General features: G+C 44.5%; 1 protein-coding gene across 4 annotated transcripts; it reads left to right on the top strand.

Annotated features, from left to right (window-relative positions):
• Positions 1-32,311: 32,311 nt before the first annotated feature.
• Positions 32,312-100,953, top strand: JCAD (junctional cadherin 5 associated). Of its 4 annotated transcripts, XM_053359105.1 has the most exons (6): positions 32,312-32,410; positions 32,519-32,656; positions 41,021-41,175; positions 87,225-87,582; positions 91,388-95,085; positions 98,823-100,953. In XM_053359105.1, exons 4-6 carry the CDS (start codon positions 87,284-87,286, stop codon positions 98,855-98,857), a joined length of 4,032 nt encoding a protein of 1,343 aa, XP_053215080.1. In that variant the 5' UTR covers positions 32,312-32,410; positions 32,519-32,656; positions 41,021-41,175; positions 87,225-87,283; the 3' UTR covers positions 98,858-100,953. The 4 variants fall into 4 exon arrangements, with proteins under 4 accessions (XP_053215080.1, XP_053215082.1, XP_053215079.1 ...); XM_053359107.1 differs by lacking the exons at positions 32,312-32,410; positions 32,519-32,656; positions 41,021-41,175 and adding an exon at positions 44,743-44,849; XM_053359104.1 differs by lacking the exons at positions 32,312-32,410; positions 32,519-32,656; positions 41,021-41,175 and adding an exon at positions 66,493-66,678.
• The last annotated feature ends 218 nt before the right edge of the window (positions 100,954-101,171 follow it).

Here is a 101,171-nt window from a genome sequence, read left to right as displayed (position 1 = left end):
ATTTGTGCTGTGCCTTTTGCATACATGTGTGATTACGCGCACAAACCTCTTCCTTTTTTTTTGCTGGGGGGGTGTTGCTTAATATTTTTGTAGGTGGCTGCTGTGCTTAACAACTCACTCCATCTCCCCTCTGTTTCAGCGTTGTCCTTATTTCTGACTTTCTCCCTCTCAAAATCACTCCTTTCACTTTGGAGACCTGTCACTTTGACTGCTCTTCTTCCTGCTGGAATGGCATTCTTGTCAGCCTGAAATAAATGGATGGTGACTGGCCTTCCAGACTCTGGTAGGCAGCTCCTCTAATGAATAATGGGGAACCATTCATATGAAATAATATTACCCCTTTTTTCTATTTTAAAAAAGGCCAATTTTTCCTTTGACGATTTAACAGGCTTCTAAGGCTGCAGTGTGAAACTAAAAGGCACATGATAAAAATGAATCAAGAGTGAAATGTTTAGCCTACTGCCTCCATCCTCTTAGTTTGTGTTAGTTATCCTGCTTGCTTTCCAAATCTTTGCATTGCTATCAAAGTGCCATATGGTGGTCTCCCCCCCCCCCATGCATGTGGATGGCTTCTGAAGCGCCTGAAATCAAGGGGGAGGAATGAGGTTGTCACTGAGTAGGAGAGGAGCCTGGCTGGCTGGAGACCAGCATCCTGTTTCTGACAGTGGACAGCCAAATTCTTCTGGGTATCTCACAGGAGGGCACAAAGGCTGCAGTCTCCCCCTGCTTCCAAGCAGCAGCAGCGCAAATTTATGGAGTATGGGGTCCAATTCCATTTTAAAGCCATCTACAAGCCTGTGGGCAAGTAACCTTCCATTCTGGGTGGAGCTGTGATTTCTTTGGCGTCCCCTGAATCTAGGAGCATAGAGACCTACCTGCCTTACATTGAGCCAGACCATGGTTCCAGCCAGCTCAGGATTGTCTACACTGACTGGCAGCAGTTTCAGGTAGGTTTCTCTCCCAGCCCTACCTGGAGATACCTGGGGGTTAAACCTGGGACCTTCAGCAGGCAAAGCAGACGCTCTGTCACCTGAGCTGCAGCCTTTCCCGCTGCCAGTCTGTTTCATTGGACAACCTTGAGTTCGGGAGAAAAATAATACACTCGCACCAGGTATAATTGTATAATCCTTTATTGTGTGATCCCTGCATTGCAGCGGGTTAGGCTAGGTGGGCCCTAAGGGTCCTTTCCAACTCTGCAATTCTGTGGTCATGTACTCTGTCCATTTTTAGAAAATAATGATAATAAATTAAAACTGAGTGGCCTTTCTCCGTAGGAAAGGTGCTCCAATCTCTTGATTAATTTAGTTGTCCTTTTCTGTACTTCCGTCATCCTTACAATGTCCTCATTGGGATGGGGGCAATCTGAACTGTGCACAGTATTCCAAACGCAACTGGCAACCTGGTTTTTATATACGCGCATAATTGTATTGTGGTGTTTCAATCCTTTTCCTGAAAAATATCCAACCTGGCATTTGCGCCGAGTTGATCTTTTCCTAGGGCCACCTATGATGACTCCGAGTTCACTTTCCCTACCCCTTCAGACATCACTCTGTATGTGAAGTCAGCTGACTAATCAAGATGCATCATATCACTATTTACATTGGATCTCATTTGGCATTATGCTCCTCATTCACCCCCAGAGGCATACTCCATTGTCTCTCAAGACAGGCAGATGCCAACAACATCTGGGTTGCTATGCACCAAGCACAGTGGCAGCCTCCACAGCAGGGGTCAGCCTCCAGCCTTCAGGTCCAGCTTGGTCCCCCAGGCCTGCCTATTTGGCCTGCTATAGGGAAGCTATGCCCATCAGCCTTAGACCTAAAGTCACTTATGATGTTAGTTGTGGGGTGGAAGTGGTTTGCGCCGCTCCTTTAAACCTCCAAAATTAGAAATTTAAGGAGCAGTGCAGGAAAGGGAGAAGCAGTTCCCACTGAACAGAAATCTTTCCTCTTCTTAAGCAAGGCACGAAGCTACTTCCGAGGGCTTTCAGTGCACTTTGAATTCCCGAAAACTGGGATGTCAAAGCACAACATCGCTTGGTCCAGAGGGCGGCAACACGAGAGCAGGTGTTGCCTTTTCTTCAGTGGCTCCCTGTTTGTGGAAAGCTCTCTCGAGGGAGGTTCATCTGGCACCTTCATTATATATCTTAGATGCCAGGCAAAAGTGTTCCTTTTGAACCAGGCCTTTGGCTGATTACAGCCTTTTAAAGGTGTTTGTGGGAGAGGAGGCTATTGTTTTGTTTTTGTTTTAACTACTTATCTGTGGTTTTATCTTGTATTTTTATCTTGTGAACCACCCTGAAATCTTTTGATGACGGGCTGTATAGAAAAGCAACAACAACAACAACAGGGTTGGAGCCCGCACTTAAAACTTTAAAGGCTCATATTATGTGGGTTTGACCCTGTAGAGTTTGAAGGGGGTAGGAGGAGGCACAAAAATCTCTTCTAAAGATTTACAGTGGGGGGGAATCACCTCCTGACTTGCAAAAAGGGGCTGCCACATCTTGTTTTGAAAACTTCAGGGAATGTAACCCTCCCAATTCACAAGGCAGGAAGCAGATCTAAAAGCACTTTGGGACGCCCAGCTTGACGGGTCACTTACAGTGCTAAGTATTTCTCCAGCTTTTAAGCACTTGCCGATGACACATTCAGCACACTTCCGTAAGAGTAAAGTGGGATGTGGATGACAGCTGCTGGCTTCCAGGTTTCGTGAGCTTCCCTCCAGCTCTTGTGCACCTGAGCATTTTCTGCACAATGTGGTATCAAATGGTGTTCATTGCTATTTTTATTAGCTGTCACTACTTTGAAGGCCACAATTGGTTTAAACATGGCATACTCAATGAACATTTGTGCAACTTACATTAATGAAACCCTAAGAAATTCAAAATGTCACAAAAGAGTGAGCAAGTTGTCATGTCCTCCAAGTTCATAACAATGGATAATGAAGCCTTAAGATAGAGGCCTCAATCCTATACACATGCTTACCTGGGTGAAAGCCCCATTGAATTAGGTAGTGCATGCTTCTGGCATGTCAGTGACATAATTTGGCTTTGCTGTGCAGGTTTCTGAAACAAGCCTCATGCCGCATCCCTCATCCCTTGCTTGTTCCGCCCCCCCCCCCCCCAATAAAAACATCCAGCAGTTACCCAAATTTATCTCTAACATTAGCCAGAACATAAAGGTTCCTTGTTAGGCAGAGAGTAAAGAGAAACAAGGCAATTTTTATCTAAGCAAATCTAGATTACACTCTGCCCTTCTAACAAATCAGGGTCTTTAGGCTTGAAAGTTTGAGGTAAGTATTTGGAACAAGGCAAGTCAAAATGTGTGAAATAAAGCATTAATCAGAGCAAGGGTTAGGTGAAAGTGAAAGCTTTCAGTGAAAGCGATCTGGGTTGTCCTGTGGACAGCGTTGGCTGGTGCCTATTAGGATTGACACAGCAGAAGACAGGGAGCCCAAACAGGAGGTGGAGCCAAATAATACTGGCTTTCTCACCATATTCCTTCCTGCTGAGTTACACAAGGGCATCACAATGGAGGAGGAGGAAGCTGAAAGCCAGGACCATCCTTTGGGCTGGTTGTAAGAAGACAGACAGTTGGGGCCTGGTTGAGGACAGGCTTAGGTTGTTGGGGCAATGTCCTGTTCACTATAACAGGCCAGCCTGTACGGGTCATAAGGAACAATTGTGAGTAGATTTAATTTGTTCTTTCTGGAATGCATTTCTTCTACGAAATAGTAATGGCAGCATTGTCTGTTTCTGGTTCCCTGCCTCTTATCATCCCATCAACCCATCCTCCTTTGCCAGAATCGAATGAGCAATAGGCATTGCATTGTCGTGCTGACTTGTAGGGGGAAGGAAGCCAAGTGCCGGTTGCTTCTTGCTCCCAAGCTGTCTTGAGCAGGGTTACTTGGACATGACAGTTGGGCAGAAGTGATAGGATTTTATGCTCCAAATACCGGTAAGAGAAATACTTCAGATCACATAGACCAAAGCTGACTTGATTCAGAGACACCTCATCACTCCGAATCTCCTGGATTATTATTATTTTTTAAAGGCTCTTCCGCTTATCACAGAAAAAGTCCATAAATATTAACCAGTGCCAGCTGTCAAAGTGTCCAGGTTTTCTCTCTCTGGTTTCATACCCACCATTAAAATTGGTACGACTCTTTTTGGTGGAAAGGCGAAGGCTTTGTTTTTGTTTGCTTTTAATGCCAGAAAGGTTTTGGGTTGCTCTAGTGAGCTGTCTGGATTAGCAGTTGCTAACTCCCAGGGGAATAAAATGTGCTTTCTCTGCTTTTGTTGTTGTTGCGTGTGTGGAGTTTTGTGGCTAAGGAGTCAAGGGCACCTGCTCAAACTTCACATCTTGGAAGGCCTCTAAATGTGCAGATCAGGGTGTGTTGCAATGAGAGAAAACCTCCAGCCAGCACTATGTTCTCTGTCAAGACCCAAACCAAACCCAGTTTATTGCTCTAAAGGCCTGGAGGCACAGAAGACCAGGAAGGTAGTCTGGTCATGGGAGGAAGAAAGAGACAGGCACCCATAAAGGGAAATAAGCAGGCCCCTAGTTTATTGAAGGAGCTTGGCACAAGCAAAGCCAGCATGAAAGGCAGAGATCTATGCCCTCTGTATGAGATGGTCATAGAAAGTAGCATGGATGGCTCTAGCTGTGAGGACCCCTTGGCACCACTAAGGACCAGGCCTAACGTTAGGTAGAATGGGGTGGCATTTTTGTCAGGATCACAGCTAGGGAGTGAAGTGTTAAATCCATCTGCATGTGCTGCATCCCTGATTAAAATTGGCCCTACACTTTGTTTTTGTTTTAACCGTTGATACACTTGCAAGCTACACAAGTACATTGGTACCTCTACTTAGGAACACAATCCGTTCGTAAGTAGAGTGCCGCAACTGCGTGTGCATGAAGCATGATAGAGCGCTTCTGTGCATGCACGAAGCGCGCAGATCACTTTTGCGCGTGTGCACACGATGAACCCGGAGGTAAACACTTCCAGGTTTACTGCATTCGTAACCTGAAAAGCCACAACGTGAAGCAAACGTAACAAAGGTATGACTGTATTGTGTTCTTTTTGACCCTCAGTTTCCCTGGGTGACCTCAGGGATAAATTTGGGAGGCAAAAGAGATGTCACCCTCTTTTGCATATCTCTTTTTTCTTCTTCTCACAAGCTCTTGATTTAAGACATGAAAACGAGCAGGCAAGTCTTCAAGTTACAGGCGTGTTTTTCTCTTGGGTGGAGTAAATAGAAATCCTTGCGGTTGGGCTATGCAGTTGTGTAGCCAGCCTGCTTTTCATGGCACTTTTAATTAAACATTATATGATGAGAGAGACTTTGCTCTGAGGCACGCTTGTGCTACAAGATACAGCTTAAGGAACTGAAGGGGGTGGGTGACTAGAAAAGCACCAAGAGCTTGGGAGTACAAATAATAAACAGATCTTAATTCACCTGCTTCCTGAATTGGAATTCTTCCGTTATCAGTAAAGACATCAGCCTGGGCAACGCCTGGGAACAGGTTGTCTTTTTGGGTTGATTTTATGCTAGCCAAAGAGTTTGTGGAAAGCAACCTCTTGGACTCCTTTGAACAATATTTTGGTTTATAGATTCCTCTCTGTGAGCGACTTCATTTCACTTTTTATAAGAGACACAATGGCCAATTCAAATCACGCTGAAAAATAGGTGTGGGCGGGGTACAGGGTTGACTAGAAACATCTGACAAATATTAATCACAAAACAATAAAAGGTATATTATCCCAAAACCTTCAAATTCAGGAGGTGGCACATGGTTGCAAAATATATATTTTGAGTAACCTGACAAATTCATTTTGACTATGGGGCTCAGGAGCCCAGTTATGTCACCCCTTGCCTGCAGAGCTGGCAGCCTCTAATACTTTTTCAAACTCCCTCCCTTGCGGAGTGTTCCCTTAGTCTCCTCTCCCCTCTCCTTGGGAGTCCTCTGGGCAGCCACTGCTGCCACCCCTGGTCTCTGAACTGCCGCCCCCCTGCCCCAAAGAGAGGTGCCTCTTCACACTGCCCAACAGGGACCTGGGACTGGTCTGTCCATTCCCAACAGCAAGGGCTGGTGGACTAGCTGGCTAGGCTCCCTCACCTGCTTGCTTGCTTACTCCAAGGCTGCCTCAGCTCCTGGCAACCAGCACATCCCTGGCCAGCCCCAAAGGCACCATTTGCCTGCTGAGCCTGTATCTGGGGCTGCTGCAACAAACAGCTGCAAAAGCCTTTGGGAGGCAGAGACAAGAGGAGGCATCAGAAGAGGGAGGGGAGGAAAGAGGGACCGAGGCCAGTGTTGCCTGTGGCACCCCTGACCATCATTCAAGGCACACACTGGTTGAAAACCACTGTCCTGACTATCACATGCTTAGGAGAGAGAACCTTCATGCCTGGAGGTGGGGATTTTGCTGTCTGTTTGCCACATGCAGCCCTACATTGGCTCCCAGTACGTTTCCGAGCACAATTCAAAGTGTTGGTGTTGACCTTAAACAGCCTCGGCCCAGTATACCTGAAAGAGGGTCTCCACCCCATCATTCTGCCCAGACGCTGAGGTCCAGCGCCAAGGGCCTTCTGGCGGTTCCCTCATTGCGAGAAGCAAAGCTACAGGGAACCAGACAGAGGGCCTTCTCGGTAGTGGCACCCGCCCTGTGGATTCCCCTGCCATCAGATGTCAAAGAGATAAACAACTACCTGACATTTAGAAGACATCTGAAGGCAGCCCTGTTTAGGGAAGTCTTTAATGTGTGACATTTTAATGTATTTTTCATCTTGGTTGGAAGTCGCCCAGAGTGGCTGGGGAAACCCAGCCAGATGGGCGGGGTACAAATAATAAATTATTATTATTATTATTATTATTATTATTATTAGTCTAGCCTTCCCTGCCTGGCTCCTGGGATTCTCCCCAGGCCACACCTCTTACCCTTCTGGATCCATGTCCTCCTCTGGCGCTTTTGCCTGACTGGCATGCATCTTTGAATAGTGATAGTGCCTCTTGCTTGCTTACATAGAGATGGATGTAGTCCGGAACGGCAGACTTGGCAAAAGGCTTTAACATGTGAATGAGGGAGACCCGTAGCTCAGTGGTACAGCATCTGCCTTGCACCCAGAAGGTCTCAAGTTCCATCCCTGGTAGCATCTCTAGGAAGGACTAGGAGAGACTTTTGCCCAAAACCCTGGAAAGCCGCTGGCAGTCAGTGTAGACAAGACTAAGCAAGATATACCAACGGTCTGACTCAGTATCAGGCAGCTTCCTATGTTTCTATGCATAGGCAAAGTTTGGATTACACAGAGCAATGGGCACAAAGAAGATGTAGATGGAGGCAACAGACCCCCTGCACCTTCTTTTTGAAGGATGGGGTGTGCACAGCACAGCAAGCAGGTGGAGTCCAGCCACTGGGCAAGCAAGCAGGGCACTCCTTTGAGTGGGCTGGGCTTGTGAGGTTGACCACCTCTCCTGGTATGCCCCACGGAGGACCTTACAGTCTTCAAACAAAAACATCTTGGAGGTCCCGGGCCACAGGGAGGTTAGGCTGGCCTCAACTAGAGCCAGGGCTTTTTCGGCTGTGGCCCCGATCTGATGGGACGCTCTGTCACAAGAGACTAGGGCCCTGTGGCACTTGACATCTTTCCGCAGGACCTGCAAGACAGAGCTGTTCCACCAGGCCTTTGGCCAAGGCACAGTCTGACCCCCTCCTTTGGCAATCCTCATAGAACTCAAGCCCAATGGTTGCCATTAATTTGATTCTGAATTGATTTTAGAATGTATTTCAATTAATTGATTGTGATTTTATGTAAACCGTGTTAATTTTACTGTTGTTGGCCACTCTGAGCCCGGCTTCGGCTGGGGAGGGCGGGATATAAATAAAAATTATTATTATTACTATTATTAATGCTGGCATGGCCTTGACCTTGGAGATAGAGGTGGTGTCAGCTCCAATTCAGCATCTGATTTACTCTCAGTCGCCTTCCCCAAAGAAGGAGGCTCCACGTTGACAGGAGGAGGCACCTGAGGCAGTTTCGCAGCAGGAGGTTTCTGACTAGGAGTGGTCCGATGTCCCAGGGCAGAACACTCCTCTGTCAATGGTCTCTCCCCTGGATCCATCTCTCCATTCACCAAATGGCTGGACTGCCCCCCAGCCTCAGATACCTCTTCAAGCAATTCCCTCCATCTAGCTCTCTCTGCTCTCCTCCCATTCCTCCTCTGAGTCTGACCACACGCCCCATGACATCTCCATGGGGCTCATGACAGATGGCACACCACAAAGAGAAGCAGAATGGTGGACTAGCCCAGTGGTCTTCAAGTGGGGAGATAGGGACCCACTACCAGGTGATTGACACCTCATCCAAGGTGGGCTGCTAGAGCACTACTACCACCCTACCAAGATATGAAAGCAATGGGTGCCCAAATGCATGTTTTGGTTAAAGGTGGTGGGTCCAGGTGTGGGAAGGATGAAGACTGCTGGACTGGACAGACCTTGACCCGGCTACCCAGCAAGGTAATGATGAGCTTTCTACTAAGTCACACGGACTCCATTTCAGAACGTCCCACAGTGTGCTGCAGAGAGCCTCGCCTCCCGAAATAATAAAAAAACCCCTCTTGAAAGAGAGAGTAAAAAACCAACAAGGAGAATCTGAAAGTTCAGAAGCATTAATGGGAAAGGGATCTCCCTGGAGTCCCTATGCCAACAGAGGCTGGAGAACTGGGTTTTATTTATTTATGTGCAGCCGCTGGCATGTTTGTCCTCCCTAGGCCCCTACCCTTTTGGACATGTTTATGAGCAGGCAGGGTTGCACTTGGCACGGATCCTGCTGCTCTCTGAGGCAAAACAGAGCCGGGGCCAACAGAACAGCCTCCTGCACACCCACAAACCCAAACAAATGGAGCAGTATCTCATCTGAAGCCAAAGAGCCCCAGGGATTCGAAAAATCTATTTCATTGCACGCTCTTCATTGGGGCATGCATTTGTTTTCATTGGGAGATGAACCCTTTCCGCAGCTTCACGTGGAATCTCCTTTCTCAACCATCTTTTTGAATGTTACAAAGAAGTTAAGGAGTTCATATTCACCGTAGGGGAGCAGTTAATATACTGAGGTATGAAACTGGAAGTTCAAACCTTGTCTTATCAGCTAGGACTTACCTTGCTGATGCCCCTCCAGCAAGTCTATGGCAAATATCATTGTTACTCAGAGATTTTTTCCCTTCAGATGCATCTTACAATTTATAGCCAGTCCTTACCTGTTAACCCGGATCCCCGGAGTGAAGGCCATATAGAGAAAGGGGGTTCTATTCCTGAGAACCAGGACACAAATTATCTTAGCAGGAATTAAATCTCTGAGACCAAGCTTTGGGTGGGTGGGGGGTCACCTTGTTAGAAGCAAGAATTGGTTGTGTTCATGTTACCATTTACTGTGACTCCAGCATGCTCCCACCCTCGATATTTTTAAGCCGGGTTCACATGACAATCCATCTGTGTCCCATAGCCGTAAGGGAAATACTCCTCCTCAATGTGTTTTTCTTGAAACAAGCTCCCATCTGATTTGAAAGCAGAAACCACAGAATTACATTTGAAAGCTGCATCAGAAAATACTAAGAAGGACATTTTAATGCTAGAATCACAGAATCATAGCGTTGGAAGGGATGACAAGGGTCATTTAGCCCAAGCCCCAGCAATGCAGGATTCTCAGTTAAAGCATCCATGACATAAGGCCATCTAACCTCTGCTTAAAAACCTCCAAGGAAGGAGAGTCCACAGCCTCCCGAAGGAGAGCGTTCCACTGTTGAACAGCTCTTACCGTCAGAAAGTTCTTCCAGATGTTTAGTTGGAAAATCCTCTATTGTAACTTGAAGCCATTGGTTCGAGTCCTACCCTCCAGAATTCCGCTGTGCAATGGACACTTCAGTCTGCTCTTACACATGCACGCAGGTGAGCAGATCAAAGCTTCACTCAGTGCAGGGAAAGAAACCATCTGGTGAAGGTATCCCTACCCCTGCCTTGGGGGACTCCCAATAATCTTTCTAAGTCTCTCCATAGGGAAAACTGTCTATTATTCCTACTCTCTGCTTCCTGTTTCTAAACCAGTTATTGATCTATAATAAGACCTCTCCTCTTTTTCCATCACTGCTTAGTGATCCAAGGAGTCTTTGCATACTTTTGACAAATTCCCTCAGCAATGTCAAGTGGATAACCTCTATCTAGATCATGGGTAGGCAAACTAAGGCCCGGGGGCCGGATCTGGCCGAATCACCTTCTAAATCTGGCTTGTGAACAGTGTGTTTTTACAAGAGTAGAATGTGTCCTTTTATTTAAAATGCATCTCTGGGTTATTTGTGGGGCATAGGAATTCGTTCATTCCCCCCCAAAAAATATATATAGTCCGGCCCCCCACAAGGTCTGAGGGACAGTGGACTGGCCCCCTGCTGAAAAAATTTGCTGACCCCTGCTGTAGATGCTCGTAGACCCTCTCAAAGAACTTTAACAGGTTGGTGAGACGAGGCTTACCCTTACATGCTGGTTCTGCTTCGGCAAGACTTGTTCTTCTACATGCGTGGTGGTTTTTTCTTTGACAATGTTTTATACCAGTTTCCTGGAACAGATGTTAAGCTCACTTCCTGGTAAGGGGCAGCGAGGGAGTGGCTGGGAGGCTGTTGCTGCATCTCTGCCCCATGACATGAGCTGCTCTTGAGCTCCTCTACTCATTTGGACAAAAAACTAGTTGACTTGCCTTCTGTAACCTTCAAATTCACACATATAACTTTATGCCAATGTATGTCTACAGACTCACACCCTGAATCTTTTAAGGACCTGGCCACAGGTTCATAGGTCCCCCATGCCTCCTAAAATGAATACTGTGACAATATGTATAAAGCAAACAATAACTGGAGCTCTTACGAGAACTTCTAGTATGAACTACATAGGAACTCCTAGTTTGCCGATCTGAGTGTTTTGCTATTGGATTGACCCTCCTTAAATTTCCTCGCAGGTTCATTAACACAGGAGAATTTAAAGAGCTGCTAACTCAGAGCAGATATTTTGACCATGTTAGGCCTCTCCTTTCACAAGCATCTAAGCCCTGTGAAACCAAAGTACAAAGCACAAAAGATCAAAGTCCTGACCTGCTTAATGATGTAGCCAGGCGAAATCAAGGCAGACCCAAGAGGGATATTAGTAACCCTCTCAGCAAACGGTCTTAACACAGAAAAGATCGATTTCCAGCTGTTGGGAGAGGAAGGTTTGCTGAATACGAAGAATGACTGCTGGAAACAGCTGTTGCATACTACTGGGTGATGGGGGGGCGGGGAAGAGAGTAGGAAATGGTGCACGATTAATTGGACCAACTTTTAGTAAAATCAGGCACAAGCTTATGAATGCCATCAGTGTGGACTTGAGACCAGTGTGGGGCTGTGGAGCATTAATGCGTGGGAGTGCAGCTCTGGTACTTTTTTCATAGCAGGAGGGCTGGCATCACTTGTTGAAGTATTTGCCAGTGTTGTATGTTTGGGAATGGCCTACATTTTGGGGACCCTGAAGCTCAAACTGTTATGGTGGCCCCTTCACAACCTGCAATGAGGTTTGCGTCACCCCTGTTACTTTCTTCAATGGAGTTGTTCCATGACATTTCACCACATTTAATTAACTACTACATCCCAGATTTTGATTAAAATGGCAGTCCTGGATTATCTCACCTGTCAAAGTCACTGGGGTGATTAAGAATGCCCTATGCCTATTAGTTTTCGAGCCCCATGTTGAGCAAAAGATCCCTGCGTTGCAGGGGGCTGGACGAGATGATGCTCAGTGTATTCCACCTCTATCATTTCTGGTTCTTCTAGCAACTTACACCCAGTTTCATCAGCGGAGAGCCTTCTTGCAATGTCATTTTCTGGAGACAAAGCGCAAAAAGAATCCAAGCACTGTTCAGCAGAACAGGCAACTTACCAACTTACCTTTGCAGCACCTGCACTACTGACTCTCAAACTTTGGGATTGTCAAGATAGGTACCACCAAAAATTAACCTATTTGAGCTGTGTGACTCAAATTGGATTTTCTGGACCCTCTCTTTTCTTTAAGCAATGTAGACTAAAGTCGCTTCAGGGGTCACTCCAGGGTTCAGGGCCCTGAATCTTAAGCTTCATTAGTTTCATAATAGATCTGCCCATGGGGTGGCCTGGCACATGGGCCCTTTTTTAGGCAGGCTCAGCCCAGACCCAGGAATACCCAGTGAACTTCATGACTGATGAAGCATGAAAACCCAGGTGTGCCCAGTCAAAGTTTCACAGGTGAACTCCTGTACCACCTTTTATGTACTGAAGTTCTCATCCTGGGCCAGCAGGGGGATACTGTAGTTATGCAAATAAGGGATTGAAAGTGACGTTCAGTGATTGGATAGTTTTAGAAAATTGTTACAGTTACGTTGTACTGGAGCTCTATATAAGCAGGCTGACTGAACCCTTCAGTTCAGTTCTGTTCTGGCCTGTGAATAAACAAGAGCTGTTTGAAGAATTGCTGTGTTGTCTGGTATGTTCACCCACAACTTAATACCACCCTTTGCCCCAATCATGCATTTCTTGATTTTCCTTGGGGTTTAGGGTTAGGTCTGGGGATGATGAGCTCCTGCACTGCACCGCTGTTTGAGACTCCCAAATCCCTGTGCTTGGGAACACCCCACAGGAAGGAGTTAATGGGGAATCATAGGTAGCTAAAGCAGAGGAAGGAGACACACCGTGGTTTTGCCTTGGGATCAGTCTATTTTCTGCAGTCTGAACTGGGGACTGGTGCCAACCAGCAGATCAGCAGAATAGCCAGCCCTTCGCCGGACAGAAAGAAGCTCCTCATTGCCAGTGCAAAGGCACAACGTAAGAACCCTTTCATTCAACGGAAACCTTAAGGCTAACTCTAGAGAACAAAGCCTCGCTTACGGTTACATCCTGAACTTAGGTCACAACATTGAATTCAGTGGAACTTAAGTGTGATTTTTTTTCTAGTCTGGTGCAGTTAATAACCCGTTTGGCTTTAGAATCATAGAATTGTGGAGTTGGAAGGGACTCGGGGGGTCATCTAGTCCAACCCCCTGCAATGCAGGAATCACGGTTAAAGAATCCTTGACAGTTGGCCATCCAACCTCTGTGAAGAGTCCACCGCATTCAAGGTAGTCTGTTCCACTCTCAAACAGATCTCACCATCAGAAAGTTCTTCCTAATATTTAGTCCCAACTTAGCACAGGCTGTGTGTGTATTTTTTATTGTGAATAGTTAAGTAAATGTTGGAGATCTTTATAATTTCCCTCCAACTTTTTCTACCTTTAAAAAGGACACAAAAATACCCACCCATTAGGGGAAAACCCCTATTCCACCCCCACTTCCAGAATTTCTAGAATTTGTACATGTTTAAAACACAGTCACCCAAAGCAGAAGAACGGCCCTGCTAACATGTCACAGCCGACAGCTTTTGCTGCAGTTGTGCTGCAGTTTATACGGAATATGCCTCCCTTTGATTTCTGTTGCTATTTTCGCATACACATTTCCTCCTCTTTCGGCAGTGTTTCCCATAATGATGACACCCTGGGGGAATAAAGTGCAGGAAACTGTGAACTGTTTCTTTGCATTCCCAGCAGAAAAGAAATGGAACCAGCAAGCAGTTTTGCAGTGTGTTAAAATCAAGGGCCACCAGGAAGGCCACATCTTGGCACATCAAGTTGCTGGATGACAAAGCACACACACACACACACACACACACACACACACCCGTGTGTGCAAAGAAAAGGGACACTTGCCCCCCAGCACCTCCCCCCCCTTTCTAACAGGAAGTTGATCGCAGCAACTCAGTTGTGTTTCTGAGCGGGACTGAGATGACTGCTGTTATGTACTGAGTTGAATAGGATCCAAACTGCTGCATTCTGAATCCTATTGTTCTAGGACCAATCAGACTGCTGCCTTTTGGATCCTATTGTTCTAGGACCAATCAGACTGCTGCAGTTTGGATCCTATTCAACTCAGTACATAACACCCCTCCCCTCTAAGTTCCAGTCCTGCCCGGGAGGTCGCATTCATAGTCCTCGAGGTACGCTGGCGGCCTACGTGTGCGTTGCGGCCTGGGGTGTTCCCTGGTCCGGGGTTCAGGTTCTGGCTCGTGTTCCAAGGATGCTGGCTGTGATGGGGCTATTTGGTCTGGCGCAACCGGCTCGCTCAGTCGTGGTTCTGGTTCCGGTGTCCTTTCGGCCTCGCAGGTCCTCTCTGTATTTACTGATTCTGCCTCTCCTGCTGGCCCCTCCTGCTCTATGGGCCTCACTGCCCCTCTGTTCCCTTGGGACTCCTCTGACCTTTCCTCCTCCTGGTTTTCTCCCGGGAATCGTCGCCGTATCTGGTCGCAGTGGCGGCGCCAGCATTGCCCCCCATCTGTTAGCACCTCGTACGACACGGGGCCAGTGACCCTGGTGACTGTGGCGGGTACCCATGCTGGGCCTGCCCCAAAATTCTTTGCGTACACTGGGTCCTGGGCCTCGAAGGTCCGGGGGTTCCTGCCTTCCCCCACCACTACCTCATCCTGAGCTCTATCGGGGTGAATGCGGTCCAATCTGATTGCAAGGCGCCGACCCATTAGTAGTTCTGCGGGGCTCCGGCCAGTTGTTGAGCTGGGGGTGCTGTGCTGTGCTAGAAGGAATGTGGCAAGGCGGTACTCCCAATCCCCTTGCGTCATGCGGCGAAGGGTGTCCTTGGTGGTCCGCACCATGTGTTCTGCTTGGCCATTGGTGGCAGGATGGAATGGCGCCGAACGGATGTGGCGGATGGCGTTCTGCGCTGTGAAGGTTTGGAATTCTCCTGACGTAAATGCAGTCCCGTTGTCTGAGACGAGAGTGTCAGGGAGCCCGTGGGTTGCAAACAGCCTGCGTAGTACCCGGATGGCTGCAGACGTAGAAGTGGACGGTACCAGTGCGACTTCCAGCCATTTGGTGTAGGAGTCCACCACTATGAAGAATGTTTTCCCCTGAAAGGGGCCAGCGAAGTCCACATGCAGGCGTGACCATGGTGCTCGGGCGGACTCCCAGGACTGGACTGGGGCCCTTGGGGGATCTGGGCGGGATTCTTGGCAGGCCTGGCAGTGTTTGACCCAGGCCTCTATCTCTCCGTCGATCCCCGGCCACCACACATAACTCCTGGCAAGGGCCTTCATTCTTACTACCCCTGGGTGTGTCTCGTGTAGGGCTGTGAGGACCCTTTTGCGGAGGGGCTGGGGAACAACGACCCTGCTTCCCCATAACAGGCACCCCTTGTGGGCCGACAGTTCATGTTTGCGGGTTGTGTAGCCGGCAAATTCTGGCCCGGGGCTGCTGCTGGGCCATCCCCTCCACACCCAGTCCAGGACCCGGGAGATGACCCTATCTTTCTTGGAATGGTGTGCAACTTCTTGTGCCTGAATGGGGCGGTCGGGAAGCAGCTCCAGGCTCATAACCTCTTGTGCAGGTGCTGGGTCGGGGCCTGTTTCCGGTAGTGGTAGCCTGCTGAGGGCATCCGCATGGCCCATCGCCTTCCCCGGACGGTGAATCAGTGCATACTGGTAGCTGGCAAGGAAAATTGACCACCTGAGGACGCGAGGAGACAGCACTTGGGGGGTCTGCTTTTCAGGGGCAAATAAGCCAAGCAACGGCTTGTGGTCAGTCACCACGGTGAAGGGCCGCCCGTACAAGAAATCATGGAATTTTTTTACTCCCTTCACGATTGCCAGACCCTCCTTGTCGATTTGCGAGTAGTTCCGCTCGGTTGCGTTGAGTGTCTGGGAAAAGTATGCCACCGGTACCTCTCTTCCATCCGGGAGTTGGTGTCCCAGGACAGCGCCAATTCCATAGGGCGAGGCATCGCATGCTAGCACCACCGGCAGCCTCTCGTCGAAGTGTGCCAAGACCGAGTTTGAGACAAGCAAGTCCTTGACTGCCTGGAATGCGGCCTCCTGGCGCTGGCCCCACACCCAAGGGGCCCGCTTGTCCAGGAGTCTGTGTAGGGGCTCTGCTACCGCCGCCTTGTGGGGAAGGAAGGAATGGTAAAAGTTCAATAGTCCCAAGAAGGCCTGAAGTTCAGTCTTGTTCTTGGGCGCTGGGGCATCACAAATGGCCCGTACCTTGTCCCCAGTCGGGTGGACTCCTTCTGCGTCCACCATAAATCCCAGAAAGTCCACCTGAGGCACTCCTAGTAGACATTTTTCCCGCTTCACCTTGAGACCCGCCGTCTGGAAACGGTGCAGAACGGTGCGGAGGCGGTCCTCAAACTCCTCTGGTGTGGGCCCGGCAATCAACACATCATCGAAGAAGGGGGTGACGCCAGGAATCCCTTTAAGTAGAGAGTCCATTAGATTCTGGAATATGCCTGGTGCCACGCTGACACCGAATTGCAGCCGCTTTACCCTGAATGCTCCTCTGTGCGTCACAATCGTCTGTGCCTCTGCTGTGGCCTCATCTACTGGCAGCTGTTGATATGCTTGGGCCAAGTCCAGCTTGCCAAAAATTTTCGACCCAGCCAGGGTGGCAAGAACATGGCTGACCACTGGCACTGGGTATGCATGGGCCGTGAGGGCCTTGTTTATGGTACATTTGTAGTCTGCGCAGATGCGGACTGAACCATTAGGCTTGACGGGCGTGACGATTGGGGTTTCCCAGGGGGCATTAGGCACCGGCTCCAGCACTCCTTGCTCCACGAGCCGGTCCAATTCCTCGTCTATACGGGGTTTCAGGGCGAACGGGACCCGGCGGGCCTTGAGCCTGACCGGTCGTACTGCGGGGTCAAGCTGTAGAGCAATGGGGGGGCCCGTATACTGTCCCAATTTCCCATCGAAAACCCCCGGAAATTCCTTGCATATGGCGTCCACGTCCACTTGTAAGCTAGTGTGGTTCACCCCGGTGACGGCTAGCCCCAGTGGTCCAAACCATGCCAATCCCAGTAAGCTAATGTAGGGGCCCTTGACCACAAGCAAGTCCAGTTGCTGCGTCCGCCCTCGGTATTGCACCCTGAAGGTCCCCACCCCCATTGTGGGGACCTTACGTTTTTGGAAGTCCCGGAGGGTGAATGGGGCCGGCCTGAGTTTGGGACCCCCAGTAGGACACAGTTTCCTTAAGGTCCTTGCCGAGATTATGGATAGAGTTGAACCCGTGTCAAGCTCCATGCGGCATGGGGCCCCCTCTATCTGTACGTCAACATAAATTTTCTCTACGTTGGGGTGGGGCAACTGGTATACCTTGAAGTCCGTGAGCTCTGTCGAGTTGCCTTGGTGCGTTGGGCCCCGGGACCTGGGGCTCTTGGATTGGTCATCTGGTGCCTGGCGTCGGGTGGGCCGAGCCCGACACACCCGGACGATGTGTCCCAATTTTCTGCACTGCCTGCACTCTGCGTTGCGGAAACGGCAGGTCCTCCTCTCGTGACTTTCTCCACAGCTTGCGCAGTTCCCTCCTTCTCGTCGAGGCAGCTGTGGTATGTGGGCTGCTTGAGTGCGCTGCTGTACTCGGTGCACCTCCTCCCTGTCGGATCCTGAGTCGTCGGTGAGGTCTTCGTGGTGGACCCTCGGTTGGGACAGCTGGCTCGGCCGTGCCTCTTGTGTCGACCTCTCGGCAGCTTCCGTTGCCAGGGCCTCCTCCAGAGCGACCTGGAACGTTAGGTCCTTCTTAGCGTAGAGGCGTCGTTGCAGCTTCTCATCCTTCAGGCCACCGACGAGGCGGTCACGAAGCATGTTCTCCAGCTCTGAGAAGTTGCAGAACCGGGCGGCTTGGCGGAGAGAGGTCACAAACCCAGTTATGGTTTCCCCAGGGGCTTGCCGCTTTGCGTAGAAGGCATTTCGACGAGCCACCACTGAGGGCTGCGGCGAAAAGTGCCCCTTCAGCTGTTCCATTATTGTTTTGTATGGAACAGTAGCGACGTCTTCAGGCGCAAGGAGAGCCCGGGCGATTTCAAACGTCTCCTCTCCGCAGACGCTGAAGAATATCGCCCTCTTCTTGGCGTCTTCTTCGTCGGTGACCCCTTTGGCTTCTAGGAGGAAGGTGAAACGGGAGGCGTACGCTTCCCAGTCTCCAGATGCTGGGTTGAATGGCGAGAAGCTGTTGTCGGTTGCCATTCTGAGTTCCTTGTGTCCCGGAGCTGAAGCCTGGATACACGGTGCGAGGCAGCGGTGCGGCAGGTGGCGGTGCTGCGGTGCTGTGTGTGGCAGTCAGCTCAGCGGGATCCCATCCTCGTCGCCAGTGAAATATACTCAGAGTCGCGAAGTGATTTCATGCTCTTTATTCAGCTCATAATGGTGAGGAGGAATGAATGAAAGTCCCCTCAAAGTATCTGCTTTATATACATTATTTACACAATGGGCTGCACATGATTGGCTAATTCCGGAATTCTACTGTAAGCCAATCAGGTTGTGGATTCACTTCTATCTGGAGCATGATTGGGTAGTTCCTGCCAACCAATCATACTGCTGCATTGTTCTAGGACCAATCAGACTGCTGCATTCTGAATCCTATTGTTCTAGGACCAATCAGACTGCTGCCTTTTGGATCCTAGAATCCAAATTGGTCCTAGAACAATAGGATTCAGAATGCAGCAGTCTGATTGGTCCTAGAACAATGCAGCAGTATGATTGGTTGGCAGGAACTACCCAATCATGCTCCAGATAGAAGTGAATCCACAACCTGATTGGCTTACAGTAGAATTCCGGAATTAGCCAATCATGTGCAGCCCATTGTGTAAATAATGTATATAAAGCAGATACTTTGAGGGGACTTTCATTCATTCCTCCTCACCATTATGAGCTGAATAAAGAGCATGAAATCACTTCGCGACTCTGAGTATATTTCAACTGCAATGATGGAGGAAGATGCTAGATGAAAAAACAAAAGCACGAGTGGTCTCCTGGCGCACTGCTGTGATGGATGCTGATACACAATGACAGCCACACGATAGCAGTGGTGACTGAAGACAAGAGCTGTGCAATCAGCATCTTTTTAATATAATCCTGGTGTAAAGAAAAGGCTCATACAGAATTTTTTTCAATAAGGAAAGTGAGAGAGAAAGTCAGATACCACTTGCTTTGACACGATGTCATATAACCTCTCCTCAAACAAATCAGAGTGAATGCTTATTAAGCAGCCAATGTCTAGTCTTCCTGCAAACGAAACAGGATAAATGCTCGATAAACAGGTAGTCCGGTACCCCTATGACATCTTTCCTACACAGCATATATATCCCTAAACTGTGTCTGTACATTCAATCTGAGGCACTGTGTTTTCTAACCACTGTCTTTGCTCTGCTTTACTGAAGATCACCGAGTCTCGTAACAAGTGAATCATAATACAATAATCTTAAAGTTATATGGAGGGTATTAAAAACAAATCTGCCTTTATTTTGTGACATCTGAGCTTCCTCCTTTAATAAACTGCTCTTCAAATGTTGCCTCTTGCATGTCTCCAGCACAGTTAGGTGGCTTGAATTTCAGCTTTTGACAGCAGGAAAAGCAATACATTTGTAGTAATAACCACAAATTGACCGTCCTTATTGAAAATGTCAACTTTCTCTAATGAGAGCAGAGAGTCTTGGGCACTTCAAAGCTGATTTAGATTTCAAACACCAATTCCAGAATCTTTAACTTCTCTCCCACAACGTCACTCCCTTCTGAGCCATTAGTGTGTGCATTCAAAACACACTGGAAATTCAAAGTCAGAGCAAGGCAACAAAAGACAAGGATGGTTCCTAGTGAGCGGCAAGGAGAAGCCACTTTGGATGACTACTGTGCCTTTTAAGTGGAACCATTTAAACTTAGAGCCAGTACAGCTGCTGAACACATGAATGCCACAAGGGAAGGCTTCCTGAAAGCAGGGGGTTGGAGACCCCTTGGGAGTCCAACTCTACAGTTCTATGATTCTTGGGAGAGATGTGTAAAAGATTGCACTGTAAGCTTGCTTATCTTGGGAATAGTGCAACCCTATACTGTATATGTCTACTTAGAACTAAAGTCCCATTGAATTTGATGGGCTTCTAGGTAAGCCGGTATTACGACTGCAGCCTTCATTATTCCTGCTTAAAAGAAATATTGAGATATTGAGGGACACTCTTTCTCAACGAGAGCCAGAATGTGGAGCTAGAGATTGTCTGTATTTCTGAGATGGAAAGGAAACATCTCTCTCTCTCTCTCTCTCTCTCTCTCTCTCTCTCTCTCTCTCTCTCCATTCTGCTCACTACAGACTTTCCCTAATCAAAGGGAGTTTGCAAACTATGATTAAGGTGTCTTGTTGGTTTATTTGCTGAAGTTAGACTAAATACACAACCCAATAATACTGATGATTTTCATCTGATATGTTACGGTTATATGACGCTTTGGGTTATTCTTTTTTCTTCTTCTTGCATTGTCTTTGAATTAAAACTTTATCTACCTGGAGATGCCAAGGATTCTGCATGTGCTCTGAACCACAGCCCTTCCTCAAAGACAGGGGTCGGCAAGGTTTACCTCGCCTGGGCCGGTTCACTCCAGCGGAGATCCCTCCACGGGCCGAATCGCGCGCTCATGAGCACGTGCGCAGACGCAATTTCCAGCTCCACGAAAGCAAGTCCCCGTCCCGCACTGCAGCAGTTTAGCACAGCGCACAGGGACTCGCCAAGTGGACGGCTTGGTTTGGGGGCGCCTTATGGGCTGGTTAAACGACTTGTGGCCCATGGGCCTTAGGTTGCAGACCCCTGCTCAAAGAGAACTACTTGTTGCCCATGACTAGGATCAGATTCTGAATGTGATTTGGGTATTGTGACAGAACTAGGAGGGAGGGAAGAAGCTTTTTTCTTTTTCACACAATGCAGTCCTTTTTCAATACCCCCCTCCACAAAGTCTCCCTAGTTTATACAGGCTAAACATAACCAAACTGTGGAGGGATTACAAAGGATCAGAAAGACTTTAATAGTGCTGCTGATTGGAGTTGATGTATTTATTCAGCTTTTCCCCTTTGCTGCTGAAAGGCTACAGAGTTACTTTAGGTAACAATAATGGGAATCGGTGGAGCCCCATTCACATCCTATTTAAACTTGAAGGACTTAGACTTAAACAGATTTGCTCCTGTTGAAATCAGGAGGAATACATCACGTTAAAATGAAGTACCGTGGCTTAACTAGGCTATGGATTCGAGCCAGCCAACTTGTAGCCTAAGCATGAGCAAGGCAGAGCTGAATCAAGGTTTTCGAAAAACAGAACACAGGTCATGCCCCATCCTTTACAGCAAGACATGCATAGATTTCACATTCTTTTTAAATACAGTCCGCAGGAAATGCTGTATGGCATATGATAACGTTTAACTACACAGAGGTCTGGACCAAATTCAAGTGCTGCCAGTGAGCAGATCAAAGCAAGCAACATATATTTATGCTTTATATAGAGGAAACCTTGCAAAAGAAAAAAGAAAAAGGAAAGGAAAAGGGCAATGAATATGTTTAAAGCCTAGCTGGAGGGAAGAACTATATTATGAACCCCTTGTAAAACAAAGGATGAAGTAGAGCTATGATTCTGTTTTTACTGGAAGTCCTGTTTATTATGGCACATACGTTAAGATAAACTCCACAAAGTCTTGTGCTCTTTGTGTAAATATATTTGGCTTCTTTGAAGCAAAGGATAAAAAGGATATGATAAGAGACATTATGCTACGCAAATTTATTGCTTTCTTAACCAAATGCAGAAGCCTCAAAAGCTACAGGGAGTGGTCTGTGCTTTCCACCTTGACAAGGACACCCTGATTGCTGTGGGGTTATGCCACAAATGACTTTGGTCACATCACTCAGAATGGGAAAGGAGAGCTGGCAGGACTTAGTTCCGTTCTCTGTCCTGTTTAAACCCTGGCCAACTGCTTGCACAAATATTATTAATAAATGTTGAGTGAAGCCTTTTATGGAAGTTCATAGCAGCCTTTGAGGCTTCCATGCTGCCAAATGACTGAGGAAGTAAAATAAAATAAAGATTTTAAAGTATGCACTTGTCAAAAAGCTTTGGGTTGTTGCAGGCTAAACAGCACCCACATTAATTGATTATATTTGCATCCTAATTCTCTTCCAAAGGAACCCAGGTTCAATTTATCAAAAAACTAAAATACTGGTCTTGTCCATGAGGAATTGAGTTTCTAAATGACTTTTGGACAAGCAAGATAAAACCTTCAAGTATGAGAGGCTTTGTTTTTCAGGATCCTGGATGGCTTATGATAAAAGCATTTAGGCCCAGAGCTAATAACAGCGCAGCTGGGGTTGCTCGTTTTTATTGGACAAAAGGAAGTTGTTCAATTCTTCCAGCAGGTAAATTTTGTAGAGCACAGTCTGTGTCTCAGTTATTGTTTGGGATTCCAGTTTGGCTCAACAATAAAACTACTATTTAAAGAGAATCCAGAATAGATATTTGAGAAGCCAAAGTGCTAGCCAATACAGTATGTGGAAGTTGGCTTATCATCTGCTAAGACTTCAGCATGGATAACCACTCTAAACATTTATTTGCCTGCAACCACTGGGATTATTACCATTGCTGACTCATATGTGTGTTGTCTCTTGAAGAACCAGCAACTTGAGTTGGTTACCATTGTCCTTTCCAAGGAATTAATGGCTACTTTAGCAGAGGGGTGAGGAACCTGTGGCCTTGCAGATGTTGCAGCCCACAGCTCCCATCATCTCCAGCTACCGAACATGCTCACTGGGGCTTATGGGAGTTGGAGTCCTGCAACATCTAGAGGGCCACAGGTCCCCCAGCCCTTCTTTAGAGTACTGTGTTGTAAATCCAAAATGTGGGGCAAAGACATTTCTCTATAAATAATCACTGACATACTGGGGCCTCTGCCAGGAAGTGTGGCTCTCCTGTCTTTACCTGCCCTGTTCTTTTACCTTCATCATTCCCAGCACCCCGTTTACTGAAGATGGTGCGAGGTTTAGGTGAGCTCTTGCAGTTTCTAGGTTTAATGCCTGATGGTTTGCTCTATGGACAGGTCATATGACAGGAATTCCTTCTGCAGATTGCCTGAGGAAGTGGAAACTCTGATTTGTGTTTTCTTCCAATGCACTTCCCATCCCAATGGCAGATGTGAAGTGCTTATCTCTCAGTTTGAATCTTACCACCAAGGTTGTTTTTTTGTTAGCAGACACCAGGCTTAATGTTACCGGGGTTGGGGGGGGGCTGCTGCTACGTTTTGTTGTTGCTATTAACACCTAGCAAACTGACTGAGTTAATAACAAATTACCTGAAGCATGTGGGCTATCCTGGTAACCTGTATTATTTATTTATTATTGAATTTCCCTTTGCGTACATGCGGGAACATTGCAGTCTGGACACTCTGATACTGATATTGTTGTAGCCACAATTTCAGAGGAAGACTCCCAAGAAAGGAAAATGCTGCATTATAATTCATCAAGAAGCCCAACTCTATTCATCCGTGTCTGAATGAAAAAAATGGTTTCCTGTCCTATTACGCATTATTTAATTCAGTGTTGCTATGTTGATTGCTTTATTACAAGTCACTGCTGTTGTAAAGGGTAACTGCTTATTTCCACTGTAATTGAATCGCCACTGCTTGTACTTTTTGCATTTCCTTTTTCTCTGATCTAATTGCTTACTTTTGATGAAGTGGACTCTTGCCTGTGGAAGCTTTTGCCATTCTAAATGTGTTAGTCTTTAAGCTTCCACAAGAGTTACCGGTAGGTCTCTAGTGAACTCAGTAGACTATGCAGTGGTTCAAAGGGTGTGGTCCGCAGGCCACCAGTGGTCCACGAGCTTCATTCAGGTGGTCTATGGTGGAGTGGCTTAGTATGTATGAAGAACAGTGTGTGTGTGTGTGTGTGTGTGAGAGAGAGAGAGAGAGAGAGAGAGAGAGAGAGAAGAAGAGGAGGAGGGGGGGGAGTTTGGATTTGATATCCCGCTTTATCACTACCTGAAGGAGTCTCAAAGCGGCTAACATTCTCCTTTCCCTTCCTCCCCCACAACAAACACTCTGTGAGGTGAGTGGGGCTGAGAGACTTCAGAGAAGTGTGACTAGCCCAAGGTCACCCAGCAGCTGTATGTGGAGGAGTGGGGGCGCAAACCCGGTTCACCAGATTACGAGTCTATCGCTCTTAATCACTACACCACACTGGCTTATATACTTGTTGAGTTGGAAGAGTTCCACCACCTCCAATGCAAGAATATGCAGCTGTCCTGTATGGGGATCAAACCTGCAACCTTTGCATCATCAACACCATACTCTAACCAACTGAGTTATTCAGTGCATCCACTGGAGACACATACACACATACACACACACACACAGAGAGAGAGAGAGAGAGAGAGAGAGAGAGAGAGAGAGGGAGGGAGCAAGCACCTGTTCTGTCATTCTTAGAACTTGGCAGTCCTCCTGGAAGGTGAGTGGGATGGGCCAGAAATAATGGGGTGGGGCAGGGGCAGGTTTGCAAGACATAGAAAGGAGTGGAAACTCACTACAGCGGAATGAAGGAAGAAGCTAAGAGAGAGAGAGAGTAACTTCGAGTGTCAATTTAGAATGAAAGTAGTCAAGGTTTCAAGCTGAGTTATATCCCACCAAACACTGAAGAACTTTAACACAACATGCACACCCATTGCATTATCCATCCATCCATCCATCCATCCATCCATCCATCCATCCATCCATCCATCTATTACATTTATATCTCACCTTTCCTCCAAGGAGATCCAAAGTTGTGTACATTCTTTTCTATCCCCTCCCCCCAATTATATCCATACAAGGACCCTGTGAGGTAGCTTATACTGAAAGATAGTGACTGGCCCTAGGTCAACCAGTGGGCTTCAAGGCCAAGTAGGAATTTGAACCCTGGTCTCCCAGGTCCTAGTCCAGCACTTGCATTTTTATTGCTTCTTTTATTTCTTACTGTACTGCATGAAAATTTGAATTCCATATTGTTTTAGTATAATACTTAATACATAGAATAATTAATATGCATGTCTGAAGAGCAACATATAAGCAAATACTGAGCCTGAATCATGTACTCCATTCTGAAACACATAATATGGTCCATAAGCACAATGCATTGTGAGGATGTCAAGGCCATACCAGGGGTTAGCAGACTGAGGTGAGCCAGGAACCCTGAACTGTGGTGGAAAAGCGGGATCAGAGAGTAAATCAGAAGTGAGGACAAACCAGGAGACAAGATCAATGAGCAATCCAGAACTAAGGAAAAATCAATAAGGACTATGTCAGAGCTCAGGAAGTCATTGCAGCTCAAGCAATGCTAAGCTAGGAAGCCATATTGTACTCTTTCCTGCCTATGGGGAACCAATGACTGACCTGAGTGGATGGAGTCAGTCAGGGTACTGCACCACTACCTGCAGTCTCAGGGATCACCACATGGGGCAGCTGTCTGTGGATCTTGGCAGCTCCTAAAGTAAGCTTAGCTGGGGGAGAAATTTATGAGGTGAGAATGAACCAGACCCTCTGCATGCCTGCTATCCCATGCTATCTTCTGTCAGTGAGAAACTGATGATGAAGCTATTGCCTTGTTTCTCAGACATCCCTGGCAGCTTCCACAGATGTTTACATCAACGCCGACAAGCCTTCCTCCAGCCACAGCTTCCAAACAAATGTCCTAGGTAGTTCCTGGGCGTGGGGCCCTACCAGTCACACCCATCTGGTCCCAAACATTTGGCCTGCTGCACAGTCCTCTGTGCCTCCCATCCTCCATCCATTTCCTATGGAACTGGAGGCAGCACCACCTGTTTCTTCTTTTCCCCTGCAGCTGTCGAAGCATCTGCGCAGCTTAAGAAGCCGCAACAGAAGCTTCCATCTATTCTCCTGGCACAGGGGATGAAATATCCTAAGGACACACACCTTAAGACGTAGGTGTTTCCTGAGGGAAGCGCACATGTTGTGTTTGGGGGGGGGGTGTGCCTGACATGGAACTGGCATTAAATAATTCTCAAACCTGGCATCCATACTTTGTGCCTTACAGCCTGGCCTTTTATTTATCCCGTATTTATTTAAACAGCCACAAGCAGGATCCTGCACAGCTATTTTGGTCACTTCCTCTAGAGAGTTCCTCCAATTGTTGGCTAGCACTGTGTGAGTCACCAAGTCACTGAGCCACACTTCCTGTAGTGCTTGCTCGCAGCTGGGAAAATGGCCTTCTGCTTTCTCTTTGTTTGCCAAAGCATCCTGAAGCAGCTCAGACTATGCTCACTGTTATACGAATTCTAAGGTCATAGATGATAGATAGAAAGATAGATAGATAGATGATAGATAGATAGATAGATAGATAGATAGATAGATAGATGATAGATAGATAGATAGATGATAGATAGATAGATAGATAGATAGATAGATAGATGATAGATAGATAGATATAGATAGATAAATAGATAGATATATTATACACACACTATGAAAAATGACCATGCAGAAATCTTTCCTGGTCACCAAGACCTTTGCAAAAGTTTGTACAGTGGTACCTCAGGTTACATACGCTTCAGGTTACATACGCTTCAGGTTACAGACTCTGCTAACCCAGAAATAGTGCTTCAGGTTAAGAACTGTTGTAAATAAAAATATGCCCTTTTCCCTTATGGGGTATCCAAGAGCCCATATAGAGTCCTTACATAGGTTCCCTATTGGTAGGAGAAAATAACAGAGGCCAACCAGAGAATATTGAGAAGCAAAGCAGCTAGTAAGCTTGATCTTTATTGATCTGTTGCAACATGGTGCTCCCCTCACTCGCAGGAAAGGAGGAGGACCCCAAAAAATGCTGTGCAAGGGCTTATAAAGACTTTTGAAATTCCCATCCTCTAGATCAAGACCACCCCCAGAAACATTATGCATTCATCACAGAAGGGGTGTAACATAAGACCACCCCTCAGATAAGGCGGTCTAAAACAGAACATTTGCATGTTGTTTTCTCCTGTCGCTTTGTTTATTTCCTGTCTGGCAGGTTACTTGATTGGATTTCTTGGGGAGCCTGGGCAGTCTTTTGTAATGATAAGGCTCACACCCTTATTCAAACACAGATCAAGACAGGATTTGTGAAGGAAGAGACAATGGGGAGGCTTTTCCATTTTGACCATGCAGAGAAACATTTGCTCAGTTTAGGAATCAAAATGGTTCCAGGTTGGCTTTCCTGTGCTGATCTATGTACGTGTGGTTATGAACGTTGCCATATATCTAAGACCATAAAATTCCTATCACAGAACTTTGCTTCAGGATGAGAACAGAAATCGGGCTCCGGCAGCACGGCAGCAGCAGGAGACCCCATTAGCTAAAGTGGTGCTTCAGGTTAAGAACAGTTTCAGGTTAAGTATGGACCTCCGGAACGAATTAAGTACTTAACCTGAGGTACCACTGTAATGCAAGGAGGTCAGACATCCCCACAACTGAGACTACCATTTCAAAGAGGCCAAGTAGTCATTGAGCTTACGGACTGATTTCTTTCTGGAAATCTGATCAGGGCTGATAAGGATTGTCATGCTGACCCAGACCAATGACCTGCTCATTGCAATGTGTGCAGAGTGCAGGAGCAAGGAACCCCAGGGGACTCCTCTAGGCCTCTCTATCCAGCTCTCAAGATTCCCCCTAGACTACTCTTCCCTCAGTGGCCCTGCCTTGCCAATGAACTGTATTAATGCCTCTTGCTTGCTTGGGCAGACAGAGAGAGAGAGAGAGAGAGAGAGATCAGACTTTTGAATGGCTGGAATGTAGCCAACTACACAAAGGTAAAAGGCACACCAGTTGTTCTGCCCCCTCTGGCCATGTCCATTGCAGCCGGTGCATGCGTGTAACCCCAGAATGCTGCCCATGAGGTGATGCAGCCCTCAGACTAAAAGAAAAACACACACACCCAAAGAAACCCTGGTATAGTGAATTATCCCAACCCTGGTTGGCTAGATGTCCCAGGGGAATTTGCAATCTTTGCCATATTCATCTTCTACATTGATTACACGTATATAGTATTTCAGCATGAATAATGCTGATAAGCTGACCCTCTGTATAGTTAATCCTTTTTGAAAGCTAGATATACAATGGACCTCAGAACATTCTGTGGGAATGACTTAAGAGAGCAGCCATTGTTTGCTGCCCATTGCACTCAGTCTCTGCCTTGCTCCCCTTTTAGCCTTCCCAACCTGGATTGCTGCATATGAGCTCGCTTGCCACTTGATGAAGCTTGTGATCCTCACCTGCCCTGATCTTAATCCACCTGAGTGACCACCAAGCTCCTCCCCGACCTAAGAAGCCCCATGATCTCCACCTAGTCCACTAGTGGCCTGGGCTGTGTTCACTTGCCTGCCTCAGTCTCTTGGAGTGCACTTCTCATTCTTCCTGATGCCTCAGAGCCCACCGTTTCCCTAACGATAGGTCCCCCTCCCCTGAACTGTCAGCTGGCCCTGCGATGTCCTCCAGTGTCCTGTGAGCAGGGCCAGATTTAGGTTTGATGAGGCCCTAAGCTACTGGAGATAATGGGGCCCTTTATATGTCCAGCTGTCCTTTGTCAACAACAAAGTGTCGCTGTTTTTTGTGTTGAATATATGCTATATGGCAATTTATGAACCTAATAGGCACCCTATATATGGAAATGAGCAAACCAGTGATATTTTAGGGAGCAGGCTAGCAGGCGGAGCCTATTACTTACATCATAGGAGCCTACACAACACAAACGCTGTTGCTGTATGTAGGTTTTATTTTATTTGTTTTTTATCTTATATTTTGGAAATGTACATCCAGGTTTTTTCCCTTTAAATTTTTTTGGGGGCCCCAAGAGAGTGGGGCCCTAAGCTATAGCTTGTTTAGTTTATACATAAATTAGGCATTGCCTGTGAGTACCTCCTAAGTCCCCAACCTCCCCTTCCCAATGTTCAGTTTGTCCCGGTGGTGTCCTGCCAGTTCATAACACTGGGGTGTTCTGCCGGCGTATCTGTCCCAGAGGCAGTGTATCTGGCATTCTTCCAATGTTGCAGGGCTTCTATTTTATTCCATTTTATTAATGCATTCATATCCTGCCCTTCTAGTGTAAAAACACTTCTCAGGCCAGCTTGCAACATAAAGCATTAACAATTTCATAAAACAATTACAAAAAAATAGGAAGGGGTCAGGCAGGCAGGAAGAGAAGCTGGTGAGAAAAGTGGTGATTTTTTTTGCAGGGGGGGTGCTATGGAAGGTGCCTCACTCTGTTACCTGGAGCCAGGTGTAGCATTAGCTTTACATTACTGTTTTGGGAATAACCAGGGATATCCAGGGATATTTTGTCCATGACCATCAGAGCCCTTTAGAGCCACGATGAGCAGAATTGCATATATACTTTAGCTGTTTGTTGTCATGGATTGCAGATGGCTGAAAGAAATGCAAACCAATTATGTGTACTTCATGTGGAGAAACCTCAGCTGAAGCATCACACTAAATTGCCAGATTGTTAGATGGTTGACCCATATGACAACGAAAGCTTGTGTTTGAAATCACACCTCATCTCTCCTAAGAGCTTGCATGTGCTGAAAATTAGAAACATCAATGCTCAGATTCATAGGAAACGACTCATGGGGGGGGGGTTGGGAGAAGTTTAACCGCCTGGGTCCCCCCCCCTTCCATCTTGGGGAAAGAAGAATAAAGAAAGTGGATACTAAGAGCAAATCAATGGATCACCTGCAGCTGAGATGAGTTGCCTTCTTTCCTTTGTAGTTCATGCACTGAATGCTAAAGTGCATCTGTGTGGCATATGTCACCTGGCCCATATGTTTCGAACATGTTAGGAAGCTGTAGTTCTGATGAGCTGCTATGCAATGGATGAGCAATAAGTGTACCTAAAAATACACCTAGCAGTTCTATTTCATATACATGGAATGCATTTTTTGAACCTGATACAAGGAAGAAATATGATCATGGAGTGAAGTGTGCATTTTGTATTTCTTTTCAAACCAAACCAAACACCTGTTTCTTATTGTTGAGACCAGGTAGACCTAAACTCTGTTCAGACACTCAAAAGTGCAAGCAGTGAATACTGGGAGGAGGAGACTCTGGCCCTCAACCTGTGCCTTAACAGAGCATCTGCAGGGTGCCTCCACATGTATAACTTGTCACACACATCCATGCGCTCATTGTACACATTTTGAACTCTTGACTAGGGCCTAGGTCATGGGTAGGCAAACTAAGGCCCGGGGGCCAGATCTGGCCCAATTGCCTTCTAAATCCGCCTTGCGGACGGTCCGGGAACCAGCGTGTTTTTACATGAGTAGAATGTATCCTTTTATTTAAAATGCATCTCTGGGTTATTTGTGGGGCATAGGAATTCATCCCCCCCCCTCAAAATATAGTCACGTCCCTCCAAGGTCTGAGGGACAGTGGACCAGCCCCCTGCTGAAAAAGTTTGCTGACCCCTGGCTTAGGTTTTATCTCATACGTATATCCCACTGTTCCTCTGAGAAGCTGAGGCTGACATTCATACATGAGCTCATCCTGTATTTTGGTGTCACATTTACTGGCCCCAAAATGGTGACCCTTTTTTGGGAGGAGAGGCTGGGGTGAAAAGTCAGCAAATGCTGTTTTCCCCCAGGACTTCACCAGAACTCTGTACTGGCTCCTTTTTTTACCCACCAGATTTTTCCTGGTTTTGGAGACACCATAGCTCAATGGTAAAAAGGTAAAGGACCCCTGACAGTTAAGTCCAGTTGCAGACGACTCTGGGGTTGCGGCACTCATCTCACTTTACTGGCTGAGGGAGCTGACATTTGTCCGCAGACAGTTTTTCCGGGTCATGTGGCCAGCATGACTAAGCCGTCTCTGGTGAAACCAGAGCAGCACATGGAAACGCCATTTACCTTCCTGCTGGAGCGGTACCTATTTATCTACTTGCACTTTGACATGCTTTTGAACTGCTAGGTTGGCAGGAGCTGGGACCGAGCAACGGGAGCTCACCCCGTCGCAGGGATCTGAACCTCCGACCTTCCAATCGGCAAGCCCTAGGATCAGTGGTTTAGACCACAGTGCCACCCGCGTCCCCTAGCTCAATGGTAGACTAACAATATAACTAAACCTTGCAATAAGTCTATTTGCATACGAAATGCCTTTAAATGAAAATACCTTATGACTTCCTACTTTCCATGTATAAAAACTTGTAATGTCTTAGAGTGTTTTCTACTTCCTTTGTTATTTAACCAGTTATGTAATGTTTTAGTAATTTAAATTTAGCCTGTTTATTTATTTTAATATAGTGGTCCCACATATTCTGAGGTCCTATGCTGTTGCTTACAGTCTTGTGTGTAAATCCAGCACTGATTTGGTCCTTGGATTAAGGTATATGTTTATTAATCACAGAGCATCCTCTCTCACTAAATTAGGTCCAGCTATTTGCCTGGGATGATTTACACAGAGAAAATGCATTCACATTATCTTCTGTTTCTACTGGAGGAGCTAGTTCGGAGTCTGCTGCTGCCTAGAATTTATCTTCAATAAACAATGAATTCTCCGTCTGGGAAGAAGAAACTAAAATCATCACCTATTTGTAAAGGGTAATTACCATTTCTTCTAAGCAGACACTAATGTTTATTGTTAGTATCAACAATTTACATGCAAGAGTCTAGATTTCAAAGAAAGCAGATGGTAAAAGGGACTCTTCAGAAAACTAGAGTGAAATAGAGTTCATATGTGTTTGCAAGACTTATCTGTTGCCTTTCTGAAGACAGCATGATTGTATAAAGCTTGGCTACACAGAAAAGGAGAAGCCAGTCAGAGGAAAATAAAAGCAGAGAAAGGGATCTTGTCTGGTTTAATCATGTTGTAAAGAGACCCACCCACTGTAGTGTTTGCAAGTTTATAAATCATCCACAGACTGGATTAGAAGGAACAAACTTTACAGAGTAGTGCACTGCTACCAAAAGTACATACTAACCCATATAATATTGGACTACAGCTCCCATCATCCCTAGCTGGCATGGTCATTAACCAGAGATGATGAGAGCTGTAATCCAACAACATCTGGAGGGCACCAAGTTGATTATCCCTGGCCCAGCCCTTGTGAAAAGGAAGAGAGCAGGAATCTGTAGGCTGAGCTGTATTTAAAGGGACATCCTGTTTTCCATCATGAGAGAATGGTGGCCATTTTGGTTGCCGTGATCCCAAGCAAATTCACCAAGCAACCCCCGAAAAAGCACTTTTGGGGGCCGCAATCTCAGGGCTTTTTTGGGTGGGGGAAACGTGATACAAAATTGCGCAAGATCACAGCAAACAAAATGGCCGCTGTGCTTTTGCAATAAAAAAATGAGAAGGCTACATTTGGGAAGACGGCGCCCCAGATTTTGGCTTCAAAGTGCTGGAAAGTACACAGTGGGCAGGGGAAGAATGTCTGCCTCAAGAAATGTCTGTTTTAGAGATCTAGATGGGGACTTAACAAAAGCACTGGCTCATGTTCTTCAAGATCTTTGTTCTGAGGTAAGGGGTGCTCAATTTGTATTTGTAAACACACCCACACAGACTCCTTTTTAGAAAGACGCTTTTGTGGCACAGTTTGACCAAATGCTGCTTAACTTTCCTCCTCAGTTTGCTGAGCTGTCGAGGCACAAAAGGGAAAGATGGTCACTGAAATATTACTGTCATGCTGCACAAGAAAACAGGAAGATAAATCACCTTCTGTGTCCTGGTTGCCCAGGGCAACTCCTAATGGATGGGCCTACTCAGGTAAAATCTTACTGCCTTGTCTTTTTAAAAAAAATATCCAAACAAACTTAAGATGTACTGCCAGATGAAGGGGCTAAACACATGTAGCGCTTCACTCAAAAATGTGTACGTCCCGCTCTCTTGCATTTTCATCATTCAGAAATGCAAAAAGGCCCCAGGAAGGCCACCAGAATCCCTTCTGTCTCTCACTCCCTCAAGCCGAGAACAGGGCGAGGGCTCATTAAATGCTGCTGCCAGTAGGCCTGGATCCCGTCCCCACACAGCGCCAAGTGATTTTAACCAGGTACACAGAATTAAGAAGAGTTCAGAAGTTCAGGGAGTTGGGACCTGGCAAGTCACTGCCAGGTACAGAGCAAATCGGCATCCATTTTGGGGATGTTGTTTGTTTGAGGTTATTGGAGGGAGCAATTTGTGGGGATTCATCAAGAGAAGAACTGATTTGCATGACCCGTTTTTGAGTTTTGACCCTCTCAAGTTTTTTGTGAAGAAGTTGGGATTGGAAAGCTCTGTATGGTGGCATCACAAGCTACCACATCCTAGAAAGCAAAACACTGTGTGAAAATGGTAGGGTGAATCACATCCCGTGGCCTTCAGGCACGTTGGTGACACCCACACACCATGGCTTCCCTGAAATAATCCTGGGAACTGTAGTTTACACCCCACAGAGCTACAATTCCCAGAACCCTTAACACATACAGTTTCCAGGCTTCTTTGGGGGGAAGCCATAGGCAGGGGGCTGATGTGATCTAGGAATTGTTGACTGTGCTTGTTCGGCGCTGCAAGGAAGACACAGTCTGCACATCCTCAAATCACTTCACTCTTTATCACCTCTGAGGCCTAATACCGAAAACATTTTCTAGTACTAAGCACTGATGATTCCTTACTCAAACGCATCTCCAATAACAAATGGAGAGTAAAATTCCTTTCAAAACAAAAGTAAGCATTTTGCTATTGCCCTACCTCACAAAATATAGAGAACCTTGTAAACAAAACAGAGGGGACAATCAAGCAAGTTTAAACATTATTTATTGCATTTTTATACCACCTTCCAATAATCTCAGTGACATATCCCTCCTATTATCCTCACATCACTCCTGCCACTAGACTGAGGTCACCTGTGAGTTTGTGACTGCCGTCCTCCCCTCACTGCAGCCACTGTAACACACCACCATGAAAACATTGGTACTTATATGCTTCACAAGTTTCTTCAACCTCTAGAAGACTGTACTTTCAAGAATCTTTTCTGCTTGGTACCCTATGCTCTCAAACGGCAACATCATAATGAGGCACCATTTCATATACAACGAACATACCTTTCCCTTATAAAATCATGCATGCATCAGTGATGTTATATATTACTCCCTCACAAAAACAAACCTGAGCATCTGGCTTAAGCTTGCAAACCCAGGAAATTTGATGGCTGAAATTACAGCTGTGGGCCTTCTCTTGGTGCAGTTAAATAGACCACTGTATCATAATGTTGAGGATATTAGAGATGTATATTATTTCTTCTAACATTCCACAAGATTTTTGGAGGCTGGAAACAGGGCAGTGTTGTTTTATAGTACCACAACTATATTTCTTTGGGGCCTGTGGTAACTTTGATGGACTCAAACATGTTCTGCATTTCTTTGTAGTTACCATTCTTGCCAACTATGCAGCATTTTACAGAGTTCTCCTTGAAATTCAGCATGTTCCCCACTTAGGTTGAAATGCCATGCAAAAACATAGGCTGCAATCCTAACTCCACTTGCTTGGGGGTAAGTCCCACTGAATTCAGTAGGGTTTACTTCCCAGTATAGGATTGTTAGGATTGCTGTTAGTCAATCGGTGCAAGTCAAGTTATGCTTCATGCAGTTTAGTCTCTTTCTCTTGTTATGAATTCACCCAGAGCTTTTAATGCTGAACTGACATTGAGGTCTATGTGACTTTTGTGCTATTTAATTATTTGCTGTTAAATAGCTATAGCTCATTTTACCCTTGATGAGAAGAGTCCTGGTTTCACTCTGCTTTGCTTCTTTACTGTTCTGAATTGTGTGCTATACTGTACAACCTGTGTGTACTCATTGCGATTTGTTTCCTTATCTGTAACCTGGCAATGTGAAAATACATAGTGGGCAGTTATCATAGTGGGCAAAATGAAGGCTTGTGCTTTCTGAGAGAAGGATAATATCTATTTCCATTTGGCTTTTTAACAGTGAGGTCTCGTGCAAGGGTGATAAAGAAATCTTGAACAAGACCCCTGTATTATTATTTTTATCAGTCCAATGTATGTCTGCTGCAGTTAATGCATTCCAGGTAATCCCCACGTTTTTCATATGGACAATATCTCCTGTGTTCTGGGTATTACTTTGGCATACAACGACTGGCATTATGTTTGGTATTGGGGGCTGCTGGAAACAAAATGGGTAAGTTGTGTTTCGGTGATAATCAAAGGAAACGGAAGTAGGGAAGTGTTGAAAGAGACCACCTACGAAATGCACATGACAAAATGCCCACTTACAAATGTGCTAATGAACTTCCAAACCAACAATGACTGTGGATGTTTAATAGCTTATCTTTACTTACTGGATTTTCCATGGTAAGTAATTACAGTCAAACCTCGGTTTTCGAACGCCTTGGCTGCTGAACGTTTCTGAACGCCGAAAACCTGGAAGTGAATGCTTCCATTTTCAAATACGCCTTGGAAGTCGAACGTCTTCTGAGGTGTGTTTCTCAAATTTCCTTATTGAACTTGCTGGCAGCCCTTTGATCCTCGCTTTTCAAACGTTTTGGGATTCAAACAGACTTCCAGAACGGATTACGTTCGAAAACTGAGGTTCCACTGTATCTAAATTAAATACATATAAAAAAGTAAAATCTGGTGTTTTGATGACAATGGCATCACATGGATGCTACAAAAGAAAGTTGTGGACCTGAGCAACATCAATTCCAAAATACACGCATGTTTGGAAGCTCCTTTATCAGTGGCAGGTATAAATATTCTGAGCAAAGAAATAGTCTTTTCCTGAATTAATCCTGGGATGGACAAGGCATGAACTCTAGCAAGCTCTTCTATACTAATAAACATGTTAGTTCTGCAGTGACTAAAAATGTGGCGGCTTTCCCATGGAGAATAACAAAGCACGCTGGCTTGCAAAATACGGTATGTTTTCACTTTGCGTCTTTGGTGGAATTAGGTTATGGTTCACAGAGTTCCATAAATATTCTCATTTAGTTATGCATGGAATAATTTATATATTTCATGTAGTTCCATTTCTAGCCTGCCCCATCCCTAGGACTTCGAGTGGGTCATAGTTTTAAAATAACAGCACCAGATAAAAATCAGACCCCCTTCCGAAACACCAAACAGAATTTTTGCTAACAACTTAATCCTGCTCACCAAAAGCGAAATGAAAAGGTTTACGTTGCTTCTGAAAAAAGGTTGAGGTTTACCTTTGGCTGGGTACTCCTCCAAATGTTATGCATTTCCTACAAAGCAGCTTTTATATGAAGTAAAGTAGATGAAATATATGTGAATGGTGACCTTTCCTATATGGTTTCTCCCATTTCATACGGGGAAGTGCTTTCAGGTCTGGAAATGCAGAGCATTTGAAACAGCCCAGAGTCTTCTAAGGAAGAGAGTTCTCCTGGGGCAGTGTTTGAAGTGTTTCCCTACAACTGTATGAAAATGGCAAGTTGTCACTAGTCTCTGGCTAACAGAAATGAAACAGAGGTCTCTTCCACATATTGAGGGAAGTGCCCGCCCCCTCAATGGAAGCACAATTGACTTTTGTGCTTTTGTTGCTATGTGTGAAGTGGAAACTTGTGCATCTCCCACACAGGAAGCACACAAAAAAGAAGCATGGCACTTCGAGATAACCTGTTTATTGAGAATTCATCCTGATTTGTTTGCAGGGAGACCAGATGACACTGGCTTTTCGATGAACATTTATTCTGACGATGATACATCCCACACTTTCCTGTCACATTTCTCATTGCAAACAGTTCTATTTTGGAGTAAGTGGGTTTGTTGTGCAAGAGGACAAAATTGCGCAACCTAAATTTGCCAGTATGTGATTGAATCAAACCCCCCCCCAAATAGTGACAGTTTGGAAGCACTGCAAGAGTGAGTCTTATGATCTGTTTTGTTGCATGTAGTACAAAAGAGTCCCCAGAAATAAGCCTAGCTAGTATCACCTGGTGAAATGAGACCTCCCAAAAAGAAACAAATCCCACTGTCTTTCTCCTTTAGAGAGAATATTCATTTATTTCATTTCTTAATGTATATTTTTGTATAGGTACATAGGTAAAGGTAAAGGTACCCCTGACTATTAGGTCCAGTTGCAGACGACTCTGGGGTGCGGCGCTCATATCACTCTATAGGCCGAGGGAGCCGTTGTTTGTCCGCAGACAGTTTCCAGGTCATGTGGCCAGCATGACTCAGCCGCTTCTGGCAAACCAGAGCAGCACACGGAAATCCGTTTACCTTCCCACCAGAGCGGTACCTATTTATCTACTTGCACTTTGACGTGCTTTTGAACTGCTAGGTAGGCAGGAGCTGGGACCGAACAACGGGAGTTCACCCCATTGTGGGATTTGAACCGCCGGCCTTCTGATCAGCAAGCCCTAGGCTCTGTGGTTTAGACCACAGCGCCACCTGCGTCCCTTATAGGAGCATAGCAGAAGTCAATTAAGTCAATAATTTCTTGCCATATTTCTAAATGTGGAAATATTTTGTGCTGATGGGATGATTTTGCTCTCCTCTTTTTTATATTGCTAAATAAACAATCCCTTTTGATGCTCATTTCTCTGTGAAGATGTTTGATCCTTATCACTCCACTCCCTTATCACTCCGCTTTCACTACATAATTCCAGTGTTCATTCCTGACAGATAGTCTGCATAGGTATCCCAGAATCAAGAATTCTAGAGCGCGCGAAAACACAAACCATTTCTACAGTACATCAAAATAAAAGCAGTTTATTTACTGATTTCATTTATTAAAAAGTGTCTGTATTTTTTAATGAGCAAAACATCAGCTTTGAAACATCAGCTTTGAAAGGAGTGTTTTGGTTTGTTGGTTGGTTGGTTGGTTTTGTATTTCTGAATCAAATACATATTTAAAGCAAATTCGCCTGCTTACACAGAAAACTGCAACCTACTTCAGAGCAGTTTTGTGATATCCCCCACAATTTCCTTGTGATGAATTTGAAACACCATATGGTTAGGACCAACATTCTTTTCTAAAAATCTCACTTAAAACAAAAATATTTTCCTTCTGCAGAAAGTAGATACTTAATAGTGTACTTATCAAAATAGATTGATACCTGAGCCTTCAGCTCTTAATTAAGCAAAACACACGGGGTGGTTTCTTTTTCTGAAATTCTGAGTTGGGAAGAACAGAAGGCAGACTGTTTTTGTTTGGTATTCATTTCTCATCATGCTTTTTCCAGTTCCTAGTTATATTGGAAGCTATATTATATCTCATGGGAAGCGACTATTGCAGTGCCAGCATTTTGCATTAGAGAAGCAGGATGAATCAATTTCTGAAAAGGGGGAGAAGCTTACATTAGAAGTTTAGAAGAGTGGGCCACGATCCACAGATACCATTCTGCTCATGCAACTTCCCCAGTGCCCTGGCACCAGAACCCCCAGGGACGTACCACAGCCACACAGTACTAACATTCAGGCAGCTTCATCCTGTCAGATCCCAAACACACAGAGACCCACAATGTCACCCGTAAGGCTGCCTAACTGGTCAGGGGAGTTACAAGACCACAAACCAATGACTTTCCGTTCCTCTAATAAATCCACATGCACCAACTGCAACCACTGCCGAGACATAAATGGGAAGCCATTGTCCAGGGGCTGTGTGCATGTGTGAAAGGAGGAGGCATAATAGATTTATTTGTTTGTTTCTTATGTTTTAAACTTGTTTTTAACTTTTTGTGGTTTTACTGTCTGGTTTTATGTTTTCCTATTGTTGTAAACTGCTGTGAAACATGTTTATGATACAGCGGTGTATATTTTTTTTATAAATAAATGAATATAAATAATTTGAGGAACCTTACCTTTTATGCTGAACCAGGTAACAAATCAGCATGGGGATTGTGGAAAGCACCAGTGGTGAACTTCAGGTGCAGGGTCAAATGCAGCCCTCCAGGCCTCTCTATTTGGCCTGTAGGAGCCAGCAACACACACACACACGCACACACACACACACACAGGCTTTCAGGGCCTCATTTGGTAATTTGGGATATGTGTGGCTGACATTGACTTGCATCCCTTCCCATATCTGTTTCCACTAAGGTCAATGAAACAGACACATGCCATGACATCTCCAATCCAATTTGTTGGTGGCCAGGAAATTCTTAATATAAGGCAACACAACATCAAATATTTTACACGGCATGCTGGGGAGATAACATGGAGGTGCAGGCTGGTCACCTCCTCATGTGCCCCTTTTCTATTTCACCAGGCCTATGCAGGGATTAAGAATTCACCCTCTTAATTTTATTGATGCACATTTTAAACCTTTTTGCATTAAAATTGTTTTAGCCTTTTATGCTTTTATTGCATGGTTTTTGTTTTTGAAAAAGAATCATTTAATGTTGTAAACCACTTTGATTATTTTTATCATTTAGTGGTATAGAAATATTTTTATAAATAAATAATGATAAATAACTTCTACGTAGGTCCTAAGTCTTCAAGAGTTATAGCAACCGGCCAGGTTGTATCTAACCTCCAGTTCATTATCCATGAAGGCAGTGTCTGCTAGTTCAGCAAAGAAAGAACTTTATTTTGGAAAGTTCTGATGTCATTAGTGCTATTTAAAGAGGCAAATGGTGGCTAGATGATAGTGTCTGGGTTAGCCCAGTTTCTTGGCTTATTTAAAATGTCGATGTATCAAATAATCTACTGGGACAAAAGCAGGAAGGAAGGAAGCAAGCAAGCATAAAATAAGCTGCCACTAATGGAGGAGAATGAAACTCTTTGAGATAATGACTACCCCTAAGCAAATTATTCAGCGGCTTAATACATTATCTACAAAACTGAGATATTGACATGGATATGATGTTGACAAATTCGGTGCCCGTGAAACTTCAAACCATTTGAGCAGAGGGCTCTGGAAAATAACATGGCTGGAATTGTGCTAATGAACACATAACTCTGGTGCCGAATGATATCTGCTGTGGAATTTGAAGAGTCAGAACTTCCAGCTTAACATGACTTTGGAGAAAAATGTAAAAAGTGTGGGTGGTTTTCCCGTTAAATATTTGGAAGCAGGGCTTTCTGTGACAAGGAAATGCTCCCCACCCAGTGTGACTTTTCTCCCATTCTCTTCATCCTTCGATCTGTTTAACTGCCTCCCCTGCTCCTGGTCAGCCTCCTCCTTTGAAGAGTGCTAGATAATGCTTTCAATATGCCATGATCTGTAGCCAAGGTTTGCTGATCAGGGTTTGTTATAGCGAAAGGAAACAGGATCCCGGGTTCAGATGTAACACTCAGCCTGATATCATTGTTTGTTTCCTCCCAGTGCAAATATGATAGTGGTAGAATGTTATCTCTCCTTTATCACAGGGATGGGGTATCTCAGGCCCAGGAACCCACTGTGGCCCTCCAGGTCTCCATCTGATCCTTGGAGCTCTCCAAAGGCCACACCCCCTATTCTCAGGCCACACCCCTCACTGGCCCTGCTTTACATCCTGCCTGGCTGGAATTCATCCTAGAACTCTGATAATGCCTCTCGCTTGCCTAGGTGGAGGTTAGAGAGATGCTTGTGTGTAGAAAATAGCCTATAGCGCAAGGGTAAAATTTACATTAGTTGCTCTGCTTACTTTTGTCCCCAACTCCACCCTACTGTTCTGTGGTCTCTGGAAGGTTCCTCACCTCTGGTTTACCATGGTGTCCAATTGAGGCCTTTATCTATCTATGCCTGCCAAATATAATATTCTTATTCTTAATTAAAACTGACGTTGTGCTGCAAATCAGTGGGTGTGCCTGGTCTTTGATTGCTTGGAAAACAAGACTTATCCCATCTCTGCTAGCATCCCACATAGCTGTGAAAAAATATGTCAGAATGTGGGTGTGAGGCACCTATCATCTTGCTAGCCCATAAACTAGAGAAATTCTATATTTGGTTTCAAGTTCCATTCTGTTCCTCATTCCAGGCGAGGGAACTAAAGTCAATGGAAGGCATGTCTAGAAAAACTCTATGCCACTTTCTCTCCACCTTAGCTGGTATTTCCTACCTGACACCTGAGTTTTCACCTACCCATTTTGAAAGCATGTCTAATAATTCCACGCTGTAAAGAAATCATTGTGAAAAGCTGAAACACAAATATATATGAAAGATTAATATGTCCAAGCTTCTTTTTGCGCAGATGACTCTATGGGTCTACTCTGGTTGGAAAAGCGTTCAAATTTATCTGAGTGAGGGCCAAGCCAGAAGAGGCACTAGAGATCCACGATTGGACCTTCTGACCTTTTATTTAAGAACATTAGAAGAGCCTGCTAGATCCATCCAAAAGCCCATCTGGTGAGAAAGCATTTTGTTATAGTCCGATGTTCAGTACAGTTTTTATACGTTCCATATGTTGGGTTTATTTTATCAAGTTTACTAATCACATTCTTATTATTTATGACTACCTAATTTGTTATACTAAATTCTTCTTAGCAGATACTTGTTAACATGCATAGGATTTCAGGTTTTATCCCAACTTGTTTCATAATTACCTTGCGTTTTGGGGTAGAATTTCTGTTTGCTCAAGTAAGTCCCAAAACAGGATAGGAGCACAATAGCACTATGCCTTCCTGGGATTCCCAGCAAATAATAATAATAATAATAATAATAATAATAATAATAATAATTACAGTGGTACCTCGGGTTAAGAACTTAATTCATTCTGGAGGTCCGTTCCTAACCTGAAACTGTTCTTAACCTGAGGTACCACTTTAGCTAATGGGGCCTCCCGCTGCCGCCGCACGATTTCTGTTCTCATCCTGAAGCAAAGTTCTAAACCTGAGGTACTATTTCTGGGTTAGCATAGTCTGTAACCTGAAGCATCTGTAACCTGAGGTACCACTGTAATGGCATTCAGGAGCATACAGCCTCCAATGGTGAAGGTAGATCATAGCCATCCTGGCTAGTATTCATAGATAGCCTAATCCTGCAGGAGCCAGGGACGTGTGTCTGTTTCTGTAATGCTTTCCTCTTTTAGCCATTTCCTCAATCTACACACCTTGCTCCCCGCTGCTACTTGCCTTGACTTGGACAACAGACAAGTATCATTATACCTAATGGAATAAAGCAGCTTCAGAGGGCTGTTTAGTATTGGAAAGCAATATAGGGGTTAAGGGCTAACTCCCTGTTCCCTTGCACTGTGACCTTGATCCAACTAAGATGCTGCTTTCAAATGAGAAAGGGAAAGGCAGGGGACCCCGTTAAACATCTCCCTGCTGGAGTTTCCCCTTTGCCCTCTAAGAAACTGAGCACCAAATTCCTCTGACCACTAGGTGGAGTAAAAGGGCAGCTGAGGCTTTGCGCTGAAATTTCTTTAACAGTTTTGCGATGATAATTAAATAGATTTGAGCCCTTCACTTAATTGGAGCATGCTCTTTGGAATCTCAAAGGAGCTCTGTGTGTGTTAGGCTTAAATACTAGCAAAGGACTGGCTCTTCTCCACCATGTCGTTTTCACAAGAGTAAAGGGTATTAGTCTTGACATGCTGGCCTGATTCCAGGGTAGGTAATTGCAGCCTATTCAGCCTTTTTAAATCCCCCTTGTGGTTTCAATGGGATTTGCTGTCCTTTCCTTCTTACACTGGTAGCAGAGCATTCTGGCATCTGTGCTCTGCCTGTGACTAAAGAGATGCTTGCATTTTAGGGGCGGGCAAAACAATGCCCCACTATGAACGGTTTTTCATAGGACTTGCTTATTTATTTATAGATCTGGATTTTGCTCTCAATGGAACTAAGCCCAAGTGTTTTTGTTTCAAAGGACGGATTAAAGTTGATCCTCGCTTTCGTTGTGTGTGTTCCCCACACTGCTCCCTCAAATTCATGTATGTGTGTGTGTGTTTTTTTATTTGTTTATTTTTTTAAGCATTCATCTTAGGAAGACAGGGTGCTATTAATGGCTATGGTTTTTAACAATTGTTTCTGAGGTGTGTACAGAAGCCCAAAGCTGTATTGCCATGAAATAGCGTGACATCAGGCATGTATTATCTTAAGCCTGGGATCTAATCCAGATGTTCCAAACTAGTTTTGCAGGAACAATTTCATCCTTGCATTTAATTAGGTCTGTAATTATTTCTGGTACACATGTCTGTGTTAAGACATGTTAGCTGCTTCCTTCCACTTGCAAGTCAGAAATCTTGCCTACATTCTAGCATCCAAATGCAGAAGCCTAATAGGTGCATTTGTAGCAATGTGGCCTTTTAGGGCCTGTCCACACAAGCGCTTGGCCCAAAGTGTTGAGATCAAGCCCTTTGCCCTACTCACATTGTGCCTATGGGAGCAATGACACTCTTGAGTTTTCCCCCCATCACCCACCTGCCTGCAACTCAGCCTTGACAATTATGGACAAATCTCCCAAAATATGAGCAAGCCACGAAGGAAAGATTCAATTGGTGACACACGAAGCATGCTGTTGTGCATTTCTGCCCTGTCAAGGGATCTTCCCAGCTAAAGGAATGCACATGGCACATCAAAGAAAACACTTGCAGCCATTTCTGCAGCTCTGGGTTCCTATGCACATCAATCTAGCATCTAATCAGCTATTCCCAGGTATTGTGCTCTATGGAGCAGTTGCAGCAACAGAGGACCATCCCCCCTCCACCCGTTTATGTATTTTCCCCTGGCAGGTTGTACGTACGCAGCCAGAGGCTGTGCCTGCATGGAAGCTTCCTCTGCTCATCCCCTTTCAGTCCTTTCCTGGTTCAGGGAGACAGCGGTGCAGGAGAGGGTGGGGAAGCACCAGCCGCTTCACTTGCCTGACCTGCCTTTTTCACCTCTTCTTCTGACCCACCCTGTGCTCCAGCCTCTAGCTCTGAAGCTTCCCAGCCTCCAACTCTTCTCTTCTGGCTGTCCCCCCCATCACTGCCCCCCTCTCCCAAGTCAGACTCCTGCCCCTCTTTCCCTCTTTCCCCAGTGCACACTCATCAGCATCCTGCCAGTCCCTGACATGCACTGAGTTGAGAGGGCAAGAACACGTGGACATGCCCCAAGTGTAAGGATAGGTGAATCTATCCATTTTAGTTTCCTTCTGTTTCTCATTTTCTCAGTTTTCAGCTTAGTTCTCCATATTTCTGTATCCATTCATAAATATATATATTTTAGTCATTAAGAAACTTCACCAACATTTTAGCGCAGATTTCTCCTAATATGTGTGGAATTTTGCTTAATGTGCATATTTTGCAAAGTATTTCTCCAATATAATGCATTTCTGTTTGTTCTTTTTCACTAACATGTACATTTTTATACACACTTAACGGTAGCATATGCACCTTTATAAGCATTATTTATCTAGAGAACTGCATTGCAAACTTCGGAGATGCGTGAATTTCACAAGGTGGCTGCATTTCTGTCAGTACATTGTTTCAGGAAGTGTGAATTTAAGTGTGGACTGAATCAAATTTCTCCCCTAGTCCCACACAAATGGATGATATGGCTGCTGAAACCCACTTTAGCAGGTGTTGGGCGTGCTTCTTGGTCAGGTATGCTCAGGTACCGAGACAGAGGTTGACCCGCACTGAGCACATCTGCTCAGCCTCCCTCATGTCAGTCTCTGGCATGAAATTCCACACATGCCTTTTTAGGAAAGAACACAAGCGTATGTTATCTTACTCCTCTGGAATTTTACAGTTCCTTAGCATGTTAGTTTAGCCATAATTGGCTTGCAGGGTCTCTTGAAATGTATCTCTTGACACAAAGTTCTCCTTTCCGTCAAGCTTTAGGGCTGGTTCATTTCTCCAGCATTGAATGCTGAGCATTAGATTGCAAACGTACCTAATCCATCTCTCCTCCCCCATGACTAGAAATCCTGTGGTTAAAATAACACAGCCTCTATTCAGAGCACAAACTTACAGTCGCTAGCCAAAGTGGGATTGAAAGAACTCTCAGCAGGCGGGTCTGTGTTAGGGTGGCTTTTTAAAAATCCTGCTTCTTCCGATCCATGAGAGGAAAGCAAGGTGTCTCCTCTTTGCATTCAAGGTAATGATTTTCTGGGCTGTGTGTGTGAGAGAGAGTGTTGCCGTCTACGTATGTGTGAATGTGGCCACAAAACTGCTGTTGCTATTATGAGAAGCATTTAGTGGCAAAGGCTTTGAACTGTTCACAGCTGGTCTTGTGGCTATTTCTGTACATGCAACCTGAGTGAAATTATCCCAGTGCCCTGAGCAGATAGGAGCAAACCAGCACTCCTGTGTCACATGGAGAAGAGGGCAATGTGTTTAGAAAACTGTTTGTGGGGTCTTGGGACATCGATGGCACAACTGGATGTTGCTGCTGTGGAGCTGATCTGATGTAGTAACGCTCCACTCCTGGCTGGTTTTGTTTGGTTGAATATTCAGCACAGTCTCTCTCCAGGTCTCTCAGTGTAATCCCTATGCCAAAGGCTAAAGCTGTGCCTGACTTGGATCGCACTAGCTGTGTTTACAGTGTATGTCTTAATGCTGTTATAGTAACCACAAGACTGCCCTGTGTTCCAGAGTATTTCTTTAATGCAGCCTTGCCAGATAATTAAGCACCTCTCTGTCTGCTGGGTTCCTTTCAAAGGCACAGTGAGGGTTTGCTTCTGGTGAAAACCTCTTTTATGCCGAAATGCAAATAACAAAGCAGCTCTGCAAAATGCTGGATTAAGAGAACTCTCCACATAGTACTCTGTTATGCAAACAGTACCTGCTCCTTCCTCCTCTCCGTGCTGTGAAGATAATCAGAGGGGAATCTCAAACCACATTCTGGTTCAGGATTGGCAATCAGTGATCACCATTAAAAAAACTAACAACCAAAACTGGAAGAAAGGGAATTGCTTTGTGGGCTCCCTCATAGGTGCCATATGCTTAGACACCTGCATGTAGGCTAATAATAATAATAATAATAATAATAATAATAATTTATTTATGCCCCACCCAATAGTCTCATTTATACAAATGAGACTGGCCCAAGGCCATGACTGTTTGGAGATTTAAACCCTAGTCTCCCAGGTTCTGGTTCAGTACTCTAACCACTACACCACATTGAGTCTTTCTTAGTAGGTGTGGAGATGCAATGCAGGCAATGCACATATGTGATGCACATCATTTTCCTTCATGCTGGAAAAGATCATGTGTTTGCACTTGTTGGCCCTTGGGATTATAGCCAGGCCCTTCCTTTCCCCCCCCCCCCCAATACATTTTTATTCAAATTTTTGTAAATTATTTACAAAAATATAGCCAGGCCCTTCCTGGGCCAAACTCCTCCATGGCTTGCTGCAGACACTCAGTGAGTGCTTCTGCCTGGCTGGAATGTGTCCTTTAACTGTGATGCCTCTGGCTTGGAGATACATGTATGTATATATGTGTGTAAACCTCTAAAGCTTGCACTGCTAGAATATAGCCTACTGTACAATGCACATTCATTGCTCCGCCCACTTTTGCCTCTTGCCCTCCCCACCATTGGCATGTTGCTCCTAGCTGCTTGGCCACCAGGGAATGTGGCCCATTAGATTGAAAAAGGTTCCCTACCTCTGTGGTACAAACATGTATCTCCCTCCCTTTAAAATACACACTTGTATGTATTTAGAAATGTTAGGTGCCTGTCTTCAATGTCACTGTTTTTATGAGACTTGTGGTTGATGAAGGATGCAAGGCTCCTGTTTGCCTGAGAATGGGTAGCATGGCTGTGAAGCAAGCCAGTAGTTCTGGGAGAGGTGTGCACATCCTCAGTGGTGGCTGGTGCTCATTGAGGCTAGTGGGGCAGAAGGCAGAGAGCCAACAGCAATAGTTGGAGCCAGAGCCAGAGGCAGAGGCAACTAATTCTAGTTTGGTCCCCACGTAAAGAGTCTAAAAAGGAGGAAGAAGCTGACCCCCTGGACTAGATTTAAGTAAGACAGCAGGCAGGTGTGGGCTGGCTGACAGTCAGAGGTGGATTTAGGGGAGTGCAACTGGTTCAATCACACTCAGTGAAGAGCATTATAGTGGGCTAGGAGAGCTGAAAATAATGCCAATATATTTAACATCTGGCAACCAATGCACCCCTTTGGCTTCAGATAGTATATGGGTAGGCGTGTCTAAAAAGCCCAGGACACAAAATTGGCTATGTTGGCTCTGTAGCAGAAGTAATGTATTTAGCATTAACTCTGGAAAATGTATACTTGATTCTGACCAATCGTAGAGCATAGGAGGCTTAGTTTGGTCAGAATTGAGCACACACTTCCATCAATGAGTATACCCTTCCTTACAATGATGGAAGCCACCATCATTGCAGTGCTTCACAGGTGCCGCCACACTACCCATATAAAGGAGGCTGCGGTGGCCGGGTGGCAGGGCAGCACCTTCCGTTTTGCCCCAAGTGGCAAAATGGAACACACCACCCCTGCTTCATGATGATGGTACTTCTTTTTGTTGCATTGAGAGAGATGCTGCCCTAGGGTTTCCCACTTTCGTGGCGTGTAATCAGGGTTGCTCTAAATACAGACGGCCACTTTGTAATCACACTCTATTTTTGGTAAGAGCTGCATGAAAGATGCAAAGCTGCTGTGTTCAGAACAAAGAAATGTGGTTGCGTTTCAATATAGAAAGTCCAGCTGATGTCATTTTAACTCCACACAATAGTGCCAAGAATTTTCTAAGTTCCATATCAAGACTTAGTTTAAAACACACACACACTGAAAGCGTTTGCTCATGTGGAAAAATGAACTTTTGTGGAAAATATTTATGGGAACCTGCCAGAGAAGTATGTTAGCCCTTTTAAAATGGACTTGAATTACATATATAGAAAAACAAGGCACTTATGTGATCTTGCTTTCCAGATTGTTTGCAAAACCTTGGTTTTTCAAGTATCTTACAGCCTTAATTAGCATTTCTTTTTTTTAAAAAAAATGAAAATGGCACATCTTGTGTGCATTTGTTCTCCTGGAACTGTGCAGTCATTCTTCATAACTGGGTCCTCCTTTAGAAAACGGAGCTTCCTGGGTTTAGACCAGGGGAAGGAGAGTGCCACCACTGGAATAGGATGGGGATGGGCTTGGGTGAGCTCAAAGTGTTAGCTGAGAGTATCAGGGAATGGGAGCACTCCAGTCACAGAGCCACAGCTCTTTTTTAAAAAACCACCACCACCAAGAAGCAGCTTATCATGGTCACTGTGGAAAAGCAAATGGCAGATTTGTTAGCCCTTGCAAATTTTATTTCTGTAACGTAACAGCCTGCTGGATCAGGCCAATGGCCCATCTAGTCCAGCATCCTGTTCTCACAGAGGCAAACCAGATACCTGTGTGTAACCTGCAAGCAGAATTTGAGCACAAGAGCACTCTTCCTTCCTGTGGCTTCCAGCAACTGGTATGTAGAAGCATTTCTGCCTCCCGTGGTGGATTAAAATGTTTTCTGCTCTGCAGGGCTGATGTCTGCTGCAAACAAACTGAAAGAACTCTCTCAGGTCCTCTGAGATGATGATGATGAAAGGGCTAGAAGTGCCTACGTCAGGTCTCTTGCCCAGAATACACGCAGATAACCAGAGTGAGTCCTGCCAGGCAGCCACTGACATGAATCTCCTGCACCTGCTCTTTCCCATCACCACTGCAACCTCCTTGTTCACGCATCTCTTGCTCTGCCCCAAACTATGGAGTATTAGCCAAAAAAGGACCAGGAGATGCCACTGACAGCTCCTTCGTTGGCTCCCTATGTAGCAGGCAAATGGGTGCTACAAGGATGCGGAAAAGGAGCAGGACAGCAGCTAGTGGTGGTGGTGAAGAGAAAGGCTTCTGGTGGGAGGGGGAACCTTGGGGTCTATGATTCCATGGTTCTATGATTCTAGTATTAAAATGCCATTTTCTGATGCAGCTTTTTAATGTATTTTCCTCTAAAGGCTTTCCTCCATCGAGGAAAGAGTTAATTGAAATTGGCAGTTAGATCCAAGCCAACTGGAATCAGTGGGACACCCATCAGGTTCAATATAAATACCTTGACAGTCAGGGAGTTACAGGCTGGGCAGTTAGACACATTTTCCCTCCGTTTAATTTCTGATGGAGAAAGGGTTCTTCACTGGAATCGACAATACAGGCACATTAGCCTCATAGGGATGCTTACAGCCACTGGCCCAGTCATCCCTCATGTTCAGCCAAGCATCTTGTGATTATGTCAGTGCCGATTATTCCAGCTTTTCGTCTCTGCACTTGCAGCGTCTACTGGAAGATCTGTGAGCTCAGAATAATCTAGCTAAACAAAGGGGATGTCCTGCGCAAAGAGCTTCAGGCTTTATACAGCTGTGGCTGTGCATTCTCCACTGGACATGTGCAAAAGAAGCTGGTGAGAATACTCAGGATTCATTTGCACTTGTGATTCACTTATACTCAGGATTCATTCAATACTAGGGTGTGACGAGGCACCAAAAGTCTTAAACTGGGACCCAGTATGCCCGGCACTGGTTTTCTACTCTCTATACTGCCAGGCTGCTGGCTGGGAAAGGAAATTGCAGCTGGTTAGAGATAGAACAACTGTTGAGATGTTTGCATCGAAAGCAATATCTTCATAATCACCATCAACAGTAATAATAATAATAATACGGATCAGAATCCTCCTGGCTATCAAGTGGTGCTTGAGAGGGACTCTCCCAGGACCAGAGGTTCCCCACCCTTGCACCCTTGTTTCCACATTACCTGCCTGCTTCCTCACCTGCTCTAGGTTTTTTTTATCAGCACTCGGAGTTCAGTTCCTGACAGAGAATGTTTTGTCAGAGATTTGAGATGCCTAATTCTTAATGACTTTCACCAGGCCAAAGCTTCTAGATTATGATGCCGAGCAAGTCCCACCAAAATGAGATTCTGTGCTTTGGCTTTGGTGGCTTGTTTTTCATTTCATTTCATTTTTTTAAAAAAGGTGTTGAAATCGTCAAGCTGTATATTCTCGAATCCTTTGAAATTTACGTTTGTAATAATGAATTACTCACTAAAAGAGTGATTGCATCCTGCAAAAATGAAAACTTGGTTAATAAGTGTGTGTGTGTGTGTGTGTGTGTGTGTGTGTGTGAGTGAGTGAGAGAGAGAGAGAGATGGATGCAGGATTCACCTCCCCCACACGGAGCAAAGAATTAGTCAGGATAACATCTACCCACAAAACTGCTGTTACTTTAGCTGCATAACTTAACACAGAACTAACTTTGGAAAGTTACTTAAATGAATATTTGGAACCCATGAAAATAAAGCATGTTGCTATGCAGAGTGATAACAAGTTGAAGAGGATTGTGGGGTTTTTTTTAATGGTTTTTGAAAGTGCACCAGTTATTTGGTCAGATGCCAAAGACACAATTTGTTAAAAGTTCCTTAGAGGGACAAAGCTTTTTTCATAGTTAAAAATGCTTTCAAAACAAGGGCTAATCTGTGTGTGTGTGTGTGTGTGTGTGTGTGTGTGTGTGTGTGTGTGTGTGTTACCAAAACGGCACCCACAGATGCAAATACACCTGCATACGACCTCCATAGTGCCCAAAGGGCCCTCCCGCTGTTGATAATAAGCTCTAGAGAAGCACTCTGTTGCAGCCAACAGAAGATGTTGAGGAAGTATTTCTCCAGTTTGCAAAAGTGCTCAGCAGCCCAGAAAGGTTGACGACCCCTGGGCTAACAGGCATTACTTTTACTGAGATTAAATAAAACTTACTCCCATATCTGTATAGCTGGACAATGGACTGTACTGATAACTAGTAACAAGATTGTTTGCTCCCGAGCCAACAGAGATGTGTGATTATTCTGCGTCGCTTTCTGAGTTCACTATTTCAATAGTTGCCTAGTGGGTCAACGTGGCATTGCCAATTCACATATATACCCACCTATACAAAGACGGAAACACCTGTATTTGCATATGCCTTTGAATCTACCTACTGTCTAGTAGCTTGAACCCTGCAATTTCTCTTCTCACCTCCACTCTACTTCGCAACTGAGCCACCTCACCAGAACTTATTTTCCAAGGAGCAGTCTGTCATGTGCTCTGCTTACATTTATCAGTTTGGGCTTTAAATAATCTGGGGTCAACTGACCTTTCTCAGACCCAAATGACCCCAATCAGTTAACCAGCACCAAAGCAAAAAAAACCCCCACAAAACCCTGAGGTTAATTTCCACCATATGAAAGTTGGCTGGAGAGGGGTGTAGCAGATGGACTTATTGACCCTTCGCAGATTAATTTACCTGCTGCTGCAGGATCACCCACACATTATGAATATTTATATTTCCCCCTCACCCATTTGTTACCCTACCTTCCCAAAAAAAGCTCCGTTCAGCTCACCATAACTGACATCCTAAAAGCATGCATACTAAGCTGTCAAAAACTCATAAGAGCAACAAGCAGTCAAAACAGAAACAGATTGCGAAGAAAGAATTAGTCATATGTGAGAATCATATTTAACCTACAGCCTTCAGCAGACTGTGGCATTAAAAATGAAGAAAATTTAAAATGAGCACAATTGAAACTACATTCCATCCATCTCAATCCAGTATTTTTGCTTGGAATCAAATCTTCTTTCTAGTTGCAGACAATGATTCTCGTTCCCACTACCCTTTCTTAGGAAATGGGCCCCCTGTGCTCATTTAGAAGTGCAGTTAAGAGAGTGATAAAACAAGGAGGTCTGGACTGTGGATGAACTGTTGATTGGCCTGCACAGCAGGACCTTAGTTCTGTCACTGCTTGGCATCACTTGTCCATGGAAGAAGATTAGTCAAAGGTTGCAAAGAGCAAAAGGAATCCTACACGGAGCTTCCTTATCCTTCTTGCTTTGATAGGCCTGTGTTCTTTGTGCAAGGACTCCCGGGGGAAGAATTCCCGCCTTAGCTGGCTTCTTATATCAGCACATTTTAGTCCGTAGTATCACTTTCTGTGTTATTTCTGTTGAACAATCTTTGATACCTCCAACAATTATTTTGTTTTGTTCACCTTCAAAGTTCACTTCCCTGGAAAGAAGGGAATCACATTGCAGCAAGGAAAGCTAAAGTAAACTTAACTGAGCTTTTCCAACTGCTGCTCATTTTAAAACTGAATTGGAGGTGGCGAAATAAATGGAAGACCACCAAGACTCTTGTATTCTGTATAGATTTCTTCACTGTATTTTGATAATCCAAAGCAGTGAATAGGAAACAAAAAACAAATCAATGTTTGTAACAATGCAAAACAAATGTACAAAAAATTATGTGGCCAATGAAACAGAGGCTATGGTCTTCACGCCATGCACTCCCATGCTTGCTTGTTCACACTTAGCCATGGTTTGGCTTAGCATTGTGTGCAAATTGGGCCAATGACTCTCTGATGTCGGGTGCATAATTGTCCATGAGTCCCAAGTTTCCAACACATGATGGATTGGATGTTACTTTGCTCATGCACTGGCAACTCCTATGGATGAAAAAATGCACTTGAGATAATGTGTGATCCAAATTTGAAGCTTAAGCAAGCAGGTCAGACCAAAGACAATGACGACCCTTTGGACTGAGGGCCAAAGTAAATGGTTGGAGATTCATGGTCAGTTCTCCAACCTCTCTCTTTTTTTTAAAGGAAATTTCCTAAAGAGGCAAATAGCAGGTGAAGGTTAGGACTTAGGGGGAAAGACTGTTCATAGTTTTTGAACATCTTGTCTAATGTGACTGACAGGTATGAACTGAATGGGTCAAGGGGACACATTTGTAAAGCCTTTGAAGGCATTGGGCATATTCTGCAGAGCAAACCTGGCATTGCCATTGAGTGTACACTTAACAAGGAGCTGCAGCCAACTGGAGATCCCCAATATATTTTTGTCATACTAGGTGTGTACATCTATACATACAATGTACACACATTGTGTGTGTACTCAATACATCTTATGCATATACTTTACATTTAAAGTGTGAAGTGGTCCTTATCAATAGGTTTCAAATGCCTTAAGCATTTTCTTCAAAGTCTAGAATAATTTAGGATTATCTCACTTGTATAGGTGGTATTGGCTGTGTGCACACTGGGCATTTACTGTGAAATTGGTATGCTTTATTCATCCATTTTTATGGGGCATCTGCACAATATCCTGAACAAAACATTACCCTTTCATGTTTTCTCTGTTCAGTTTCATTCTGTTTCATTCTAGAGCTAAGAAAAGCTTACTTTTTCCTTTTTTAACGATATGGAATAGTAGTGCAATTTCCCCAGGCCTATTGCCCTGCTTTTCTACCCAGGATAGATTGCTCTTGCCATTTGCTTCTCTGTGGTCTGCCTCTTCTCTCTAGGAAACTTCCTTTTCCACATGCATTGCCATTATACCTTTTCTCTCTTCCCCACTCCCAAAGTTCAGCTGTGGTGGAGGGCAGGGGGAATCATGACTGGAAGTGCATGAAAGGAAGTTCACCCACACTTAATGGCCACAATGCAAATTGTCCCCTTCCAATAGTTAAGGCTTGGGGAAACGGGACTGCTCATTTGTCTACAGAGTGCTAGAAGGCTGCTATTCTACTTCCAGCTTAAAGCAGAACATCAATGATTGGGTGCTGCTAAATCTCCCATATACAGTTGCTCTGCCCACACACTATGTAAGGAAGATTTGCAGAGTTCAGTGACTGTTCAGCACCAGATGTGTATTATCTCATCACATACATATGCTGTAAAGGGGGGAAAATGTTTGAGCCAGAATATTCCTTCTCAACTGAAGAGGCATGACTGGTACCACCAGTTTGTGCTGACATGAGTAATAACCTACCCAACCATCTCCCATATCAAGCTGTGGGAGGGAATGAGAAGAACAAACGCTCCAGGTAGAAACCTAGCTAGAGCCCACTCATCTGGCATGCCACTTATGTAATGGATCCCCATGCAGATGTACCAGCTCCTCTGAGTGTGCTTAAATTCCTACTGATATGTGGATCGTATGCTTTATGGTTGCAAAGGGGTGTAACTGTGTGTTCCTCCCTTTGTCAGCTGCCGGCCCACCCTGGTCAGGGATATGGCAGGAGGGACTGGTGAATCTTCCATTCCACCTGCACGGGGGCCATGCTGACATAAAGTGGGGAAGTCCTGCCTCTTCCATGTTGGCATAATCTGAAAAGGTCAGCTGGAGGTGGAAGGAAGTGAGCAACATTAAAGCAAACCCTCTAGCCAGTGCATAACCACGGAGAAGGCTTACTAGAAGGAGACAAGAGAAGGGATTGCAACTTAGTGCCATGTTAACTCCTTGCCCTTTCTCCCATCAGTTCCTTGGACCTCCAGAAGTCTTTTCTAGAGGCTTTTGCTAGCCGGCTGCTGTCATTACATAGGACTTGGGCTCTCCTGGAGCAGATGGATATCTTTGAAATGCAACTCTAATTTATCTGTGTCTAAGTCAGGGAAGGGAGGATGATTTAAAGGCCAAAGAAGTGCACTGGTGTGGGGTGCTTGGGGAAGCACTGTGACTCTGTGGTAGAGCCCATGCTCTACATGCAAAGGAGCCCAGGTTAAATCCTCAACATCTCTAAGTAGGGCTGGGAACAACCCCTGCCTGAATCTCTGGAGGGCCACTGCAAAGGCTTTGCAATTAGAAAAAATAAAAGTAGGCGGGGGGGGGGATCAAATATAAATAGTGGAAGTATACAAAAAAGAACAACATTATTTTCCATCTTCTTGTAGGTTTCATTTCATTTCGAAAAACACAATTTTATTTGATGGTTTGTTATTGTTTATATTTTGAATTAGATCTATATATGGGGGCACCAAAATCTTTTGAATGCATAGGGCTCTAAAGGTCTTAATCCGACCCTGCCTATGTGATCTAACTTACTAAACCCTAATGCTTCAAAAGGTTGCTCGTTATATTTTTGTCATATTTTTGTTGTTCCATTTTGGAACGTTTGCAAACTAAAAGTGGCAGTTTAACCCTCATCATGCATGTTAACCTACCTCTTCCTCTGGTTAGCTTATTTGAGTGAGTTTGTATCTGATAACAGTTTCTTTATTTGGCATACAGGGGTCTGGCAAATAGCACCTCAGGAGGTGACATTATCATCCCAGCTGTGAAATAACAGGCAGCACCCTTCCTTATCCCTGTTTTACTACACCACTGGTCCACAAGCACTTATTCCACAATAAATATATTCTTATTCATTCATGCAGAGTTTCACAGATGTCCTTTATCCTCAAGATATGCCTTCATTTGGGCTGTTCTAGCCTCTCATTATGCAACAGTCCATTTTCAAGAGAAGGTTAATTGCTACGTTTTTCTTATTTTATTTTTATTTTGCCAGCAGCACATTCCTTAGTGCCTTTCCTTATTAACCTTCAAGATTAAGCTGTAGGTGATTATGTGCTTTCCATGTGGAAATGCTGTTCTCTTTTGGCTAAAAGACTGGGAGCTGGTTCAAATGGCTTGTAAATGCCACCTCAGTGTGAGCTTGGCTAATAAACAGTTGCAACTGTATAAAGGATGAATAGGGTTTTACAAAATGCAGACCTAGCTGAGTGTCTGGAGATCATTACTGAACAAGAAGAGGCCCATTGGCCCTTCTTTCTTAGAAAGTGTGACATGTAAGCCTTCCTGAGCCGCTTGGAGAAAGAGTGGGATATAATGAAAAAAATAAAATAAACCTAATTGTTTGGGTAGAATTTTCCAAGCTTACCACTCACTCAGCAGAATCCCATTGTGTCCTAAACTAGATACTGTATGGTGTTCTGTAGATGCAGTTAATATGCAGTTTGTTTTAGAAAACATGAATAGCAGTTGTGGGGCCACAGGGGGCTGATAGGGAAAGTTTACCCCTCTTTCCCCCTCTGCCTTGGTCATGATGTAAACCAGGGGTCAGCAAGGTTTACCTTGCCTGGGCCAGTTCACTCCAGTGGAGATCCCTCTGTGGGCCGGATTGCGTGTGTGTGTGAGTGCACACGCGATTTCCGGTGCCACGGAAGCGAGTTGCCGTGCTGTGCTGGTTTAGCGCAGCGCGCGGGGACTTGCTGAGCAGGTGGCTCGGTTTGGGGGCGGCTCATGGGCTGGTTAAACGATCCCCATGGGCCGCTTGTGGCCCATGGGCCGTAGGTTGCTGACCCCTGATGTAAACTGCAGTAAAAAGAGTTCTATCCAGCTAGATGATGTCATCAGAAAGGGGAGGCTTTGTTTTGGAGTTACATTAGTTGGAATACAGATCTTGAACAAGTCAGACCTGTAACAGGTCTCTTAATACTGGGCTGGGGTGGAGTGGAGTCTCCCTGAAGCTGCTCTTTCCGTTGGCAGGGAAGCCTGCAGTTTGGTTCCAGTCATGGAGTTGGATGAAACAAATGCATTTCAAAGGAAACAAATGCATTTTAATTTCACATATTCAGATGCAAGTCATTAAGTGATGCGCAGGCTTGTGTGAACCAACCGTTGGAGGCAGTAAGTCCTATTCTGTGTCCAAATTCTCTATCTGTGTAGCACAGCATCATATTCATCCTTTTCACCAGGCTGTAGTAAACCTTCCATCATAAGCTGCATTGATTTACAGAGATGATCTTGAAAAAGATGAGCCTATTGGAAAAGTTGAGATAATCTGAAAGTATCCAGCCTTCAGGGAACAGAGTAATAGTAATAACAAAGGGGGGGAAAACTCCTCTTACCTAGCAGCTCTGACTTAGTACTATTCCAATTAGATGCTGTGTAGTGCGGGTTCTAGAGACCACTGGAAGGTGAAATCCCTGCAGGGAAGGATTTGTGAGATTCTGCAGGAAATTGGTATTACATGTAATTGTTTCCTGCTGAGAAAGATCTAAGAGAAAGTTGAAGAAAAGCTGCTAGGCTTTTCAGCAATCACCTCTTGAATATAGATTGAAAATGAGTTTCACTCCCTGCGTACCTACCATAGGGGCCCCAAAGTATATTTTGCTAGAATAATGCCTCATTATGTAATACTGGTGAACTGCAAAATAGTTTACCCTGTAAGTCAGAAGTCTACTGCATCTCCAATAAGCAAGGTGTTGGATAACATTAGCTAGGATGACCTGCTGCTTGGAGTATATGCCTGGAAATAAAGGGACAAAATTGAACTTGAAAAACAAGCCCTGGTTACAACTTTCAGAGGGGTAGCCCTGTGGCTCAAAGCTGTAAAAAAACGACAAACCGTTGTTAGAGCTGGCCCCAAAATGTTTTGATTCCTGAAATGAAGGGTGAGCTCACTATTCCTACATAAGCTGGATGGACAGGTACCATCAGAGCACTGCAAATGGCTGAGGGGTTCAGCAGGGGACAAAAAATAGTGTGTGTGTGTGTGTGTGTGTGTGTGTGTGTGTGTGTGAATGTTGCCACCACTGTCCAGCATCATCTACGTAAGGTAGCCGCCTGCCTCTGCCTAATGGTAGGGACAGCCCTGTATTAAGTTTTGGTGGGTTAGTCCCCACTTCAACAGATGCACAGTGTTATCCTCGTTTGACATATACACATGCCTAAATCCTAGGGGTATGCAGCAGCTTTGGAAGTGTCCCAAATGCCAAGTTGAAGTAGGGAGCCTCAGAAGGAATATTGGGCTTGTCCAAGGTGAAGCAGGATCTGTACAAGGTGCCCCAAGTCAAAGTGGGGACTCCACTCCCAGTGGCCTTGTTGACAACTCAGGTGCCAAAGAAGTCAGCACTATTCTCCCCATAGGCAACTGAGGCTTGCCAAATCCTTCTAATGAGCATGGAAAATAAGTCATAGGTGAGATTTTTAACTGGGCACTTTCTTGCTCTGCCTCTCAACCAGTGTGCTGCAATGAACATTTGACCTGCAGAACAAATAATAATCCTTTGCAATATAGTCTTTGAAATGAGAAGACATGGACATTGCCTTGAGTTTCATGGTGACGGACAAAAGGCAGGATATACTGTATAATAAAAACAAAAACAATGGTGCCTAGTTGTAGATACACTGCAAAAAGATGCTGCTTGCAATCAACTTAAATTCCCAGCTAAAAACTTTCAGTTTAGCCTAAATGCACAACTGTCTTCTCCCCATTGAGGGAAATATTTTCAGTGCTGCTGGCTTACAGTGCAATCCTATCCATGTCTACTCAGAAGTAAGTCCTATTGAATTCAACGTGTCTTACTCCCAGGCAAGCAGAGTTAGGACTGCAGCCTTATTACTCAGTTGCTTCTTTCATCTGTTTGGCTGCTCATGGGTTGCTGCAGAGCCATTTTAACCAGACATATCCTGGGGTGCACTGTTCCCACATCTCCCTCTAGATTTGCAAAAGTAGGCCATTGCCAGCCAGCTGCTGGTTAGGGTGCCCCTCCTTGTTGAACGCAGGCTCTGTATTATTTATCTACCCAGGCAACTGTTCCAAACTCAATGGCTTTGAACTCAACAAAACAGGGGAAAGTAGCAGATCACTCCTGTAATTATTGCAAACAAAAAACAGAATTTTAAAAATGTACCGTAATTATTATTCTTTTTACAATGTGCCTCACTTTCTTGCTTCCAACTGGTGCCAGATTTATGTCCTTAGATCTCTAAGAAAATTGCTACTTGGACTTTGTTCACTTGGACACTAAGATGCATTTGCTCTCCAGAGCGAGTTTGCTGGCTCCACAGCTCCTGGTAATTTTAGGAGGAATGATGGTCCCTTAGAAACAGGGACGGTAATACCACAGTAGTACAGCAGCCGGCTGCAGGAAATAAACTGTATAACAAGTACAGAGGACCACAAGGCTCTTTAATCTTCAACACTGTTCTTTGTCATGCTACTCATTATTCCGTTTCCCTGTTTGCATGCATGTGCATATTTTAAAGCAAGGACACACATTTATATGCTGGCTGCAAAAGAAGGCAATGGGCCTGAGCATGACTACACAAGATAGGGGAGAATTTCCTTCCCTCCCAAGCTCATGCTCACATTGTTCATTAAGTTGCAACTGCACTGTCCTAAGGACAGATTGATTCTAAATGGAAATGATGCTGTTTCTGAAATGTGCCCACCCACCATTTCATAGAATCATACCATTGAAGGGACCCCAAGGGGCATCTAATCCAACCCCCCTGCAGTGCAGGAATCACAACTAAAGAATGCCTGTCCAATGGCCATCCAGTCTCTCCAATGAAGGAGAGTCCACCACCTTCTGAGGTAGACTGTTCCACTGCCAAACTGCTCTTATTCCTGATGTTTAGTCAGAGTCTACTTGCTTGCAGTTTGAATCCATCACTTTGGGTCCTCTGGAGTAGCAGAAAACAATCTTGCTCCTCCTTCCATGTGACAGCCCTTCATATATTTGAAGATGACTATCATTAATCTCTTTGAGGGGGGGCTTTCCTTTTTGAAATAAGTTTATTTATTTGTTTTCCAGATTACAGTTTTATAATCACATATCCAACATACAACATAAAGAGAAGATTCCATAGAATCTCCTGGACTTCGCTCCTCCCCTTTGTGGGTCCTATTATTAATCATTTCCTCCTGCATCTTTTATAATAATCCAAATCTTTTACATCTTCATTATATCCAAAATTCACCACTAAACTACAAGTGTTATTCCATTCCTACTAACAATTTTAACTGTTTACAATGGTTTTTAAGATAAATTATAAATTTTCCCCAATCTTTGTTAAAATTTTGTTCTTCCTGATTTCTGAGTCTTCTGGTCATTTTTGCCATTTCAGCATAATCCATCAACTTAATCTACCATTCTTCTCTGGTCTGGACTTTATCTTCTTTCCATATCATATAATTTCTTTGTCTTCTCTTCTCCAGGCTAAACATACCCAACTCCCTCAACCATTCCTCATAAGGTTTGGTTTCCAGACCCTTTATGATCTTGGCCACCTCCTCTATATGAATTGGTATTGAGGTGCTAACAAAGGTTCTAACTAACAAAGGTTCTGTTAGTTGCTTTTTAATCTCCTCACATCTTCTCACAATCAGCTCACACATTCGCCACAAATGTAGAGAATTCACTTGTGCTATCTGCACGTATGACCCAGGCTTGAGTGTTGAGTAATCTAGTGATGGCAGATCTAATGAAAGAACTGCATGTGCGAATGAGCCCTGAGCTGCTTAATGACCCAGGCTTTTTCTCAAGTCTGGAGTGCATTTATGGAGGCTGCACTGAAAGATCCCCAGACTGCATGACTTAATGAATAAAGCACATTGTTCACAGAGGGTCTCACCAGAGGCAAAACTTTGAAAAGTGCAAGAGTCACTGTTTTGTGGACCTCTAACTGCTTTATCATATGGTCGGAGAAACCTGGCAGTTCTCATATGGCAGCATATGAACTCATTTGAAAGATTTCTGTCAGATCACCCAAACAGATAGTCAAGTTCTAGCTGAGAGGCATGGCCAGTAGAACAAACGAATTCCCTGCATGAATTTCTCAACCATTCATTCCTTTGTGAGGCTCACATAAAGGGAAATTATTTGTTTCTCCCCTATTCAATGTACTGAGAAAGTCTCTGACTTAGGCAGAGTTCAGTAAAACTGGCAGCCCTCTTGAATGCCACATAACATTATCCAAGCTCAAACTACTAACTGAGCATCAAGCGCAAAAGCAGTTGAGTTGTCTATAGTAATCACACAGTCCTTTGCCTGTACTTCAACCATACTAGAATTTATTGATCTAGGGCAGGGTGGGGGAACCTGTGGTCTTGCAGCTGGTGGAACTTACCCTAGCGTAAGCCTGGAAAATGGGTGGTTGAAGGGGGAACAGGTGGGGATGGGCATATGCTGGATCTTAACTTTCTTCAGCTTACTCATGTGACCTGGCAACCTGGCAGAACTTGTGCCCGTGAAAAGGTAAACGTAAAGGGACCCCTGACTGTTAGGTCCAATCACGGACGACTCTGGGGTTGCGGCGCTCATCTCACTTTACTGGCTGAGGGAGCCAGCGTACAGCTTCCAGGTCATGTGGCCAGCATGACTAAGCTGCTTCTGGCGAACTAGAGCAGCGCGTGGAAATCCGTTTACCTTCCCGCTGGAGCAGTACCTATTTATCTACTTGCACTTTGACGTGCTTTCGAACTGCTAGGTTGGCAGGTGGTGTAATTCAACTCTATTTCAAAGGATTATGTACATACAAGACATGGGCGACAGCGCATCACCACAGACAAAAAGGGGTTAAAATGCCTGTAAAAGAGTGTGAAAATTGGAAAAATTGCACACAAACAGAATCTAGCAATCCCATGGGCCTTTGCAAGTGAAATCCCAGGAGCCCTTGCACTGACCTTTGAGGCCTGTGGAGAGTTTGAGTTTGAGCAACAAGGTTTGGAGGGAGCGATTGTGTGCTTGCAGGCTTTTTCAATGGTGCTCCCAATACACATGACTTCACTTGAATGTGTGATACCTCAGAATGTAACCCCCGTGTAAATGGGGAGTTGCCTGTATTTAGGATTGCTCCCTAATATAGGTACGAATTTATTATGGGCAGACAGGTCAGGAACAATTTTGTAGCCTTGTAACTTTTGTTGACTTATTACCAAGGATCTTTTTTGGCTCATCCCTTCTTAGGAATTCTCTACTTCCTGTCTGCAAAAAGAGGACAACTCATATATTTTGTTTAATTCCGAAAACAATCCTAAGCATATGCAATTGACTTGCAATTGACCTCTTCTTAAAGTTATCTGTTCCATCTTTACTGATGTATGGTGGGCCTGAGTACTTTCCCTGAACCCCTCTTTGATCTAGCAGGTCAGCATTTGCAAAGCTTATCTTAATTACCCATCCCCTTGTTTAGGTAGTCTCAAGAAAGACTCCCCAAAGAAGCTTAGGGAGCAGCTGAGATGAAGCAAGAACAAATTAATGACCATTTGATAAGATTCATAAAGGGCAGAGATAGATCATCCATTTATCTGGCAGCCAAATGTATAGAGTAAATAAGTATGCTCTTTGCCTCTGTATTATCTCAGATGTCATGCTTTCTTTGGATTAGCAGAGAGGTGAAGAGAAGTAACAACAGCACCAGTTCTGCTTTATCTCTCCATGGGATTTGAATTGAAGTCTGATGCCCTATCAGTTAAGGGATGTGTTTGTCTATATGTTTGCTGCCTTTCTATAGCTACAGATTATCTTCTAATTTGCGTGGAAAGTAGGATACCTGTTTTAGAAGGGGTTTCCTGCCCTGTCTTCCATGCTACAGCCGCATATCCCCTCCCCCCAAAAAATCTGGAGGCTCAGGAGACCCTCCTATACGATGCTGGATTGGGTGTGGGGAGCCAAGAGATGAAGGAAAGGATGTTGTTAGCTAAAAGGTGAAGCAAAAGTGTGAGTTTATGTCTAAAGGCCTTGGATAGAACAAACACCATTAGATGTACTGCTGGATAAGTGTTTCATGGCTCTTACATTTGTTTAAAAAACAATACAAATTGTGTGTGTATGTGTGTTTTAACAAAAGCTTCCCAACTCCCTCTTCTTGACCATGTGTGACCAGGAGGAGGCTAGACTTGTTCACATTGCACAATTGGGGTTTAGTGCTGCATCCAAACACTTCCTATGTTTATCTCACTGTTTTATGCATAGAATTACAGCCTTTGTCCTAGGCCAAACCAGTATTCCTTCTAGGATTAGGAAAGAGATTCATAGGCTGCTCTGGAGTAAATGACCTGAGGACTGCACCTGCTAGCATCATGTGTGAGGGGCAGTGAATAAGCCTGTGTGATATGTCAAGGAGCACATTGGCAAAAAGGATTCCTTGCTTGGCTTCCTTCCTTGCCTCCCACAAGCCCTCCTGTTCTCCATGCGAAAGAATGTTTAGGAAGCTGTTAAAACTGTTAAGAAATTTAATCACCACATGACCAAGGTCAAAAATGCTGTGAAAAGGGAACCAAAGAGCTAGTAAAAAAAAAAGAGGCAACTCCCCCTCTTTCCAGATTGTTGCGGTAAAGCACTGGGTGCTCCTCTGCTTTAGATAAAATACAGGGGTGCATATTTTTTCTAAACAGGTGGCTAGCCATCCTGGGGCATTTTTCCCTGGGAAGGCTAACTGTGACTTTGTTTTTGAATAGCGCCTGTTGAACATGTAATATATTGCAGCTCTAAGATCTTCTGAGTAGGATAAGAGGAGTAACAGAGCTGCACATTTAATCTGCATATGTGATGAGTTAGTTATGGTCGCCTTCAGGTATTTGGCAGTTTCGAGATATGCTCTGAAATGCAAACCAGGCCTCAAGGGCTTTAGAGAAAACTGTGTAAAAAAGAGAGAGAGTTTTGAATGAAAAATTAACACACATATTAACTTCTGCAAAGTGAAACCAGCTGGCAGCTGCTAAAGTCTGCTCGTGTCATTGAGGCTGCAATCCCACACCTACTTTCTTGGGAGTAAGCCTCATTGAGCTCAGTGAGACTTACAAGTAGACACGTGTAGGATTGCCTTGGTAATTACTTCTTTTTTATATACACAATTTCATTTTCAGAAATAAGTTATAATTTGCACTCCTTTAAGCTGTCAAATGGGACACGGGTGGCGCTGTGGGTTAAACCACAGAGTCTAGGACTTGCCGATCAGAAGGTCGGCGGTTCGAATCCCTGCTCCTGCCAACCTAGCAGTTCGAAAGCACATCAAAGTGCAAGTAGATAAATAGCTCCCTCGGCCAGTAAAGCACCGCAACCCCAGAGTTGGTCACGACTGGACCTAATGGTCAGGGGTCCCTTTACCTTTACCTAAGCTGTCAAATAATTCTGGGAACTGTCGTTCGTTAAACCCACTCTACCAATGGCCGCTCTCTGTGGGGAATAGGCAACTCTCAGCACCCTCAGCAAACTGTGGTACCCAGATTTCTTTGGGGGAAAGCATGACTGTTAAAGCAGTATAATGTTGCTGCAAATGTATGGGATGCATGTGACGTACGGCATCATAATCTAAAAAACTCATGAGATGTAAAGGGCAGGGGAAGAAATAGGGAGTGGGCTCTGTCTTCTAAAGGCAGAGGAAAATCACCGACCCTGGTCAAGCAAAGCTGAGGATGGGGCAACATCTGCCAATCTAGGTGCCTGTGCTTTGGGGAATAATCACTTGCAGCCAGGCCCTGATCCCACTGAAGACAACAGTATCACCCATCTTGGTTTTCAACAGACACAACACTTCACTTACCACAACATGACTCATCAAAAGTAATATGTGATAAGGGGACACAATGTGAGGGGGAGATATAGTTTAATCTCACATCATCTCACACCATAAAAAGCACAGACTGAAGCTCCCATGCATAAGCGAAGTGGTGTGTTTTTACCCCAATAGGCCACTGCTGCCATTCTCCAGAGCATTTCTTTATTAGGGAATAAGCTTAGATTTTAGCTCCCCTTGTAAGAGTAAATAATGGCCGTCCATCCCATTTTTCCACAGACAGCTTTGCCCCTCCCGTTCTTCTGCTTGCTGGGAAGGTTTGCTACCCTTCTTTGTTACTGTCACATTCACACATGACATTTAAAACCCTCTTATACTACAGAAACAGTCATCGCTTCCCCCCCAAGAATGCAGGAAACTGCTGCTTTTAAAGGGTGCTGAGAGTCGTTAGGAGGCCCAAACATCACCTGGCATGGTGGGGAAAGTTTCACCTAATAATTTTCTGTGTCGCACTCTTGTTAAATGACAAAAAAATGAATCAGTCTAAAAAATGTAATGCTTTCTATTAACGCCCAACATGTTTGACCCTCCAGATGAACCCTAATCCCCAGATTCCCAGCTTTCATTTTTCAGAATGAGTAAGTTTATTGCATTTGTAGAACCTGAGATATGCAACAAAATGTACAGGTGTTATTCTTTGCAAAAAAAAAAAAGCAAGCTTGCTCCCTCCTTCCTTCCAGTGTTTTTCTTTGCCTCCCGCCCCACAGTGACAATAATTCCTGTGGATGCCTGTATTCCTCTCCTGGTACAAGTATTATGCTTTCTCCTTGAACAAATAACTCTTCTATGCATTTTGAATGAAGCAAAGTCAGTGTGCCTGAGCTGACAGGGACCCTGAAGAACATGGTTCTTGCTCTGCATAGATAAGACAAGTGCAAGGTAGAAGGTAGAGACTCCATTCATAGGAAATGAATCCATAATAAGCAGGATATTAAAAGATAGGGGAAACATGCGACCACAGTAGGAAGGGATGGAGCAGTGCACTTCTCTTCCCAACTGGCCATCCAGATGCTTTAAGGAAGCTGAGAATCATAGTCTGAAGTAACATCCCCCCCCCAGTCTGAAGTGGTACAACCTGGGCACAGGTTTACCATGTCAATGGTTACATAGTCATGGTGTCTTCATATAGCATTAAAACCGGGGGGGGGGGGGGAGGAACAGCCCCAGGATTTCCTTCCCTGAGCAAGAGTGACTTCATCTGCTGAAGTACCTGGGCAATCAACAGGCTCCCCTTGCTGTGGCAAGTAAATGAGGTGATAGTGAGACTTTCAAGTTTGTTTGTGGCTCATCATCCAGAGTCCTGCCTCTTTTAGGATGATATTGTTGCCCATATAGTGGCAAAAGCAGCATCAGCGCTGTGCAGAGTGTGAATATTTCAAGTGTGCGCGGGGGGGGGGGGGTTACCTTAATTCTTCATGGCGTACATTTTGGAACAAGGATTCTCAAGCTGTGTCCCGCAAGAGGTGTGGGAGAGAGGCTCTTACGGCACATGACCGGAGAATCTCTGTTCCAGAGAAGTGGGAGAAACCCCTGAGGAAGTTTACTGATATTATCAAAAGTTCTTTTGCTGCACAATCCTTTGCTTGGTGGCATTGGAAGCTCCCTGAGATTGTTGGTCCTTCCATTTTAGTACCCTAGCAGTGGCTCTCCAGGGTTTCAGATGGGAGTCTCTCTCCCAGTCCCCCCCGGAGATGTAAGAGATAATGCACTGTAGCCTGCACCACTGAGTCATGGTCCTCCCTTTGGCGTCTTGCTCAGAAGTAGTTCCCACTGTGTTCTATAGAACTTTCCCCCTACTGGTGCAACGCCAACCTGCATAGGCTTGGGATTACAGTTGTTCCATCTCAACAGGTCCTTCCAAATTTGCCTTAATTTTGCTTTACGTTTCGAGCCAGTATGGTGTACAGGTTAGAGTGTTGGACTAGGTCAGGACCTGGCAGACCAGGGTTCAAATCCCAGCCATGTTGGGGACCTTGGAGCACTCACAGACTTTCAGCCTAGCCCTACCCCACAGGGTTGTTTTGAGGATAAAATGGGGAGGAAGAGAACTATGCATGCCACCTAGAGCAGCTCCTTGGAGGAAAGGTGAGCTCTAAGTGTAGTCATAAGAAGATTGTGTGTCCTTTCTGAGGATGCTCCTGGGTATGGAGGGTTGAGAGGGGTGTGTGAGCGTGTGTAGAAACTAGACTGCTGTACAGAGGTAAAATTTACATGTGTAAATGTACACGTGTACCTCTGGCCCCGCTGACCACCAGCTTGTGGCCCGCAGGAAAGTTACCCAGAAGAAGACAGTGCTGCCCTCGAATTGAAACCAGTTCCTCACCTCTAGCTGGACCACCAAAAACCTGACCAAGCTGTCACCGAAAGTTTGTGTCTTATCCCTGCTAAACAACAAGGATTCAACTTTCCAAAGATTTCATGGTGTGTTTTGTTTTTTGTTTAAAAGCCACGTTGATGTCTTTGTGGCTCTCTGTGTGTATGTTGACAAGCAGTGCGCTGAGAGAATGCTACCGCCCGGCTCTGTGGGTTTGCCAAAGAGGCTGCTTTCCTTTTTCAAGCCGAAGCGAACTTAAGGAAGCCCACAAGGTGTTCAGGAAGGAGGAGGCGGAGGCGGAGGCGGCTTGCAGAACTTGCAGGGAGAGCTGCTCGCTTCCTTCAAAGCCAGCCGAGCGCTGGAGAGGAGAGGAAGGGAAGGGAAGGGAAGGGGGGCGAGGCATCTCTCTCTCTCTCTCTCCACCCGGCCTGCTCCCTCCGCACCGCTCCCTCCTTGCGGGGCTCCGTCCCGAGCGCAGAGCGCACCGAGGCCACCATGGGGGCGGATGAGCCCCAGGGTAAGTCGCCGGCCGGCCGAGCGGCTGCTTTTCTCTCTCTCTCTCTCCCGTCCATCACCTCCTCTGGACTATTGCGGTGCCTTGTGCTGGAACTCTGCCTCTGGGGAAGAGAAGAGACTTCTCCCCCCCGCACCTCCGCCCTCCTTTTCCAAGCCGGCCTGGCTGTCACGTAGCCGTGCGATTCTAGACTGGGGCGCCTCAAAAGTTTCGGCCGTCGTTCCCCAACCGATTTTGGTGTTTGTGCGTGGGGGGGGGGGGCGTCGTTTCCTCCTGCCTTTCCCTTCTCGCCATCTCTCAGCCCCCTCCCTCTATGGAGATGGACGGAGGGTGCGGTCGCCGACTGCACGTGCTGGCAGCCAGGACGGTGGTAGCCCGGCAGATCTCGGCGCGGCGCTGCCCGGGCTGGGCTGGAAGGGTGCGGAGTAGGGGAAAGGAATAACAACTCCGCTCCAGATCTGGAGGCCAGATACCCTCTTCTCACGCTCTGCAAAGTGTCTCACTCAGAGTTTTATTTGTGTGTGTTTGGGGAGGGAGATTATCTAATTGTTGCCCCATTTCAATCCCCCCCACTTTTGGGGGAAGGAGGGTAGAATTAAAGCGGTGGCTTTGCACCTGAGAAGGTCTTAGCCCAGAAGCAGGTTTCCATTATCCAGCTGATAAGTAACGAGGCTTGGTTTGAGCATGTGCAAAGTGCCGTTCTTTCCACCACAAAGAGCCTTTGCATCTCTCTCTCCCTGGGGGTGGGGGGCACGAAATGTACTTCTGCATCTTATCTACCTGCTCCCTCTCCGTCAGTTTGTGGGAGAAGCACATAGAAATCTTAGATGATTTCAAGTTTACCTCCCACACTCTTCCAGGAATCAGGGCTGCCCTTCACTCCCTCCCTCCATTTCAACCTCACAACAACCCTGTGAGGTAGACAATGTGTGTCACCCAGGGAGCTTCTTGCCTGAGTGGAGATTTCAACAGTGGTTCCCCACTGCACACCCCACACTTAACATTAAGCCGCACCCGTGGAATGAAAGGAAATCCCTGAGAAGTTTTGGTGCATTTCTGTTTTGCACAGAGCTGGATTTAGGGTTAGACAGCTGTGGTGCCCTTCTTGGAAAGCAATGGATGCTATGGACTAGCTGCTTGGCTATAGTAACTCAGTACAGAAACAATAGCATTTCTATATGGTGTGAAGAAATGCAGATTTGCAGATCTGAGCACATACATTCCTTGTCTTACAGGACAAGAGGAAAATCATGCCTGCAAATTGTGTGATGAAATGGGCTATCAGTGCAATAATGAAAAAAGGTGTTCCAGGCTTGAACTTGGTGCCCTCCAGCCTGCAGGCTGAAGTTGTAGTCCAAAAAATTGGGTAAATGGAGAATCGTTGGGCTCTGAAGAAGATTGTTTTCTAAATGCATATTAAATGTCAGTTTCTGAGCACCACTCTGAGATTCCCTGCCCCTGTTTGTTTTATGTGTAAGTTGAATCTTCCATGGAGATCAGGTGTGCTGAAAGAATGCAGTCCATTCTCCCAAATAACAAGTACCTAGCAAATGTCATTCTTGGTACAATTCAGAAACAAAATGTTTTCGCCTATGGCGAAAAACAGCATATAAAGGGGAGCTTTTATATCAGTGAAAATGTTTCTCAATGTTTGTATCTGAATGGTTAAGATATTTGTTATACTGAACAATTGAGGACTTGAGTCAGAATTTTCAAGGGCTCCTCTAGATCCTAATTAAGGGCTCAGATTGAAAAGTGCAAAGTCAGAATGAAGAAGAGTGCCTCTGACCATATGCAGAGTGGCCTCTCCTGGACTCTTCTCTACAAGTGAGTGTAGCCAGCTCATAAGCAGCAGGTAAAAGAGGGCAAAGCTTTTTATCTGGTTGAATGCTGACACCATTTTCTGTACTCTGTTTTAAGTGTAAAGAAATAAAACGAGAAAGGAGAAAAAAGTGAGATGCAGTTTGCTTTCCTTTAGCAAATTACATAAATGTTTGACATACCCCATCCACCTGGCCATGCAGTCTGCATGTGCCTTCAGACCATTGGCCCATCTTGCTTGTCTGTATTGTCTGGCAGCAGCTCTCCCAGGTTTCAGAGAGGGGAAATTCCCAGCCCTACCTGGAGAAACCAGGGATTGAACCTGGGACCTTCTGCTGAGTTAAGCCTCTTTCCCATCACTAATATAGTTTATAGACGCCATGTAATATTCCCAGCCCCCTTTCTCAAAGTTTTGGATTAGTTCGTGTGCTCTTAAAATCCTCTTGAACTGGGACATGTGATACTTCTGGTGCTCACAGAGTGATAGGCATTAAGTCTTAGGGATCTAACACTTAAATTAAAGCATGCAAAATTCTCTGCCAGGATCCTGCTGCCATTGCATCCCTGGGGTGTTTATTGTTCCCCAGCTAAAGCTCTGTCCAGAGCTATACACTATAAATATATTGAATTAAATGCTTGTTGAAGACTGCAGTGAACTCCAGGTCTCCCATTCTCTGCACCGCTCTTCCAAGATGTAATCAATTTCAGCCATAAAATGCCACACACTTGTCTGCTATTTTAGGCACATTTAGTTTATAATAGTCAGCAATGTTGACACAGTCAGCTTTAGTTGGAAAAAAAATGCAGCTTTGAACAAGTATAGGTAGGGTTTTAAAACCTTATAGCCTACGGAAAGAGTTTAATGAAAAGTATGGTTCCTTCAGTAAATGCTGTAAGTTGGTTTGGGGTGGACTGTGGGGGGTGTTGTTTCATCATCATTTAATAACCCCCTTTAAGACTGTGTTCATTTCTGGATCAGTCTTGGACAAAATGGTGCAGAAAGATACACCTCATTGCACCCCAAGACTTGGTGATGGGAATGAGTGGGAAGTTCTTCACGATGCAGATTGCAAGCAGATGGGGCACTAATCCAGAGCAGCCCCACAATGTGGGGGGGCAAAAGGGTTCAAGCCCCCTGCCCCACAGGTATAGATCCCAATCTTGCTTGCCTCCCTGTGCCTTTAGTTTGTTGCTTAAAAGCTATTCCTGCAGTTGCTAATTGTGCAGATGTTGCCAATAGTGGATGGAGTGGTGGTTGCAGTGCAAACAGACCGGTAAGTGCATCTGATGGGCTCTGCTGGTGCATTTGCACCATGCCCGCCTACCCGCCCCCCTTTTCCCTAGTGACTTGGCTGTTAGGCGGTTAGGTGAGCCCCACCCCAACACCACATCATCAGCTGTTGGACTCCAACTGGACATCAGACCCAGGCAAAAAAGGCATGGTCAAGGTTGGTGGAAGTTGTATACAACAATATCCTGGCCCTTGCATGGGACCTGAAGCTCTTCTAGTCTTTGACAAGTTGTGCTGTGCTTAGTTTGCTCCCAAGGTGGTCTGTGATAAACTGATCCAAGAGTGGATGCAATTTGCATGCCACCCAGTGTGCCAATCAACCCCTAGATTTGCATACCACGTGACATGCTACTAGTGACAGTAGTGGGTGAGGAGGAAATAACTCCACATTCCAGAAATAACACTGCAAAGAGTGCCTTGATCCCTTAGACCACTCTTCTGTAATTGCTTGCTTATTTCGGAGTAGCCAACGAGAGGAAAGCAATTTGAGGATCACCACTTTATCCTCTCTCCATTTTTGACAGATTACAGTGGTATATTGTATTGTACACAATTAGACTTGTCTCTCATGATCTAAGGAACACAATGGGGGGAGTAAACAAAGGACTTCTTGTTTGATGAAGAGGAAAGCAAATAATCTTTGCAAAACTGTGCTTAATTATGGTGAGATGGTTGAACAAATACTTTTTTTGGACTGTGTCAAAGCAGCCACCTGCACAAATGCAAGCCTCATTTTGGCCAGAGTATATTTATCTTCGGGGTGATGGTTTCTGAAGTTCTTGGGAGAGGTGACCTACTCATTGTGAAACGTGGCCTGAGTCTTCCATGTTAACAGATTTGGCTGGAGTCCACCCTAATTAACTTTGAGCTGGAGTGCATGTGTGTTTGATGGAGGAGACTACAGCACAGCATGCAATCATGGCTGTGTTTAAACTTTTCCTTTTCTGAACTCTCTCAACTCACCAAGAGCTGCACCTCCAAAGTCCTTTGGGCCTTTTAGCAAAGCCATGTATTTGGGTTTTAACAGATGTTGTTTTCCACTCCTTTCGTGGAAAAGGTTATCTTGCTGGCTATTGTGCATTGTTCCAAGGGCCCATGGCCTGGCAGTGGAATGCTGGGGGAAGCTTGCTCGCTTCCAGCTACAAAGGAAAGTGCAAGTCTTCAGCGGCCTCAGTGAACTCTGTAGGATCTAACTGTAGATGACTGTGCAGGCTGATGGGATCTATTAACATGCATGGGAGGCCTGGCCAAGTTTGTCTCGAGAGCACCGTCGTAGAAAATTCAATGGAACAGTAATCATTATAATAACAGATGCTGAAAGATGGCTGCATAAGGTACATAAGTTTTTGACTTCTGGAGCAACTGTGGTTCACAGCATCCACACGTACCTAGCATACACTTACAGGTCAGTCTCTCGCTAACGGCTTGGCACCTTGATTTCTATCATAGTGGCTTTCCAAAAGTTGCGGCTAATCTTTTCGGGGAGCACAGATAGCTGAAGGGAGGAGGACTAGGGTGGCAGACTTCGCTTAATTGAACTTGATCCAAGCCTAACAATTTTTGCATGTGGTATAGTTTCCATTTTATTAGATGCATGGAGGGTTGTCCTCGGTAGGCAGGCATATATCTTCATGGGTGCAGAGGAAAAGAAATGGCATGCATGCCTTAAAGGTATGCAAACTTGAACCATTCAGGTGAAAGGAAAGTAACATGGATTTCAATCATCCCAACTATACCAGCCTGGTACAGGAGTCCTTGTCTTCCTTTACTTGTGGTCATCCTCTTTTTCTTCTAATGGTCTTTTTTTAATAAAAAAATAAAAAGGAAAGGAAAGGAGACAAAACTAAATTCTAGGTGACTTGAGCTGTCGGAAAAGAGCTGTTAATGCTTGAAGCTTGTCGGAACAGGTTGATCACTTTGATTGTATTATGAAGCAAACCTTGTACCCCTTTTCTGGGGTTTTCGCTATCCAGGGTTTGTTCTTGATGACTGCAATTTGTCGGGGATGGGAATTTCACCTCCCACCAAAACTGCAAGGATGGGAATCAGGTTTAACTCCAACCATAATTTCAGTAGTAGCGGCTCTTTGTTTTGTTTTCATTCCAGTTGGGAAGGGGCATTATGGTACTGCTCTTTTGGGGCCACTGTGATGATAAGAGCAGAAATCACTCTTGTTACTGGGAAGGTGTGTAGGGGGGGGCAGCTCATTCCTACTGATGGGGATCCCATAGGTTATTGCAATTTGTCTCTATGTACAGAATGAGCCAAGATGCAATAGGCAAGCCTTCTGCACATTCTTCACCTGTCACAATGATGGTAGGACTGGTCTAAGTCCAGGTGCCTTGTATCAAAGGCCAGCCAAGTGATTCTAGCATCTAAGGCAAAGTGCTTCTCCCACACCTGAAAAATGCTATAGCTGCTACAAAAAGTAACATCGGGGCAGACTTGGGTAATACTGAGCCCTGAGCGAGGACAAAATTTGGCACCCTTCCCTCTCTCACTTTCTGTTTTGCGCATGCCCCCAAGTACATGATTATTTTGTGCCCCCTTGCATTGGTACCCTGGGCAGAGGAACCGCCTGCACTGTCCTAAATCTGGTGCTGGCAAATTAAATAACCAGCAATTCTCTGTCCTTTCAGTACACTAAAAAATCAGCTGCCTCGCCAGACTGGTGAGGCTGACTGGGTGTTTTCTTGTAGTGTAGATCACATAGTGCTCTCTGAAGCACATCTGTAACACCAGGGTAGTAAATATTGTCCCCACTTTACAATTGTCTCATTCCAGTCTCTACATTCAGATCTTCTTCAGCGTAAGCCCGTGCATTATCCCTACTTAAAACTACCAGAAGTTCGGCTCTGCCCTCGCCGGTTCTGGAAGGACCTTTTGGAAAAGTCACATACACTCAGAGACTTTGCGCCTGCACATTAGGGGAAATAGGAAGCCCTGAACACTTATTTTTTAGATGTCCTTTTTATGATGAGGCACGTAGACATACCATCGACCCCCATCTGGTGAGGCTTGCTGACCTTGTGGACAAGCCTAAACTCAATTTTCTCCTCTTAGGCAAAAATCACAAGACGACCCGGATGGTCGCCAGATTCTGTGCACAGATTTGTAGGCGCAGAACAACCCTGGAACTAATAGCTCACTAGGAAAACTGCCGTAGCCGGCCTCCTGGGTGTCCCAGGGTCAATCTGCATGTTAGTTTAACCTTAGGTCTTTTTGTGTTCATGTGACTATTTCAATTTTAATCTATAAGCTGTTATTGTATATTGTTTTAAATGTCTATTTCACTCTGTGAAAGCAGCCTCAGTTGTGTTTCTTGAACTAATATTTGACCGTAATAAATTATTATTACTATTACTACTGGAATACTGAACATGCCTAAACTCTGTGAGAAATACTTTAAGCAATTGAGGTTTGTCATTCAGCAAGTGAGAAGCAGTAGCATACTCAATTCAGTGTTGTACTCCTTATAATTTTGAATAGAGTTTGAGTCTCTTGGGTAGCGTCTCACTATAGTTCCAAGTTATACGTTGTTTTCTTGCTTCCCTCTCCATTCCTCCTCTTTTTCACCTTCAGTATTTTAACCAAGGACACTTGTGCTTCTCCATCCCATGTGTAAGGCACATCTGGGCACTGCTTATCTCTCTGGTGGCAGTAAGCCTCCCTTATTCCTTCCCTCATTGCTCCCTCTATAACTCTGTAGAGAAATATTGGTATCTAATAGGCAACTATTTGGAACTTTTTATTTGCAAAACAAGGTATAAATATTCTAATGCAGGGTTTCCCAAACTTGAGTCTCCATCTGTTGTTGGACTACAGCTCCCATCATCCCTAGCTTCTGATAGCTGGCCTGGCCTCTCAGTTGATCAGGGTGGGGAACTGGTGGCCCTTCAGGTGTTGTTTGACTTCAATTCCCATCATCCCCAGTCAGCACAGCCAATGGACAAGGATGATGGGAGTTGTGGTTCAACAACATCTGAAAGTTCATGAGTTGAAGTTCCTGCTCCCTTGGTCATAGAGGTGTGGCATGAGCCCCATGAGAAGAATTTGGCTAGGACCCTGAAATTAGCTAGGCCTTCACTGTGGGTAAACTGAAATTTCTCTGAATGATGGAGTTACCCTGAAACAACAATAGTCCTATTCACACATTGTGTTGAACAAAGAGGTGACTGGGGTGGAAGGATTATCCACATTCACACATTCAGCTGAGCATGTATTTTTATTTATTTGAAATATTCATAGGCGGCCTTTCAGAGCAAAACGAGCTCATCTGCATGCAGCTGTGTGTGCACATCGCTCTTTCCAGCTTTTGTTGTGTACGCACACAGGTTACATGCAGATGTTAAGCAAAATGCATGAAGGTTTGGAGTGAAGTGGGGGTCAGCATGTTCTGTCCTGTTCCTCATCCACTCACCTCAAATACAACTTAACAGGGCTATCTCTCTGCAATAACAAGATAAACTGCTGGAGGGACGTGTGGAATTCACTACAGAGGTGAAAAGATGAATATTGCATCATTATTATTTCTTAAATTTCTGACCCACCCTTCCTCTCCAAAGGGCGGCAGACAACAAAGTAGCAAAACAATACTGCTAAAAATAAAATGAAAACTTATTTAGGACATCTAAAAATATTAAGAGCATCTAATTTTTTTTGAAAAGGTCACATACCCTCATAGCTAATAATTTCACGGTTGCTGGGAACAGTGTCTATCTTTAAGCCATCAAGTGAGCAGAATTGTTAAAATTCTTCCTGAATGTTGTTAATGAGGACATTTCCACCAAGAAGGAGTAGGCCCTTTCATGGGTCAACAGCGGCTGGGCAGCCGTGAAACCAACATTTGGGGGGTGGAATCTAATGAATGGTGAAATTGTCCATCAACCGTTGCCTAGAGCCAGGTTGATGTTTTGCCTATTTAGTCAAGGCATTCTGAAGTGTGCCGTAAGTAAGCATCCAAATAAGTACAGTGGTACCTCGGTTTAAGAACAGTTTTGGTTTAAGAACAGACTTCCGGAACGGGTTAAGTTCGTAAACCGAGGTACCACTGTACAGCAAAGAAGTATTTTGGTAACTTTCTAACCATAAACCTGTGGTCATTTCTGTTGCTGATACAAATGTGTCACAAACAAATTCATTCAATAGCTTTGTGGCATTAATTTATGTCAGCTTGACAGAAAAATTCCCCCAAGCTGTCCCAAAGGTCTTGTAAATTGTCCCAGAAGACAGGGCAAGGAAGCAGGCAGAGCATTTGGGTCTTTATCTCCTGGCTCAATGGGTAGTCTCTGTCTGTATCCCAATCAACAAACCCCTTTAAAACAAGTGTTTCCCAACCTTTGGTCTCTAGCTGTTTTTGGACTACAATTCCCATCACCCCTGACTACTGATCTTGCTAACTAGGGATGACAGGAGTTGTAGTCCAAAAACAGCTGGAGACCAAAGGTTGGGAAACACTGTTTTAAAAGGCACCAAAGAGGTATCTTCATTTATGCCTCCCCACTTAACTCCCACACTGAATGTACTATTTTGCGTTGTAGATGTGTGTGTTCCTTTTCATTGTGGAGCCCAAGTTTTATAACCCGTGTTGCTTGTCATACAAACGCCTTGATGGGATTCTTCGTTAAAACATTTCTTCTCACTCTATGACCAAATGCAGGTATTGTGACCTTGTAGCAGATCATGCAAAGGATTATTTTGGGGGGGCGCCGGGGGAAAGGGATGGTTTGATACAGTCTTCCTCATAATTCCCAAGATCTTACAAGTTAGGTGGCAACTGTAATCAATATGAAAGAATAGCCTATTCGGGTTAGTGGATTTTCTTGGGGTGGGTGGGAGGTATTGACACTATATTTCCACACCAACATACACCTCAAACGTGTTCATTGAAGACTGCGAAATAGGAGTTGTGCCTGGAGGAATTGTATACTCTGCCGTGCCAAATAACTAAAGGAGGCTGTGACATCTCTCTGGAATGCCAGTGAGCACTGCTTAAGCCTCCCTGCTCTTTTTCTCCCTCCCCCCCCTCCACCACCAAGAACAAACTTGGCATGTTCTCGTTGGAGGACTTTGTCCAATGCTAGGTGTCATTAAAAACCAGCAGAATTTATTTTGATGCTGCTGTTCTTTTGTTTTCAGAACTGGTAGAGGTGGATCAGAAGGAATAAAACGTTTTTATCTGAAGCTCTTTCTTGAGTTGATTCTTCGAGCGGAGAAAGAGGTCCATTTCCTGTACTTTTGATAGGTTTAATTCATGAGATGACATGGGCAAGGAAGGAGAAGGCTGTCAAGAAAGATGAGCCTTGGGGGTTCAGGGAAAGATGATTTAGGGGATGCACAGGGGATAGAGAGGGGGAGATCATTCTGTTGTGCAAGCACAAATTCTGGTGGGAGCCAGTGTGGTGCAGTGGTTAGAGTGACAGACTAGGAGCTGGGAGATCAGGGTTCAAATCCCCAAGCTCTTGGGGTAACCTTGGGCCAGTCACTGCCTCTCAGCCTACTTTACAGGTTGTTGTGGGGATTAAATGTGGAGGGAGAGAACCCTGTATGCCACCTTGAGCTCCTTGGGGGAGAAGGTGGGGTCTAAATGTCAGAGACCAAAATGGGCAGAGCAATGGCCAAACTGTTTTTTGCAGGTTTTAAAAGCAATTTGAAAACCTGTTTTACCAGCAGGAAAAACAAAATGAGCGTTCACACCACACAAGCCGCATCTTTCTGTTGTGAAGTTCACAACACTCTTGTGAAACTCTTAAAAACCCACATGTACACAACTCTGTCACCAGCCTTACTTTTCTTAACAGGCATTTACTCAAGTCAGGGATTATTATGAAGATAATGAAACAAAGCCAACGTCTGAACTGGATATGCAATAACTGGGAAAAGGTCCAGCTTTGCAAGGAGGCAGAGCCAAAGATTTGGCGCCACTTTCCTTGTGTGAACTGTGCCATCTCTGCAGCGTCTGGAATGCTTGGCTTTCAAATGCAAATAATATGGCAGTCCTGTTCTCAGGCTTACAATATAAAATACATGGCGTAAAAGGAGAAGGGATTGGGAGGGAGGAGGAAATGAGCAATGTTTCTTAGTTACTGAATTCTTGCAATGGCTGGGTGGAATTGAAATATTTCAAGGAGAGGAGGAGTAACAGTGTTGGGTAGAAGGATTTCCAAAAGGATATCTGCTCAGGAACTCTTGATTTCTTTTAAAATCTCATATTTATCCATTACATCCTCGCAAGAACCCTGTGAGGTAGCTTGGGTTGAGAGACCGAGACTTGCCCAAAGTCATCCAGTGAGCTTTGTGGCTGAGTGGAGATTTGAACCCTGGTCTCCAAGCTCCTATTCTGACTCTCTAACCACTACATCACACCAGTGATAAAGCCCTTGGTTTTTCTCTCTCTTCCTGATGGATCTTATTACTCACCTCATGACTGTTGCATGGCTTACTATTGCAAGACTCTCAATGTAGACCTGTTTGAGATTTGAGATGCCGGGACTTAACATTAAGGGAGAAACTGACAGCCCATGTCCAAGAGATCCGAACAGACAATAAAGTCTACCTTTGAATCAACCTGGCATAGTTTTATTAAGTATTCAACATCCATAGAACACATGGTTATAGGCAGTGCTTTTTTTCTTAAAAAATGCTTAGTGGTACTCTCATTTTCCTACTCTCATTGAAATACTGCCCCTCAATGAGGCCAAACTTAGATCCACAAAATGTTTAGGGGTATGTGTCCCCCTGCATCTCCCCAGAAAAAAGCACTGGTTAAAGTCCTCTGGGAACACAGGGCAACTTGTGGAATGAAACTTTGCTTTAAAACCTGAAATGGCGTAAAAGTTAAATGTAATGAAATAGACATTTGGTGCTTGGGAGGAGAGAGTTCTTGAATACTGACTGTTGTACAGAAGGTGGTTTTTGTTTGTTTGTTAAAAAAGAGCATGGAATCCAGGGATAAAAGAAAGAAAGATGGAGGGAACCCCCCCCCCCACACACCATGTTCTGTAATGTTGGAGACTGATGTGCTTTCTTTATCACCATCAAAGGAGCTTCAGTAGTTATCTTGGCAGCTGTGAGCTGGTCTCTGCCAGGGCTGTGTCCTGATGGCTATCTGTGATTCAGCACCACCCATCTACTCAAGAATCCACTGGTCACCTCAGGTTGACTTCATCTGACTGTGCTAGTTACCTCTCTCTCTCTCTCTCTCTCTCTCTCTCTCTCTCTCTCTCTCTCTCTCTCTGTGTGTGTGTGTGTGTGTAGCACCTCATTCATCATTGTAACAACCATAAGCCATGGCTTTTTCTTTAAGGAGGACCCCCCCCCCACCTCAAACTGTGTTCCTTTTGTTGTTAAATTGTACTTCTGGCCATAATTGAATGTGTGTTTTGTTTTTCTCCCACGTCTTCTCCTCCACCCCCATCCTTTAAATAATATTTTTGTTATCCGTGAAAAACGAGAGGGCGGGGCTTGGGGGATAGATGTTGCATTGTTTTTATTATATTTTCAGTTATTTATGCAACTCCAGGGGCACATCAGCAAGGAACATCCGCGGGTGGTGCCTAATAAATTAAAAGTGTTGTTCTATCGTTCTGGAGAGTACAAGCACATTTGTTTTGTTTGCCTTTTCTCAGAAAAAAATAAATTAAGTCCATAAACAAGATGTAATTTTATTTATTTATTAAATTTATATACGGCCCTTCCAAAGGAGCCCAGGATGGCATATACGACTTTTTAAAACATTCTTTTGAAGTTTCCTTTAAACCAAAACTTATGTTAAATAGATTACCACCTCCCACATCTTCTGCCAAGGGGCATTATACAGGTTGTCATCTTCATACTCTCTTGTGTGTCACTTTACACACAATGGGGGAAGTGTGTGTATGCATGGAGGAAAGTAAAAGATGAGACACAATGTCCAGGTAGACAAAATCCATTAAATTTAAAAAAAAGTCATGCTGAAGTTTCATTGATGATGAGACTGCAATTAGTCACTGCTAACTTGTCATATTGACCTCTGTGAGACAAATATGACTAACTTTTACCTGGATTTGGGCCATTTTTTTCTAAAGTAAAAGCTGAGGGTCTCAAAATGCCAAATTATAAAGTCTGTGCTCTTTCAGTTCTCAAAATATAGGCAATTCCATTCTTCTTAGCATTGTGGGTCGGAAGAACACCACCCAAGAGCACCCAGCACCTACCCTAACATCTCTGCTCTTGTCCCTGACAACATACTGATGTCTGTTGTTGCTGCTGTAAGTGTAAGGTAAAGGTAAAGGGACCCCTGACCATTAGGTCCAGTCGTGGCTGACTCTGGGGTTGCGGCACTCATCTCACTTTATTGGCCGAGGGAGCCGGCGTACAGCTTCCGGGTCATGTGGCCAGCATGACTAAGCCACTTCTGGTGAACGAGAGCAGCGCACAGAAACGCCGTTTACCTTCCCACCGGAGCGGTACCTATTTATCTACTTGCATTTTGAGGTGCTTTCGAACTGCTAGGTTGGCAGGAGCAGGGACCAAGCAACAGGAGCTCACCCTGTCGCGGGGATTTGAACCGCCGACCTTCTGATCGACAAGTCCTAAACTCTGTGGTTTAACCCACAGCGCCACCCGCGTCCATACACCCACTGTATGTGTACACAATACTAAATATTTTTGTCTAGATATGTGTTACACACTGTCCTCTTCCCCCTGCCCCCTGAAATCTCTTCTGTGGATTAGCGACTTCCATTTAGATTGTGTGAATGTGTGGCTTTACAGACATTGCTGAACTCCCAGCTCCCATCAGCCCAGCCAGCATAGCCAGTGGTCGGGGGTAGTGGAACCTGGAGTCCATTACTGTCTGGTGGGCTAACAGCAGGCATAGGCAAACTCGACCCTCCAGATGTTTTGAGACTACAATTCCCATCATCCCTGACCAATGGTCCTGTTACCTAGGGATGATGGGAGTTGTAGTCCCAAAACATCTGGAGGGCCAAGTTTGCCTATGCCTGGGCTACAGGTTCCCCACCAGGCTTGATTCAGATAATAAATGTTCAGACATTTTTTGTTGTGCAAAAACCGCCTTGAGAGAAACAGCAATGTGTTGAGATGAACAGGCAGGCAAGGAAATTTGGCACTGGAGAACATTGTGTTGTTTTCTTTGACATTCCCCTCCAGGCATCTTTTTCCCCCTTTTTGCTCACTTATTAGAGAGATAGGAACTTAGGAGAACGGCCTGAGCTGAGTGCCTGCCTGTAGCACTTCTGCATCAAGTGACATTCCTGTTAGCCCTCTTTATGGCCTTAATCCGGGGGAGGCATGAGAGTGAGTCCTCCTCTTCGAAACAAGTTATCTTAGTGAGTTGCAGGAGAAGGGGGAGAAATCAGTAGGATGAGGGTGATCTCATTGCTTCCTCTCTTTTCTGCAACGGCTGGGTGAGGAAGTCCTTTTTAAAATATAAGCATGTCCAGTGTAGCTTGGAGATAGCTAAAGAGGGTCTGGCTCATGTTTCTACAAAACTGCTCTGGCTTAAAGTTTGACAAGTCGGAAACTCTGGGGAGATAGCCAGCATCCTGAGGAAGCGAAATCGGCTCTGAAATCTGTGATGTCATTGGCAAACAAAACAAAGGAGCCCCAGGAAGGTACAATGTTTTCCCAGCCTTTTTAACTCTTGCATCAGATTAGAAAGGCTGCACGTTCAATCTCAGCCAGTTTCTGATGGGAAAGACCGGGGGTCCACACTGTTCGTTTTCTTGCTTTGTTTGCTGCTCAGTGGGCATTTGCTTTTAATGCGCACTACATTGCCTGCTTGAGATTATAATTATGAGCCCCTCCAGATGTCCCTTTTTATTGTGCATTCATGATGATTTGCACCCGTGGTGGTTTTTTTGGGCAGTTATACGTGTTACAGAAAGCTAACCCCATAACTGCTGTCAATAAAGGCTTAAAGGATCTTTGTAAGGTAGAAGTTCAAGACCTTAAGAGAGGTGCAGAATAGGGAATTAGAATGTTTAGTACATCTTAAACAATGGAAAGCGGCTTTATAATTTGTATGGAATGTTCCTTTAGATTTGAGATTGGTCCAGCAAAATTTAATGTTTTGGGTATATTGGACTCCACAACTGTTTGTGGAGACAGCGGTGGGAGGTGTAAAACTGAAAATGCCTCTTTGAGGCATATGATTTGGGCTTGTCCAGTGACATATTCTTTTTGGTCTGAACTCATCCGTATCAATTGTGTATTGGCGAAATCCTAAATGTTTACAGATGTTCATGTACTTTGAAATTTCATTCCTATAAAATGGGGATTAGCAGCAGGACAACAAAAGCCCTTAAAGTTGCTAGGAGATTTTGAGCCTGGAAGGATAAATATCTACTGTCATACAATGATCTGAGGATCTCATTGCCCTGGCTACATGTGAACGTTATTTCCTATAGACATCAAATTCATGTGGATATCTATGTGGGCATTTGGAGGCCTTACATTAATTGATATATTTAATGGATGTACTGACAGTTACTGCATCCTTCTTATATTGTCTTCTTTTTCTTTGTTAAATTTGCAAATTAAAAATTAATTTTAAAAAACAAATTTTCTCACAGGATGGTATCAAGGCAATCCTGCTTTCAATACAGTTTGTGTTTGTGTTTGTAAAGCTTTTGGGGCAGGCATACAAATTATTCCTAATCATTGCATGTCCTATAGCTTCATGTTGAAATCCTGTAATTTTTCATACCACAAAAATTAGGGGTTTTGTTTATTTTTGCCCCACTTTTGCTGTGTTATACACTGGGGAAGCATTGCAGAACAATGAATACAGCAGAATGATGTGCACGTGGGCCAATATAAATCCATCATGGTTATGAAGAGATGCTGCAGAAAACACTTGCAAAAAAAATAAAAATCACACCAATTGAGGGTGGGGAATCTATGTCAAATGGTATAAAGGGAGCAAATGAGATCACATTGTTTCCATGTGCTGCTCCCTGTTTCTGTAAACTGTAGGACGTTTTAGGGACATCAGATTTATTTCTGTTTGAAGAGAGAGTAGCGGTGATTGTGGACATTTTTGTGATAGCTGCTTGTTTTCAAAAATACAGGTTGAGTAGGAGAGCAGGCAAGCAAGCAGACTGATGGTACTAATCTTGAATGCAGCATCAGTTCAGTTCTCCAGAAGCAAAGCATAATGTGTATGGTTCCTTCCCACTAGCTCATATCTCCTTTGCCAGAGAAACATTCCAACTCTTCTAGCCTCCGCCCGTATGTATGTGGTGTGCCACAAAAATTACCTCCTGCCATAAATACTTACTCGAGCAACGCTTTCCGGCTAGCGAAAGCGATTGAGCAGAACATCTGCAGCTGGCTCTAGAAAAGTCCACTGACCATTAGCAAACAGTCCACTGTTCAAAAAGATTATCTTCTCTCGTTGCTTTGACACAGTCCAAACAGTCCTTTTGTTTCACCATCATTTGGAGAGCTGCAAACGAGTTGCCTTTCCGTGTCATTTGGGAAGCGATGGGCAAGTTTCCTGTTTAACACTTTGAATATCATTTTCTGGAGCACAAAGGAACTGTTGGGCATGTGCAGGACAAGAGTTCTTGTGCCAATACAGAGTTATGCAAATATTTAAGAGATTGAAGTCTAGCCAGATGGACTTGGGAATCAGATCAGAAACGCATGAGTCTGGGTTGCCTGTTACTTGTTTCATTGTTTCTTATCCTGTGTATTTGTGTGTTTCTCATCTCATGTTCAGGCTTAATTCCACAGCATTTAGAAGAATGAAGCTCCACTGGGGCAGGCTGGGGGAGAAAGATATTTTTGACAGGGCTTGTTTTTTCATTTCATGAACTTCCAAAGCCAGCAATACACATCTAAAAGTACTGATACTGCAATCACCCCCATGCGGCTTTGGCATTTCAGACCAGAGTAGGAATTCAGCCAGGTATTAGCACACACTCATACTGTCCCTGCTATTGGGTTTGTGAATGTGTGTTGTGTGAGGCAACACCTTCACTGAGGGATCTTTCCCGTGTACCTTCCATGTTTAGAGAATGGCTACATAGCAGTATGAGCCAGAACCAGCTTGCTGTATAATATAGAGATCCATGATGCAATTATATTTATTTGTAAATGATGTAGCTAGATTTGGGATCAATATAACCAATCTGGGGGAGTAGGGAGGGAATAAAAGGTTGAATATCTGATACAATGGCCACAGTTTACTTGTAGTGCTCATACAAACTATGGCTTAGGGAAGGGGGGGAATGTACAGGGACATTGTATAATATTTAGTTTCCATATAGTTCTACTATATGGAAAAAGAGACAGAGTGGGGTGGAGAGAGAGAGGACAATGAAAGCAAATACCATGCCTGCCAAGCTTAATTACAAAACACATAGCAGATTAGAAGACTCCATGTGATCTTATTGGTTGTAAGTCATTTTGGGTAGCCTTGCGCAAGATAAATGACTAACAAATGTAATCATCATCATAATCATCATCGTTGTTGTATTTTTGTTATTTCAGAACCTAAGAATGACATTTTAAAAATAAAGTTCTTACTTCCTTTTCTGCTGTCTCTGTTTTTCTTGTGTGCAAATGTGCGAATGAAAATTAAGAGTTATGCTGACGCAGCCCATTAGCCCATCTGTCTCCATATTGTCTGCACTGACTGGCAGCAGCTCTCCAGGGTTTTAGGCAGTGAGTCTTTCCTAACTGTACCCAGATTTGCCCATGATTGAAGCTGGGAACTTCTGCATGCCAAGCATGTGCTCTGTAGCCCTTCTCATTGAATTCCATTTTGGCACATATTTCAGTTCTCTATTTCCAACAGAAACCTTCATATATCCCTGGTTCCACCCCTTCCCTAAGAATCCTGGGGATCATAATTCAGGGAGTTTAAGGTATCTAACAGAGAAATCTCTGCATCCCCAATGAACTACAGTTCCCAATGGCTCCTTGTGGTGAGCTGCAAAATGATGGTGATGCTATAGAATAGAATCATAGAATCATAGAGTTGGAAGAGACCACAAGGGCCATTGAGTCCAACCCCCTGCCAAGCAGGAAACACCATCAGAGCACTCCTGAAATATGGTTGTCAAGACTCTGCTTAAAGACCTCCAAAGAAGGAGACTCCACCACACTCCTTGGCAGCAAATTCCACTGTCGAACAGCTCTTACTGTCAGGAAGTTCTTCCTAATGTTTAGGTGGAATCTTCTTTCTTGTAGTTTGGATCCATTGCTCCGTGTCCGCTTCTCTGGAGCAGCAGAAAACAACCTTTCTCCCTCCACTATGTGACATCCTTTTATATATTTGAACATGGCTATCATATCACCTCTTAGCCTCCTCTTCTCCAGGCTAAACATGCCCAGCTCCCTTAGCCGTTCCTCAGGGAGGAACTATACTTATTTATACAGCACTAATCAGGGTGCTTTGCATAAATTATCCTCATAGTATCCCTATAAAGTGGGTCCCTATGCTGCAGGTGGGGAGGCTGAATTAGGGGCAGAAGTGAGATTTACCTGCTTTACTACATCAGTTCTTAAGTTTAGATTTACAGCTCAAGTTTGGGTCTTTTTGTTCTTTACACTGGGGTGACCTCTTTCCCCTTGGCAATATGAAACCCAAGGTACCATTTCCAACTTCCAAGATGAGAATCCTGCTCCCAAAGAGACTATCTTGGAGTAGTTTGTGTCTTTGAAAGAGTATTTGTTTATCACCCTTCACAGCTAGCTAGCCAGGTTTCTTGAAAGTCTGCAGAGTTATCCTGGGATAGTTTTCATCACCTTGCAATTTTGCCTCTAATGATTTACTTCCACTGCCAATTCTTGGGGTCTCTCAAGGGCTTCTTAGATCCTATTTTCTACCCAGGCAACAGTGTGTCAATGGCCGGAAAATGGACACTGCACACACAACCATTCCTGTTAATTTATATACCACCAAGAAAAGCACATTTCTTCCTTGCACCTGTGACCTGTCAACACCATGCTGTTGTTTCACGGTGCTCAAAGTGGATCTTCCTCTTGGAGGGCGAATTGTTCTAGCAGCCAGCTGTTCGTCCATGTTCTGTACTTATGAGTTCCTCGCAAAGTCCCAGGTGTTTATGCTTGAAAAAACAATTAGGGATGGAGAAATAATTGCAAGTTGCCCTGAACCAACCTCCCCATCTGTCAGAAGACTGCTCCAGAATTGGCAGTTCTTCCTTCTCTTTGCCACCTCCCTTCAAGAATGGGACTCCTTGCATTTGCAGTGTCTGCTGCAACTGACAATGACTTGCTCCTGTGTGGATTTGGCTGCTTTCAAACTTCTGCTGTGCCTCCGAGGACTACTTAGACTAGTTCAGCTTATGCCTCCAGGTCTCTCTAGCTGGTCCTCAGGCCTCTGCTTAGCCATAGCCCCTCTCTCCAGGCTGCCTCCTGGACAGTCCCTGTTTTACAGCCTCCTCGGATATTTTTGCTTGGCTGGCACATATTCTTGAATTCAAACAACGCAACTTCTTTGCCTGGATGGAGTACAGAGAAGGGAGTGTCGAAAGTACCCTAATGTGAAAAGAGTGGAGTTTTCCATTTGTTGCTCCACGTACTTTTGTCTCTGGCCCCACGCTGTTCTGACATATGGCCCCACAAAGGTTGCCCAGAAAGGAATGTGGCCCTTGGAATGAATATGGCTTCCTGCCTCTGGATTAGATTAGTACTTCCCAAACTTGGGTCTCCAGCTGTTTTTGGACTACAATGCCAATCATCCCTAGCTAGCAAGACCAGTGGTCAGGGATGATGGGAATTGTAGTCCAAAAGCAGCTGGAGACCCAGGTTTTGGAAACACTCGACTCAATGGTGGGAATGATCCTTTTCAAAGTAAAGATGTTCATGCCATTAAACCACAAAAGTTGATTCTGCATTTGTGTGTGTTTAAATCCACTGTACAATAAACCTTGTGTGATGAAAGTAAGTGTTAGACCAGTCTTTGCCAACCTGGTTCCCTCCAGATGTTATGGACTGCAATTCCCAACAGCTTTAGCCAGCAACGGCTGTGTAAAACACCTGTGAATTCAGACATGAAGGAGATGTTAATCTTTGCAGTTTTGTCCTCATTCCCCACATACGTTTTTCCCTTTAGGATGCATATCTATCACCAAATGGCTGTGATGTCCAGCATGGTGAAATGGCCATCATAGATCAGACTCTCTAGGCCAGGGGTCAGCAACCTTTTTCAGCCGTGGGCCAGTCCACCGTCCCTCAGACCATGTGGGGGGCCGGACTATATTTTGGGGGGGAAATGAACGAATTCCTATGCCCCACAAATAACCCAGAGATGCATTTTAAATAAAGGCACACATTCTACTCATGTCAAAACACCAGACAGGCCCCACAAATAACCCAGAGATGCATTTAAATAAAAGCACACATTCTACTCATGTAAAAACACACTGATTCCCGGACCATCCAAGGGCTGGATTGAGAAGGCAATTGGGCCGCATCCGGCCCACGGGCCTTTGGTTGGCTACCCCTGCTCTAGGCAAAGCTTACCAGGTGTCTGGCATTGCCGCAATGGCAACTTTTTGCAAAGGACGTTTCATTTCTACATGCAAGAGCTAAGGGATGCCCATGCACATGTAAATCTCCTTTTAGAAAGCAGCTGTGGGGAAAGTAACACTGGAGTTGGCTTTGTGGTCTTTGAATTTCCAAAGTCCTGTCTTTCCTTTTTATTTTTGTACGGTTGGCTTTTACCAGGGCCAAAAAATGCTATGCACCTGGGTGTCTATGAAGTTTGGGTGGGCATCTAGGCATTTAGTAATTTTCTCCCCAGAGCTGCAGAGGATTCAGGAAACAGTACAGCAAAACAAGTGGGTAGACCCAGCCACACGCGGCCAGGAAAGACACATGACTTATGCATGGGCCTTCAAGTTGGTCATGCTAGCAGAGGCATTTGATGTGGTCGACTCTTGAGTTATTCAAGTGTATCATTGCTGGGCTTTTGCCTTTGAAATGTACTACCAGTGTTCTTACATTATGCATGAGGAAGAGCTACAAAATGTATTAAATCTCAGCCTTTTATACTAGTCCAAGACCATTCAAGACAACATTTATCTCTTTGCCATGAAATACCTTTCCAGATACTCTGGGTTAAAATCCCACCTCAGTCATAGACTTGGTCGACAAGTAATAGAAATTCAGGGATCACAATTCATTGGCACTCAGCCTCAATTCCCTAAGTATGTAACAGTAGCAGCGTACCTTGCATGGAGATTGCAAGAAGTAACCAAATAAAGATGGTAAAGCACACTTTATGTTAACAGAATTCTATAAATTATTATAGATTTGATGGCGATTTAATGAAATCTCTCTGCATGCAGTTAGATCTTTTATATATGTATATATAAACTGGGGCTGGTTGTCTGCTTTGGAGTTGGACCAATATGCCTTTCTATACTCACACAAGTCCTTTGCGTTCTCTTTTTTTTAGTGATGGGCCCAGTTCGAGAGAACTTCCAGGGGTACCAAGGTGAATGAAGCCAGTGCAACATGTTCAGCGTAGAAGATCTCCTGATTTCTCATGGATACAAATTGTCTAAAGCCCCCACCAATTCATTTGAGAACAGAACTGATGGATTCCAGCAAGAGATCACAGATAGGAGAGTTTGTCATAGAACTGTGAATGGGTTCCCGACAAACTCTGGAGCCAGTGTTGGCAGCAAGAAGACAGTAGCTAAAAGCTACCTGAATGACAATGAAGCTAGGCATGCCATCCAAGGGAGGCAACTGGGTCCCAGTTACCATAAAGACTTCTCGAGTTTGGCTAATACTCATGCTTCAGAAGGACGGTAAGATCCCCACTTCCAAGATTTTCTTAGACATGTGCAAATCCAAGCCAAAGTCTCAGTTTAGCTTTCCAACAGCCTTGATTATGTTAAGAGCAACTATTAATTTGTTCTGCTTGTGACTACCTCCAGCCTTGACAACCAGTGGTTGTTTTTGCTAATAACACCCTCTTTGTGTCTAGCCCTTAATCAGAACAGGACAGAGAGAGACTTTGGAAAGATCCAAAGCATCTCTAATTAAGTGAGTTTCTTTGCTTATTATGTGATCAGTCTGTTGGTGGTTCTAAGTGAGTATCTCAGTAAGATTGTGATGCAGAGGATGACCAGTCGGAGATTGGATTTTCTTGAGTTGGCTTGTCAAAAGCTTGGAGGACAGGGGAAAATAAGAACTGAGGAATGTAGGATGGTATGAACAGCTGTCTTATTCCATTGGTCCATCAAGCTCAGTATCGTCTAAACTGATTGGCAGATGCTCTCCATGGGTTGCAGGCAGAAGACACCCCAATCCTTACCTGTAATGCAGGGGGTTGAATCCTGAGATCTTCTGTATGCAAAGCAACCAGTGCAGTCAGGCCAGGATTGGTGTTGCGTGCTCAGACCATCTTTCTACCATGAGCAACCTGGCCGCTGAATTCTGCGCCAGCTGAAGTATCTGAATCATCTTCAGAGGTTCCTCTTTTAAAATAATACTTGATCAATGCCATTAATCAGTTAGTGCATTTTTCATAGTGAGCTTTAAAAAAATGTTACAGGAGTATAATGGGTAGATAAGAGAAAGAGAGAAATTGCTTGGGGAACCATATTGAAGTAAAGAAAGAAACCATTATTATTATTATTATTATTATTATTATTATTATTATTAATTATATTTGTGCCCCACCCATCTGACTGGGTTGTCCCAGCCACTGTGGGTGTCTTTTTCTCAGTACATATTTTACCTTAGTACAGCAGTACAGGTAGATTCAACCCAAACTCAGCCTTTATATGTTGCCCCCTTTTAGGCCACAGACGTTCCTTTTAAATTAGTTTTATACCAGTGAGGTCAGCTGTGTGTGTTCTGTCCAAAGAGGGTCGTCTTTTCTCAGCATTTGCAGAAGGTCTCGTGAAACTAACTCCACCCTGTGGATAGCTTTGTCGCCACTTCAGAAAATGGTGCCGTTACAGTTGCGCTTCCCTGCGGCCGACTGTCCATGCACTTTTGAACTGGGACAAATCGTCCTGGAAGGGGTGTGTGTGTTTGTGTTTGGCGGTGGACACATAGCAACTCTGCTTTGGCAGCCGTCTGCCAGCGACAAAATTTTGAACAAAAGGAAAGGCAGAGATTATTTTAAGGGACAGATGCTGAAAATACAGGTTGTGCTCAGACAAAAATGGAAACGAGCACTCCGGAACAAATGCTTTCTCTCTCCCCCACCCCACTGTCACTCCTTCTGCTAATGCAGGACTTTAAAAGTGTTTCGATCCTGGTTAAGTAAATGGAACCCATCTCTAGGTTTCAGTGCAGTGTTTTCCATCACTTTTTTCTTTCTTTCTTTTAATGTGGAAAGCAGTTTGTGCAAAATGACCTCGATGCAAAAAGAGTGACAGCTCAAGATAGATAGAGCTCGTTTTCAAGTCTTCCGTCTCCTGTTGTCATTCTGGGGAAAGGCTGCAGTGCGTAGTTAAACTATGGCACTCACTTCCACCGGAGGCAGCGATGGCTTTAAAAAAAGGGATTGGACAAATTGGAGGAGATGGCTCTTGATTGCTGCTAGTCGTGATGGCTGTGCTTCACCTTCATCACTAGAGGCAGTAATGCCTCCGATTACCAGATCATGGAAACCACAGGAGAAGAGAGTGCTCAATTCCTGCTTGTGGGTTTCCCATAGGCATCTGGTTGAAAAGGATGCTGGACTAGATGGACTTGATCCAGCAGGCTCTTTTTTTATTCTTAGCTCACTAGTAGAGCATCTGCCTTGCACACAGAAGGTCCTGAGTTCAATCCTGGCAAGTCCACGTGGGCCTGGGAGAGAGCCATTGCCACTCATTGCTGAGCTAGATGGATGGACCAGTGTTCTGACTCAGCTTCCCATGTTGTATACAAAACCTTAAGATTCAGGTAGATACCTGTGTTGGTCTGACGCAGTCAAAATAAATAAAAAAATTGTCCAGTACCACCTTAGAGATCAACTAAGTTTGTTCTGGGTATAAGCTTTTCTGTGCATGCACACTTCTTCAGATACTTATACCCAGAACAAACTTTGCTGGTCTCTAAGGTGCTACTGGACAATTTTTTTATTTTTTTTTAATATTTTGACTGCGTCAGACCAACACGACTACCTACCTGAATCTAGAATCATGGAAGGCACCACATTGAGTTGCATGAAATGGAAGTCCGTCTGGTATCTGAAGAAGTGTGCATGCACACGAAAGCTTATACCCAGAACAAACTTAGTTGATCTCTAAGGTGCTGCTGGGCAATTTTTTAATTTATACAAAACCTTAAGATACAGAATGATCTGAAGGCACATGAGGATCCAGTCAGCAGTTGGACTAGAACAGCAGTTGGACTGTGTGCCACCTTGAGCTCAACTGAGGAAAGGCAGAATAACTAATGTAACAAATGCATCTTGTATTAATCATTCCTCTCTTTGTTGGACCTTCTTGCTTCCATGGATAGAGCTCTCCAGTCTTAGAGTATTATTTAGCAGGTCATAAAAACACACTTTCTACACCTTTTGATGGACTGTATTAGAACATCCTCTGACCTTTAATGAAATTGACACAAATGTGATAATTTCAAAATGCTGATGGTGGTCAATTGCACACTTCATTTAAGTGAGAGATCCTGGCTCTAATCCAAACCATACTAAGCATTCTTGTTCATGGTGTGATTTTATTTATATAGCCTGGACTAATCTTGTACGTTGTTGACATGATCGTGCTCTCATTTCTGGCCCCTGGAAGGATGTAATTTTCCATCCTGAACATTTTGCCCAGATGATTTCATTTAATCTTTCTGATGAAAAATATATATTATATGAGTTTGGTCTATGAACAGTTTTGCTTGATAGGATGAATCTTTGCACGTAACAAAAGTGATTGAACAGTGCTTAGAATGAGGATTATTGGCAGCCAGATGTGTATGTGTGCATTTCATTTTTTTTAAAAAAATAATCTTTTTGGGGGGTGCATTACATTTTTATTTTTGAATATTTCTGTTTTTAAGAGGAAAGGAGTCCTTGGGTTCCCCATCCATGGACAATTCTTCCTCTCACTCACAAACAACCTCCACATATTTGGATTGACAGGAATGGAAGAAAATGATCCTATCTGAGCTACATTCTTACCCTGTCAGTGAAGTTTGATGTTTCTTTTGGCTTATACTCAATGGCAGTTACATGTCTGATCCTCTGCAGGAATACTAACATTGCATCTTGATGTGCTATAGAGAGTTGACAGTTTTAGGAATTTGTATGGATTTCTCACTAAGAGACAACTCATAAGTTGTACACGTCCAATGCAGAAATCACTTCCATGTTAAGAAATACCATGAAGTTTAGGAAATGTGATTATGCAAAGGAATGTTATGCATGCAGTTTTACAACATGTATGCACTGCAGTAAAATAAAATGTCTTGTAAGTAAAGAACTCTTTTGTAGTTCCTCATAGAAAGATCACGTGCATCATATCTGTGGGGATGTTGGGATTAGAAACAATCTCATGATTCTGGGTGGCAGAGATTCTATTTTTAATTATGGAGGAAAAGAAAGCTTGTTTGTTTGTTTTTGTATGGGCCTCTTTAGTAAGATTTCATTTTGTTTTTCAGGTTTTATGACCGACCGCAGTTAGCCTGGCCTTCATGTCCCAAGACGGATAAAGATCTTGCCTACTGGAGAAGAAGGGGCCAAGATTTTAGCGTATTGTTGGGTTATACTGACAGAGGAGACTCTGAAATGAAAGGCATGGCAGTGCCCTGTGCCTTGTATGGGCTTGATAAGGAAAGTCAGTGGGAGGTAGGAGGCGGAATGGAGAATGTGAGGAGAACTGGCCTGCAGGAGACCTGGAATGCCCCTGGGGACTACAGGTGGCAAAGTCTAAGGACAGAAGGTTGGAACCAACCAACCAGCTTTGGAGGACTCATGACAGATGGTGACAGAGAAAGGCTGCTTCAAGAGATGTATTCGGTGAGACGAGGAGGTACTGCCATTGCCTCCCATGCGAAGGGGAAATCGCAATCTTTGCCAAGAGTTCTTTCACCAGAGAGCCTGCGGTGTGTTGAAATGCCTTCCTTGGTCAACAGCAAGCATTCGCTCCGTGGAACTAAAGCGACATCTTGCCCCCCAACTGGGTTTGGCTTGGAGACCTCCAAACACCCTGAGCCAGTGGCCCACTTCCATCCCTTGCCCAAGCCTAAGTACGGCAGACCCCTGAAGCCCCCGTCATACGAGCTGCATCAGCAAACCAGGGGGAACCTAGAGGCCGGCTCGCTCCAGGATGACCAACGGAAAGATGAAGCCATCTCCTCTTTGACCAAAGCAAACGATCAGATCCAGGATGCTTGCAGCCAAGATGCTGGTCTGGAGCCCCCTTTGTACATACCCCCTCCCTGTTACAAATCTCCAGCTCAGCCAAGTATGAGCCGGCATTTGCCTGGTGAAGTGCCTGACTATGATATGTGCTTTAGTAATGGTATGCAGAGTCCAGTGGAGAGAACGAGAGCCATGCTTGGTTACCATCCCTCCGCTAGTACCTACTGCAAAGGTGAGCAGGTTCCTCGTGACAAGAAAAGCCACCCGAGGCATGGGGAGGGCTACCTGTCTTCCGTCCAGTACATTCCTTTTGATGACCCTCGAATCCGGCATATTAAAGTAGCGCACCAAGACAGACTTCAGGACGATGAGAAATACGCTGTGGATACAAATAGGACAGGCTTCCATGCCTTCCAAGAGAGCTCTCTGGAACGAGAGTACAACAGTGCCTTTTTCGACTCGCTAAATACTGCTGTGAAATGTGACCAGGTCCCTGGCAGTTCTGCACACGGCGGCAAGTGGCTAGCTGAGTCCAGCGTCGATCAAGACAGTTGTGCCTTGCCTATCCAAAGAGACGGTTATGACGCAGGTAATGGCTTGGATCACAGATACCCAAAAGGCAGGCTGTCCATCCAAAGCTCACAGATGGAAACCCCCTGCGAGACGGTCACTAAAGTGAAAACGTTTGAACCTGGGACTGAGATTCAGAGCAAGAGGAGTTCAAAGAAAAAAACCAATGAGACAATATTTTGTTTGGTCTCCGTCCCAGTTAAATCTGAGCTGAACCTGCCTGATACCGATAGGAACAACAACTTAACCCAGGGAGCCGAGGAGAAGAATGGGTTTGACGATAGCGGGGGTCTGCAGGAACAAAGCCTCCTCAGTACCTCTTCCACTGACTTGGAGCTCCAAGCCCTTACAGGAAGCATGGCCAATAAGAATGAGCTACAAAAACAGGAGTTGTGGTGGAGACCAGAGTTCAAACAAACGAATGACCTCAGATTCCTGCAGCCTGCAAAGCACAAGGAGCTCCAGTACTCTGGCTCATGGCCAGGTGATCAGTACAAAGACCAGCAAACGCAGACCAGCTTCACAGAAGAACCCAAAATCTTGTGTCCTCGTCTCCAACGCTTAGAACCCAGCGGCTCAAATATAGCGACAGCTTCGCAGTTGTCAAGATGTGGGGCGTCCACTGCGGAAGCGGAACATCTATCTGTGTTACCTGCCGATGACAGAAAATGTAGGCAGGTTACACTCAGTGCAAAAGCTCCAGGGTATCTTGACAAAGCTAGCAATAATGTGTGTTCTCGGACTGCAGTCCTTAGCCCAAAGGCATGCCAGAACCTGCCTTGTGCTTCGTGCACCCCTCTCCCTGGGCAGGAAAGAGAAACTAGTTGTCTCATTGGGGAGGAAGGAGGCTCCCCTTGCAGTAGTAAGGAGCTGTTTGGGCAGTTCCTCTTGAAACCTGTTAGCCGCCGTCCTTGGGATATAATAAGTGAGCTGGAAAGTTTTAACAAGGAGCTTCAAGAGCAGGAAGAGCGGGAAGAACAAAGTGAAGATGGGGTAGAGAATGAGAGTATGGAGAATGAGGACAACCAGGAGTCAGAAAGGGAGAAAGGAGAGAGGACAGATAGCAGTGGGACCTCTAGGATTGATGGGCCAACCCAGGCCCATAGACCTGGCATGCAGTCAGAAACTGTTATATCAGTCACTCCTATATTTAGACAGGAGAGGGATAAAACCAAACCTGAAAGTTTAAGTGCATCTGAAAGCTCAAGTGCAAGGGTCATATCTTGTGCTAGGTCCCAAAGCTGCTTGCAGGCAAAAGAGGTGGGTGGTTCAGTTAAGGCCACGAATGAATATGTGGTTGCAGAATCAAGGAATCAGGAAGCTGGGAAAAGGACAATAAAACAGGTTGTGAGTCCACACCCATTCGAAAAAGTTCTGCTGGGCAGCTATGACGATGAGGATCACTACAATCCATTCAACAGCATTAACTTCAGTGAGGAAATACAAGTTAAGAATCACAGAGACAACATCAACTTTGGTAGGCTGACAAAAAATGCAGTGCCATGGAATAACTTGGCTTTGGACAGAGGGTCTGTAGGGCGATTGTCTTTAACAAATAGGAACCAAGGTCTCTCTGAGCCAGATCTGAGATCTGTGGGGTTTGATGACGGTCAAGGAACTGAACTAGATAGTCATGGGAAACCTATCACCAGTGAGATCCCCCCAAATGAATCGCTTCAGGCAAGAGCAGCTCGGATATTGGGTATAGAGGTAGCTGTGGAGTCCCTCATTCCTGACAACAGCACTCTTCAGGGTGAACACTCTCACTCTGACAATGTCCCCCAGAGCCTTGAGTTGCCAGAAGAAAGTGTGTCAGAGGGCAAGGTGGAAGCAAAAGTATCTTCTTACGAAGGAAGACGAAAGTGTGGCTGGACAGAAAGCTCCCTCTTCGTTGGAGACAGAAACATCTCATTGGGGTCTATTGAAGATCAGCCTTCCGGTCAAGCAGTTTTGATAGCTGAACAATGTTTTGAGCACCATGGAGGTCTTGGTAGACCCAAAGCTGACCAGACTCCCTCTCCCGAGTCTGTTGTGCTTCCATTTGCTGAAAGAAATATGGTTCCACCTGGTGTGGAAAAGAGAGCTAGATGCACTTCAAAGGTGATTGAGACCTTGCAAGGGAAACTTGCATCAGCCCCTAGCCGAGCTGCCATGGACCGTTTGGTGAGGATGAAAGAAGTTGACTCGGTCTCTCGTATGAGACGTCTAAGCATAAAAAATGCAGATTCAGTGGAGGATGGAGATGAGGATAAGCAGCTAAAAGGCCCAGAGGAAAGAGGAAGCGACATTTCCTTTGGCCGCAATGAATTGCCCCGCAAACTGTCCCACGGGAGTTCCGTTTCCAAGCGCATCATCTCATTGGCTGAAAATGGGCTCTGGGACAACGTGAGTGAGAAGAAAACTGGAAGGGATTTAGTTTATTTAGGTAAGACCAAAATTCCTCCAGGGTTTTTGTGGTCAGCACTTTTGCTGGGTGATGATGCCTATACACTTCCTCTGAAGCCTCCTTGAAAAGAAAGAGCATTTTCCTGTACCATCTCAAATATAAACTTTGCAGCTGCCATTTAATTGCAAGCAAGTGTACAAGCAGAAAAAGCTGCCAGTCAGTGCCTAGTAAAATCCATGTCTGGTATGTTGTTTGATATGCACTGTTGGGAAAAATACGGCACTTTTGATGCTGCCCAAAGGGAGGGAAGTGAACTTCGAAGATCTGCAAAAAAGTAAAAAATAAAAGTTGTATATTTTAAGTGAATGGATAACCAGCTACGTAGGTACTGCAGAGGAATAATTGCATGTGATCTGAAATATGGGCTGGGTCTCATCCCTCCCCAAGTGGTCTCCTCACTTCAGAAGACACTTAATCATGTTACAGCATAACTTCTAAGGTGACTATACATAGCACCTATAATTTTTAAAATGAAAGACTCTCTTTCCTTGGAGGTTTTTAAGCAGACATTGGATAGCCATCTGTCATGTATGCTTTGAAATTCCTGCATTGCAGGGGGTTGGACTTGATGACCCTTGGGGTCCCTTCCAACTCTACAATTTTATGATTATATGTTACGAAAAAGCCACCAATATCTGTGGTCTTAAGAATTCTCCAAATTGTCAGAACACCCTTCCGTTCTGCCACCCTTATCAACAGGCAAGCTGGTTTTTACCCATTTTTCTAAGCGGCCCAAATCTCTTGTTATTAATTTCATTTCTTATATTTCTATGCCGCTTTTCACTTGCACGAGTCACAAAGTGGCTCGCAAACAATAAATAACAAAAACATAATAGACCATCACAATTACAACACAAATCATATAAAATAATGCACAAATCATCAGTAAAACAACCACCTTCTATAAAAACACTCTTAAGAAAACAACTTTAAAAATAGGCTAAACAGCACAACCACAAGTAAAGTTCACTTAGTTCATCACAAACATAATGGCCATGGCAGCAACTGCTTTCTGAAAGCTCCAAGAGCTGGAAGGTGGGCCCTTGTCTGGTCAACAGAGAGTCCCATTCCCCTTACAGTTCTTCCTCTGGAAGCAGCTCCCTTAGGAAGGCTCACATGAAGTACATATTGATTCAGCAAAACACTTTATTCCCTCTCTTGAATTTTAGGTAGGGTGTGCAGCTAAAAAGTTCATGAGTCCACTCTGAGAATATGCTGCTACATGGGCCTTTAGCCTGATCCAGTAAAGTTCTTCCTATTCTGTCCCCAGGAGAAGTCGTCCTCTTTCCTCCTGCAAAGTTCTGTATCCTGCACCATTACCAATTTGTGTTGGACCAATAACATGGACCGGTTATCTCAGTTTCCCTCATTTCCCTTTTCCACGCTTGGAATCCTGAAGTCAACCTGGCTCTGCCATAAGAGAGCACCCCTTTTGCAGTGGCAAGCCTCCAGTTTGGCTGGAATGCCCGGCTACAATCAATCTGCAGGGCACACACAGTTGCTTTTCTGTCTACAGTCGTACCGTGGTTTTCGAACAGCTTAGTTCTTGAACGTTTTGGCTCCTGAATGCCGCAAACCTGGAAGTGACTGTTCTGGTTTGTGAACTATTTTTGGAAGCCAAACATCCAACGGGGCTTCTGCCACTTCCAGTTGGCAGCAGGAGCTTCCTGCAGCCAATCGGAAGCTGCGCTTTGGTTTCCAAACATTTTGGAAGTTGAATGGACTTCTGGGACAGATTCTGTTCTACTTCCAAGGTACGACTGTATTAGCTGTCTGCATTTATGTGACTGCTGGCATTCTGAATCAGTATGTAGAAAATGCTGAAAATATAAACATCACGGGAGGTAGGTTGTCGGCGACGGCGTGCCCCCCCCCCCCATTTCTAAAGCATGATGAATTTGTGAAGTTCCTTTCTTTGTAGTGGTTGGAGCTGAGGACAAAATTATTTCATGGTAGTGAGAAACAGAGAGAAAATATATCCGAGCTGCTTATGAAAGCTGCTGCTTGCCCTCTGTCAAAGCTCAATACCCAAATAACAAGTGGATCTGGAAATCTTTACTTAGGTAAATTATTCCTTGTAAGGCTTTCTCTATCTACAAGGATATGGAAGTCATTATCCTCCAAAACTTAAAGTATTCTGTATAGTCTCATTTATCTGTTTACATTTCTTGAGTTACATTTTGATGGCAGCTGTGTGGGTAGGGAGTAGTGAATTCTGATTTGAATGAAACAAACGTTAGCTTTCTGTTCATTTTTTAAAAAAAACAACCCATCTCATAGTATTAAAATAGGCAGGTGCATAGATTAAAGCCAAACTAGAGATGGAGGAGAAGCTCATTTCAGTTCTCATTTTAATACAGAAGAACCTAATTCTCAATCCCCCAACAATACATGAACCAAAACACAGTTTTCCTTTTAGATTCACACTGCTCTATATTTCATAGTTCAGTTTTTCACCCAAGTAATGTTTACAAAAAAATAATAGGGGAAAGTGTAAACAAAATGCATCTTTGGTGAAGAGAAATTGCTTGCAAATGTGTACATTTTTGGCATACAACGGTATGTATATCTGATGAATTATCAGGACATTTTAAAAAAATAAAATAAAACTGAAATTAAGAATGGGAAAATGAGAGATGGAGAAAACCGAAATTGACTGACTGATTCATCCATCCTTAAACCAGGTTCACACAACTGACTCCCTGCTTCATGGAGAATTCTGTGCAACTTTGAACGCTTCCTATGTTTGTTTGTTGTTTTTATTATTATTATTATTATTATTATTATTATTATTATTATTATTATTACTGTGTTTTCCATTTTCCATTTACACATCATTTTGCCTGTGTTATAGCCAATAAGTGATATGCTGTCAACAAAAGCTATCTCTTGAAACAATTTTGAAGCCTTAGGAACCACATGGCAAACATATTCTGTTCTTTCACAAGACCCAGTGAACAGAGCACCACAGCCCATATTTAATAATACTGAGAGCTGATGTGGTCCAGTGGTTGGAGTTTCAAGTCCTACTGTACCATTTAACTTAATGGGTATCCCTGGACAATATGTGGTCTTTGCGACTTAGCCTGTAAAATGTGATGGCCACCATATGGGATTGCTGATAGAACAAGCAGTGTAAAAATTGTCAGATAGTCTATTTTAAAAGAGGAGGAGGAGGAGCCATTCTTCTTCTTTTTCTTCGTGGAATCCTGTGTGTGTAACCTGTTTTGTCACCAGCCGGGAAGGGATTAGCCTGCAGTCTCCATCTTAGGCTCAAGCTGTAAGTGGAGCTCATGGCTCTAACATGCAGCCTAATTTTGCTCCCCATTTTTGTTTGTTGTTTCTCCTCATCCCACCACCCCTGAACTCAGGTGCAGGGAACCTTTAGCTCTCCAGATGATCCTGAACTACAACTGCAGTCATAGCTGGCCATTCTTGCTGGGGCTGATGGGAGTTGTAGTTCAGCAACATCTGGAGGACCAAATGTTCCCCATACCTTCCCAAACCTCTGTGACCTCTTTGCCTGCTGAAGAGTCCTGGAGAACTCAAAAGCTTGCCACATTAGGACCATCTTACTCAACTGGGGTGGGCTTTGGTGTTTTAAATGAGTTGACCATGCGGCATTCCAGTTGAAGCCTGAGGGACCTGCATTAACGGAAAAGGGGGACTATTATAAATTGCTGGTAATAATCATGGCTGCCTTTCCTATTTTACAGATGCCTACGATCCCACCAGAGTTGAAAGGGTGTGATGTGGAAAAGACATGAGTCTCAGGAGATGTCTGCCTTCCGCAAATGTTTTGCTGGTTTCCAACACAGGGAAATAGCTTTAAGCTTCCTACAAGCAGTGACTTCAGAGTGTACTGACAAAGCCCTCATCTCTGCCAGTGGGGGAAATAAGTAGTTCATATCCCACAGCTTTACGGAGCTTGCATGAAAGTGAGTGAGTGAGAGAGAGAGAGAGAGAGCACAAAAACCTCTCACTTTGGAACCATCTGTTTTTTGTAGCATTAGGCCTTAATGCCTCTACTTGGCATGAGTTGGTCATTTTTAAAACTCTGCTGAGCCCTGTTCAGGCAGGATGGTAAACAGGATGAAGATGGGAGGGGTGTGAGGGGAAGCTGGCTTTTGCTCTGTGTAAAATGTAAACAGGGGAGATTAGCAAAATGATTTTTGAAAGAATGTGAATTTTCTGAGCTTAAACCTCCGAACCTCTGCACCCTCAGCTTTGTTTAACTTTGGTCTTCGTAAAGCAGGCAGCCGGCGAGAGACCGCATTTCCAGCTGAGGGCGGTGAGGGCCGAAGGGGATGAAGACTGATTGACTGGCTGGGAAATCAGCTTGGACTTCTACCATTTGAAGGGGCTTTGCTTTTTAAGTTCCTTACCTGGCATCTGCAAACAAACACAAAAAATGCCCCCTCCCCTCTCTCACACAAATCTAAAACAAAACAAAGTCACGGCATTGTTTTACATGTAATTACAACCTGTGCAGCCTCTGCCCCCAATTTACTGTTTCAAACCAGCACTATAACCACCACCCTGGCTACTGTTTTGCACTCACTATTATGAAGTTTGTTCTATTTTTTCTCTCTCCCGTGGTTATGTTTTTGTAGATTGGACTAGAAACTCTTTGTATGACCCAATTGCTGGTTTGATAGAGCAGATCCTTGTAACAAGGCAACTTTTTAACAGAATGTGATCTCTATTTTTCTACAGTATTAAGCAATTTGCTAACCGTTGGTGAGCAAGTTAAGATATGGGGTGTCCACCCCCCCTTAAGCTGACAGGCTGTTCAGAGGAGCTAGCAAAGAAGCGTTTACTTTTTATATCTAGTGCACGTTCCATACCATCCTGTTCACAGCTGCAACTCTCTCTGTTGTAAAAAAAGAAGAGGTATGTGTGTATGTGCATATGTGTATATATATATCTCCTATAAAGCAAATATGTATGTTTTTAGAAAGGCCAAAGTTTTTATTTTCTTATTGGTTAGATCACTGCTTCTAAGGACCCAACAGTGGCACCAATATTGCAGACTTGAAGAAGTGCACATTTATGAACGGAATGAGCCAGAGTCTGTTGTGTCTTCCTTAGTTGTTGGGCAGGGGGTCCTGTCTCATCCTTTAGCTTCAGGATATGGAGGGTGCTGCTTCACCTGTCTTCAAGTTGCCCGTGGCACATAGGAAGTCACACAAGAAGATGCAACTTTACCCATTTGGGCTTTGGCTGGTACTGAGGTGCTGCAAAGGGGTTAAGGGAGCACCAGCCCGTGTGTCCAGGGTCAAGTCCATGCTGGGGCTCTTAGACCAGATCTTATAAGCAACTCATAGCACTGGGCTGTCACACTCTATGCATCTGGATTCTTATATTTCCCACTCATTTTGTGTTTTTTTTTAATGATAGTTCTTGTGGCCACACATAGACCTATTGTTGCCAATCTTTAAAACATTCCTTTCTCAAAATATTCCAAGTGTATTTTAAAAGAACCTTGTACATTCCCCTGGGATTACAGCTGATTTAACCTGTACAACATGTATTTATATATAGATATACTTTTAAATATGACCTTATCTGTTTTTGTTTGCTAACACACCTCTCAGTTTCCCCCCTCTTTCTGTTTGTATTGGGCGTTTTATATGCTTTTGCCCCTCCCAACTTCCTAAAGCCATGTTATCTGTTAAGCATTTCAAATTCCTAGTATCTTATTTTTGGGAGAACGGTCCTATTTGACCAAATATACAAATAACCCACCTCTTGTGCTTTGGCAATCACAATTGCTTATCTGTAATGCCTGATTCTATTACATAGAATCTTTATTAAATATTTAAAGTTTGTTATACATCTAAACAAGATGGTTGTACGGTTTTCTTTATTGGAACATGTGGATTTTTCTTTCTTCTACAGTTTTGGGTGGCCTGCAGCTCTTCACCCTTTGGGTCCTTCAAAAACTTTGACATAATAGTTCCTTAGCAAAAGAGAACAATCTGTTCAGCAGCAGCAAGTTAGTGGTTCCTGAAACAAGTGGATAAATATTGTCAGGTAGCCGATTTAATTTACAAATTTCATAT

The sequence above is a fragment of the Podarcis raffonei genome, chromosome 12 (genome assembly GCF_027172205.1).
Source record: "Podarcis raffonei isolate rPodRaf1 chromosome 12, rPodRaf1.pri, whole genome shotgun sequence".
NCBI classification, from domain to species: Eukaryota; Metazoa; Chordata; class Lepidosauria; order Squamata; family Lacertidae; genus Podarcis; species Podarcis raffonei.
Note: the sequence above shows the minus strand (reverse complement) of the source record. Positions and strands in the feature narration are given on the sequence as shown.

Excerpts from the sequence above, each read along its gene's own strand:
- JCAD (XM_053359105.1), top strand. The coding sequence starts at position 87,284 with ATGTTCAGCGTAGAAGATCTCCTGATTTCTCATGGATACAAATTGTCT. Across the intron at positions 87,583-91,387 it reads ACTCATGCTTCAGAAGGACG|GTTTTATGACCGACCGCAGT; the intron begins GTAAGATCCCCA and ends TTTGTTTTTCAG. Across the intron at positions 95,086-98,822 it reads AAGGGATTTAGTTTATTTAG|ATGCCTACGATCCCACCAGA; the intron begins GTAAGACCAAAA and ends CCTATTTTACAG.